At 43.4% G+C, this 144,179-nt stretch overlaps 1 protein-coding gene across 7 annotated transcripts; it reads left to right on the top strand.

Annotated features, from left to right (window-relative positions):
- The first annotated feature begins 43,926 nt into the window (after positions 1 to 43,926).
- Positions 43,927 to 138,724, top strand: LOC138785888 (F-BAR domain only protein 1-like). Of its 7 annotated transcripts, XM_069962326.1 has the most exons (29): positions 43,927 to 44,050; positions 47,923 to 47,987; positions 74,824 to 74,920; positions 84,685 to 84,776; positions 89,995 to 90,069; positions 90,147 to 90,288; positions 92,322 to 92,474; positions 92,732 to 92,836; positions 93,918 to 94,016; positions 94,866 to 94,962; positions 95,084 to 95,128; positions 97,461 to 97,533; positions 97,647 to 97,671; positions 99,031 to 99,088; positions 100,360 to 100,544; positions 100,637 to 100,661; positions 100,764 to 100,817; positions 100,908 to 100,959; positions 104,039 to 104,130; positions 104,627 to 104,962; positions 105,900 to 105,994; positions 125,671 to 125,776; positions 129,152 to 129,263; positions 129,430 to 129,585; positions 130,775 to 130,904; positions 131,028 to 131,209; positions 135,464 to 135,522; positions 135,691 to 135,855; positions 138,145 to 138,724. In XM_069962326.1, exons 3-29 carry the CDS (start codon positions 74,894 to 74,896, stop codon positions 138,162 to 138,164), a joined length of 2,760 nt encoding a protein of 919 aa, XP_069818427.1. In that variant the 5' UTR covers positions 43,927 to 44,050; positions 47,923 to 47,987; positions 74,824 to 74,893; the 3' UTR covers positions 138,165 to 138,724. The 7 variants fall into 7 exon arrangements, with proteins under 7 accessions (XP_069818427.1, XP_069818428.1, XP_069818425.1 ...); XM_069962327.1 differs by lacking the exon at positions 47,923 to 47,987; XM_069962324.1 differs by lacking the exon at positions 74,824 to 74,920.
- Positions 138,725 to 144,179: the final 5,455 nt, after the last annotated feature.

The following is a 144,179-nucleotide window of genomic DNA, read 5'->3' as shown; positions in this document are numbered from 1 at the left end:
TGGGCAGCGGGGATATGGCCCCCTGGTGACGGGCACATTTGTGCCTTGAAAATGAAAAAATTGTATTTTTTATTTTTACGGCACATGTTCCACATATCTGCCCGTCACCAGTGGGGTCCATATGCGCACTGTACCCCTTGTTGGATTCCTTATGGGGTGTAGTTTCCAGAATGGGGTCACTTGTGGGGGGTTTCTACTGTCCTGGCAGCACAGGAGCTTTTTAATTGTGACATGGCCTCCATCCTCCATTCCAGCCTCTAAATGGCGCTCTGTCCCTTTGGTGGCTTGCCCTGTGCCCATATGGCACATTATATCCACATGTGGGGTATTTTCGTACTCAGGGGAAATTACCCTACACGTTTTGTGTTCACTTTTTTTTTTAGAATTCACAGAAGGGGGTGCACATATGATATATAAAACCTAACGTTTATTAAATAATAATAAAATTATACCCCACATAAACAGACCAACACACAACACAAAACAAATCTGCAATCACTGTACTCAATAGTATACACCTAGAGCCATCAGCTGTTGTCTAGATGTGCTACTTCAGCTATGGTCATAGGTAATTAATGACACCAGGGTAGAAGGATACACTCAGAGTAGGGACCATATAACCCTATTATGCCCTAACCGAGTGGTATGTGTATACTACCCCTACTCGCACAGGGGGGAACGGGGCACTCGCCCTAATAAGGGCGACCCCCTACCCTGGTCTACCCCTTGGTGAATCAACACCCTGTTATGCCCTAAAAGCAGTAACGCTGGTCCCTTACCCTCCGACGCGTTTCCTCCAGATGGCCGGATTTCTCAAGGAGGCAAGGTACAAAGCAGGGAATGGTTATGGCTGGGGCTTAACTGTTAAGGTAAGTAAGAAAAACAGAGTAAAAATTACACCCTATTCGTCATGAACAAACAAACAAACTGGAAACAGCATGTCAACAGAGGGGTACACTCACCGGCTGCTGCAGTGGCAAGCAAAAACCGTGATACACTCCGTGCAAGTGTGCACGCTGAGTGTGTGTCTTGGAGCAGTGGCTGCAGACGTCTGCAGTCCTGGTCCGGGGGAAGATATCCATCGTTGCCGCGCGCTTCCGCTCGCCCGCGACGTCACTTCCGGTCATGTGACATGCCGCGTCAGTCAGCTGAGCTCTGCGGCGTTACCCTGGTTACGCTGTACACAATGTACCAGCGTTCCTGGGTCCATGTAAGCAACTCAAATGAGGAGGATTATTATGGTGGTCTGGATACTGTGTCAGTGCTCAATCGCTCTTAATCACAGATATGGGGGGAAAAGGGAGGAGGTGTAAATACCGACCAACAACAATACCAAGGGACTATGCGGCTATATTATATACATGCAATATGTTGTTTATGATATTTATAATATTTACAATAAGGTGAGATGATCATGCTCAATCAGGATACTACATCTAATCTTATCTTATCCCCGACTTGTGGTTTCTTAGGGGGGGGGGGGGGGGGGGGGGGGGATTGTCACAAAAAAACAAGCAAAGTTTAATTGTTCATTAAGCCCCATAGGAGCTGTGGTCTTCATCCTAAAGATCCATTCACATTCCTTTTTAAGGATCAGCTTGTCCCAATCCCCTCCCCTCACTGGGGGCCGCACTACTTCCATGCCCACAAAAGACAGTCCTGTTATCCTGCCCATGTGACATACATTAATATGACGGGCTATGGGTTTGTCTGTTTTGTTGATCACATCCCTCAGATGTTCCCCTATCCTTCTACGGAATTCTCGCATCGTTTTACCGATGTATTCCATACCACACTCACATGTGGCTTTGTAAATCACCCCACGAGATCTGCAGTTAATGAAATTTCTAATTTCATACTCCTGTCCTGTGATATTACTTTTAAACACTCGTGTGCGTTCCACATGTTGACATGCAATACACCCACTGCAGCGATAACACCCTGATTTTTGACGGGTTAGCCATGTCTCTCCTGTACTGGGGGGTGTGAAGTGACTCTTGACCAAGCGGTCCCTCAGGCTCCGTCCCCTCCTATATGTTACTTTGGGGGTTGTCCCTATCTTGTCCCTGAGGTCCGGGTCGAGCCTCAGTATATCCCAGTGTTTTTGCAGTATCTGTCTCACCTGTGTGGCTCCTGAATCATATGTGCCAATAATACGGGTTACGTTGTCACTACTCGGTCTCCGTTGTGGTGTCAGTAGTCCAGCTCTATCTCTACTCTTAGCTTCCCTAAATGCCGGTCTTAACACCCTATCCGGGTACCCGCATGCGTGAAAACGTCTCCTAAGGTCATCAGATTGTACTTTAAACTCATGTTCTGTAGAGGAGTTGCGCCTCATGCGCAAAAATTGGCCTTTGGGTATGCCCATCAGCAAAGATCTTGGGTGGCACTTTTTTTTTTAACCCCTTGTGGAAAAAGAAAAAATCAAGGCTAGACCAACATTTAGTGTTAAAAAATGTTTAATTTGTACACTAAATCATTGATCTTGTCTTGATTTTTTCATTTTCACAAGGGGTTAAAAGATAAAAAGCAATTTCCCCTGAATACGGAAATACCCCACATGTGGACATAAAGCGCCATGCGGGTGCAGGGTAAGCCTCCAAAGGGAAGGAGCGCCATTTGGTTTTGAGGCTGGATTTGGCTGGAATGGATTTCGAGGGGCCATGTTGCATTTAAAAGGCCCCTGTGTTGCCAAGACAGTTGAACCCCCCCACAAGTGACCCCATTATGGAAACTACACCCCTCAGGGAATCTAACAAGGGGTGCAGTGAGGATATGGACTCCTTGATGACGGCCACATTTGTGCCGTGAAAGTGAAAAAATGAAAGTTTTCCCTTTCACGTCACATTGTTCCACATTTGTTCCCGTCACCAGTGGGGTCCATATGCTTACTGAACTCCTTGTTAGATTCCTTGAGGGGTGTAGTTTCCAGAATGGGGTCACTTGTGGGGGGGTTCCAGTGTTTTGGCAGCACGAGGGCTCCTTAAATGCGACATGACCCTTGAAATCCATTCCAGCTAAAATTGGCGCTCCTTCCATTTGGAGGTTCGTCCTGCGCCCGCTTGGCACTTTATGTCCACATGTGGGGTATTTCTGTACTCTGGAGAAACTGCGCTACACGGTTGGTGTTTTTTTTTTTTCTTTTATCCCCTTGTAAAAATGAAAAATGAATGCTAGAACAACATTTTAGTGTAAAAAATAGAATTTTTCCTTTATTACACCACATTTTTCTGAAAATCTGTGAAGCACCTGTGGGGTCCAAATTCTCACCGCACCCCTTGTTACATTCCTTGAGGGTGCAGTTTTCTAAATGGTGTCCCTTTAGGGGTGTTTTTTAGGTTTTGGCACCCCACAGCCTCTGCCAACCTGAAGTGGTACAGTCAAAAATGACCAAATATAACGGAGGCGTTGAAATTCACTAGGCGCTCCCTTATATCTGAGGCTTGTGGTTGCGTCAAATAGCGCAATAGGGCCACATATGGGGTATTTCTATAAACTGCAGAAACGGAGCAATCAATATTGGGGTTCATTTCTCTGGTAATAGGTTTATCATTATGAAAGATATTGGATTACAATAAAATCTCTGCACAGAAAATAAAAATTTTCAAATTTCTTAGCTTTTATTTCTGTGACTCCTCTAAAAGGGTTAAAAACTTTCTGGATGTGCTTTTGCAGAGTTTGGGGGGTGCAGTTTCTTAAATGGGGTGCTTTTTGGGGCTTTCTAACATACAGTCCCCTCAAATACACTTTAAGGGTATGTTCACACTATGTATCTGTGCGGCTGTATAATTTTTTTGTCCGTACCTGTACGGGTGCTCTTCCGTCCGTGTTTGAAATGCACTTACGGTCTGATCGTAAGAGCACGTCCGTAGTGTTATGTGGCTTCCTGGCTTGGTTCGATCTGGCCGGAAGCATGTAATTTATTCATTAATCTGCCCCCGGCCCAAATAAGCACACCCACATCCCTATAAAATATACGCCCACTCGCGAAGTGCGCCCATGTGCTTTTGTATGTCTGAGTAATGTCAGCAAATAATGACCCCCGGCCTCCTGGCCAAAGGATGCGGCTTCTGCGCAAACACCAGCCCCTCGTCCTGGGTGTTCTATGGAACCTACGCCATCATTACCTACGATTGTGTGTAAGTGTACTGTTCAAGATTTTTTTTCATGTTAATATATATATTTTTTTTTTATAGTTAAGCTTTCTACACGTTATTTAAATAGTGTTACAAAATGTTTATGATTAGAATCTGTAAACATTGATTTAATGTATTGTTTCTGCAAGCTCCCTTAAGTACTGTTGACAAAAGGTCCTTAAAGAGAACCAATCACCTAAAATTAACTGTCCCTATAATAAAAGTTTCTCTCTCCCTAAGTCTATTCCTGAAGATACAGACTGCATTTACAGTCTGTATCTTATACTGTACCCAATCCTGTATAGTAGTAAAAGTATTGCTGGGCGCCGCCATCTTGATGACGTCACTTGCGTTCCAGCGGTGCGTTCCAGCAGTGGAACGCAACTGACGTCATGAAGATGGCGGTGCCCGGGAATACTGCACCGCTATACAGGATTAGGTAAAGTATAAGATACAGACTGCAAAGGCAGTCTGTATCTCCATAAGGTCTACTTATAAAGATACAGACTGCCTGTGCAGTCTGTATCTTATACTTTACCTAATCCTATGTAGCAGTGTAGTGAGCCGGGCGCCATCTTGATGACTGGAACGCACCGCTGGAACGCAAATGACGTCATCAAGATGGCGCCCGGCATTACTGCACCGCTACAAAGGAGTAGGTAAAGTATAAGATACAGACTGCAAAGGCAGTCTGTATCTTTATAAGTAGACCTTATGGAGATACAGACTGCCTTTGCAGTCTGTATCTTATACTTTACCTACTCCTATGTAGCGGTGCAGTAATGCCGGGCGCCATCTTGATGACGTCATTTGCGTTCCAGCGGTGCGTTCCAGTCATCAAGATGGCGCCCGGCTTACTACACTGCTACATAGGATTAGGTAAAGTATAAGATACAGACTGCAAATGCAGTCTGTATCTTCATGAGAAAACTAATAGGTTTAATTAGGACAGATATACACAGCGATCTCGCGCTGTATAGCGCGAGATCGCTGTGTATTTACAGAGCGGCGGGCAAAGGCTCATGGGAGCTCTTCCTGCCGCTCTGCATGCCGGGAGCTTCCTGTCACGCGCCGGCTCTTTTGAAAAGAGCCGGCGCGTGACAGTGAAGAGAGACATAAATAAATTAAAAACGCGGACAGAAAATTCCTTAATTCTATTTACAAATATTAATAAAAAAGTAATTTAAATAGAATTAAGGAATAAAAAAAAAAAAAAATCTTCCGTGATTGGTTCTCTTTAAATGCAACTGTTGAATACCTTTCTGACTAATTTACATGTGTAAAAAATTTTAAAATATCTTTTTATGTTATCAGAGGCGACAAAATGAACTGCAGCGCCGTCATGTTGGGCGGCGCTATTGGGTGCACCCCATAAACTGGTAGTTTTTTTTTATTTATATTTTTTTTTTTTATAGACTTTACCCTTAAAAAAAATCTGACCAAATGTCCATTATGGGCTGAAAGTTATTTTTTGCCTTACAAGCTTTATGAACATTTCTGCATTTCTTTCCCTCTCACACCTTCCTATGATCTGTGTGTCTGTTTTTTTCTGAAAAAAATATTTCTACATTTGTTGCAGTCATCCTGAGAAATTCCAGGCATTTGTCAGGCTGCCTATCGCTGCATTTGATTGTTTGCTTTCCCTTTTGAGCCCACATCTCCAGAGACAGGACACCCACCTGCGGAAATCCATCCCTCCTGTGGCCCGTCTGCTCATAACGTTGAGGTGAGGACCCTTGGTTTTAGTTTTTTTTTTATTATTATTTTTTATTTGCAGTAAAAAAATGTCTCTGTAAATATTTAATTAATTTGAATTTTTTTCTTTTTTATTCCTGATTCTTGGCGACGGAAGAGTTATGCATCGTTGCACCTCCAATTCCGGGTTGGTAAGTCGACCATCTCTGGAATTGTGAGGTGCACGTGCGGCGTGATCTGGGAGCATTTGCAGCCCATCGTGATGCCCAGTTCGACCTGGGAGATTTGGTTGCGGTCAGCAGCAGGCTTTCAGTCTGTGGCCAATTTCCCCAACTGTATAGGGGCGGTTGATGGTAAGCACATACGTGTGCAGCAACCACCGCGATCAGGATCACAGTATTTCAATTATAAGAAGTACTTTTCAGTGGTCCTGATCGTGGTTGTTGATGCCACGTATCGTTTCCTTGCCATCGACGTCGGCTCCTATGGCAGTACTGGGGACTCCCAGGAGCTACTGAGATCAGAGTTTGGGAGGCGAATACTGTTAGATCACGTGACTCTACCTCCTCCCACTCCTCTTCCGGGTACCACGCATCCCGCTCCATTCGTCATGGTAGGGGATCAAGCCTTTCCTTTAATGCCCAACTTGCTGCGCGCCTACCCACGGAGAGGGCTGGATGAACGGGGGAGAGTATTTAACCAGAGGCTGAGCCGGGCACGTAACTTCGTGGAGTGCGCCTTTGGGATCATGAGTAGTCAGTGGAGGGTCTTTACCACTGCCCTGCAGTTGAACTTGACCACAGTTGACATGGTCATTAAAGCTGCCTGTGTTCTCCACAACTACCTTCGGGACTATGCCTCCCCGGATGTGGACGTGGAGACACTGGCAGCTTTTAGTGCCCGTGTCAACTATGGCCAAGGTAGACAACCGAACCGTGGGATAGTGGTCAGGAACCTCTTTGCTGACTACTTCATGACTCCTGAAGGCGTCGTGCCCGTGCCCCTTTCACAGCCTCCGTTATGAGCCACGACCACAGGACTGATGGATTTCTGCATCTGTGTCACCTGTCTCTGGGATGTGTCAGCTCTTTTATTTTGTGTTATACCATGTAGTGCCTGCCCACATAGTTGTTGTGTGGTAAAATACACATAAGCTCACTATATCTACTAATGGGCAGTAATTAGCGAGCAAGGCCAGATCCTGCCAATGTTCGAATTGGATAGTCCTTTGAAACTAGTGTGCAGAAACTGTGATGTGACCCAAACATGTGTATTTCCTATGGAGTGTCCAGCAGGGTGCGCACTATATGTAGAACTTTATTGTCTTGGATATGTAACAGGATCGGATTTCTTCTAGGGACACAGGCCATCTCATTTTAGCAATCACCATTAACACACCACATACATCCCTACAGCCATCACCCAGGTGCGGCAGGTGGATGGAGGGATGGATGTGGGCTACTTATGTAGCTGGTTAGGTGTACGTTTATCAATTCTCGACGTTTCAAGCAAATTAGCAGATGCTGGATGTCCTGCAGGAGGCTATTTCAAATAATCTTTGACACATTGCTCTCTGGTGAAATTTGTGTGGCCAGATCAGAAATATTTATTTAGTCAACTAATATTGGCCATCCCAACCCTCTCCTGCTCTGGCCACTTCCTGCCTTGGCCACAGATGTCAGCCGAAAACCAGTGTTAGACTTAAAAAAACACATACTAGCTAAATTTACAACATCTTCTTATGCTAACAAAGTAGCAAATGTATTCTTACAATTATTTTTTGGGTTCCTTACTGGCACTCAATAAATACTACATTGGATTTTAATGGTTCACCAGAAAACCAAATGATACCAAAAATACCACAAATACGCAAACAACCATATATCTCGAAATTGATTTATTAAATGTAAAACAAAAATAAAGATCACAGGATAGTGGTTCAGGGGGGATGGGGCAGAGGGTGTGTGACCACTACTTTTTAAGATCTTGACAGGAGGTGGAATAGTGTGCAGAGGCAGTAGTCTTGGCATTATGTCAACCTTACAGCCAGCCTGACTGTAGGCTGCCAACAAAACCATAAAAGGGACATCCACATCCCCCCCAAGCTCTTTCTGCCATCCGTAGCCAATGGGATGCCAGACATTGTAAAGAGTCTGGGGTTGATGTGGGCTGGGTGCGCAGAACTTGGTTGAAAAGATTAATCCTAGTAATCCTACGTTGGCACAAGAGCCCTACAGTGTAGCAGACAAGGGGTGGTGTTGGTGGAGGTGAGGAAAGGGAGTGCGGGCCGCCCACAAATGTTGTTGGACGGTCAAGCCAGATGTTGGTCTCCCTCGCCAGGCTCCACAGGGCCCTCTTGCCATCTTGGTGGTGGAGTCATGGGCAGTGCCTCTGGCAGATGAGGTTCTTCATTCTCTTCATCCGATGAGGCCTCTGCTGGTTGTTGAAATAGTTCTGCTCTGATGAGAAAAGAACACTGGTCACAATCTGTGATTATAAATAGGTTTTCAACATTGTTGGAAGTTGCAATAACCAATATGCATCCAATGCAGTAGCCTACTCAGGCTGGTTGGGGAATATTTTCAGCAATATGTCCAATGTGTCAGCCTTGAACTTTGCTCTCAAGCTACAGTATTGGATCTACATTCACACACTGGTCCCCAAAAATGCTGGTCTTCACAAAAATTATCCTTGACAAATAGCATTTTGAATAGTCACATATTGTGCACATTTGCCGGTGGATTCCTCCAGAAAAATGGCGACCGTAGTGGAACATTGTTAGGTCCTATGTAAAGATTTGGTCCAATTTTTCACCATTATTACTCCAGTCCATGCTTTTGCCAAAATGCTACTTACAGTTATGTCTTCTATCATGGACTGATCAAAATCTTTTCCAAAGACGGTTATGCCACGCTGCGTTTGTAAATTATCTTGTGTCCAGCAGGGGGCGCATGATCTTAGCAAAGTATATATTAGTAAAGTGTTACATAAATATAGTGCTCCCCCTGCAGGACACTCAATGCATATAATCTAGGTGTACGTAACACGTCTATGTCTGCACAAATAAGACACTGACCTACTACTTTCATCATCTGATCCTAGCATGGACAGATGCAATTAAGACACACACTGTCGCCGTCTACTGGAATTCAAAAAGAAACGCAGCATTGGGGCAAAACGTAAAGAGCAGAGTTCTTCTTGTGAGGCCCCACGCCTCATCAGCTGCCGTCGCTCCCTGATGAATCTGTCCCTCACACTGGACCACCTGGTCTCCACATGTTTGGCTGAAAGCAAAAAACGTACAGACATTAGTAATATATGAGCGTCAGGTGACCATAACAGTAGAGTTTCTTGTTTGACATAGTGGGTAAATAACTTACCAATGATCAACTTCTGTAATCTACTATGCTTGTCCCAATCTGGGTACACAATCCGGGCAACCTCCCTCCATGCGGCACTACGCCTTAGCCGGCTTGTGTACCCAGGCGCAGGGCCGTCCCATAGCAGTGGCCGAGCATGGACCTTAATAACAAATATAACAGTAAGCTCTTGGAAACAATAATCGATGAAGGTAATAGCTAGTCGAGGAATTTTCCTTGCTACAGGCCATGTTGATGAGAAAATAGTACGTCACTTATTTGGGTGGGTTCTTGAGCTTCCCGTGCAGCTAACTCCCTCCCTCCCTCCTCCCTCCCTCCTCCCTCGATGATGTCTGCTGCTGGCCCATATCATATACACAGTACACTACTACTCCCATCATGTGTTGATAGTATAAGGCTAAAATAGATCTGCTTAGTACTAGGGAATGCCATCCCACAATCCGGCGCAGGGGGCTGGTATCGGATAGCGACACAGCAGGGACACGCCTCCTCTATGTAGGATCGGCACGTCAGCACTGGGTGTAGCGGGGAGGGGGGGAATTGTGTGTCCTGTGCTAGGCTAATGGCTATGTGAGACGATGTTACGCTGGTCAACTTTGCCATTTTTCCGCCCTTGTCACGTCGGAAGCAGCTGCACTACAAGTGCCATAATGCCCGTCCACGGCACTTAGAACGTGGCTGCTGCGTATTGTGTGTGCTTCCGACAATACAACGGCTGAGAAAGTAGAAAGCAGAGCAGCGCTAAAAGCATAAGATTAAATTTGATGGATAATGTGTTTTCCCTTAGTCCCATCAGTGGCACAATAGGGGGTATTCTTGCCCCTGTGAGCTTAGGCAGGACAAAGGAATATTTAATAGACAAAATCATTTTTAATGAAATAATAAACTTTGGCTCCTCCCTCCTTCCGTATAAGAGGAGGCGTGCCCTCAATGCAGTGAGTTAATTATAAAGAAAAAACATTTTAAGGGAGGGAAGTTGTGCCGCTGATGGGACTAAGGGAAAACACATTGTCCATCAAATGTAATCTTCCCTTACGTCCCACAGCGGCACAATAGGGGATTTAGCAAGTACCAAATCCTCAAGGGCGGGTTCCCTGGTAGGCTGAACTAACCACAGAGGTGGCGAATTCTGGCATAGAAGAGTCTGAATTTCTTAATCTGTAGTATCTGAAGAAAGTTCTAGGAGTTGACCAAGAGGCTGATTGGCATATCTGTTCCAGTGGTATAAGAGCCTTCTCCGCCCAGGAGGTGGCTACCGCTCTTGTCGAATGGGCTTTGGTAAACTCTGGAGGTTCTCTTTCAGTCAGAGTGTATGCAAGATTAATAGTCTCGGAAATCCATCTTGATATTGATGGTTTGGAAGCCTTCATGCCTTTGTTTTTACCTGCAAAGGATATGAACAAATTTTCGGCCCGCCTGAAATCTTTAGATCTTTCAAGGTAAGTTTTTAGGCACCTGACCACTTCCAAGTTTGCAAGTTCCGGGTCTTCGGCTGTTAGTCCTGTCGGAAGCACTGGGATAGAAATCATCTGGTTGAGATTAGAAAAAGAGGGATACTTGGGTGAAAAGGTCGGTAAGAACTTCAAGAGCACCTTATCTTCTAAGAAGGTAGTGTACGGTTCAGCTGACGAGAAAGCCTGCAGTTCTCCAATGCGTTTCGCCGAGGTTATTGCTAGTAGGACAACTGTCTTCAAGGTCAGGTATTTCATGGAAATTTCTGCAAGAGGTTCGAATGGTTCCTTGGCTAAAGCAGCCAGCACAAGAGACAGATCCCAAGGGCTTGTGGGTCTGCAGATTCTTGGGTGGAGTCTGGAAACCGCTCTAATAAATTCCTTTCTTTCTTCAATCTGAAGAAGTCTCTTCCGAAGATGTACTGACAGAGCAGCCAGCTAAACCCTAAGTGTACTAGGGGCCAGCCCCTTGTCGAATCCATCTTGCAGGAATTCTAATATTTCTGGAATAGTAGGAGTGCTGGGGTTTATTTGTTGAGGAGAGCACCAAGACGGGAAAATTCTCGCGACTCTTGCGTATGACCTCTTTGTCGCCTCACTTCTGGAGTGTGACAGAGTATCCAAGACCCTGGCTGAGAAGCCTTTGGCTCTCAATAGGGACTGGTCAACATCCAAGCCGTCAGATGTAGCGACCGCAGATTCTGGCAGAGCTGTGTGCCCTGAGATACTAGATATACTAGATTCTGCCACAGCGGTAACCTTCAATATGTGCCCTGGCTCATTGACATGAGCTGGGCAAACCAGGACCTCTTCGGCCAAAATGGGATGATTGCAATGACCGAGGCTTGATCCTGCCTGATCTTTAGCAGGACCCTCGGAATCATGGCCATTGGCGGAAATATATAAGCAAGACTGAAGTTCCAGTCTATTGTCATGGCATCCACCACTTCCGGGTGTTCCTCCTGGTAAAGTGAGCAGAACCTGGGAACCTTCGCGTTGGAGCGGGTTGTCATCATATCTATCTCTGGAAGACCCCAACGTGCAACGATCTGATCGAACACTACAGGGTTCAGGGACCATTCCCCTGGGATCGTCAGATTCTGAGTCTGTCCGCTAGAACATTCAGTGTCCCCTTGATATGTATCGCTGTCAATCTGGTAAGGTTGGATTCTGCCCACCTGAGGATCTTTCCTACCTCGGACAGGAGAGTCCTGGATCTGGTTCCGCCTTGTTTGTTTAGGTAACATACGGCAGCAATGTTGTCCGTTCTTACCTTTACCGCTTGACCCCGAAGTATTTGGGAAAAATGAATTAACGCGTTGAATATGGCCCTCAACTCTCGTTCGTTCGAAGAAAGGGTTTTTTCGTATGATGACCATACTCCCAAGGCTCTCTTCTCCGCTAGATGGGCTCCCCAACCCGAGCCTGAGGCGTCTGTGGTGAGTATAATCCAACGTGGTTCTTCTATTGAGGCTCCATCTTTTATGGTTGACCACCAACCTAGGGAATTTCTTACGGCGGATGAAAGCTTTATCTTCCTGTCTAGATCGGCTGGACTTCTGTTCCAGCTGTGAAGAACCTCGGATTGTAGGGGTCTCATGTGCCACAGAGCCCATGGGACCGCCTCTGTGGCTGAGGTTAGAAGGCCCAAATACTTCATCAGGGTCCTGAGAGATACCAGGCGAGGAAAAAATTGGTCAGCTCTCCTAGAACACTGTTCACACTAGGCAGGAGTACGTTGCCATGGCTGAAATAGCAAACACACAAAAACACAGAAAAGTGCAACAGCAAGATACAGACCCACCATAGACATGAAAATAATTGCCTAGTGTGAACAGTGTTCTAGGAGAGCTGACAAATTTTTTCCTTTTTTTTTCTGTTTTCCAGTTGGGGGAGTGGCTGCCTCTATTTGGTCGTGCACTCCACCTGTCTCACCCAGGTGATGCAATTATTTTTGCAGGTATTAGACGGATCTTGCATGCCCAGAGCATAGGCGTATTATACGCCATGGAGAGGCCATAGTGTACATACAGTGTAGGGTCTGCCTCGATATGAGTCCACCTTATCGTGGTGAGGCAGTTTACGCTGTTTGCAAATAGTAACCAAGAGACTCATTATTTTTGTGGGAATTTTTTGGGCAGTTGGGGGGGCTGCTTTTAATTATTTTCATGTCTATGGTGGGTCTGTATCTTGCTGTTGCGGTGAGCTGTTGCACTTTTCTGTGTTTTTGTGTGTTTGCTATTTCAGCCATGGCAACGTGCTCCTGCCTAGTGTGAACAGTGTTCTAGGAGAGCTGACCGATGATGTTTATGCCCTGAAGCCTCAGAAGCGCTACTACTGATGCCACCACTTTTGTGAACACGAAAGGTGCCGAAGTGATCCCGAATGGGAGGACCTTGAATTGTAAGTGTAGGGGATCTGTTCAGATGTAAACGGCAATCCTTAGAAATTTCCTGTGGACCTGAGATATGGGTACATGAAAATAAGCGTCCTTGAGATCTAGAGATGCTAAGTAGTCCCCCCTGGTTAGTATTGTCTTCACCGACTTTATCGTTTCCATCCGCAATTTGCTTTTCTTGATGAAACGATTCAGGAAACGAAGATCTATTATTAATCGGTGTTTCCCTGAGGGTTTGGGAACTAAGAACTCGGGAGAATAAACTCCCTGTCCTCGCTCCTCCACAGGAACTGGTTCTAATGCGGCTATCCTGATTAAGTCCAAAATTGAATCTTCTAGGATCTTCTTTCTTGCCGGACAAGGTCGCGAGGAAACTAGAAACCTTCTGGGTGGCAGCGGCTCTAAGGGCAGGACATAACCTCTCCTTATGATATTTACCACCCATGAATCCTTTATCCACTTCTCCCAGGCGGGAAGGAAGTGAGAAAGGCGACCGCCGACCGGTAACGTGGCGTCAGAAGTCCTTCCTCTTAGGGGAGGACTTGCCTCGTCTAGAAGATTCTCCTCTTCTAGCTCCACCAGAGCCTCTACCTCTTCCTCTGTATCTACCCTGTCTTTCTCTTGGGGGAGATCTATCTCGGTATCTCCGAAAGGACTTCCGCTGCACAGGCAAAGATTTCCCTTTCTTATCCGAAAGGGCTTCCATTAGAGAATCCAGCTCTTCTCCAAACAGCTTCCCCAGGGAATACTGGATGTTACAGAGGTTAAACTTAGAGGGACTATCCGCAGACCAGGGGCGAAGCCAAAGCGCCCTCCTGGCTGCTGTGGACAACGCTAGAGATCTTGAGGCCAACCTGGCTTGATGGATTGTTGAGTCCGAAATATAATCCATAGCTAAATTAATCTGCTTGAACGAGGCCAGGATGTCATCTCTGTTGACTCCTGAGTCTATGTCCTCTTGCATCTTCTTTAACCAAGTACGGAGGGATTTAGAGACCTCATTATTAGCTATGGCTATAGAACTCTGCCCTACCGCAGTTGTGTATGCCCTTTTTAGAGTTGTTTCGATCCTACGATCCATAGGATCTGATAGGCTAGCTCCATCCTCTGAAGGTACCATTATTTTCTTAGTTAGCTTCGCTATAGCTATGTCCACCTTAGGTGGTTCCATCCAGGAGGAAGATTGCTCTTCATCCACGGGGAAGAGGGACCAAAAACGCTTCCCTATGGAAGGAGCCCTGTCAGGCTTCTTCCATTCTTCCTTTATTAAATCAGAGATTAATTTATCTATTTTAAAGGACTTTGGAGCCTCAGGATCCTCCTCAGAAGGCTGTGGCGCATCAGCCTGCACATACTTAAATTTAATTTCAATCCTGACAGGATTTACAAATTAATTAATTTTCTTCATTTTATCCCTTTCAGAGTCCGAGGAATAAACCTTGTCTAGGACAGTATAACCCTCCTCGAAAAAGGAGGGAGACGACCCTCGATCTCTTCTGGATCTTTTCCTATAAATATAGGAAAGAAATTAGTAATAAGTCTTTGCAGGAATTACCACTCAAGGAAAAACCTTTACCTTGGCAGGGATAGGGATTCCTTTAAGCCGTCTACAGAGGATTTTACTAGGTCGCTGACCCAAATAACGACATTTTGTATGGAGGGTTCCTCCTTGTCCTGAATTCTAGGACGGAATGAGAGGCAAGTCGTAAATTCGCTATCATCTGGTAGCGGAGTATCTAAAAATAGAGAAAAATTAGACCCAGTCAGGCAGGTGTCTGACTGATGATTAAGATACACACCACATTCTCTGCATGCTAAATGGTGTCTTTTAGTTCCAGATTTGCGACCGGGATCTCTCTCTTGACATTGCTGAAAAAATAGATGCACAATAAGTAGTAGAAGGACAGAGGATCTTCTGATGCTGCGCAGCCTAGAGTGAGAAATATACTTTTTCAGAGCGGATTGAGCACACCCACGTCAGGAAGCTGCTATACATCAGCAAGATGCTCCCAGATAGCGACAGCAAGCTAACTCTGTGCTGAATGTCCTTAAATACCGCCTGTGGCGCGAAAAAGAAGCCGGCCCCCCGTTCTGCTGGAGTCACCTGTGAAAAAAAAAGAACACCCATCCTGCAGACAGCTGCCCTATCCGGAAAATGGCCGCCGAACTTCCGGTTACGGGCGCAGGAGAGGCGTGCGGCGTGACGTCAACACGGCCGCCACGCCGTGGAACGCACTCAGCGTACCACGGACCGGAAATGCACTGCCATGATGTCCGTCACGTCACTTCCGGTCCGCGGCTCCAGTCAACAGGTGCGGGGAACGGTGCCAAGTCTAAGGAAACAAGGTAGGGAGTATTTAGAATGAGACTAAGACTCCCTGGCAGGCTAAGAGCGCAGCCAGAGACCGGCCCGCCCGAATCCTGCAACATAGATATTTAAACAGAAACATGGGAGGGAGGAGGGACGTCCTGCCTGTCTCCAGGACAAAAAATAACTCACTGCATTGAGGGCACGCCTCCTCTTATACGGAAGGAGGGAGGAGCCAAGGTTTATTATTCCATTAAAAATTATTTTGTCTATTAAATATTCCTTTGTCCTGCCTAAGCTCACAGGGGCAAGAATACCCCCTATTGTGCCGCTGTGGGACATAAGGGAAGTAGCCATTAGCCTAGCACTGAACACAATTAGCAGAGCACAAAAAAACACTATTGTTAAACCACCCCCCCCCCCCCCGCTACGCACAGTGATGAGGTGCATGGACTACAGAGAGGAGGCGTGTCCCCGCTGTTTCGCCAGCCTATACCATCACCCCGCGCCGGATGATGTGCTTGATTTGCCTGCTATTAAAGAGAACTCGTTATGATGACACTATCAGCACATGATGGCAGGATTTGTACTGTGTATCTGATATAGGCCGCCAGCAACCATGATGGAGGGAGGGGGGAGGGAGTTAGGTGCACGGGCAGCTCGCTAACACACCACATAAGTCACGCCCTCGTTTACCAGCAACATGTGCTCTTACAAGGACAATTCCTCGACTAGGCATTACTTTGAAATTGCGATAAAAACATTATGTGCGTGACATGACATATGTTAAAAATAGCAAATACATTGCATTATTTTTAAGACAGACACATAGCCAAAGACAAATCCATTAACTGATCGATTTCAAGCGCCCCCTGATGGCAAACCCATAGGAATTACACACTATCGTAGTTACATTAAAGGGGTAGTGCAGCGGTAAAAAATTATTCACAGAATAAAACACATTACAAAGTTATATAACTTTGTAATGTATGTTATGTCTGTGAATGGCCCCCTTCCCCGTGTCCCACCACCCCCACTCGTGTACCCGGAAGTGTAGTGCATTATACATAGCTGATCCGTGCCGACACGCGTCCGCCATCTTGTGCCAAACGTCATCTTCGGCAGGCCGGCCCGAACACCTCTGATCTCCCCGAGTGCCGGCCGCGTCATCAGCTGCTCAGCCGCGATTGGCTGAGCATAACTGTGCTCGGCCGATCGCGGCTCAGCGGCTGACGACGCTGGCTCCGAATAATTGCCACTGGTTCTGTGGACAGACAGAAAGGTTAGACAATCGACACATTCACAAAGTCACATTTGTAAGTAATTTTTGTGTTTCATAACTTTTCAAACATACAGTATGGTTACATTTGCAATTTTTTAACAGGAATACAATATGTAGTGCAATCAGCATCCTAGGCCAGGACATACAACTGTTTATTCCTAGTCTTTCAGATTAGTGTGTTTGAATATAAACTAAGCCACATATTCGTGGAATATTTGCCCCTTTCTCACTGTGCCAACAATGCTCTCATCTTCATGGCATGTTGTGGCCATGGAAGCATTCTTGTGACCACACAATAACAAGTGTATTCTCATGTCGGCCATCATGGAGAGGGGCGTCAGTTAGTAATGTCAGCAGATACACAAGCGTCCAGTAACAGGGCTCTGTACCTGTCATTGATCCCCGCAGGGCACACTGACCGTGACAGAGCAGGAGGCCGCCCAGCATTGAGTATTCAGGAAGTGAATAGTGTGGGCCAACCAACAGCTCTCTATCTGGTTTGGACAGTAGGAGACATAAGATTGAACATTATCCGCTGGATGGAAAATGGCATTTCATTCACCATGCTTACTGGCTCTGCCACCTACAGCACAAGCTGAACGACTGAGGTAGTGACCGTCATCTGAGAAATTCACTATAATTGGATATTTTGGTGTAGCTCCATGACAGCAAGTCATATATTTTAAATTCATCAGAGGATGCTGAAGCATGAGTGAGAGTGGTGTGTAAGCATTTGGTTGACTGTGTGAGCAAAGGGGCCAATTGGGATTAATCAGGATAGATGAACCCTCTCTGTACAGTCACATACACCATCATGAAGGCTAAACATTACACAACTAGGGCCTTAGAAAGAATGAAAATTGTGTATGTTTTGAAAAAATATATACATTTCTGATATAGTATTGTCATTAATAGAAAATGTAAACATAAAACAGAATGTGATGGGGAGTGGCAGCTGATGGTATGGAGCAGGCTCAGCTCAAGATCCAAAGCCATACTTTGTAGAGAATAGGGACATCAAAGCTTTTCAATCATCAATGAGATATTGGAGACTATATGATACTATATACATTAGCAAATAACTCAAATAACCTTACTGCCGTTGACTCCGGCTAGGGAGAAAATCCAACAGTGGCACATAGCGCTCCCCACCCCTCTCCTCCATGCGCACCGCCCGTTGGTATTGGTCCCGGACGCTTTGCCAGCGGGTCTCCACTGCTCGGACTGACAAAAGAGAACAAAAAAGGACAAGGTTAAACCAAAAATATATATTGAGAAAAATTATAAGGCTTATTCTGAATATAGTGAATTATTCGAAAGATTTTCATTCATACATAGTAACATAGTAAACTAGATTTGCATTTCCAGGGAAATACATAGTGCTTGAAAAGAGCGCCCCTTTACCAGTGACTTCCATTTAACTTTAATCCTGGGTGCCGTCCCTTTAAGAGCGACTTGGGTCCCATCCCTTTAAGAGCAACTTGGCTCCCGTCCCTTTAAGAGCGACATGGGTCACTTTAAGAGCGACGTGGGTCCCTTCGCTCTTGAAGGGACCCAGGTCACTCTTAACGGAACCTAGGTCACACTTAAAGGGACATATTTCGCTCTTAAAAGGGACCCAGGTCGCTCTTAAAGGACATATTTTGCTCTTAAAGGCACATATTTTGCTCTTAAAGGGACCCAGGTCGCTCTTAAAGGGACCAATTTCACGCTTAAAGGGACCAATTTCACGCTTAAAGGGACCCAGGTCGCTCTAACGGGACCCATTTTGCTCTTAAAGGGACCCATTTCACTCTTAAAGGGACCCAGGTCGCTCTTAAAAGGGACCCGGGCCGCTCTTAAAAGGGACCCAGGTCGCTCTAGCGACATGGGTCTCTTTAAGAGCGACATGGGTCCCATACCTTTTGGAGTGTCCCGTCCGTTTAAGAGCAACTTGGGTCCCGTACCTTTAAGAGCGACTTGGATCCCTTTAAGAGCTACATGGGACCCTTTAAGAGCGACTTGGGTCCCGCCACTTTAAGAGCGACTTGGGTACCTTTAAGAACGACTTGGGTCCCTTTAAGAGCGACATGGGTCCCGTCCCTTTAAGAGCAACTTGGGTCCCTTTAAGAGCGACTTGCGTTCCTTTAAGGGTGACCTGGGTCCCTTTAAGAGCGATCTGAGTACTTATAATGGTAAAGATCATTGCTCGGTTACCATGACAATCTTACTCATATCGGGGAGACAAAATCGTTAAGGACCTTCCATATATTACATCTTCTATTGGCCAATAGTGGACATGTGACTGTGGATGGTGTGATACATTGCATGACAAGACCTTAGAGTTCCTATTGGCTGCTATATTTCAGCTATTTGCATATGTGCTGTGATTGGCTGTCAGCGGTTAGAGTGTGGCCATTATTTGCAATGGGCCATTATTTTCTATGGGAAATTTGGGGTCGTTTAACGTAAATTTCTTAAAAACGACAAATCTGATCGAAACGAAAAATAGATAGCACACCACACACCGCCGAGGGCTTCGAAACGCAGTTTGAACGGAGTGTGTGCACAAAGCGGTTCGGGAAGAAAGAAGAAAGAAGAAAGAAGAAGAAAGAAGAAGGAAGAAGAAAGAAGAAGAAAGAAGACTTATTTACCTCCCTAATCTCCCGCTGTCTCTCAGGTGTGGCTCGTGGTACAGGTAATATTTCGGAGAATATCACCTTGGAGGTCCTACATGATGTGACAATAAGACATACCCATTCTCATCTGCTCCGCGTCCCGTCACCTCTCCCCACTGTGGGACTACCAGAGCCGCTATTGTGTCCCACATCTCTCGACGCAGAACGCGGTTGTGGTAGCCATGCACAGTCAAATCCCACATATGGGGACGTGACCGTACCTGAAATAAAAATATATCAACACATAAATGAATACACATCTCCATCTGAATTCACCTCTCTGTGTGTCTAGATCTATTTGAAGAATAACACGCCAAACATGTTTTCCATAATGAAAAAACAGAGTGGTGTTGGGATTCGAACAGACGACCTGTGTAATCTAATGCACACAGCCTAACCACTGAGCCAAGATACACAACCCAAAGGAATGCTTGAACTCTTGGAACAGACTTGGAAAAGATCCTAACATTTGTCATCAATTATTTCATTTAGTAATGGATTGTTGTCTTAACTGCCACTAATTTAGAGTCCACAATACCAGCTCAATTAGAGCTTTTCATTGAGACCTAATGACAAAGAAAATCAACATTCCTTGGAAAACGCATCTACACATGTGCAAACCAGTCAAGCTAACAATGACACTACTGCGGTTGTTGTTCTGGGGGGTGTGGTGTGTTGCCAACAGTAGTGTGGGCAAAAAACATGGCCCAACGGCTATGGTGACACACATTGCAATTTTGTCCGAAGTATGGTCCAGATTGATAAATAAAACATTAATTCTCAATTTGTTACAAAATCTCAGGCCCAAAAAGACATAGAAGGTTATGTATTGTATTCTGTAAAAGATTCAATGAGGGACAGACACTAACATTCCACAACGTGGAAACTAAAGCTACATGAAAAACGCATCCAAAATGCAACGTTTTTTACACAACATGAAATACGCATAAAAACAAATACATTTATAAGACAACATGAAAAACGCAACCTTTATAACACAACATAACGCATAAAAAAAACAACATTTACAACATAACATGAAAAACGCATCGAAAACGCAACATTTTTTACACAACAGGAAATACGCATAAAAACAAATACATTTATAAGACAACATGAAAAATGCTTCGAAAACGCAACCTTTTTAACACAACATGACAAACGCATCAAAAAACAAACAAAAAACGCATCGAAAACGCAAGTTACAAAAAAAAAAAAAACATTAAATACGCTAATATATTACATTTACAACAACGATACAAGAAAAAGGGAACAAGAACAACGCTACTATAACAACGCATCGAAAAATTTACACTAAAATTATAAAATAAAACATTCATTATTTCTCTAATCAAATACTATAGTATATAAGGAAAAACATCACGCTACAATATGATGATTGCTTTGGAAGAGTTAGAAATCATGTTTGTAATTATTTGTAAGGCCCAATTCACACGCCCGTCTCGCATAAGAAATCCGCTGATATTTCGCAATACACATAGTAATAATATTAATATGTGGATTAGCTGCAGCTTAGGTGCGGATTTCTTGTGCGAGACGCCCGTGTGAATTGACCCAAAGATTTTTATGTTTATTACACACATTATTATATATATATATATATATATATATATATATATATATATATATATGTAGATTAAAAAAAAACCAACATTATAAATACAAAAAAATATGTACCTCTGCGATCAGCCGGGGAACATCAATGTCCCTCTGCCAGGACCCACGTTGGCCACCACGGGCACCACCACGCTCCGCTCCTCGCCATGACATAGCTGTGGCTCGGGACATCCAAGGAGGTGAGCCATTGAAGCCCATTAACTCGGGCCTTTTAAACTCAAGGGGCGTTACGCATTCATCAATTATTATAATCAGAATCCAGTTTTATCCGGCTGTAATCAGGGTTCCGTCTGTGACAAATTTGACATCCTACGGCCGGAGTTGGACCATTTAGGGCCGGAAATAATGGTCTGGTTCATTTTTTACGGACCCGTATACAATCAGGCCGTAGCCTCATACGGAGTGTGCACTGTGCAGCCGCATATCCTATACTTTCAAGCATACGCATGAACCACGAAAAATACCGCCGATTAGTTACAGCCGCACAGATACATAGTGTGAACCTAGCCTTAACCTGAACAGGTCCCTAAAAATATCTGATTTTGAAATTTTACTGAAAATTTGGAAAATTGCTGCTAATGTTTTAAGCTTCCTATTGTCTAAAAAAAATGAAATATAGTTTATAAAAAGCTACCAACATAAAGTAGACATGTTGCTAATGCTATTTAATATATCATTTATGTGGCATAACCATTTTCTGTATAAGCAGAAAGGTTTCAAAGTAGGAAAAATGCATTTTTTCAAAATTTTTGACGTTATTTTGGTGTTTTTAATAAAGATTTGTTATGAGTATCGACTCCATTTTACCAGAAATGTAAAGTACCATATGTCACGAGAAAACAATCTTAGAATCGGCCGGATAGGTAAAAGCATCCCGAAGTTATTAATGAATAAAGTGACACAGGTCATATTCATAAAATTTGTCTCTGTCCTTAAGGGGTTAAATTAATCTTGGTCTTTACAAACATATGAAAATTGAATGTGTTGAAATAATGTACCATTCATGAAGACCTAGGGCACACATGTGATTTGTATACTCTACCTGTAACACCACACAGCACACTGTATTCTCTATATATATAACCCACTTGCCTTTCTGAGAGCTAAATTGCAGTTATACAGTATTTCAGCAGCATTCTTGTTAGTAGTACAACCAATTATTTATAATGTATAATTTAATATGTCATGCTTTTGAAAAATCCTCAAGCAAATAAGAACATAAATGTGTCCTGTATTACATATACACAAATGCTGCTATTTGAATGAAGTGGGTCATGCGATTCTTTTCTCTACAATTCCTCTGTTATCCCATTCTATTTCATTTTATGTCTATTACATGGGTTATCTTATGTTTATTTTATATGTTACCGCAGCAAAAGTGTTGTTCTTTTAAGAGTTAACTTGTGCACCTGTTCATGTACACCTATAGAGGGGATGATTTAAGGAAGTTGTTCACAAGGTAAACTTGGGTGATCAAGAGCGCGCATGAGCTTGAAACGCGTCCTGTGGGGTCACTGCACTTAGGTGTTGTCTACATATTTGGCATTGAAAAAATAAACGAATCTCTCTGCTTCAAGTGCTGGATTACCGACTCTTTCCTGAATCGCAGTAACACGCATCTGCCAGATGTGAACCTGGGGCACCGGAGAGTTCGTGGTCAGTGAGCTGACAAACACACAGTATTTGTCTACACTGTATTCTCTACCTGTAACACCACACAACACACTGTATTCTCTACCTGTAACACCACACAGCACACTGTATTCTCTACCTGTAACACCACACTGTATTCTCTACCTGTAACACCACACAGCAGGCTGTATTCTCTAGCTGTAACACCACACAGCATGCTGTATTCTCTGCCTGTAACACCACACTGTATTATCTACCTGTAACACCACACAGCACACTGTATTCTCTACCTGTAACACCACACAGCAGGCTGTATTCACTACCTGTAACACCACACAGCACCCTGTATTCTCTACCTGTAACGCCACACAGCATGCTATATTCTCTATCTGTAACACCACACAGCAGGCTGTATTCACTACCTGTAAGACCACACAGCACACTGTATTCTCTACCTGTAACACCACACAGCAGGCTGTATTCACTACCTGTAAGACCACACAGCACCCTGTATTCTCTACCTGTAACACCACACAGCACGCAGTATTCTCTACCTTTAACACCACACAGTACGCTGTATTCTCTACCTGTAACACCACACAGCACACTGTGTGGTGAGCCCCTGGATGATGTTGTAGCGGTAGGGCAGCTGGTCACTTGCTAGATGGAAGTGTGACACCACTCTTTGTGGTGGATGGCCGAGGCACAGCAGGATCTTAAGGGTATTGTCATGTGACGCCAGTGCGTGGTGGGCACACAGGTTTAATGGCACGCCTGCTTTTAGAGGATAAGGCCGGTTGTACCCTTCTCCCCTGTGGTCAGTGTCCTGTCGGGTTGCTGCAGGGTCCCTTGGGATTATGTCACAGGCGGTCAGAGTGGTGTAGTAACCCTCTCGAATAGTGGTAGGACCAGCCAACCACAGATAGGGGAAATGTCCCAAGGTTGAGGTATAGTGCTGTGCAGGTGGTAGCGAGTAATCACAAACCCAGTAATAATGTTGACTTGATTTACTCTTTGCAGATGTGCAGCAGGTAATACAACAAATCTTCAAGTACACTTGATACAGTTCCAATAAATACACATACATAGAACCACCAGATGTCATGATTGTGCATAAACCTGGTGTGAACTGGGCCTGGCTTTTGCATTTATGTGACACACCCAATTGCTTCTCTGCAATGCAATGCAGGAGTTAAAGAAGCAGTTCACTTTTTTTTTTTTTTGCCCCCCCGTGTAGCCGCTGTCATGTATACTTACATAAGATGATCGGTGTCCCGTTCCCGTCGGTCAGTTCCGTCCCGCGGTGCCGTTCACATCGGGCGCGCGCTCACTTCCGCCGGCGCTGTGACTCCTCTTCTCTCCCTTGTCATTTGAACGCCGGAAGTCACGCGCTTCCATAGAGAATGCATGGAAGCGAGTGACTTCCGGCGTATAATCACTGGGCAGAGAAGAGGACTCGCAGCAGCCGGCGGAAGTGAGCGCGCGCCCGATGTGAACGGCACCGCGGGACGGAACTGACCGACGGGAACGGGACACCGATCATCTTATGTAAGTATACATGACAGCGGCTACCCGGGGGGGCAAAAAAAAAAAAAAGTGAACTGCTTCTTTAACCAGAGCTCTGCAAAGATTACTGCAGCTGAGCGGGCTTCTTGACTGATTTGTTCCTCTGCCTTTCTGGAGCCTGGAAGATCAGAGCGCCGGTTCAATGAGGATCCGGATAAAGCTCTTGGTCAGCATAAAACTAAGCTGAAGGAGTCTCTCAGAGCTGGCTATTAGGTTAATACCCTGGTCCCAGCTCCCCCCTGTCTATTTCTGCGTTTCCTGTCCTAACTCCCTTTGCTTGCTTGTTTGTTACCTGACCTCTGTCTTTGACTTTAGACTATCCGACTGATACTTGTTTTTGTACTGCGCTGCCCATCTGGTTTTGACCCTTGCTAGTTTACTATCCGATATCGTGTTTGTCTGTCTGTCTCGTTCTGTGTGCACGTACCCAGTGTAGAGAATGTCATTGTGGTTGGCTGTGGCTGCCTAGGGCCGTGTGAGGCAAGTAGGTAGGGACAGTTGGTGGGTTCAGTTTCAGGGCTCACTGTCATGTCGTGTCCCTACTTGCCCCGTCCTGACACCAGATCTGTGAGATAAGTGCTGAGTAGTATGTAGGAGAGTTTATAAGGTTGTACTGAGGTAGTAGAGAGGAGGGTGCCGTGAGAGTCTTAATCCAATTAGTAATACGCTCTGCTGGGAGGTTGGAGTGCTTAGAAGAATACTTGTAGAATAATAATAAGAAGAAAATAAATAACCTGTGCCTGTGGCTTGACCTTTCCTATAGTCTTCACACCCCCTTCTGCCCACTAGCTTTGTCTGAACCATTCTGATGGGTGACACAGGCCCCAGACCCTTTTACCTGGGTTGAGCGGAATGGTTAGCGTTCCTAAGTACATCGACTTTATGCAACTTTGCTCCATCTGGATCAGTTCCTAGCTCTTTGGCTTTTTTGCGGAGACTGTCCTGCATTGTAATGACTCCTAGTCCTCGGCGGGGGTTGAGGTTATCTGTAGGCTAGTCCTCTCCTGAAGGGCTTAGCAGCACATCATAATAATAGGCGTTCTTTCTCCTTCAAAGCTCAGCTAGGACTCCCCCTCACCCAAGGGACTAACTGTCCATGGCGTAACACCTTGAGGAAAAGGCTGGACGTTAATAAAGGCACAGCATGGGTTATTAAGCACAGTACTTTTAAAGATTACCAATAACAAGGATAATGGGAACAGTGCAGAAGGCAACATTCCAATTGTCCATAATGCAAATAACTGGTCATCAAGATTCCTTGAGAGCAACATATGCACAGGTAAGTAAGTGCATTGTTGTCCATGGCTTAACAAAATCCCTAACTATCTAAGCTAACTTTGACTACACTACTTATTACTATGGGGAAGAAATAAATCAAGGGGCCTAAATCGAGGGGCAAACTAAACAAACACCAGGTCATGGAACTGAGATGGAGGTTGACACTTTGTGGATGTTGTGGATCTCCTCGGCTGAAGATGGTCTTCTTGAGAGATGCCAGAGTCAATTTGGTGGCTTTCTGCCAGACTTTGGGTGGAAGGGTCATTTGGGCACCTTGGTGGTGAACAGGGAGCCTCTGCCAGACTTTGACTTGGATTTGGACTGTAGGGCAGGTAGATAGGCTCTGCATTCAGCAGAACTTTTCTAATTAAGGGTAGGCGAATCGGAGCTGGTGGTTCCGTAACAACTTCAATGGTTACTATTTTCCGTTGCAGGTCCCGGCCGCTACAGGGTTTCAATCTGGTACGGTGAACGCTCATGGGAGCTTTCCCTGTTTTCTGGGTTTGGTACACTCCAGTGGTTCCCTGGAGAATTGCAATGACACGGTAGGGATCCTCTTCCCTAAATGGATCGAGTTTTCCCGTGCGGTGGCCATCTTTCAGAAGAATATTTGTTGAACTGACTATCTAGACAGAAAACAGTCATAATTGCACCACAATTCGAATAGTGGGGCTGCACGGTGGTTAGGCTGGACCTGTCATCCACATAAAAAACAGAGAGGTAAAAGCTACTAGTTCACTGGTGAGGTGATATAGATGCAACCATCAGCGCAACTCACTAAAATTGATACACACAGATTCCACTGACAATGAGTGAGTGTAGTGTGTAAGTAGGGTATATCATATAATAATGACCTATAAACAATACAAGGCTAGATCCATCAGCAGAAATCACGCCAATCCGTCAGCCTGAGGAACAACAAAAATCACCTCGCCATCTCCAGCGTAGCAATACACGTCAGTGCTTGTAACTGGGTGATTGGAGCAAGTGCCGATTAGATGAGTTCATACAGAGACGGTGCGCAGCGATCGATGACAGAAGGTAATTGTTGTTGGTATGTTGGGCACTGGATACAGTGGTTGGTAGAGATGTTTCGACCCAGAACTCAAGTCCCAGGACAGGCGGTATAGTGGTCGGTAAGCAGGCACGCCCCGGCCGGCAGCGTGCACCATAAAAACTTCCGCCTGTAGGTCTTTTGATGTCACAGACGCAAGGTAAGGAGGCCATTGAAGACTTTTGGCCTTTGGGCTCGTCGAAAGACAAATTTGGGTTTGTTAGGTAAGCGTTCTACTATAATAATCATAGTAGAACGCTTACCTAACAAATCCAAATTTGTCTTTTGACAAGCCCAAAGGATCACCTCATTAGTGGCCCCCACTGTGAAACTACAAACTGGAATTAGTAGCAACAATACACTTACAAAATAAGGAGGCTTTTATCTGTGTAAAACCTGCCAAGCATGTGTTTTAGGAGGGACACCAAGAATTGTCTCTACCTTCAATGACACCCACAATCTTTTTGTATCAAGAATACCATAACCTGTAACACAAAAGGTGCCATCTGCGCCATTGGATGTCCACGTGGTAAACTATATATTGGGCGAACCATTAGACCACTTAAAGTAAGATGGTCAGAACAGAAAGGGCTGCTTAAATCGTCCATTATCAGCACACTTTAGAGAAAACACAATGGCACGTGACCCAAAAGGTACTTCATTTTTTTGGTGTTGAGATCATTAAAAAGGATAAAAGGAGGGGCGACTTTATCAAAAAGATGTCAAGAACAGAGTCAAGATGGATTTTTGATATGAATACATTGGCCCCAAATGGTCTGAATGGGGAGATTGAGTTTTTTGCATTATAGTGCCCAATACAGGGGACCTCCCCTCTTGACCGTATTAAGAGTGACATAGGACTCCCTTTCATTATATATGACTAAGATTCCGCTACACTATTTGTTCTTATTATCTTCATCATATTTATCAAATTGGGAGTTCTTTTATTCTTTACACGTGATATATTGTATACACATCCGCATATGTATATTTTTACATAAGTATTATATATATTTTATATAATAGCTCCTTTTAATACATTTTTGATAGTTCATGATTTTTATATTCTTTATTTTTATATTTTTTTTATTTTTATTATCAGTATTTTTATTAATTATTAAATAAATAAAATTTCTTATATAACATATTTTATGAAACACATACATTTATTTATACATATTTAGTTTAGGGCAGTGCTTCTCAATTCCAGTCCTCAGGCCTCACCAACAGGTCATGTTTTGAGGATTTCCCATACAAAGAACAGCTGTGATAATACCTGATGGGCTGAGTATAATTACATCACCTGTGAAATACTAAGGAAATCCTCAAAACATGACCTGTTGGTGAGTCCTGAGGACTGGAATTGAAAAGCACTGGTTTAGGGAATGAGAGTTGAAACACATGCTTCCAGATACTGCATTTAATCTGTGAAATAAAAGACAATTATCAAAGAAGAAAACCACAGTTCATCTAATGTTACGTGGAAACTGAATGAATGGCAAAGAAAGGGTTAACCAGCCATATTGGTTGGATAAGAAGAGATTAATCAGCCATATTGGATGGACCAGAAAGGATCAATCAGCCATTTCGGATAAGAGACAGAGAGTCAAGACCAGGTTATAAAAGAAGGATAACATACCTACGGACCTACGCAAGACCTACGGGTGGAAGTTTTTTTTTATGGTGCACGCTGCTGGCCAGAGCGTGCCCCCTTAACAACCAGGGCCGGATTAAGGTTGGTGGAGGCCCCAGGCAACTTTATTGGAGGCCCCCCACTCCAACTTCCCCCAAAAATTAAACTATACTGAGATCTATACAGATGGCAGCTTACTGTAGGCGACTTAGCACAGACCCCTCCTCGCTCCTGGCTGTATGGCTAAGCATCCTCCTCTGTTATACACGTGATGGTCACTAGAGGCTGCAGTGCAGAGGAAGATGACAGGCCTAGAGACAGGAGCAGGGAGGGCTGACTATCTGGGTGTGTTCTCACATTGTGTTTGTGTTAATAACGCAATGTGAGAACCCAGCACTTGACAAAATACTGAAAAAAAATGTAATTCAGTAACTTAGAGGTGACGTCTTCTTTGATCTGAGGCGATCGCTCTCCGTTTCCTCTCTATCTTGCCCAGACCTCCATTATGATTTCTTCAAGCTGAAATTCATCTCTTCAGAACCTGTCAGACAAACATATTAGACTCCACACATTTCCAGCAACTTCCTTCCCTTTTTCCCACCCATAGGCTTTCATACAGTAGTAACTCTGCTGTTTGGTGTCATGTGCAGTAAAGTAAGGTTTGTGGGTCCCGTGCTGTGCCCTCCATATAGTAAAAATGCCCTCTGTCCCCATAGTAATGCCCCCTGCCATGCCCCCATAGTAATGTCCCCCGCTCTGCCCCCATAGTAATGTCCCCTGCCCCCATAGTAATGTCCTCTGCTCTGCCCCATAGTAATGTTCCCTGCTGTCCCATAGTAATGCCCTATAGTAGATGCCCCCTGCTCTGCCCCCATAGAAATGCCCCCTTCTCAACCCCTATAGTAATGTCCCCTGCTCTCCCTCAACACAAGAAAATAAAAACATTAAATCATACTCACCTAATCCGGGCAGGGGACGGGTCCTCTTCTCCCTCCTGTCTTCTCCCTTGTGTGCGCTGTGGGGATCTACCAGCAGGCACGATTGCAGGTCCTCCCCCTGGAGTCTGTATTCTAGCTTGTTCACCTTAGAGCAGGCTAGAATGGAGTTGCTAGACATTATTTCAATCAGGAGGCATTACATGAGGTATACCGGGGGGAACTACAACTCCCAGCATGTCCAGCCTGTTATTATGGGAGATCAGAGGACATTACTGGAGGAGGTATAAGAGGACTACAACTCCCAGCCTGTTATTATGTGAGATCAGAGGACATTACAGGAGGAGATATACTGTAACAGGACGACAACTCCCAGCATGTCCAGCCTGGTATTATGGGAGATCAGAGGACATTACAGGAGGAGGTATGAGGACTACAGCTCCCAGCATGTCCAGCCTGTTATTATGGGAGATCCGAGGACATTACAGGAGGATGTGTGAGGACTACAACTCCCAGCATGTCCAGCCTGTTATTATGGGAGATCAGAGGACATTACAGGAGGAGCTATGAGGACTATAACTTCCAGCATGACCAGCCTGTTATTATGGGAGTTCAAAGGACATTACAGGAGGAGATATTAGAGGAGGACTACATTTCCCAGCATACAGAGGGGAGGTATAAGTGAGCCCCGCACCCTCATTTCACATGACAATGATCACAGGTCCTTCATCCACCAGCATCCTCTCCCGTTCTCAGCCTCGCCCCTTATGACGTAACCCAGGTCCTTCCCCATCGCTCTGCTGCAGACACGGCAGGTCCTTTACACCTCCTTCTAACAACTCCATTCTAGCATTTACCATCCACGCAGTGCTGCGGAGAGAGAGAGGGAGGGAGGGCCACCCCGGAGTCAGGGTCGATGCTGATGCGGTGGGCGTCTGGCTCACTGCTGGGGGCCCCTTGAGCGGTTGTGGGCCCGGCACTTGCCTGAGCAAGCCGGGTGCTGATGCCGGCCCTGAGATGCACCAGCCTGAACCCGGAAATCTGCTTCCGGGTTCGAGCTGGTGGGGGCCCCTATGTGGTGGGGGCCCCGCGGCACGTGCCCCGGGTGCCCTCCCTTTATTCCGGCCCTGTGTAGGGTACCATATAGGCGTAGTTACTGTGTGGGGCGCTATTATGAAGGGAAAACTACTGTGTGGGGGCTCAATGTTCAGGAGGCACTATTATTGTGGTGTGCATTATAAACAGGACATTTGTATAAATAAAGGATGCTGAAAAAGTGCAGAGTTTAAGATATTTGTCCAGCAGTGTTTCTCCAGAGAGGTGTCATGGCTGTCTAGGCCAGAAGGAAAAAAAAAAAAAAGTAAAGTTAACGACTGGGCGTAATATTGGTCATTGTGTGGTGTCCCACCAGTCTGCCGATCTTAAGGGCAGCAAGGAGATTTCTCCTGTTGTCGCACACCACCTTACTTGGTGCCAGGTTCTTAGCACGGTGTGGTCGGTGTGAGTGTGCAGATCCCTCCACAGCTCTTGACCTGTGTGTTGACGGTCTCCAAGACAAATGAATTTAAGAACGGCCTGGTTTCTCATAGCACATGATGCTACCTGTCGAGGTTTGGGATCCTGGCTGTGCACCATCCCAGCAGTTTTGGAGATTGTCGACGGAGACCCAGAGGTAGTGTCAGCCACCAAAGTCACCCAGTGAGCAGCCAGGGCAGGGACAGCTTTTCTTGCAAAGAAATGCCTGCTAGGCATCTGATACTGGGGACATGCCAGGGCCAGAAGATGGCAGAAGCCATCTGTGTCCACCAGGCAGAAAGGCAACATATCCAACGCTAACAGCCTGCAATGCCGACATTAAGTTTTTTGGCTTTGGGATGGTTGGGGTGAAAGAGTTTCTTATGCTCCCACACCTGGCACACAGAAGGCTGGCTGCTGGACTGGGAGCCGTACGGCGTGCAGGTCACACTGGTGGTAGGAGAAGGTGTAAGCCGTGTTGGTGGTGGTGGGGAGCGGCAGACAGTATCTTTGAGTGAAGATGGTGCTTGGTCGTGCTACATCGTCAGAAGAGGGCCGCTTTGGCTTGGAAGTGGAGGAGGAGTAGGCAGATGATGTCACGGTAGTTGGAAGCCCAGGACCTGTGTGGCCTTTTTTCTCTGAGCGACTATTCAACAGCAATTCATGCTTTCCCTGCATGTGCCTGTTCATGCTCATGATACGTAAACACTTTTCATTGTTTCCTCTACTGACGCGTTGCCGGCAAATACGACATATCACCTCAGTCGGAGAATCAGAGGCTTAATCAAAAAAGGCCAAGGCTTCACAGGTTTGGGACCTCTTAGATGGCGAAAAGCTAGTGCCGGTCTCCCCGCTGCCACCACTGACCACGGCTGGCACAGTAATATCAGCGGGCTTATGCGACTGCCCTCTCCCTTTCTTAGGTCGGACCCGCACTGTAACTACCTCATCCTCCTTATCCTTCAATGATGATGCCCTAGGCAGCTGTCGCTCCAAAGACCACTTTGGATCCGCAATGTAATCATCATCAGTATCGTCATGAAAGGTGACTTCCTTTCCTCTATCTGACTACATCCTCAAACTGCAGGCTAGAAGCCACAGGTACTTTCAGGCATTGCTGACCGCTCTGTATTTCTGACGACAGACCAGCTTCCTGATCCTCCTCTGGGGGCATCAGCAACTGGGCGTCAGAGCAGACAAAATCATCCTCTTTGGCCTCTTGATCTTTTGAACCGCCTTCTGACCCCAACTGCATTGTGTGGTCAAAGAGCTCTTCAGAATCTGGATTATTTTCAGTGGCCTGTAAATTAGGTAGGGACATTCTACCCATGTTTGCTTCCAGTTGGACTGACGATGACATTTATGGCCGTGACTGAGAGGAAGAGGAGGTCAAAGCGCTTGATTCAGGGTCCGATAACCACTGAAGAACAGATTGAATAAGACGCAAAGGAAACCTAGCAAGAGAGGACAGGCCTGACTGTCCTGCTACTGACTATGTTCTCGCTTGTATGTTGGCCAGAGCACTGGAAGCAGTGCCTTGTGCACTACCTCTATCTCCCCTCTCTTCAGCTGATATTGCTCGCCTACCACCTCTGGTTCTCACCATGTTCACAAGATAGATATAAAATCTTAGATAGAAGATACAACAAAAAAAAACAAACTCAACAGATCTACCGATAAATCCACGTACACAAATCAGATATACGATTAATTACTCGGTATAACAGATGTGAAGTATTCCGTTTTTTTTTTATGACCGACAAAGAGCGTATGTCAGCTAATAGGAAAACCACTGTATCACTGAACAAATACACGTACACAAATGAGATGTACATTTAACCCTTAGACGACCCAGGGCGTATAGTTACGCCATGGAAGTCTGTCCCCAGACGACCTAGGGCGTAACTGTACGCCCTGGGTGTTTCTCCCGCTATGAAGCGTGCTCCAGAGCAGCGGGGGTCCCGATCGGTAAAACGGGCCGCTGGAGGTCTCTCACCTGCCTCCGTGCGGTCCGATCAGCGCTCTGGTCACTGAGCCTGCACAGGCAGGCTCAATGAGCAGATCGCCGATAACACTGATCAATGCTATGCCTATGGCATAGCATTCATCAGTGTAAAAATCCAAGTAGTGAATGTAAAAGTCCCCCAAAGGGACTTCAAATGTGTAAAAAAAAAAAAAAAAAGTTAAAAACACTAACACACTACCCCAAAACCCCTCCCCCAATAAAAGTTGAAATCACCCCCCTTTCCCATTATATAAATAAAACATATAAAAATAAATAAATAGATAAACATATAATATACCGTAGCGTGCGTAATTGTCCGATCTATTAAAATATAACACGCATCATTGCGAACGGTAAACGGCGTACACGAAAAGAGGGAAAAAAGTGCGCGGATTACCGATTTTATGTTACATTATATATATAAAAAAATTAATAAAAAGTGATCAAAACGTCCGATCTTCACAAATATGGTATTAATAAAAACTAGAGATCATGGCGGAAAAAATGACACCCCATACAGCCCCGTAGGTGAAAAAATAAAACCGTTATAAGCGTCACAATAGTCCCATTTTATTTATAATTAATTGCCAAAAAAAAAAGGATTTCATTTAAAAAAAATATATAACATTAGAGAATCTGCGTAAACCTGCATATGGTTGTGTTCGTACTGACCTATAGAGTAATGGTATGTCGCTTTTACCATATAGTGCATTACGTAGACACAGGAACCCCCCAAACGTTACCATATTGCATTCTTTTTTGCGATTTCACCAATTTATATCTTCATAAATAATATATTTGGAATTCCATCATACATGTTATGGTAAAATGAATGACGCCGTTACACAGTACAACTATTCCTGTAACAAATAAGCCCTTACATGGCCTGTAGATAAAAAACTGAAAGTGCTGGAGCTCTTAGAAGGGGAGGAGGGAAAAACGGAAACACTAAGATCAAAATTTGCGCGGTCCACTGGGTCATTTTGGGCCTGGTCCTCAAAGGGTTAATTACTGTATAACAGATGTCAAGTATTTAGGTATCTGGCAGGCCAGCTTCAGGAGTGCGGGGCACAGTCACACCAGTGATAGCTGCTATGGTCTTGAGCACCACAGTCCAGAAGGGCGCCAGATGTGGGCAGCCCCACCAAATGTGAGTCATGGTGCCTTCACCCACCCGCAGCCCCAACAGGTGTCAGGGACCAAAGGGTACCATCTATGGAGAGATGTTGGGACCCTGTACCACTGGGTCAACATCTTATAACAAGTTTCTTGTGCTTTGGTGGCAATTGTAGCTTTGTGGGTCAGGTAGAAACACTTGGCCCACTGAGGCTCCGTAAATTTTCCAAGTATTTCGTATTTTTGGTGACGGACAGAGGTCCTTTTTTAGCTTATAGGAATACAGCTGTAATCACTTAACAAATGCACATACTGAAATGAGATGTACGTTTAATTACTGTATAACAGATGTCAAGTATTTGTATTTTTAGTAGACAGAAGAGGTTTTTTTAGCTTATAGGATTACAGCTGTAATCACTAAACAAATGCACATACACAAATGAGATGTAAGTTTAATTACTGTATAACAGCTGTGAGCAGACCAAAATACACTATTGGGCACTATGTATAAATTGGCAAATCCAATATGCAGCCTGCAATACCAAAGTTAAAGCGGCACTATCAGCAGGTTCTGCTCAGAGAACCTGCTGATATGCCGCAGAAGGCCTTTACCATAGGAGTATATTGCTGTTATAACCACGCCTCTGAGCATCTGCATTCTTTATAAATCTGCTAATTGCCCCTGTGCAAATATAGGGCTTAAGAGCATTTGGGGCGTGGCCTGGGTCCAGGAGCATCACTCCGTCCCGCCCAGTCCATCCCCATCTGTACCGCCCCCTTTCCCGTCCTGATCAGCCCGCCCCCTCCCGTCCAGCCAGCATCCCGTCCTCACTGCCCAGCCAGCATCCCCCGTCCTGCTCAGCCCGCCCTCCCCGCCCAGCCAGCATCCCCCGTCCTGCTCAGCCCGCCCTCCCCGCCCAGCCAGCATACCCCGTCCTGCTCAGCCCGCCCTCCCCGCCCAGCCAGCATACCCCGTCCTGCTCAAAGTGCCCCCTCTCATGCCATTAGTATGACACTGCCGATCAGGAGCCCAGGACAGTAGGGTGCTCACTCACTGCCACAGTGTGCAAATGGCAGGAGTGTGATCAGCGCTGGGAGCCTGGGTTGAGCTGGATGGTAAAGTTCAGTCCAGGCTCCTAGCGCTAATTGCGTTTTTGCTATCTGCAAACTATAGCAGTGAGCAGCCTACTGTCCTGGGGTCCTGATCGGTATTCAAGCGCCAGAAGAGTGTCCCCCGCACTGTCCCAGGCAGGGAGGGGGCAGACCAAGCTGGTGGGTCTTTTCTAGGGTCTTTTTCTTGATGTTGTGAGGCTTTCATAACAGTCATGGGTCTCCTCTGCTGGAGATTGTTATATAAGAGCAGACTAAATGGATCTGGTGGTGATTTTCTCCAATGTTCTATGTTTTTAAGGCTGTGTTCACACATTGCATTTATTATTTGTTTTTGCAGCAATATTGTTGCAGTTTCAATGAAGTTTCTACATAAATGGTGCAGTTTTACCGCAACTAGATAAATCATTATAAAGTAGCACAATTTTACCTAGCTGAGATTGAGGCAAAATGGCTTGAAAAATCTCAACAAAAATGCTATGTGTGAACACAGCCAGGGGCTGTCACGTCCGGGGCAGGGAAGAGTGAGCCCTGTCTGAACCCAGACCCCTATCCCTACCTGCTTTGACGACCTGCCCTAAACAGCAGTCCCCAACTGGGCGGCGTTCCCTACACTGGCTAAGTGCAGGAGGGGAGATGAAACAGTACAAGTCTGGAGGAAGCAAGGGCAACAACAAAAACAGGAGAACTACAAGTCCCAGCAGACCTAACCGTTAAGGCTAGACAAAGGAGAAAGATAAACCAAATACCAACAAGCCAGGTCAAACCAGGAAGTCACGTCATACACAGAATCACAACCCAGAAGTACCACAAGTCCAAGCCAGAAGTCAAACAGAGAAAGCAGTCCAGGGAAACAAAGAACAAACCAAACAAGCCGAGTCAGAACCAGGAGGTCACGTCAAATCCAAAAGGCAAGTCCACAATATAGATGAAGAGGTCAAACACAGAAAGGAGCACACAATAAACGCACGAGCCAGCCAAAAGACTTGATCACGGGCGAGGCATGGAAGCCTCCACCTGTTTAAATCAGAGCAGGGAGGGAGTAAGGAGGGAGCATCAGCTCTGATTGGACCGGCGTCTCTGTACTCTGACAGGCTGAACAGCATGCCTGTCAGACAGTCCAGACACCTCCCCCCTTTCCAGCTGGTGTGCTGAGAGAGCAGTGGAGGCATCAGCAGGTATGTTCATAACAGTAACCCCCCTTTTATGAGGGGCCTCAGGACCCTTAAATGGACTGGGCTTGTCTGGATGAGATTCATGAAATTTCTGAATCAATTTGTCTGCATGGATAGATTTAACAGGGACCCATGATCTCTCCTCTGGACCGTACCCTCTCCAGTGAACCAAGTACTGCCAAGAATTTCTGACTTTGCGAATATCTAAAATTCTAGAAACCTCATACTCAAGTTCACCTTGAATCTCCACAGGAGCAGGAGGTTTCTTGGACACGGAAAGAGAAGGAACGTATTTTTTTTAACAAAGACCTATGAAATGCATTGTGAATCCTGAACGAGTCAGGCAATTTCAGACGATAGGATACTGGGTTTATTCTTTCCACAATGACATACGGACCAATAAAACGAGGTGCCAGTTTCCCAGATGGTACTTTAAGACGGAGATTACGAGTGGACAACCAAACCTTCTCCCCCACTTAAAAAACGTAACCACATAAACGTCTTTTATTGGCATTTTTCTTTTGGATGCCCTGGGACTCCTTCAGGTTCTTCTGAACCTGGTCCCAGACTGTGCACAGATCAGTGATGATAGCATCCGCTTCAGGATTATCAGACACTTTATCGGAAAGAGAAGAATACCTAGTATGGAATCCGTAGTTACAGTAAAATGGTGACATTTTAGAAGATGCATTGTCATGATTATTTAACGCAAATTCAGCTAATGGAAGATAAGAGACCCAATCGTCTTGATGATCAGCAATATAACAACGCAAGTATTGCTCAACAGATTGGTTAACTCGTTCAGTTTGTCCATTGCTCTCTGGATGAAAGGCTGATGAGAAGGACAAAGTAGTACCTAACCTCCTACAGAAGGCTCTCCAAAATCTAGAAACAAATTGTACCCCTCTATCAGAAACAATGTTGTCTGGAACACCATGCAACCGTACAACATGTCTAATGAATAGTCCTGATAATTCCTTAGCAGAAGGTAAACCATGTAAAGGAATAAGATGACACATTTTGCTGAACCGATCAATAATTACCCAAATCACAGTTTTTCCTTGAGAAGCAGGTAGATCTGTCATGAAATCAATTGATATGTGAGTCCATGGCCTAAGTGGAATAGGCAATGGACAAAGCTCCCCAGCAGGTCTCATTCTGGGAACTTTGGCCTGTGCACAGGACTCACAAGATGCAACATATGCTTTAATATCCCTGCCCATAGAAGGCCACCAATATCCACGAGACACTAATGCTCTTGTTCCAGCCACTCCAGGATGTCCTGACAAAACAGAATCATGCAGCTCATTTAATAAGCGAAATCTGAATTGACTAGGAACAAATAACTTATTCCTAGGAGTGTCTTTAGGGGCAAGGTTTTGATTGGTTTTGATTTCAGATGCCAAATCTGGGGTAATAGCTGATATAACAATTCCCTTTTGCAAGATGGGTTCAGGATTGGATGTTGGAGTCTGGCTGGAACAAAAGCTACGTGATAAGGCATCTGCCTTGATGTTCTTAGACCCAGGTCGGTAAGTAATCACAAAATCAAATCTAGTAAAAAACAATGCCCAGCGAGCCTGACGGGGGTTAAGATGTTTAGCAGATTCCAAAAAGGTTAGATTCTTGTGATCAGTCAAAACAGTAACTTGATGCTGTGCACCTTCGAGGAAGTGGCGCCATTCCTCGAAGGTCCACTTGATCGCAAGCAATTCTCTATTTCCTATGTCATAGTTTCTCTCAGTAGAAGAAAATTTGCGAGAAAAGTAAGCACAAGGTCTGAGATTGGTAAGAGCAGAAGTACCCTGAGACAAGACTGCCCCCACCCCAACCTCGGAAGCATCAACTTCCACCACAAAAGGCCTTGTCTGGTCAGGCTGAGTCAACACTGGGGCCTTAGTAAAACAATCCTTTAAGGCCTCAAATGCTGCTGTGGCCTCAGGTTGCCAGTGTAGTAGGTCCGCCCCTTTTTTGGTCATGTCAGTAAGGGGTTTTGCTATTTCAGAAAAGTTTTTAATGAAATTTCTGTAATAATTAGCAAACCCAAGAAAGCGTTGCAGTGCTTTTAATGATGAGGGACGGACCCAATCTACAATGGCCTGGACCTTGGCAGGATCCATTTTAAAAGCATTAGGGGTCAAGATGTACCCCAAGAAAGGCACCTCCTGAACCCCAAACACACACTTCTAGTTTTGCAAACAAAGAATTCTCTCAAAGTTTTTGTAACACCATTCGTACATGCTGAACATGTGAAGACCAGTCAGAGGAGTAAATCAGGATATCATCCAGATAAACAAGAAATTTGCCTATAAATTCTCGAAAAATGTCATTCACCAAGTTTTGAAACACTGCTGGGGCATTACTTAATCCGAAGGGCATAACAAGATATTCAAAATGCCCCTCGGGAGTGTTGAAAGCGGTTTTCCACTCATCCCCTTCCTTAATTCTGATGAGGTTGTAAGCCCCCCTAAGATCAAGCTTGGTGAACCAAACAGCTCCTATGATCTGATTGAATAAATCGGGAATTAATGGAAGGGGGTATTGGTTCTTAATTGTTATCTTATTTAATTCCCAATAATCAATACAAGGTCTGGGACCACCATCTTTTTTCCCCACGAAGAAAAAAACCTGCCCCCATAGGAGAGACAGAGGGACGAATATGGCCTTTTTGGAGACTTTCTTGAAAGTATACTTCATGGCCATTCTCTCAGGTCCGGATAAGTTATATCAAGTTATACCAGATCAATAGCACAATCATACATTCTATGTGGGGGAAGTTTTTCAGACTCTCTCAGAAAACACATCCTCATAATCCTGAAAAAAACTTGGAATTTTACTCAATTCCAAACTGGCAAGACTTACAGTCATACAATCTTTTAAACATGAAGAGCTCCATTTTACCAGTTCTCCAGACTCCCAATTAAACACAGGATTATGGGCCTGGAGCCAGGGTAACCCCAGAATGATGTCTGCTGGTAGTTTCTCCATAACAAATAAGGTACAATGCTCAGAATGTATAGAACCAACCACCATCTTAACTGCAGGAGTGACATACTGAATCAACCCCTTTTTTAATGGGGTAGTATCAACTGCTGTAACCCTCACAGGTTCAGGGAGAGACTGCAGAGGGATTTTCAGAGAAGTAGCAAAACCAAAATCAATGAAGTTAGAAGCAGACCCTGAGTCCACAAATGCAAGGCCTGATCTCTCTTGATCGTCATAACAAACAGTAACTGGTAACAATACCTTTTTGGAGACAATTGGAATTACCTGATCGCCTAGGTGGTCTCCCCGGTAACCACCTAGGCGCTGAAGTTTCCCTGCTGTGGTCTTTTAGTCCAGTCCTTTAGCAGATGATCAGCTCCACCACAATAAAGACAGAGTCCTTTAGACATGCGGAATCTTTTTCGCTCTTGAGCCGACATACTTCCGATCTGCATGGGCTCGCCTTTAGACCCGGGACCCTCAACTGCAGACTCGAGCGAAGAGCGTACCCCAGTTGTGCGTGACACAGATGGTGTGGTCCGTTCTTTACGTCGTTCACGAAAGCCGTCTGTCAAGTCTTATAGCAAGGGACATAGCCTCGTCCAGTGATGTAGTAGGGGAATAACCAACAAGCATGTCTTTAACAGAGTCAGACAGACCTAAACGAAATTGGTAACGTAAAGCTGGGTCGTTCCATCCAGAAGCAATACACCACTGGCGGAATTCAGCACAATAAACTTCCACAGTTCCATTGCCCTGCTTAACAGACGCCAACTTACTCTCAGCTACTGCTGTGCGATCAGGATCATCATACAAAAGACCTAAGGCATCGAAAAACTGGTCCACAGAGGCTAATTCAGGTGCATCGGAGGGTAGGGAAAATGCCCACTTTTGGGGATCCCCTTTGAGAAGGGAAATGACAATGCCCACCCTTTGAGTCTCAGACCCTGATGAGTGAGGTCTAAGCTTAAAATACAGTTTACAACTATCTTTGAAAGCAGCAAACTCCTTCAAGTCACCAGAAAAACGGTCAGGGAGACTAACCTGTGGTTCCAAAGGAACCACTGGAGCAGCAACTACTGGCTGCGGCTGGGACATTTCCTGATGCTGAACCCGTTCAGCCAAATCTTGAACCATCTGAGTCAAACCCTGCATCTGTTCTACCAAGGCTGCCATAGCCTCCATATTAAGGCACAAAGAGGAGGGAAAAAAAAAAAAAAAAAAAAAAAATTATATATATATATATATATATATATATATATATATATATATATATATATATATATATATATATATATATATATATACCCTCTTGGCCCGTGATACTGTCACATCCGGGGCAGGGAAGAGTGAGCCCTATCTGAACCCAGACCCCTATCCCTACCTGCTTGGACGACCTGCCCAGCAATCCCCAACTGGGCAGCGTTCCCTACACTGGCTAAGTGCAGGAGGGGAGATGAAACAGTACAAGTCTGGAGGAAGCAAGGGCAACAACAAAAACAGGAGAACTACAAGTCCCAGCAGACCTAACCATTAAGGCTAGACAAAGGAGAAAGATAAACCAAATACCAACAAGCCAGGTCAAACCAGGAAGTCACGTCATACACAGAATCACAATCCAGAAGTACCACAAGTCCAAGCCAGAAGTCAAACAGAGAAAGCAGTCCAGGGAAACAAAGAACAAACCAAACAAGCCAAGTCAGAACCAGGAGGTCACGTCAAATCCAAATCAGAATCCAAAAGGCAAGTCCACAATATAGATGAAGAGGTCAAACACAGAAAGGAGCACAGAATAACCGCACGAGCCAGCCAAAAGACTTGATCACGGGCGAGGCATGGAAGCCTCCACCTGTTTAAATCAGAGCAGGGAGGGAGTAAGGAGGCAGCATCAGCTCTGATTGGACCGGCGTCTCTGTACTCTGACAGGCTGAACAGCATGCCTGTCAGACAGTCCAGACGCCTCCCCCCTTTCCAGCTGGTGTGCTGAGAGAGCAGTGGAGGCATCAGCAGGTATGTTCATAACAGTGGCGTAACTACCACAGTATCATTATTATTATTATTTATTTATAAAGCGCCCTTAACCCCTAGCTGCACCAGGATGTTACTGAACGTCCTGGCGCCATAAGGGCCACCCCGCTCTGAACTGCTGCGATCTCGGTTGCTATATGCAGCCTGGGACCGCGGCTATTAGCGGCACGGTCCCATTGCCATGCCCGCTGATTAAGTATTTAGATGCAGCTTTCAAAGTTGACAGCTGCATCTAAATACTTCCTTCCCCCCATACCTGGTGGTCTAGTGGGGGGATCGACACCCCCCCCCCCCCCGAAATGCGATCGCGGAGGGGGGTTTCCCCGCATCTGCTCCAGGCCGGGGGCTGCACTGTCTAGTCTGTGTATAAAAAAAAAAAAAGAAAGAAAGTTTTTTATTAATACAAAATCCCCTCCCTTAAAAAAAAAAAAAAGAATCACCCCTTTCACCCCTTTCCCCAAGTAAATAAACATGTTTGGTATCGCTGCGTGCGTAATCGCCTGAACTATTAAATTATCACATTCCCGATCTTGCACGGTAAACGGTGTAAGCATAAAAAAAATCCAATGTGCAAAATTGCACATTTTTGGTTGCATCATATCAGAAAAAATTGTAATAAAAAGCGACCAAAAAGTCGCATATGCGCAATCAAGGTACCGATAGAAGTACAGATCATGGTGCATGGTGCTCCTTCCATTATCTACTACTACGCGTCCGGTGTTTGTGAGCCGCGTCCGCCCTCTCCCACCCCGCAGGAAGCACAGCGCTCCCGGTGCTTCCTGGTGTCCCCAGCTGGCATGCAGTGTGGGTCACGTTGCGAGGCAAAACCTCTTGATCATGGCCATGATCAAGAGGGTTTGCCTCGCAACACGTCGCCGTGTTTTTAAATGTTCTGTTTTTTATGTTGATGCCTAAGTGATTAAAGAAATTATGTTTTACGAAGCTGGAGATCACCAACCTTTTTTTCTAAGTTATGGACTAATGGGGAACGGCCCGCAATACAGATCTCAAGCGCTTCCATTCTGGAGAGCCTTCATTACAGAGAGTGAGCCACATGTGGTGAGCTGATACCATTTCTCTTTGTCAAGTGTGGGTCAGTGCGAACCGGGAGCCGGTATGTGTGAGCAGAAAGGGGCGGCCGGGCGGTGAGTCAGCCCTGAGATAGTTTGAAGTTCCTCTGGATGCTGGGAGGAGAAGGAGGGGGCATGACGAAGCCCTTTTGTGAAGAGCAGAGATGTGATGGGGATAGCACAGGTACTACTCCCCCATCATCTGGTCACACTATGAGCAGATGATGGGAGTAATAGTACAGTGCATATGTGGTGGTGGCGGGAAGGGGGGTGGGCGGACTGTTTGGTGATGGTCCTGGTACTTCTTCCCCATCATCTGCTCATACTATAGGCAGATGGTGGGAGGAGTAGCACTGTGTACATGTGTCCAGCACCGAGCAGGGAGGGAGGGGGGAGGTAGTTAGATGCACAGGCACCTCTCTCCCTCCCTGCTTGGTGCCCTCCAAATGTATTGATTGAATACACTAGCTCCCCAAAGTATTCCATAAATGTATTCAATCGAAAACATACTGTACATTACATTTTTACATACACATCAATTGAATCCATAGAGTGTCCAGCAGGGGGTGCACTATATATAGAACTCAACGGTACTTATTGACTTCTATATATAGAAATTTCAATAGGAATTACAACTGATTTGTGTCCTAACGGTTTTTGACAGAATTCTAACACTCCATGATCTACTAAATTAAGGGAAATAGCAGTATATGTGCATTTCCCATAATTAATGGACATTAGAAGTTTGTCTAACTTTCCATAAGTAATAACATAAAAATACATTTGGCTGAACTTCTCCTTTAACAGCTGTTATTATTAAAGACAAAGGGGAGATTTATCAAATTGGTATAAAGTAGAATTGCCTTAGGTGCCCCTAGCAACCAATCAGCTTCTACCTTTTATTTTACAAAAAATCTGTGAGGAATGAAAGGTGGAATCTGATTGTTCGCTAGGGGCAACTAAGACAATTCTACTTTACACCAGTTTGATAAATCTCCTCCATAGTAAGTATCTAGCCTTACATAGATACAGGGCTGTATTAACAGCTGCTGCTGCCCTAGACACTAAACCTGAAGACGCCCCATCTACACGCACCTATTGGCGATACCAGACCTGACCAATACCACCATACCCCCCACCCCCCTGGAAAAGACACGATTTACTGGCAAGTCTGAATGGGAGGAGGGAAACTTAAAAAATAAAAACAAAAAAATGTGGGGTTTTTTTGTCCCCCTGCTCCCTGGTGCTGCCCCCCTGCAAGGTGCTGCCCTAGGCACCGGACCACGGGTGCCTAGTGGTAAATACGGCCCTGCATAGATAACTGAAATACAAAGTCTGCAGCTGTGTATGTGAATGGACCCTAATAAGGGCAGTAAAGGGTATTTTGTGTACTGTGACTGAAGAATTACCCCATATGCTGTGCTAGTCCTAATTAATATGACATAACGACTAAAGTGTGAACATATCCTTACTTTGGTTTTTACACAGACAAGCATTCAGGAAGAAGGTGTGTGATGCATTCTGTCACCATTTTCTTACACTATGAATAATACATGAGAGGTAATGTGTACCTTCCCCATGCAGTTGTGCACAGGGCAGAAGGAAAGAGAAAGATGTAATAACTGCATCCCTTGTCCTGGAGCAGCGGCCATACACTGCACTGACAACAACCTGCACATTCCACCGCTCACGCAAACATCAACTGGTACACTCTACTCCTAGAGCCAATCCTAAGCAGCAATTACACCCACCCTTCAAAAAGACTGACAGGTCCATCCACCAATGAGCCAGAAGGAAGGCGTGGCTTTGCTTATCAGTGAGATGCAAGTAACGGAGCTGTGACGTTATTGGCGATAGCTGTAAGGGGGCGGGTCCACAGAGTCTGCCGGCAAATGAGAGTGGCGTGCTGGCATAGCGGTTCGGGTGGTTGCCCTGGGCGAGGGGAGGGGTGATGCGGCACCTGAGGGGGCAGCGGGAGTCCAGAGGCCTGTACTTGTCGGCAGGTGAGTCTGTCATAGTGCAGCCGAGGCTTGTGTGGGGCTGTGGTAAGTACAAGATAGCGGCTGTATGTGCAGGTGGAGGAATGTGGCGCTGCTGTTGTATTCTATGAGGTGTGTGTGTGTGTGTACAGAGGCGAGGGCTCCGGCAGCATCCTGCACTGCCTGTGTCTCATGGATGCATACCCAGTAATGGCTTCTTGGGGCAGGCTCAGTATTCAGTGGAGTTGGATGGAGCTGGCATGTTCTGTGGTGATATGGGCTCAGCAGCCATGTGACTCGCTCATGCAGCAGTGTAGGCAGCCTTCATGCCAGCCTCCCCCTCACCACCATCACAGCAGGCGGCACAGAAGGCTGACACCCTCCAGGTGATCTGTGTGACATGTTGTCCTTCTTATTGCTATTGAGAGAGGCCAATACTGCACATCACCTGTGGTAGGAGGCCTGAGATGTGTGGGTTCTTTGTTATACATGGCATGGGGTGGCACGGTGATGATTGCTGATGTCTTTCAGTGCCAGGGTCCTAGTTGTGAACTGTGGCCTTTATGTCGAGCTTGTATATACTGCCAGTGTCTGCATAGGCTTGCTGGCTACCCTGGCTTCCTCTCACATAAAAGAGGACATAATCCTAGGGTCATTGTGGACTCCTGCCAGAGCTGACCCTGGATGGTGGGCATAATGGGTGATACTGTACAATCCCCTGGGTGACCGGTGTCAGGTTAGAGTTTTTCTATACAGTACTACAAGATATTTGTAATTGCGGTTGAGAAATCTGCTCTAAGAGATGAGCGAATCTGGTTCGAGTCCATCTGAACCCGAACGTTCGGTATTTGATTAGCTGGGGCTGCTGCACTTGGATAAAGCTCTAAGGTTGTCTGGAAAACATGGATACAGCCAATGACTATATCCATGTTTTCCACATAACCTTAGGGCTTTATCCAACTTCAGCAGCTTGGACTTGAGCATGCTCCAGGTTCGCTCATCTCCAGGATGGCATGTCCACCTGTAGCATATCTGTGGTGAGAGTATATTTACCCGTAACATGTCTGATGTGGGGTTATGTCCACCCGTAGCATATATGCTGCTGACTTCATGCAGGGAGATCTGCAGGTATAATTCAGTGTGAAATCTGTGAGTTTTGAGTTCGTTCTACTTTTAACCCTTTAAGGACAGTGCCAATTTTCGTTTTTTGCGTTTTCGTTTTTTCCTCCTTGTGCTTAAAAGGCCATAGCAGTTGCATTTTTCCACCTAGAAACCCACATGAGCCCTTATTTTTTGCGTCACTAATTGTACTTTGCAATGACAGCTGAATTTTTGCATAAAGTATACTGCGAAACTAGAAAAAAAATTCAAAGTGTGGTGAAATTGAAAAAAAACCCATTTCTTTTATTTGGGGGGTATTTGTTTGTACGCCATTTGCCCTGGGGTAAATCTGACTTGTTATGCATGTTCCTCAAGTCGTTACGATTAAAACAATATATATCATGTATAACTTAATATTGTATCTGATGGCCTGTAAAAAATTCAAACCATTGTTAACAAATATACGTTCCTTAAAATCGCTCCATTCCCAGGCTTATAGCGCTTTTATCCTTTGGTCTATAGGGCTGTGTGAGGTGTCATTTTTTGCGCCATGATGTTTACTTTCTATCAGTACCTTGATTGCGCATATACGACTCTTTGATCTCTTTTTATTACATTTTTTTCTGGATTTAATGCGACCAAAAATGCGCTCTTTGGGATTTTTTTTGCCCTTACGCAGTTTACCGTGCGAGATCAGGAATGTGATTAATAGTTTGGGCGATTATGCACGTGGCGATAGCAAACATATTTATTTATTTACTTTTATTTAAAACATGGGAAAAGGGGGGTGATTCAGACTTTTATTAGGGGAGAGGGCTTTTTACTAATAATACTTTTTTTTTTTTTTTTTTTTTACACATATACTAGAAGCCCCCCTAGGGGACTTCCAGTATATACACTTTGATCTCTCATTGAGATCTTTGCTGTATAGTAACACAGCAAAGATCAATGAGATCGGCACTCACTTGCTTTTGGCTGCTGCAGCCGAAAACAAACGAGTGCCGAGCCAGGGCGGTGCCATCTTGGAGCGGACCCCGGCTGGCACCACACACGAAGATCGCTCCTCCGGGACAACGTCAGACCCGCTAATAGCTGCGGTCCCGGGCTACACGCGTCACCCGGGATCGCGGCGGTTCAGAGCGGGGTTGCCGCGTGGCCCCGCTCTGAACACCCCTTAGGGACATATGACGTTCCGGTACGTCATATGTCCCTAAGAGGTTAATCACCGGCTATCGCATTTCACATCACAGCATTGGGTGCAGATTTTGTGAAGCTGATTACACCCTGCAGATTATAGGCTGTGTAAACATTTCCTGGGGGAGATTTATTGAACTGGTGTAAAGTAGAATTGTCGTAGTTTGCCCCTAGCAACCAATCAAATTCCACCTTTCATTCCTCACAGATTTTAAAAAAAATGAAAGGTGGAATCTGATTGGTTGCTAGGGGCAACTAAGACAATTCTACTTTACACCAGTTTGATAAGTCTCCCCCTAAATGTCATTAATTCTAGAAAGAAAGGATATGGAAATAGCTCTTAACACCACTTAGGCAAAGAGTTGTCCCTTTAAGGCAGCTTTTTCCTCCATATAGGAGTCTTAGGGCCTTTTTGCACGGGACGATTAGAGTAATAGCAGACAACGATTAAACGACCAACAAGAAATCATTAGTGGTTTGATAGTTTGGCCTATTTTTATCGTTCACAAATCGTTCGCATGGAATAAGACGTCGTTCGCAGTAGTGAGGAAAGCAATATCGACAACAAGATGACCGCAAGAACGATCATAAGTTCTGCATAATTAGGTGAACAATTTCAGGTCGCTCACTTGAGATCGTTGATTGTCGAAATATCAATACAGTGATGTTCAGAAAGCAGCAGAGTGCTGTGTGTTATGCCTAGCGCTTTCAGCAGCGTTTGCTATGGGCACAAACCTCAACACAGATTCCCACTCATATACAAAATGCACTATAATACCACTACAGATAAGGCCCAAATAATTCAAGCACAATAATTATTGCTATCATATAGTGACTCAATTTTACTATACTGTTACTGAGTGAACACCGCCATTTTCAGAGAGCAAATAGTAGTAAATATCAGTTCTCTGTAGAGCTGATATAAGCGATCCGGGGACTACAAGTCGATGGCTGATGATTTGTGGTCTGGACCTAAAGACACAATCAGCCAATGATTGTTGTCTTTATTACATTCGGTAGATAATCGCTCTGTGTAATAGGGCCCTCAGACACATATCATCCCCGTTGCTAAGTCTGCGATTGCTGAGTTGCTACTGCTTTGCCTCGGATCTAGAAATGCAGTCCCAGACCATATCAAGGAAAATCTGCCATTTATTCTAGCTACCTCTGTCAACACTCATTTCTAACTCCACAGAAACTTTGTATGTGCAACGGGAACAACTTTATTCGAGCAAATTGGCATACAAATTCATTGCCTAGTTTGCTTTATAGAATTCCCTTGAATAAAGTTGCTTCTGTTGCACATATGACGTGTCTTTGGAGATTGGTGTGAGTGTTAGCAGTGCCTGAGAAAAGTACAGTATTTCTTCTGTATCCATATATACATGCCTCCCCCTGTGTCTCCCTATCTGTATTCACACTGTTGTATAACAGTGTATAACCTGCAGTAGTATTGGGCTCATGTGCGCATGATTTTTTTACATGAAGATTACTATTTTTTTCTTTTACAATGACCGCACTTGCTGCTAGGTTTCACACTGCCTAGTTTCCTGTAGCAGCTGCTGGTGAGTGAAATCTAAGCCTTTGGTGTCTTCTTGCAGTGTGATTCTTCCTTCCCAGTCAGAGGAGGATGTTGAGGAGAAATCTACACATACACCTGGACACAGTGAGTAATAATACCGTACCTTGCACTAGAGGGGTGACACACAACTGGTCCTCACACTCTGATCATAGCTTATCCTCCGCTTCCGTTCTAAACCTACTGTATGTGCATATCCTGTTTTACCGATTAGATAGGGTTTTTTTTTAATTGTCTACGAACACTTTTTTATCGTTTTATATATTTATAAAATCTACAGGAAATCTACTGAGCATGATTTACAGACCTTATTAATAGCCCATTTGTGAGTGATCTCTCAGAATTCCTCACTGGCTGAAGGTTGGGTCAGAGCTTGCTTTGTTGATGTCTCCTTTACACCAGACCCTGCACAGTAATATGTCTGATGTGAAAACAAATGCGTTCCCCTTATATACGTTTTAAAAAAAAAAAAAGTGTCCAAACCTGACTGTTTTAAAGGGGTTGTCCAGCGAAAAGCTTTTTCTTTCAAACCAACTGTTGTTGGAAAGTTATTTAGATTTGTAATTTACTTCTGTTAAAAAATTGTAAGTCTTCCCATACTTATCAGCTGCTGTATGTCATGCAGAAAATGTCTTATTTTAAGTCTGACACAGTGCTCTCTGCTGACATCTCTGGCACGGACAGGAACTGCCCAGAGCAGGAGAGGTTTTCAATGGGGATTCATAGAACACCGAGACAGAGTTCCTGTCTCGGCCAGAAATGTCAGCAGAGAGCACTGTCAGATTGAAAATAAAACATTTCCTGCATGACATACAGTGGCTAAAAAGTATGGGAAGACTTGAGATTTTTTTAATAGAAATAAATTACAAATCTATATAACTTTATGAGATCAGTTGATTTGAAAGAAAAAGATTTTTGCTGGACAGCCACTTTAACAAAATCATCTGACTGTCTAATAGAAATGTTCCCCACCTCTCCCCTAACAGATGATCTTTGGGAAAAAGGCTATGACATATATGGTTTTAGTTACCCTGTCCTTTTGTTCTCAGAGATATTATCTGCCAACAGAGCTGTCTGGCTGAGTGAAGCATTCATGTGAACGGGCCCATGTGTTTAATTGACAGCTACTATCCTCATCTGTTTGTATATGAACATCCAGCTCAGCCAAGCATTAATGTGTTCATCTGTGTATTTTTTTTTTTTTTTTATGGTAAAAAATATTAAGGCTGTGTTCACATTGCATTTTGGATGCAATTGTGCCAAAATCCTGACTTACTGCTACCTATTGATGAGCTGCAAGGAACCAGTGTCTACAGATGGGTAACTCTGGCTCAACATCAGTTGAGCGGGCTTGCACCTGGTATACGCAATGGAAAAGGCAGAAATCTGCTCTTTACCATGGCGACTGACACTGATACGACTGGGACGTATGTTTGATAAATGTGCCCCATAGTTTACTTCTTCTAGAAACTGTGCCACTCTTGTTTTCAGTCCCTATATATGGTATATCAAATGGAAATCCCGGCACTCACCATATTCATCTTATAATTTTATTTGGTTCAAAACCGTAACAGTGTGAAACAGCCGAAACGCGTTCTGCTGTTTCACACTGTTACGGTTTTGAACCAAATAAAATTATGAGATGAATATGGTGAGTGCCGGGATTTCCATATGATATACTACTTTGGGACTACGCTCCTTTCCTCGTGCACCACCAGCTTGCACGGAGTGCCGCTCTGATCCTTCTCCCTATATATGGTATTGCAGTTCAGGGCCATTGAAGTGAATGGATCAAAGTTGTAATCCTACATACAATCTTAGGGCAGGCTTGGCGCTATTTTGGAGAAAACTATGTTTTTATTATCCTGGATAACCTCTTGAATTGATTTGAAGGTGTGGTACCTCCAATAGTGAGGACGTATGTAAAATTTACTTATTACCGTCATGACAGCAACACAGAGAGAGTGCCCTTTGACCCTACAGAGAAACAGGAGCACAGAGATGTTAAAAGGCTCCCTCCCCAAGTCCACCTCAGTGTTTTTTCAGTTCCCATGTAGGATTGTGACGTCATTGGTGGGAGCTTCCGGCATCCTAAAGAGGCTGTACACTGTTGCCGGAAGTACTTTCTATGCATTTGTTTCTACACTTGTGGCTACCTTATTTTCATCAAAGAAAAACCTAAGAGAGATTTTGCTGTCTGTGCTAAATTTCTGATTCTGAGAAACTGTTATGCAAATACTGTATGTTATGTATCAAGAAAAGCCTCAAAAACCTTCAGTTTATGAGGATATGCATCTTCTGATCACACAGCCATGTCTTCTTTATCACCTAATCCTCCTTCTGCTCCTATTCCACTGCCTATAAGGCCACAGTTACAGGATTCAGATGGGGTAGTGTCTGTTGAAGAGGGTGAATTGTCTTCGAATGTATAGGAGGAAGAAGTTGCTAAGTTCTTCTTTACTTTTGACCAAACAGATTCTCTTTATTCTCTGTCTGGTTGGGGCAGCTGGAGAATCATTTAGAATCTAAAAGACACTGAGAAAAGATCCTTGCTACTATTCCTATGCTTAAAGGGGTAGTTCACCCAAAATTTTTTCTTTCAAATCAACTGGTGCTAGAGATTTACTTATTAAAATTAGTAAATAGATTTACTATTAACCCTTAGAGGACCGGGCCAATTTAAATTTTTGCGTTTTCGTTTTTCCCTCCTTGTGCTTAAAAGGCCATAGCACTTGCATTTTTTCACCTAGAAACCCACATGAGCCCTTATTTTTTGTGCCACTAATTGTACTTTGCAATGACAGGCTGAATTTTTTCATAAAGTACACTGCGAAACCAGGAAAAAATTCAATGTGTGGTGAAATTGAAAAAAAAAACCCTGCATTTCTTTTATTTGGGGTTTTTTCGTTTTTACGCCGTTCGCCCTGGGGTAAAACTGACTTTTTTATATATGTTCCTCAAGTCGTTACGATTACAACAATATGTAACATGTATAACTTTTATTGTATCTGATGGCCTGTAAAAAAATTCAAACCATTGTTAAAGGGAACCTGTCACCCCCCCCCCCCCCCGTGCCGGGGTGACAGGCTCCCGACCTTCCGCTACAGCCCCCTATACTCACCTGATCCCGCCGAGTCCCGCTTCTGGATCCAGTCGGGTCACTGAGATATCAGCTGCTGCAGCCCGGCACGCGCGCTGAGAGTCCAACGCTCAGAGAATGACGGAGAGTCCAGCTCCATTCCCAGGCTTATAGCGCTTTTATCCTTTGGTCTATGAGGCTGTGTGAGGTGTCATTTTTTTTTTTTTTGCGCCATGATGCGTTCTTTCTATCGGTACCTTGATTGCACATATGCGACTTTTTGATCGCTTTTTATTACAATTTTTCTGGATTTGATGCAACCAAAAATGCACAATTTTGCACTTTGGGATTTTTTTGCGCTTACGCCATTTACCGTGCGAGATCAAGAATGTGATTAATGAATAGTTTGGACAATTACGCACGCGGCGATACCAAACATGTTTGTTTGTTTTTATTTATACCATGGGAAAAGGGAGGGTGATTCTGACTTTTATTAGGGGAGGGGGTTTTTTATTAACTTTTTTTTTTTTTTTTCTCTACACACTTATACTAGAAGCCCCCCTGGGGGACTTCTAGTATAAGTGCACTGATCTCTCATTGAGATCTATGCTGCATAGATATGCAGCATAGATCGATCAGATAGGCACTTTGATTGCTTCTGGCTGCTGCAGCCGGAAACAGTCGAGTGCCGAGGCGGGATCAGCGGCATTATGGCGCAGACCCCTGACTGAGATGTGTGGATCGCTCCTCCAGGACAATATCAGGGATGGCTGCATTCAAGTAATCGGATGCAGCTGTCAACTTTGACAGCTGCATCCGATTACCGTGCCCGCTAATAGTCGCGGTCCCGGGCTACGAGCGCCACCCGGTAGCGTGGCCGCCGCACGGCCCCGCTCTGAACACATGGAGGCCGTCCTGGGCGTACATATACGTCCAGGGTCACCTAGGGGTTAAAAAGAAATCTCAAGTACTTGTCAGCTGCTGTATATCCTGTAGGAAGTGATATTCTTTCCAGTCTGGGAAGGAGTAGAGGTTTCCGATGGGGATTTGCTACTGCTCTGGACAGTTCCTGACATGGACAGACGTGGCAGCAGAGAGCACTGTGTAAAACTGGAGCGAATACACCACTTTCTGTAGGACATATAGCAGCTGATGAGTACTGGAAAACTTTCTGGTAAATTACAAATCTCTGGCACTCTCTGGCACCAGTTGATTTTAAAGAAAAAAATTGAGGTGAACTTCCCCTTCAAGATGGCAAGAGGTTTTATGGCAGAGGCATCAGCAGAATCTGTGAGAATGGCAGCTAAATCCAAAGTTTTGTCCAACTGTTTGTGAGGAGCTGGCAAGGAGATACAGCTTCCCAAAAATAAGCCTTGTACTATACTATTTGAAGGAAAGTTGCCTTTTCGGTTCTATCCTTGTCAAAATTCTCCAAGAAGCTTCAAATAAGAAGGGTTTTTCTGAGGAAAAAACAAAGAAGAAACAAGATAATTTTGTCCCTCAAGCAATAGAGGTTACAGAGGAAAAGGCAAAGGAGGAAGTCGTAACTATCAAAAGGGAGGTAAGGGGAAAGACTTTCTGCTTAACCTCAACTCCTTTGAGCGCAAATAGTGATGCCCAGCCTCTCATTTGTCATCAAGTTACATCAAATTTTGGTTTTGAGTCTATTGGACGCAGGTTACAGAATAGAATTGCGCAGAAGTTCTGTGTGACAAACCTCCCATTGTCTTGGACCTGCTACGGGTAGGAACTGTAGTCCCAGTTCCCTCTGCCAAGTTAAGGAGAGGTCATTACTCCACCCTCGTTCTGGTCCCAAAATCAAATGGGACTACCAAGACTACTATAAACTAAAAGCCTTAATTAATTGGTAGCCTACAAGCATTTCAAGATGAAAACATTGAAGGACCACTATTTTGCCAATTCATCAGGATTACCAGAAGACTCTTAAGATTTGTGATGAAGGACGGTGAGGGGATAATGCATTATAAGTTTGTAGCTCTCCCTTTCAGTTTAACCTTAGCTCCTCGCTTATTTAAAGAGTCACTGTCGTATTTTTTTTTTTTTTTTTGCAGAAATCAATAGTCCAGGCGATTTTAAGAAACTTTGTAATTGGGTTTATTAGCCAAATCTGCCATTATCTGCATGTAAAAAGCCTTTTCCCAGGTCCCCCCCTCCTTCCTCTTTTTCATCCACTCTGAAAAATCTGAAAATTGTGACTTGTTGCAGGAGTCGTACCCTGTCTGCTCTAGGGAGAGGGGAGGGGGGAGGAGGAAGGAGGGAGTTAGCCGGCAGCAGAAAGCAGATAACAGAGGATTACAGGCACAGAGCTGGGTGACAGCTGTAATCCGAGCTCAGACAGGTCACTGGTGACTGTCACAGGAGATATCCTGTGAGGGATTTGTAGATTAACTCTTTGTTGTCCTGTTTTGGTCTTTTCTTTAGCTCTCTCCATAGGAGAACAATGAAGACAGAGGGGAGAGCTTCAAACTGCTTTTTCATGATAAAAATGCATTTTTCGGATAATAAACCCAATTACAAAGTTTCTTAAAATCGCCTGGACTATTGATTTCTGCAAAAAAAAAATTCACAACAGTGACACTTTAACCCATAGCTGCACCAGGACGTTATTGAACGTCCTCGTACCGCTATGGGAGTTCAGAGGGGGGTCGCGCGGCGACCACCCTCTGAACTGCCGCGATCCCGGGTGCCGCGTGTAGCCCGGGCTCGCGGCTATTAGCGGGCACGGTCCGATCGCCGTGCCCGCTAATTAAGTACTTAGAAGCAGCTGTCAAAGTTGACAGCTGCTTCTAAATACTTGCTTTTATTCATACCTGGTGGTCTAGTGGGGGGATCGCCCCCCTGCGGCGCGATTGCGGGGGGGCGATCCCTGCATCCATCCCGGGCCGGGGTCTGCTCCGTAATGGCGCTGATCCCGGCTCGGCATTCTATTGCTTTTGGCTGCAGCAGCCAAAAGTAATAGAACACCGATCTCATGGATTCATGCAGTATAACTATACTGCATGGATCTCTATGAGAGATCAGAGTACATATACTAGAAGTCCCCCAGGGGGGCTTCTAGTATATGTGTAAAGTAAAAGACAAATGTATTTTTAATAACACAAAACCCCCTCCCCTAATAAAAGTCTGAATCACCCCCCTTTCCCCATTTTATAAATAAAAATAAATTAATTAATTAATAAACAAACATGTTTGCTATCGCCGCGTACGTAATCGCCCAAACTATTAATTAATCACATTCCTGATCTCACACGGTAAACGGCGTCAGCGCAAAAAAAATCCCAAAGTGCAAAATTGCGCAATTTCTGTCGCATCAAATCCAGAATAATTGTAATAAAAAGCGATCAAAAAGCCATATATGCGCAATCAAGGTACCGATAGAAAGATCACATCATGGCGCAAAAAATGATACCTAACACAGCCCCATAGACCAAAGGATAAAAGCGCTATAAGCCTGGGAATGGAGCCATTTTAAGTGACGTATATTTGTTAACAACGGTTTGAATTTTTTACAGGCCATCAGATACAATATAAGTTATACATGTTACATATCGTTTTAATCGTAACAACTTGAGGAACATGCATAACAAGTCAGTTTTACCCCAGGGTGAATGGCGTAAAAACACATTTCCCCCAAATAAAAGAAATGCGTTTTTTTTTTCAATTTCACCACACTTTGAATTTTTTTCTGGTTTCCCGGCACATTTTAGGCAAAAATTACATCTGCCATAGCAAAGTACAATTAGTTGCGCAAAAAATAAGGGCTCACTTGGGTCTCTAGGTGGAAAAATGCAGGCGCTATGGCCTTATATACACGAGGAGGGAAAAACGAAAACGCAAAAATGAAAACTGGCTGTGTCCCCTAAGGGTTAAGAAGATCATGAATGGAGCTCATGGTGTGGCTAAGACAAATATCCTTCTGGTGCCATACCTTGATTACCTACTTATTGCAGACACCATCAGCAAGTGAATCAAACTTTCCAGTTCCTCCAAAGGTTGGGTAGGATAATTTTTTCAAAATCAGACCTGGAGCCACGCTTTCTGGGAAAGTTGTTAGACTCCGCTCATCAGGAAACATTCCCGCCAGAGAAGATTTCTGTAGTAATGTCAAAGATGGTAAACTTCCAGAAGAAGACATCATCTTCCATGGGGCAGGTTATGTTGTTCATGGGGACAATGGCATTGTGTATTTCTGCAGTGCCATAAAACCATTTACATTCTTGTCCTCTTCAAGACCGCATATTGGCAGTTTGGGACAGGTCTCCTCTATATTTAGAAAAGAAGATGAGGATTTCAGCTTTAGCGAAGATCTTCCTGAGTTGGTGGAGAACCTGAGGAAAGGTGTTCCTTGGATCCCGGATCCTGTCATCTTCCTGGCTACGGACACAAGTGCTTTGGGATGTGGAGCTCAAATCCTTGACCGTCACTTTTGGGATCAGTGGCCTGTTGATCTTTGTCATCTTGTCATCTTTTTTCTTGAATTTCAAAGAACTAAAAGCAGTTCACGAAGCTTTGAAAATGTCAATGTATCTCAGGAACCTGCGGGCCGCATCCCCCCCCGCAGACTTGTGGACACTGCACACACCATCCTTCTGTGTCCGGCTGCGTCATGCACATTATAACTGAGTGCCGCGGCTGCCTGACACAGAGGAGGATGCTGTAACTGCCAGCTCCTCTCAGCCTGAGCAGCGCACGTCTCCCTTCTCTTGCGGGCCACGCGTGATGACGTCATATCATCACGCGCCGCCTGCTGGACCAGAAGTGTGCTGCTCTGGCACGGACTGTAGTGGTCGAGTGGGTCAATCTGGGTCTGTGTGGCCTCCTTTTTCCCCAGTACGTCGTGCTACATTCATGGCAGCACCTCTTTATACAGAGGCTCCCTGGGGTTCTGCACACGCCATGGCCAGGTGGGTGTTCTGGGGATGCTTTTGTTGTGTTCTCGCTACAAAGAGCTCCTGAAGCACACTGCCTGCACCACCTCCGGTACGTGCATCTGAGCAGCCCTTCTTTATGACGCCGTTTGAAGGTGTACGGGACACGACGTAACTATGACTTCCGGCGGTGTGGGTCAGAAGATTCAAAAGGCGGCGATGGAGTTCAATGTTCTCTCCCCTGCAGCTCCTTCTTCACAGAGGCCAGGCCATATACTATATACCGCTGATCGCTTGTGCCACGTGCATCCCGGCACTTTTTATCCCCTGTTACCATAAATGATTGGTGACAGGGGATAAAAAGTGATGTGTCCGTCCCCCCAAAGTCTCCCCCCCCCCCCCCCTTCCACATATACGTTACTTGATCCTGGAGCTCCTTCCTCCTCGGCGTCCTGGCTGGTTATGAAGTGTGCATGCGCTCCACAACCAGCCAACTCTGAAAATTTAAAGTGATAGAGACCAATTTGGTCTCTGTCACTGAACTATGATTACTTTGATAGAAAATATCACAGTAATCATAGTAATACAGTGAAAATGAATGTATAAAGTACAAAAAGTGACATACAAAACAAATAAAACACACACTTTTTATTATAGTAATAATTGCAGTTTACTCCCAAATTACCCCTAACCCCCCCCCAGATTGCCCATAACCACCCCAAATTACATGTACCCACCCCAGATTACTTATAAGCACTTCAGTTTAACAGTAACAATCCCAGATTGTCTGTAACCCTTCCAGGTTGCACATAATCCCCCCAGGTGCCCATAATCATGCCAGATTACATGTAACCCCCTAGATTGCACGTGACCACGCCACGATGCCTCTGACCACCGCACCTTGCCTCTGACCACGCCACGGCGCCTCTGACCACCCCAAATTGCCAATGACCCCCTCCAGATTGCGGTGCCCATGCCAGATTACGGTGCCCATGCCAGATTACAGGTACCCACCCCAGATTGCCTATAAGAACTTCAGTTTATCCGTAACCACCCCAGATTGTCTGTAACCACCGCACATTGCCCATAACCACCCCACGTTGCCCGTAACCACAGCAGGTTGCCCGTGACCACCCCATGTTGTCCGTAACCACCTCAGGTTGCCCATAACCACCCCAGACTGTCCGTAACCACCCCACATTACCTGTAATCTCATTTTTTATTTTTTTTTTATTTTAGTAACTGCACTATTCTAATAACCATTACTAGCTGCGGTTTTGCTCCTGTAAATTGGCGCTCCTTCCCTTCTGAGCCCTGCTGTGTGCCCATACAGTGGTTTATGCCCACATATGAGGTACCGTTTTACTCAGAAGAACCTGCGTTACAGATTTAGGGGTATGTTTTCTCTCCTGTTCCTCGTCAAATTGAGAAATTTCAAACTAAACCAACATATTATTGGAAAAATTCGAATTTTTCATTTTTACTGGCCAATTTTGAATACTTTCCTCTAATACCTGTGGGGTAAAAATGGTCACCACACCCCAAGATGAATTCTTTGAGGGGTGCACTTTCCAAAATGGGGTGACTTTTGGGGGGAATCTATTCTGCTGACACTACATGGGCACTGCAAACGCACCTGGCGCTCAGAAACTTCTTCAGAAAAATCTGCACTGAAAATGCTGATTGGCGCTCCTTCCCTTCTGAGCCCAGCTGTGTGCCCATGCAGTGGTATATGCCCACATATAGGGTACCGTTCTACTCAGTAGAACCTGCGTTACATATATTGGGGTGACATTTCTCTCCTGTTCCTCGTGAAATTGAGAAATTTCAAACTAAAGGAACATATTATTGGAAAAATTTGAGTTTTTCATTTTTACTGTCTTAACTTTGAATACTTTCCTCTAATACCTGTGGGGTCAAAATGCTCACCACACCCTAAAATGAATTCTCTGAGGGGTGTACTTTCCAAAATGGAGTGACTTATTGGGAGATTTTACTCTGCTGGCACTACAGGGGCACTGCAAACGCACCTGGCGCTCGGAAACTTCTTCAGCAAAATCTGCATTGAAAAAGCTAATTGGCGCTTCTTTCCTTCTGAGCCCTCCTGTGTGCCCATGCCCACATATGAGGTACCTTTTCACTCAGGAGAACCTGCGTTACAAATTTTGGGGTACTTTTTTTTTTCTCTTGTTCCTCATAAAATTGAGAAATTTCAAACTAAAAGAACATAATATTGGAAGAATTCGAGTTTTTCATTTTTACTGTCTTTTGAATACTTTCCTGTAATACCTGTGGGGTCAAAATGGTCACCACACACCAAGATGAATTTTTTGAGGGGTGCACTTTCCAAAATGGGGTGACTTATGGGGTTTTTTTCTCTCTGCTGACACTACAGGGGCACTGCAAACGCACCTGGCGCTCAAACTTCTTCAGCAAAATCTGCATTGGAAAAGCTAATTGGCGCTCCCTTCCTTCTGAGCCCAGCTGTGTGCCCATACAGTGGTTTACACCCACATATGGGGTACCGTAGTACTCAAGAGAACCTGCGTTACAAATTTTGGGGTGCTTTTTCTCTCATGTTCCTTTTGAAAATGAGAAACTTTAATCTAAACGTATATATTATTGGAAAATTTTAATTTTCCATTTTTTACTGCCTAATTGTGAATACTTTCCTCCAGCCCCTGTAGGGTTAAAATGCTCATTATACCCCTAGATTAATTCTTTAAGGTGTGTAGTTTCCAAAATGGGGTCACTTATGGGGGTTTTCAGGATACCAGACTTCTAAATCCATTTAAAAAAAGAACTGGTCCCTAAAAGAATCAGTTTTGGAAACTTTCACGAAAATGTGATAATTTGCTGATAAATTTCTAAGCCCCATAACACCCTAAAAAAGTAAAATATGTTTACCAAATTATGCCAGAATAAAGAAGACATATTGGTAATGTGACTTAGTAACTAATTTATGTGCTACAACGTTCTTTTTTTAGAAGCAGAGAATTTCAAAGTTCATGAAATGCAAATTTTTTTAATTTTTCATGATATTTTGATGTTTTTCACAAAAAACACACAAAGTAGTGACCAAATTTTGCCACTAACATAAAGTGCCATATGTGACGAAAAAACAATCTCAGAATCGCTAGCATACGTTAAAGCATCACTGAGCTATAAGAGCATAAAGTTAGACAGGTCAGATTTTGAAAAATTAGCCTGGTCATTAAGGCCCAAACTAGCTGCAGCACGAAGGGGTTAAAGGGGGGTTATCCAGCGCTACAAAAACATGGCCACTTTTTTTCCAGAGACAGCCCCACTCTTGTCTCCAGCTTGGACGGTGTTTTGCTGCTCAGTTCCATTAAAGTGAATGGAGTTTAAGGGTGCGTTGACACCTACAGGATCTGCAGCAGATCTGCAGCAGATTTGATGCTGTGTTCAGTTATTTAAATGAAATCTGCTGCAGAAAATCAGCTGCAGATCCTGTAGGTGTGAACACACCATAAAGAGGTTATCCAGAGGGGGAAAAATGGCCATGTTTTTGTAGCACTGGATAACCCTAACCCATAGGGGACAAAGCCAGTTTTGGCGTTTATGACACCGCCAAATTTTTCAAATATGACGTGTCACTTTAAGCATCAATAACTTTGGAATGCTTTAACCAATCCTTGTAATTCCAAGATTTGGTTTTTTTTGTGACATATTCTACTTTATGTTAGTGGTAAATTTGGGTTTATAACTTTAGAATTTCTTTTGTGAAAAAACTCCAAAATGTTGTGAAAAATTGAAAAAATAGCATTTCTCTACATTTGAAAGTCTCTGCCAATAGTAATACTACATAAATTATTTATTAATTCATATCTAGAACAGGTCTACTTTATAATAACAGCATTTGGTGAACATGCTTTTACTTGTTTAGGATGATAGAGGCCGTTAATATTTAATAGCAATTTTCAAATTTTTCATGAAAATTTCAAACTGAGAAATTCTTTAGGCACCAGTTCAGTTTTGGAGTATATTTTGGAGGCCTGTATACTAGAAACCCCTATAATTTACCCCATTTTGAAATCTTCACCCTTTCAAGTATTCAAATCTACAGTCACAGTTATTTAACCCTTTGGGCATTTCACAGGAATAGCTACAAAGTAAGAGTGAAAAGTTAAAATTTGCATTTTCTTTGCAGGGATTCCAATGTAATCCTATGTATTTTTTACCACACCAATTACCGTTACTGATCCACCAATGCCGGCAATTGCCGATGCTGGAACTTTTTTTGGGGTCCAGTGGCAGTTACACTAGACTGTCAGCTATCAGCTGACAGTTTAGTTGCGGCTCCTGGTCACTGTTTGTGTAAACAGCAAGCATCTGAAGCTGCACAGTTATAATACGTCATCGTGGTGAAGCTAACCTTCTACCATGACGTATTATAACTGCATGGTGTGGCTAGGGGTTAATTGCAAACCGCAGCTGAACTGGAGATAAGTCGTGTTGTCTCTGAAAGAAAGTTGCCATGGTTTTTGTAGCACTGGATAACCCCTTTAAATATATACAAACAAAAGGGAAGCTTTTATAGGGAAAATATGAATGCTCTTTATTTATTGTATAAAAAAAAATATAAAAAACACAGGCACGAACACTGGGGACACTTATGACCACACAAATGCAAAAAAATTAAATACCAAGACACCCCCAAATGAATATGTATAGTGATGTCGCCATCGTACAATGTTGACATCACGGCACGGCAGCACTGATTGGCTGAGCTGGACCAGAGTTGGGAGCCTCGCATGCAGCCGTGTCGCTGAGCAGGTAATGTATGCTCTCTGTGGCGGGCTGCTGGGGGTTAACTCACATACAGCAGGATGTCAATCTCTCTGCAAGTATATGCTCTCATAGGGATGAATGGCACTGGATCTGCTGCGAATCCGTTACATGTGAAGGCAACCTTAAAGTGCAAGTCCACAACCCGACGCACGTTTTGCTACAATAGCTTCTTCCTGGAAGAAGCTATTGTAGTGAAACGTGCGTCGGGTTGTCTATTGATTGAATTTAGCATTTGAGCCCTGTTACATGGTTTGAGCACTTGCACTTTAACTGTTTATATACTTATTGACTTTTATTCCATGTATACGGGGGAACATTGTTTAATGACAACATCATAATACTAGATATATTCATGTGGGGGTGTCTTGGTATCCCATTTTTTTGCATTTGTGTGGTCATAAGTGTCCGTTTTGTAACATTCTTTTCATGTTACATCACACAGACCCGTGTGTGTGTGTGTTTTTTTTTTTTTTGTTTTTTTTTTCCATATTTTTTTAAACAATAAATTAACATTCATATTTTCCCTATAAAGGCTGCCACATGGTCACGTATTCATGCTTTCCTTAAAAACTACCAGCTGTATGTATTGGCAAATCAAGACTGTGCGTTTGGAAGAAGGGTCCTGTAAGCAGTCATCACTCCCTGAGACTCCTAATTTGGTAGTTCTCCAGTCATGGTGCTGTCATAAAGGAGGATGCTGTGTAAATGCACAATTATTCTTACTGGTAATTCACTTTCCACGAACCTTCATGACAACACAACGTTAAAGGGGTTATTCAGCGCTACAAAAACCATGTTTTTGTGTGGTTATGGGTTTGTTAAAATTTGATGCACCTCTACCTTTCAATTCTAGGGGTGTGCCCTGGAAGGGGCCTTTTAACCCCTTAACGACCAAGGGTGTAAATGTATGCCCTAGCGTCGTTAAAGGCGTTCAGAGGGGGGCTGTGCAGCGACCTCTCTTTGAACCGCCATGATCCTGGGACCGTGGCAATTAGCGGGCACGGACTGATCGCCGTGCCCGCAATTAGCCTTTTAAATGCAGCTGTCAAAGTTGACAGCTGCATTTTAAAATGCTTATGTTCCCCATCCCTGGTGTCTAGTGGGGGGATTGCTAAGGAGCGATCCCTGCATCTTTACTGGGCTGGGGTGTGCGCCGTAATGGCCCTGATCCTGGCTCGGCATTCTGTTGCTCTCGGCTGCTGCAGCTGGCAACCGAAAGCAATAGAACACTGATCTCATCGATCTATGCAGTATATCTAGCTCCATAGACCAAAGGATAAATGCTATAAGCATGGTAATAGAGCGATTTTAAGGGACATATATTTTTTTAAAAAAGGTTTTAACTTTTTAAAAGCCATCAAATAAAATAAAAGTTACACAAGGTACATATCGTTGTAATTTGTAACAACTTGAAGAACATTCATAACAAGTCAGTTTTACCCTAGGGCAAACAGCGTAAACATGAAACCTCCCCAAAATAGAAAAAAAATCCATGTGCCTATTCACCCCCAAAAAAGGATTCATTCCCCCCAAAAAGGATGTCCTAATGCGGACTGTAACTGCAGCACGGACCTACCAGTGAAAGCAAATAGGATCCATATTTTTTTGCATATGGACGCTTTTTTGCAGATTGCCGACTCAAAATATGCTTTGCAAAAATATACTGACACTTGAATGAGGGCGTAGTCAGCTTTACAGGTGGTTAACTATGCAGTTATTATGTATTCTTTTTTATTTTTTTCCCCTCCTCTCCAGGACATCACAGGCTAAACTACAGTGATTTCTGGGTCTCACAAACATTTAAAATCCATGCCAAAAGTGAAACCTGTGTAATACTATTGCTATAACTAGATGGATTAATGTAGCCCCCCCCCTTAAAAAAAATAGTTGTAGTACTATTAGTATCCACCATTATGGCCCAGACACAACTTCATGTGCCCTTTGTAAATGGAGCATTAGTGCACCTGCTAGGCCACAGTTCACTGCTGTAACATCCATAGCCAAGCACAGTTGGTCCCGTTGACTGTTAATGGAGCACATGCGCACTACCAGCACATTTAGGCCTTGTTACTGTGCAGCTTTTCGTAACACAAAATTTTCCAGCTGCACTCTAAGGAGCACTTGGGGAGCACTGTATGCCATAGCATAGCATAGATCAGTACTATGTGCAATCTGTACTGTAAATAGAGCGACCCCGCTTTGAACTGCCGCGATCCCTGGTGCCGCATGTAGCCCGGGACCGCGGCTATTAGCATGCACGGTCCGATCGGTGTGCCCGCTAATAAGGTAATCGGATGCAGCTGTCAAAGTTGACAGCTGCATCCGATTACCGGATGCAGCCGTTCCCTGGTGTCTAGTGGCGGAGATCGCTCCCCCGGAACGTTGTCCCGGAGGAGCGATCTCCGTGAGTGAAGCCGGCCGGGGTCTCCGCCAAGATGGCGCTGATCCCGGCTCAGCACTCGTTTGTTTTCGGCTGCAGCAGCCGAAAGCAAACGAGTGCCGATCTCTTTGATCTTTGCTGTATAAGTATACAGCAAAGATCTCAATGAGAGATCAGAGTGTATATACTAGAATTCCCCCAGGGGGGCTTCTAGTATAAGTGTAAAATTAATAAAAAAAAGTGTTGTCAATAAAAAGCCCCCTCCCCTAATAAAAGTCTGAATCAACCCCCTTTTCCCATTGTATAAATAAAAATAAATAAATAAACATGTTTGCTATCACCGCGTGCGTAATCACCCAAACTATTAATTTATCACATTCCTGATCTCGCACGGTAAACGACGTAAGTGAAAAAAAATCCCAAAATGCAAAATTGCGCATTTTTGGTCGCATCAAATCCAGAAAAATTGTAATAAAAAGCGATCAAAAAGTCGCATATGCGCAATCAAGGTACCGATAGAAAGTAAACATCATGGCACAAAAAATTACACCTCCCACAGCCCCATAGACCAAAGGATAAAAGCCCAATAAGCCTGCGAATAGAGCGATTTTAAGGAACATATATTTGTTAACAATGGTTTGAATTTTTTACAAGCCATCAGATAAAAGAAAAGTTATACATGTTATATATCCTTTTAATTGTAACGACTTGAGGAACATATATAACAAGTTTTACCCCAGGGCGAATGGCTTAAAAACAAATACCCCCCAAATAAACAAAAATGCGTTTTGTTTTTTTGTTCAATTTCACCACACTTATTCTGGTTTTCCACTGTACTTTATGAAAAAATTCAGTCTGTCATTGCAAAGTACAATTAGTGACGCAAAAAATAAGGGCTCATGTGGGTTTCTAGGTGGAAAAATGTAAGTGCTATGGCCTTATAAGCACAAGGAGGAAAAAACGAAAACGCAAAAATTGAAATTGGCTCTGTCCTTAAGGGGTTAAGGGTTTAATGACAAGCAGCTGCATGGCCGGTGATTATTTCTAGCCCCGGCTAGAAACCTATATATAATGTGAGTGTTTGCAGTAGGGTCGTATATATATGTATTACTGACGTGAAGAGGTTAATAAAATGATCAATATTGTCAAGTAACTGAATATGTATTGTGTATAATATACACTTAACAAGCTATAATTAAAGGGGAAAAATTATTTTCTTATGAACTGATTGCAGATTATACAGATGTGCAATTTGTGTATAAATTTTTAAAATTCTTTTTTAACCCCTAGGCGACCCTGGACGTACCTGTACGTCCAGGGCCGCCTACGGGTGTTCAGAGCAGGGTCGCGCAGCGGCCGCCCTCTGAACCACTGCGGTCCTGGGTGCTGCATGTAGCCTGGGGCCGCGGCTATTAGCGAACACGGTACCATCGCTGTACCCTCTAATTATGTAATCGGATGCAGCTGTTTCTGGTGTCTAGTGGGGTGGCTCGCTCCTCTGGGACGTTGTCTCGGAGAAGCGATCCACATATCCGGCTCGGGCCTGGGTCTGCGCCGTAATGGCGCTGATCCCGGCTTGGCACTCTGTTGCTTCCGGCTGCAGCAGCCAGAAGCAATCGAGTGCCTATATCATTGATCTGAGAGATCAGTGTGCTTATATTAGAAGTCCCCCAGGGGGGCTTCTAGTATAAGTTTTTAAAAGAAAAAAAAAGTGTCATTAATGAAAGTGTGAATCTCCCCCCTTTTCCCATGTTATAAATAAATAAACATGTTTGCTATCGCCGTGTGCGTAATCGCCCGAACTATTAGTTAATCACATTCCTGATCTCGCACGGTAAATGGCGTAAGCGCAAAAAAATCCCAACGTGCAGAATTGCGCATTTTTGGTCGCATCAAATCCAGAAAATTTGTAATAAAAAGCGATCAAAAAGTTGCATATGCGCAATCAAGATACCGATAGAAAGAACACATCATGGCGCAGAAAATGACACAGCTCCATAGACCAAAGGATAAAAGCGTTATAAGTATGGGAATAGAGCAATATTAAGGAACATATATTTGTTAACAATGGTTTGAATTTTTTTCAAGCCATCACATAAAATAAAAGTTATACATGTTACATATCATTGTAATTGTAACAACTTGTGGAACATGTATAACAAGTCAGTTTTACGGCGTTGAAAAAAACAAAACCGCATTTCTTTTATTTGGAGTGTATTTTTTTAATTTCACCTCACATTGAATTTTTTTTCTGGTTTCGCAGTGTACTTTATGAAAAAATTCAGCCTGTCATTGCAAAGTACAATTAGTGGCGCAAAAAATAAGGGCTCATGTGGGTTTCTAGGTGAAAAAGTGCAAGTGCTAGAGATGAGCCAACAGGGTTCGGGTTTGAGTCCATCCGACCCCGAACTTCAGGCATTTGATTAGCTGGGGGTGCTGAACTTGGATAAAGCTCTAAGGTTGTCTAGAAAACATGGATACTGCCAATGACTATATCCATGATTTCCACATAGCCTTAGGGCTTTATTCAACTTCAGCAGCCACCGCTAATCAAATGCCGAAAGTTCGGGTTCGGATGGACTCAAGCATGCTCGAGGTTCGCTCATCTCTAGTGCCTTGTACTAAAAAAATGCAACAATAAAACACCTTATGGGGTATGAATCTCTACTGTAAATAAATGGAATTCATAGTTTGGCGGCATTCATAAATAGCATTCATGATTCACTCTGGTATAAGGCCACTGTCTCAGGCCAGTTCTTTTTACATCCGTTACACATACATTTTGCATTAGTATTGCAAGCCAAAACCACTAATGAGTTCAAAACATGAAAGAAATTTTACATGTCCTTTTTCTCGGTTTTGGTTCCCCTTCTAGTTTTGGCTTGCAAAATTCTCGTCTAAAAACACAAGTGGTTAATCTTGAAATAGTCTGCTGCGTCTATGGTGTGTAATCTGAGTTAAGAGGGAAGGAGCACTTCAGTTAAGGAGAATAGACTTCCTGTGAAAGTGATGTGTGACTGGCTGCTGCTGCTGGATGTGATGAAGTGCGCCTGTGTAACCCCAGTTATACATGTCACACATGAAAACACAGAGATCAGGTCATAAAGGAAAGATTAACATTTCTCATCTTCTCAGATCCATTCCTGGCTTTGGCTTCAACAATCTGTCAGATAAATCGGTCTGTGTAAAGGCACCCTTATGTCCCAAAGCCCTATCTACTCTCCCATGGAGTTGGATCCCATCTGTTACTAATCTCTACCCATTCCATAGCAACTCTGCTGCCTGAGGTGAACTATATAAAGCCCCCACCATCCCCTATCTGTGTATATTAAATAAGTATATATTTTTGTGTGTGTTTATGCACACAGATTTTCCATCCAGTGCAGGCCATTAATGTTCTATGCAGAATCTATGAGAAAAACATTTTGGGTTCCTTGCTCCAGCACGTATAGTAAGTAGGTATCCAAAAAAGGTTAGTGTCCACAGCTTCTAAAGTATCAATATTTCTTTATTTGCGCATCAAAACATAAAAAACAAAACAAAAAGTGAACAGTGAATAAAGAAATATTTATACTTTAGAAGCTGTGGACACTAACCTTTTTTGGATGCCTTACGGGTTGCAGCCCGCAATAATGCCTCTCCACGTGCTTCGGGATACCACTTGCCAACTGAGCTAACCATTACAGCATGTTTAGGTGAGCGGACATTTCTTTTTTAGTTTCATATAGTAAGTAGGTCCCCTCTTTGTTTCAATATAGTATTAAAGGGGAACTCCACATAAGGAACACTTGTTTTCTATTAAAAGTACATTAAAAGTTATATAGATGTCTATATAATGTATTACCATATCTGTGCGGTTCTGCCACACTGGTAGCTGTTAGAAATTCAGGAAGTGAAGAAAAAGGGCCTCTGTGCCAATTCACATTGTCTCCTGCTCCCACTGCTCTCCCAACTTAGGAGACAAATATTCCATGCCTCTGTCTCACATTGTGTGTGTTCAGGACCTCAGTTTGTCTATTTTTTGCATCATTGCAGATTAAGGGTAGGTAAAATAAAATATACATACAATATTTTCCTGTGTATAAGAATACTTTTTAACCCAAGAAAATTTTCTTAAAAGTCAGGGGTCGTCTTGTACGCCAGGTGTCGTCTTTAGAAACTGGACTGGAGAATCTGCGGTCGCCGCATACGGAGGAGCTCGAAAACCGCTGCTCTGCCGTATGCGGTAACCGTATGAAGGGCAGAGCAAGCTGCAGGCATCCAGGGTATGGAAAAGAGAGATACAGTAGAGTGGTACCCTACCGGTATTACTGTACCTCCTCCTCTACCTCTCAGATCTCACTGCTGTCTGTTGTTTTTATTTGGTGTGTGTTGGAAGAGGGGTAATCTTATACAGTGAGTATATCCCAAATTCTATATTTTAACCGGAAAAGTTGGGGGTCGTTTTCTATGCCCAGTCTTATACGCCGGAAAATACGGGTATGTGTGTGTGTGTGTGTGTGTGTGTGTGTCTGTGGAGGCCATTTGAGTACAGTGAACTCATTGTCATGTTCAAGAAAACAGTCTGAGATGATTCTAGCTTTATGACATGGCGCATTATCCTGCTGAAAGTAGCCATCAGATGTTGGGTACATTGTGGTCATAAAGGGATGGACATGGTCAGCAACAATACAGGATGGATCCATTCTTTCATGTTGTTGACTCCAAATTCTGACCCTACCATCCCAATGTCGCAGCAGAAATCGAGACTCATCAGACCAGGCAACGTTTTTCCAATCTTCTACTGTCCAATTTTGATGAGCTTTAGCCTCAGTTTCCTGTTCTTAGCTGAAAGGAGTGGCACCCGGTGTGGTCTTCTGCTGCTGTAGCCCATCTGCCTCAAAGTTTGACATACTGTGCGTTTACAGATGCTCTTCTGCCTACCTTGGTTGTAACGGTTGGCTATTTGAGTCACTGTTGCCTTTCTATCAGCTCGAACCACTCTGCCCATTCTCCTCTAACCTCTGGCATCAACAAGGCATTTCCGCCCACAGAACTGCCGCTCACTGGGTGTTTTTTTCTTTTTCGGACCATTCTCTGTAAACCCTAGAGATGGTTGTGCGTGAAAATCCCAGTAGATCAGCAGTTTCTTGAAATATTCAGACCAACCCTTCTGGCACCAACAACCATGCCACGTTCAAAGGCACTCAAATCACCTTTCTTCCCCATACTGATGCTTGGTTTGAACTGCAGGAGATTGTCTTGACCATGTCTACATGCCTAAATGCACAGAGTTGCCGCCATGTGATTGGCTGATTAGAAATTAAGTGGTAACGTGCAGTTGGACAGGTGTAACTAATAAAGTGGCCGGTGAGTGTGCGTGTATATATATGTATGTATGTATGTATGTATGTGTGTGTATATATATATATATATATATATATATATATATATATATATATATATATATATATATATTATTATGTTTTCCTTCAAAACTAGTATTAGTTTTATACATGTTTTCTAAAAGAATATGCATCTTCTGATATTTGTAGTTGTTTTATATATAGGTAAAATAGTGAAAATAAAACATGTGTGAACAGATGAAACAGATGAAAAAAATGCATGTTCAGCCTGCTCTGGGGGGGGAGGGAAGAATCTAGCCGAGCTGAGCATGGAGTAGGACCCGTGGTGCAGAGCTCCTCCGCCAACCACCTCTCCACTAGCTACTACAGCACCTACAAACGCTTGCTACGATCAAGGTTAGCAAAGACCCTTACCTGCATAGTTCTGAGATAGTGAGAAGTTGCAGCAAATTGCCCAACATGGCACAATACTTCGGAAAAAGATCCGGTACAGGCAAGTCAGCCACTCGGCCGAGATGGCGCCGTCAGGGAGACGCGCCATGGCAGACTCTGACAACGGCAGTGTGGAGGGCACTGTAGATGGAGGTGAGGACACAGACCCCCAACCCATATCTCGACGTTTCCTCAAACAACTTGTGGCCCTTATTATGAGAGATCTAGCGGACATTCACCACATCGGCAATAGGGTGGAACGGCTAGAAGCTGTACAGACGGATGTCTTATGCCACAGTGACGCAGTAGCTAAAAACCTGCAGGAGCACAGCTCCTATATCAATAATGCCCTGCTAGCAGTGGAAGATCAGGGGAATCGCAGTCGGCATGAAAACGTCTGCATATGGGCTATACCTGAGAGCTACGCCCCTGAAATGCTTTATAAGGTCTCCATGGACATTTTCACAGATATTCTGGGAGAGGAGAGGGCGTCTGCCATTAAAATCGAGAGGGTACATAGAGCTTTGAGGGCCAAACCTGCCAACACAGCAACCATGGGATATCATCTGTGGGTTATTGCACTATCCTGACGTGGCAAGCTGCCAGAGGCAGAGACAACCTGATTTATGAAGGCCACGATTACCAGATGTACCAAGACATAGCGCCTAGTACATTGGCAAAGCGCAGACTGCTTAAACCCTTGCTGGACATGCTTAGAACCCACAAAATACTCTTCCGTTGGCGTTATCCTTTTGGCCTAGCTATTGTGAAAGGAGGCAGGCACATCATCGTACGCACCCTGGAAGACCTAGATGTGACATGGGACCTGCTAGATATGGCGCCGATCAAGCAGCAAACTTGTGTGGTAGTTATAACCCCATCTCTCTGCTTAATGCAGATGTGAAATGGTGGGCGAAGGTCCTGGCCCACAGGATTAATCAGTTACTGCCCACCCTGATAAGGCCAGAACAAGTCTGGTTTGTCCCAGGCCGAGAGGGTAAGCATAATACTGCTAGGGTTATCAATGCCATTTCATACGCTAAAGCCCACAACAAGTCACTAGTCCTTCTCAGTACTGATGCCAGAGTGAATTGGGCGTTTATGGCAGCGGTCCTCTCCAAATTTAAATTTTCCCCTCCTTTATCTCCACTATTTTCTCCCTCTACGCTCCCCCCCCCCAATGCCCGGATGGTCAATGGTAAGCTTTCCCCTACATTTCACATTAGTAATGGCACACACCAAGGCTGCCCCTTATCCCCTTCCCTCTTTTGTTCCAACATTAGAAGCATTAATACAGAAAATAAGACAGAGCCCAGATATCTCAAGCCTTAAAATTTCGCTGATTATTTGTTATTGTTTATCGCAGAACCGGACAGATCTATGTACAAAATTGTTGAGATATTTACCTTATTTGGAATGGTCTCTGACTTTAAAATCAATTTTAGAAAATCTGAGGCTATGAATATAACCGCCCCTACTGTAGTAATAAATAATCTTAAAACTGACTTTTCCTTCACCTGGACCACCTCCTCTTTGAAATACTTAGGTACCAATATTTTGCCAGACCCTGCCAAATTATTCGCCGCTAATTATACCCCTCTTCTCAACAAAATAAAACTTGCGCTTGCAAAACTTGCCCTACCATTTCTGTCCTGGATGGGGAGTAAAAACTATATTAAAACCTATATTTTCCCTAAATTTTTTTGCCTCTTCCAGTCCCTCCCAATACCTGTCGTAGTTTCCTTCATTAAAGCAGCTCAACGCATATTTTCCATCTTTTTGCGGGCTCAGAAAGCTCCCAGGCTAGCTCATCGCCATTTAATTAAGCGTGGAGCGGGTGGTTTTGGCCTACCCAATTTACATACTTATTATAAGGCCATGATATTGAATAGATGGTGTCACCTTGTGACAGCACGTAAGCATGACAGCATAAACAATATTAAAAACCCTCTCATCCTCGGCCACCCTTTCCCCAAGGTTGCCACTCTGGTCCTGGCATATACCCTGAATAAACCGATAGCGCCCCCCCCCCCCCCCACACACACACACACTATTTCCAGGATACTTGTATACAGTAGTTGACCCCTGACCAGTTTAGAGACCTGAACTATATGATTTAGCTCTAAATAACACTCCAAAAACTTCTAGCTTTGCTTTGGGGGATCTCTCAGCCCTGGGACGGCGGTTTGCAGATCTCTACCTGCCTGTCAGAACCCCACACTGGTTGGACAAACTTATTGCATTTGACCCTTTACCGAAAAAACTTCTCTAAAAAAAAAAAATCTATGGCGCCCTACTGGAGCCCTCGCCCACCTACAAACCAGCATATACTCTGGGTTAGGAAAGAGAACTAACTCTCTCTTTTGCCCCCCAAGATTTAGCTACTCTTGCCGCAAACTCTCACGGCTTCTCTTGCTGTGTCAAAGTGCAAGAGAGCTTGTACAAATTGTATACTCGATTAGTATTAAACACCCTCCTTTTTGTTTAAGGCCGGTCTAACCAACTTAGACCTTTGCTAGCATTGTAGGCGGGATGCAAGCACCTATAAGCATATCTGGTAGTAATGCTCCCTCATTAAGAATTTCTGGGATGAGGTGCAAACACGAATCTCCATTGTGTCCAGTCATATCGTGCAATTAACCCCCCAATTGATACTACTCTGGTTACCTTCTGCCACAAACAGAACCACCTGCCCACCCAATTGCTAACCGCTGCTAAAATGCTAATACCCCTACACTGGCAATCACAAGAAGCCCCGCTGATCTCTGAGTGGATAGCCAAATGCGACCACCTTGCTAGGCCAGAGGAACTGCTGAGCTGGGACAGGGGTACACACGAGGCATACCTAAAGGTTTGGTATCCTTGGCTTCATTACAGGAAACTGGTATGAGCTATAAATACACTTTCTCTGGATGGCTTATTGATACTGTTTGGGCTCTCCGCTGCTGCCTCCCTCATGCCACCTAGGTCGTTCTACCCCCCCCCCCCCCGGCCTATGCACATGAGTATATACGAATGGACATGGACAACCTACTGCTGCTCACCTCTGGGAACGGAATTCTCTGGGAACTTGTTCGGACATTATTGGTCTGCAAGTGGTTATTGTTTTATTGGTTTAGTAGTTACCCCCACCTACCCCTCTTCTTACCTGTCCCACCGCTTCCCCCCCCACCACCACGTTCATATGGGCAAGTCGTTGAACGAGTTATATAAGACCCACCCATACTGCCCCCCCCCCCCCCCCTATATACACAGTATCCATGTGCTCACCTTATGCTACTTTTATAGATTAGGTGACTGCTAGTCATGCTACTTGTCACTATGTGGTGCTTCTTTCTATGCTTACATGTTATGCCTTTGTTTAATGTGGACACTGTAAAAACTTTAATAAACTTTGATTTGAAAAAAAAAAAAAATGCATGTTCATTACTTTGACAGTCATCATTTACAGCCATTATTCTGTGTGTGCACTTCTGGCCATTTTCCCATTGGCATTATTGTATTGAAAATATGGCCATATTTTTGCCTTATTTTACACAGTGTGTGCGGGGGAGCATAGCCTTAAAGTGTCACTGTCGTTATAACAAAATCTAAACCAAAAGTATATGTGATATAAAGCAAGTTACATTCATTATGGGTTTTTTTAAGTTATCATGGAAAACACGGCACTTCCTGTTTTCTGACTTTTTTTTTTTTTTGTTTTCTCAAAGGGTCAGAAAACAGGAGGATCTGTGTATCCCAGGCCATCTGAACACTCAGAGATAAGGCAGTCATGTGATTGACAGAAACATTGAGCCATGACTCTCTGTAGTGACCGGAATTCCTGTCTTTAGGGTACGTTCACACTTACCGGATCCGCAGCGTATTTTCTGCTGCGGATCCGCAGCAGATGTCATTTAAATAACTGGTATAGTATGCCGGCCACAGCAGGCTTTGGGACCATGTGAAATCCCGGCTTGTATAGGGCGCTGGTGTCCAGTAGACCACAGATTGAAGTGGTTATCTCATAGAAAGGAATTTTATTAAAATGCAACAACGCGTTTCGGCCGCCAAATGTAAGGTAAACTATACTGCTTATCGTACGACTCCCTTGGACGTACCCCGGCAGGAGCTGCGGTGTTCATCCTACTATGCCTGATATAGAGTTGTGCCTATAATCTAGCACAACTCCTCTAGGTGAGTGCTACACATTCCCCTCTGTGTTAGACACTCTTACCATCTTTTATTGCACCAGGAGGCGCCCCCGCTCTCTTCTCTTTTCTCCCTTTTATTTAAATAACTGAACACAGCATCAAATCTGCACCATCAAATCTGCTGCAGATCTGCTGCGGATCCTGTAGGTGTGAACGCACCCTAAGTCAGGTTTTTTTTTTATTTTTAACCAGCACAAGTCAAAAAATTTTCCTTCAGGAGACTGGACCTGGATTTCTGGTAAGTATAGTTTGTTTTACAGCATGATGATAACAACAACAACAACAACAAAAAAGAATGTAAATGGCAAACTTGCTTTATTTCACATGTACTGTTGATTTAGATTTTGAAAGTTATGATGACAGTGAAACTTTAAGGCAGATGTGTCACTAGAATATACTGCCATCTTATCAGTGGTTGATGTATATTTATGCCAATTGGCTCCACAGTGGCCATCAACCACGGATAAGATGGCAGTATATTCTAGTGACTGATCTGCTTTAAGGCTATGTTCCCACACACATTTTATGTTTACAGGTCCCCTGTATTTTAGTTAAATTAGTACTAAAAATGCAGTGGACCCGTCCACCTAAAATGATGCACTTGAGTGAAGCATCAGATTGTGGGTCCATTTTGAGGGTGTGTCCACAGCTTATTAGCTGCCGATTTTGTGGAGAGATTTATCGAGCTGTCTTATAATAACATAATAGCAACCAATCCCAGCTCAGTTTTCATTCATTCATTCTTTACACTAGTAGCTTGCAAAATGGGGTGTGAATGCTACAGTGACCTACTAATCACACCCCTAAACCTAGCATCCACACTCCATTTTGCAATAAATGTTACTGACCCACCTGAAAAGTAGATGTATGTATCTTGGCATCAGAGGCTCCAAAATTATATACTTTCATAAATCCTAGTTCAATCAAACAAACATTGGCATTTTGTTACTCTTAAATAGGGATGGTCCAAACAGAGTTCGGTTGGGGTTCGTACGAACCCGAACTCTCGGTAATGATTCCCGCTGTCTGCCCGCTCCGTGCAGCGGGAGGACCGCCTGGAAAACTGGGATACAGCCATAGCCATAGGCTGTATCCCAGTTTTCCAGGCAGTCCTCCCGCTGTATCCACCTGCTCCACGGAGCGGGCAGACAGCGGGGATCTTATGCCGAGCGTTCGGGTTCCTACGAACCCGAACCTCGGAGGGTTCGGACCATCCCTACTCTTAAACATAAGAAACTATGAAAACACCACAAAGATGCCTTGTGAGAATTCTGTCAAGTGTACAGAGTGTGCTAGAGAAATGTATGTATGATAAATGTGAATAGAAGTTCAGACAGGAGAGAACCTTCACCCAAGTAGCATGTGGTTGCTATTTTGGACACTTGTGTTAACTGGGACAAAGAAAAAGGCAGTGTTACCAGAATGTGAGTGGCTGCAGTGAGCTGTCATTTCTCTAGAGCAGGTTCTAAAATGGAAGCAATATTTTTTGCTGTTGTCTGATGTATCTTTTTTCTTTGTGTTTTCTATGGCACATTTTTCTCCCAGTCTGTTATGACACTCTTTATTACTGTAAATCTGCATGTAAGTCTCTCCTGGGTTGTATGTATTTTCATTTAACTTGTATATATTTGTTTTTTTCCACCTGTCCTCCTAATACCCACACTGCCGCCCCCCCCCCCCCCCAGTTATCTCTGCTTAATACTTCTCCTCTTCCTGTATTCCCTCCCTTTCTGTTATGTATGAATTCCCATACAGTTCCTCTGAGTCACTTATTCATTCTGATGTCATTCCAGCTCGGTGACTGCTGACTGACCTACCCTGACCGCAAAGGCTGCTTCTTTGCCCCAGTTGTTATCTCACAAGATGTCTTATTTCGGGGACCATTTTTGGGTATGATCTGATGCATTGTGTTTTTATATCTGTCCCTCTCCTTGTCTTGTTTGTTTGCTATAGTTGTTTATCTATAAACTTTCTCACCTGTTAGGTGATATGTATGCGTGTTATAGTATTTTTTATGTGGGTGTGTGTAGTTTTAATGTTGTTTTATGCTACGTATATACAAATATAAATAAATCTCTCTCACACGTTTGATCAGAGATGTATGTATGTTATTTATATACCTCCCTCAGACGCCTTAGTAATCTCTTGTCAAGTGTTTCAAGTAGTGGGGGTGAGCCATGCGAGGGAGGTGGCAGCAAGCTGTTTCTTTGTGCTGTTTAGCTGTTTAACAGTTTGGTAATGGAGCTAAAATCATAGTCGAATGAAACCACGAGTATACAGAGTTTTGGTATGATGGTTTAGAGACGTTCACAACATATTAAAGTGAAATGGTAGATAAGCCCATTCTTAGGGTCTTATTACACCAACAGATTTTTTTAAGCCAAAACCAGTAATGTATTTGAAAAGAGGAGAAATCTCAGCCTTTTCTTTATGACCTATATCACAGAGATAGGGTCATGCACAGCCAAATCACTGGTGCTTATAATGTGACATACCAAACAAGCCACAATTGCATATAAACAAGAGAAAGTGTATGTCATAAATCACCAGGCACACAACTATATGTTCAACAATATATAAACATAATCTTTATTAATATATTAGTACATACAAAAAACAACCCTACCCAAACCCTAAAACATTAAAAACACTTAAAATACCCAAAGAAATATCCAGGAGGGACCCTAAACCAATACATGGGGTCCCTACCTCCCCACACTCAGTTCCAAGATATATGAACACACACTCCACAAGTCAATAACAAATTGTACAAAAATCAAAAAAGAAACCAATAACTCTTGATTACCAAAGTGCAAGTGCCTGTAAACAACAAAGTGTAATACACAATGTGCATATATATGCTTGTGAAAGGAGTAGATAAGTCAAAAGGTTAACAAAACCAAGGTACATAAACTCTGGTGTCACCCCATGGAGTGTGGGGTGCTTTGGAGCAGATAGCAGATAATCTGTTGGTGTAATAGGACCCTTAAAGGTATGATAAACACGCACTTTGTATCACTAGAATGGTCCACCACAATCACAGTACTGTCTCTTTTCTGTGTTTTTTTTACTGCACAAAAGGGTGGGGGAGTAATTGAGTATCTGTTGACTGTACATGTATACTTAATTATAGTGTGTAATTGTTGAAACATTTTTTCCTTTATTTTGTTTTAGAAGTGTTGAATTTAAATGCAAGTTTTAGTATGAAATAACGGGATGCAACAGAATGTCCTGTAGCATCCTTTTTCCTTCATATGACACTGTTCAGAAAAAAATGAGAATTATGGTTCTTAGACAGTGAGGAGGAAAGATATAAGGTCACAAACTCCTGTAGCCCAAAACATCTAGCTCGTAGCCCATTGAGCCAGCACCTTTTGATTGATTGTGGAGACACTATATGACACCCTAGGTATGTGACATACATTGTGGCTCACAGGACAGCTTGGATCACCACCACACTCTAGTCTTCTAATCTGGCCATCTGTCTGTGCAGCAGTCTTCTTTTATGCACCTTTTGCTGTCATTCTAGTTCCTTGTTGGCCTCCCAACCACTGGAACACACAGTGTTGAACAGTGCTGCCATCTCAGCCTTTGTGTCTAGTGAAAAACTATGGTCTCCTGGTTCAAGGATTCTGTCCCTGAGTTTGCAACAAGTGGTTCAAAGATAACAGCTTTAAACAGGAGGCATGGCTTAGTCAAACTCTGACTTGATTTCTGAGGTTTTGTGTGGCTAGATCAATTGACTTTTGATCTGGCTTTTATACCATTAAAGCCCCTCCCACATGCTACAGATTGTGGCTTGGTGCTTGAAAATTTGATTTGCAGAATGTGCATATCCTTACAACTTGTCCTTTTTTGTGTTAGAATTTTAGCGTTAAGGAATGTATTTTTTTAGAATACTCCCTTTCTCAAGTTTAAGCAATCTGTCCTCCACTGTTCAGTTGTAGTCTTGGGATAATGCTTTGCTGCATCCAGATGGCCAAAAAATTTGACCTAAATCTATGATTTTGATACCAAGTTTGCCAGCACACCACCAAGAATGGCCTTTCCATAGACTGCCCCCCTGATATATTTTACCCACGTGGCCTATCAAGCTTGGGGCTATTTAAAATTAATTTTAATTAAAAAAATATTTTTACGTCTAGGCCTGTAACTATGACAAGAGGGCATCCTCTAATCCCAGGGAGGCCTGGATGCTTTTCTAGATAAATATAATATAATACAAGTTAGGGGCACTGTGCTAGAAGTAGAAGAGACAGTGTGTGGCGCACATAATATAATACTGGGGTGAAGATAATATATTAAGAAGATTGCTTTAGGTGTCGCTCACCTTGGGCGGTTGTGCTTTGAGCCCGACACCGCCAATCATTTTAGTAGTAACACCAGGAACACCATCTGCTACTTTTCCACGGAACCGAGAGAATTCTGTGAAGGAGATCAGAATATTAAGCACTTCGGAGGTCCAATGTGCAGGATTCCCAGGAGATCAGCAAGTGCTGATCCTCAGTTCAGGACTCCACATCAGATGAAAGATGGGAGTCATAGTGCATATAACACACAACACAACATATTTATAAGATATGGCATTTCAAGTGGGCCCTCTTCATCAGATCTGTAACAGACATGTAATACATGCCGGGTATTTAAAGAAAAAATGCAGGAGTTTTAAAAATCAAACTTCCCGGGAATTGCACCTATTGGATACAGTGTTCAGACACAAACTATTCTATCAGCAGTGTTTTAACAATACCTTAGATTGACATGTAATTGAACATTGAACAAGGGTTTTCTTCACAGAATTTTTTTCCCTGCATTACTTTGCAAAATTTGTTTGCTGTGGTATATAGTATAATAAATGTTAACGTGTGGTGCTAGTAATTTAGGCAATTTACACTCTAGCATTTTAGTTATGTCCAATTCCTTTTTGGCAATGGCCTGTAAAGGTTGCTAACACAGTGGCAATGTGTAGTATGTTCCTAATGAGGCAACTAAGGGAATGTTACATTTGTGTGTAGGACAATTTTGCACTTTGGGATTTTTTTGCGCTTACACGGTTTACCGTACGAGATCAGGAATGTGATTAATTAATAGTTCGGGCGATTACGCACGCGGCGATAGCAAACATGTTATTTATTTATTTGTTTACTTTTATTTATAACCTGGGAAAAGGGGGGTGATTCAGACTTTTATTAGGGGAGGGGGGCTTTTTATTGACAACAACACTATATATATATATATATATATATATATATATATATATATATATATATATATATATATAATTTTTTTTTTTTTTTTTTTTTTTTACACATATACTAGAAGCCCCCCTAGGGGACTTCTAGTATATACACTTTGATCTCTCATTGAGATCTCTGCAGCATATCTATCCATGAGATCCATGAGATAGGCACTCGTTTACTTCCGGCTGCTGCAGCCGGAAGTAAACGAGTGCTGAGCCGGGGACGGCGCCATCTTGGAGCGGTCCCCGGCCGGCTTCAGAAACGGAGATCGCTCCTCCGGGGTAACATCCCGGAGGAGCGATCTCCGCCACTAGACACCAGGGAGACGCTGGATCCGGTAATCGGATGCAGCTGTCATGTTTGACAGCTGCATCTGATTACTGTATTAGCGGGCACGGCGATTGGACCGTGCCCGCTAATACCTACGGTCCCGGGCTACAAGCAGCACCCGGGACCGCCGCGGTTCAGAGCGGGGTCGCCGCGCGGCCCCGCTCTGAACGCCCTTACCGGCAATAGGGCGTACCTATACGCCCTTTGTCGTTAAGGGGTTAAAGATAGCCCCTTAAAGCGTATTTGTCAAGTGTTTTGTTTTTTTTGTTTTTTTTATTGCAGAAATCAGTAGTATAAACTCTGTAATAGGTTTCATCAGCCAAAAAAGCCTCCTTCTGTACTCAAGAAGCAATCTCCCAGCCTCCCCCCCTGACTTCTTATCTGTGCATTATCAGGCAAACACGTCTTCATTACAGAGAAGCCAGTGAAGACGGGTTCTGCTCTCTCCATTGTAAGCCTACGAAGGGGGGAGGGGCCGAGGGAGATGAGGGAGCAGGAAGAGGTGACAAGAAGGTCAGCTGTTTGTAGACTGTCTGGGCACCTAAAACGCTAAATTCAGGTGTCAGAAAGGTCAGTGCTTATCTATGAACTTACTGAGAGAAGATTGCAGGGTGTTGTGCTGTGCAGAAATCCTCCGTGCTCAGTCACTCCTAACAGCCCCTCCCCTCTCCATAGCCACATAATGGACACAGAAATCCTGCTTCATTTGATGTGAGGGGGGAGGCTGTGAGATTGCTTTTTCAGTACAGAAGGAAACTCTTTTAGTAAATAAAACCTATTACAGAGTTTCTTAAAATCGCTTGTACTGTTGATATTTAATGTTTTCAGAAAAATGACCCTGAAATGACAGTTACGCTTTAAGTCCCACTCGGTTGCGAGTATTGGAACATAAATTGGGAAACAACAGGGTAGCCCCTTTTTGTCAACGTCTAACTCAAGGTGTTTCCCTATTTATGTTCCAATACTCGCAACCGAGTGGGACTTAAAGGGCTATCTATCAGGGTGGTGTGGTGCTCTCCCTGTCATGGAGGCACCCCGTGGCAACAGGCTAGACATATCTGGCTATCCCTTGTTTTGAGACTTGCAACCGAGGCTCCACGGACTCTAGTTTTGCATATTTAGTTGTAAACTTTGATACATTGTGGGGGTTTTTAGTGAATAACTTAAATTCTGTGAAAACAGCATTACTCAAATTTTTCTGCTTGTAAGAAATAGTCATGCCACATGCCACATAAGTTACTTAATAAATCACATTAACTACGTGTTTATTTTTCGTTGGCACTTCTTTAAATGGAATCTGTCAGCTGCCAGTTCATATTCCAACCCTGTGCTTCCAGAATGTAGAAAATGCTGTTATTTTAGGGTGTGTTTAAACAGTCGGATTTATCTGACAGATTAAGGATGCGAGACTACTGGTATCCAGCTCTTCCAAGTCCCCCTGGTGTGGTGAGTACTAGAGTGATAATGGGGGGTTAGTGTTAGCCATTTTATACTGTCTAACACTAGGCCCCGACTTCTTAGTGGAAACTGTCTGATAGACAGTATTACTAAGTCTGAAAGTAAATCAAAATAAAACACAATAGAGAAAAGTATCTTATTAACAAAAAAAAAAAAACGCTGGTCATCGACGTAGTCCAACGAATCCGACGTATTCCACATATTGATATCTGAAAAACATACAAAAAATGCCCAGGAGCAGAACACCCATCATTGTCGGGTATTCTGCACCTTACAGTAGGCAGCATCTTCGAAGATGCTGCTTACAATATGGCACACAAGGGGCTAAGTATGGATGCATGCTGGGATGGGTACAGTGCTGGTGGGGGTAGAAGGGGGGGGGTCCCTATTGATACGAACTCTGACCTCTTCTATCTTCAACAGAGCCTGGCACACTGAGATACAAGTGTGCCAGGCTCTACCTCTTCGAAAATGGAGCCGCAGAATCAGCGGCTGCATCCAGGACCTGCTGCAGCCGCTGATTGTCTGAGCTGACGATGCTCACATGTCAGCTCAGCCAATCAGCAGTGACCCTGCTCAGCCTCTGATCCAAAGGAGACTGGGAGGAGACCAGAGGGTAAGTTAAGCGCTCAGTCTGCTCCACAGAGGGTTCATTTAAACATTTGGAATTTTGGAATTTTGGCCTGAACATGGATTTTAGCATTGATACCCATGTTGGGGGGGGGGAAAAGCACCCAAAGTCTCTTTTGAGACTTTCACATACAAAGGCAAAAACACCATAAAAAGCCACAAAACCTGTGTGTGAGGCTGCATTCACATATCCATAGATTTTGAGTACCTACGTGTGGTGAATGTCTGTCCTGGATTGTTTCCCTGCAGCTGGGAAAATATTTGAATCTCCACTGGGAAACCATCGAAGACAGGATTTCCCTGTCCGTAGGCCTGCAAAATGCACGGACGCATGAATGCAGCCAAAGTCAGAAACAGACTATAAACAGAGAACAGGTCAAAAAGGAAATATTGAGATTTCTCCTTTTCATGTTCATTCCTGACTTTGGCTTTAATAATCTGTAAGATAAATCTGTGTAAACCCACCATAATAGTATAAAGAATCAAAGAGCTGTGTAACGCCTCCATACTCTCCCCTCCCATACATGACCCTGTTCAGGACTCTAGCTGTCAAACATTCAGGGAGGGGGAAAGTGCATGCATTCTAGCTTGCAGCTATTCAGGAGCTTGGAAAAGCCTCTTCAACTTATGCCTCCTTGTCCTAAAAGCTAACAGTCCCAGCAATTTGAAACCTGAATTATAACTGACAGATTCTCTTTAGATTTAGATTTTTATAACGTTTCAAAGCTTAGAAGTTTAGCAGCAATTTTCCAAAATTTTAAGAACATAATCAGATTTGTTAAGGGGCCACTTTAGTTCTGAAATGTATTTGAAGGGCCTGTGTTTAAGAAACACCCATACATCACATGAAACCTGGGTGTCATTGGACCTGCCAACTCATGACCTTTCTAGCACTGGGTGGATGGTGCACCTGCTGGTGATGCCAAGTAGGGGAGAGTCAAGGACAGAGCCAGGGATACTCTTTACCCTTGACGGTCATTAAGGGTCCTTATTCTAGGCAGCCACCTTTCCAAAGCGGGCCTATAATAAGGTATTATTCCCCCCAAAACCCTTCCTGTGTAAGGATTGCAGGAGCTTGGCTGACAGTATGACTGCAGGCGCCCCAAAACAGAGAAGCCTGCGTCCCTGATAGATTAACTGCCTATGTGTGCTGGTCATTGTGGCTCCTGGATGAGGTGATCTCCGGTCCGATGCTGCCCCATGGCAGCCAGGGGGCCTTGTGAAAACCTCCAGGCCTGCCATGGGCGCCTGAATACTTGGCAGTGAACGCTGTCAAGTACAGTGCCTGTCAGCATATTGCTTACAGGCTGAATAAAGGCTATAATATACTGCACTAGATGACTAGTTCAGTGTGTTACATGAATTGGGTTATTTGTCTGCAGCACATCCTGATTCACACTTCACTTTTTGGTCCACTCTGTCTTGACTCCTCTATCGTCGTCCTCTAATCTAAGGGCCGTATTTGCCGTAAGTGCCGATCTGCTACATTGGCACTCTTTACTGAGCACAGCTTGATTATTGGGCAGCAAGGGCTGCACAGGCATTCGAAAATTAGTTAGCAATGTCTATGCAGTCCTTTCTTTAAAAATGAAGCTCATACATTACCTGTCCATGCTTCAGGTATTCTCTTTGCTTCTCCTAGCTCCCTGCAGCCACTGGTGCAACTTCAGAGCATGTCTGTGAAGTGACAGGCCGCTCATCTAGTCACTGGCTGTGGCGGTCCTGACCCGGCCAGTGATTGGCTGAGCGGCCTTTCACTTCACAGACATGATCTGAAGTTTCATCGGCGGCTGCGGGAAGTGAGGACAAGCAAAAAGAACACTGGAGCGTGGACAGGTAATGTATCAACTTTATTATTTTTTTTTAAGATTCATCAGTCTGCTGTGCATTGCTGTTACACGTAGCAATGCACGGTCGGTGGCCGATGATTTTAGATGAGGACTTAAAGACCCGATCAGCCTATTATCGTTGTCATCAGCTGATGCTTGTGTTTATTAAATGGAGCAATCATCTGCTGCATCGGTCTTTTCTGCTGCCTGGCAAGCTGTAACACCTCACCTGTAACTCCGCCCACCGCTGACATTACACATTGATCAGCGGGGAAATAACAGCCTCTCCTTAGTAGTAAATGTTTATATAGTATATGTATATGTTTCAAGAGAAAATACATATTTTAATCCATAATATGTAGTCATGTGCCTCCGCCCTCTTCCCAACCACTCATGCTTGATTGGCAGCCTGAGCAATGGCCTCTGCATTAAAGGGGTTGTCTGGGATGTGTCAATAAACTAGCATACTGTATCTGTATACACTTTCGTTTTTTATTTGGCATGCTTATTGTGTTCTCTGGCTCAGTCACATGACCGCTCTGCCTGTGTTTTTATTCATGTGATATCGCACACCCTGTCTGTGTCCTGTTCCTGCCAGTGAGTGAACAGTGAGTCATCAGGTGGCATACACATTTCTTTAGCCCTGCCCCTGTAGGAGGAGCTAACATCTGGCCATGAAGAGGGTGGAAGCAGCTTGACTACATGCCGCTGTGGCTTGTCCCTCATGCCTAGTTGCCAGGGGGCCCTGACGGAGGACTGAAGATTGATATTTTCAAATTGCCGCCTGACACTTTTTCTGCCAGGCAGAGAAATACAATAAAAGACTATTGGTGAAAGGACCTGTACCCACTTCTGGAAAATTGGCAAGTGTAAAAGTATGATGGCTTTGTAGGTACAGAATCCCAAAGCCTTTGGACATCTCATAGTAAAGGATAGAAAGAAAACTCTTGCATTATAAGTACAACCTAAGTAATCTTGTGTGGAGGGTTTACTACATCATGGTGATCAGCTCATCTATTCAATTCTGTCCTCGCTGATGCTAGTCCACCACATCCATTTCATTCCATAACATGCCAGACCCCTGCTAATTCGATTTTCTACTTCCTCCATATGAAGTTGTGTCCGGAACCTAATGACATCAGGGCTCCCAACCTAATTCCAGAATCCACGGACAACCATATTTCATTGTAGGCATAAATGTTAATCTTTGTGAGCAAAGCCTATTCTTATTTCAGTTCTGATGTTTTCTGTTATGTTTGTATGTAATATTCTGAGATGTTCTACAAAGAGGATGAGCTGACTAATTTCAGTCATGAGCTGTGTATTTGTGGCCTCATTTTGTTCAGTATTTTTTTTTTTTTTTACTAAAAACAGAAGTTGTTCCAAAACACAGAAAAAGGTGCAGATCTTCCCATTATAGTTTGTCTGTTCCATAATTTGCAGTAATATTGAATAATAGTATTTACTTGCTGTAATATTATTTTTATTGTTGCATTAAGGCATCTAGTAAAGCAATGGTTAAGTCTTCCCTTGCAGTCAAACTGGTAAACAGAAACACCTTTTTATTGCTGCAGTTACGTGCGTTTGTGCTTGACCAAATTGTCTAGCTGCTTGGTAGGAGTTATTTTAGTGTAATGTGGGCGTTTGCTAGGGCCTTTTGACATTCATAGGGAAGATCCAGTAACTATGAGCAACTGGTCTCCCTTGACGACAAGGCCTGCAGCTTTAGTCTGGCACTGAAGCCCATTCTGTGCAATAGGGCTGTACACAGACTGGCATTGTCCCCAGCTAGAGGCCGATTCTGTCATCTGACATCCTTGCACATTGTGCCTCTCTGCAGGTGTTCTATGCATGCATGCACATCTGTGCCTCTGAGCTGCTTATAAGTTCCTTCCTCAGCGTTTTCTTTCTCTTTCGTACTCTCTCTGTAAGGAGGCAGGCAGATTGTACAAATGGATGTACTGAACAGATTACTTTTTCTTTCAAATTTTGCATTTAATTTTTTGTTCTGTCTTTTGCAAATACTATCTCCGCTCCACTCTCTTATTCTTTAGTAACTGAAGTGTCTTTTGTCTACTATGTCTTCTTTATGAACCTCTGTAATGTTATAATTTAGGTACTACTGCTGTTTTTAATGTTTTTAATGAATTTGCAATTTTATTTGCAGGGAGATAAAAACTCTGGCTTTGCTGTGTTGTACCACAATATGAAAAATGGGCAACTTTCCATCAAAGAATTGGCAGAATTTGTGCGAGAGAGGTAAGATTTCTTGTGTGCAGCAATTTTTAAGTATATATACACATATATTTTGTATTTGAGGGGGAGAAATCTGTAGGTTGACAGTTATAATTGCATCTTCTCTGCTCTCTACAGAATACATACTGTTGGGCATATGTTTCTGCACTTTAAAACCCATGCACTTTGTACAGTATGTGCTTTTTTTTAATTATACCCTCGTAATGAGGCTTCATTTGATAATTTATTACTATCTTTTGGTGAAATTTGCCACTGTTGACTGCACAGATAACTGCATTAAGCCAGCTTCATTCTACTATTTGCAGACACAAGGTGTAATTCTACAGGTGCTTGATATTCATTGCATAGTATTGTCCCTGCTGTCTGTGATTTATATCATTTATATAATCTATAGCAAATTTTTCTTGCCATTTTTTACTTTATTGCTTTATTTGTTGGGGGGATTAGGGAAAAAATTGGATCTAAAAGAAAGCCACGTTGTAAGGATGGACTTTTTTTTTAGGAATATGGGAATAATTTTTTTTTTTTTTTTTACATACATTTAATATATTTTAATTGTTTTTTTTCTTCAGTGTAAATTACAGCCTGCAACAGACAATATGTGACTTTTAGAGCTAGAGCTGTTCTAAGGTGTAGGTTGTTCAGTAGCAATGTCATGTAATTTGGCCGGATACATACATACATACATAGAGACACACACACACACACACACACACACACACACAAAATCACTGAGCTTGGGGAGTACCACCAATTCCACTGATTGCCCTCTACAAAATTTGAATATGCAAAGAAGGGGTCCGTGGAGCCTCAGTTGCAAGTCTCAAAACATGGGAAAAGCCAGATATTCCTCTCTCCAGAGAAGGAAGCCTGTTGCCAAGGGGTGCCTCCTTGTGGGGAGAGCACCAAACCACTCTGATATGTAGCCCCCAAGGTCCTCACTCTGTTGCGAGCTTTGGGACCTAAATAGACAAACACTAGGGTGCCCCCTGTAAGTTAAAGTCTAACTCTGTTGCGAGTGTACCAACATAAGACAGGGGTTACCAATGCAGGCATCCATTCACAGACAGCTGTTTCAGGGTATTTGCCCCTCGTCAGTGTGGAGGATTCTGGCTATCAGGGGCAATGAAAAATAGACCAACAAAACACAACAATCACTGAGCTTGGGGAGATCAGGGAAAAGACTTGCAACTGAGGCTCTATCTATCTATCTATCTATCTATCAATGTAAAGTAGCTTGACGGCACTCCAGATGAGGTGAAAAAAAGGGTTTACATTTATTCACAAAGTGCACAGCACAGCATACAAAGTAATTAGGCAACGTTTCTGTGGCCTCTCGCCACCATTTTCAAGCTATCTATCTTTCTATCTATATATATATATATATATATATATATATATATATATATATATATATATATATATATATATTGTATGTATATAGATATATAACTAGTGCAGCCGTTTTTATAGAGCACCATATAAGCTTTTTAGATGAGTGGTCTTGCAATGACAGACCTTGTAGAACACATGGCTGTCTGTCAGGGCTTCAGAGTTGTGGAGTTAGAGCTAGTTTTGTCTGGAGTCAGAGTTGGAAAAAATGTACCCACTCCAGCTTTAAAAAAATCTTAGAACAATTTGGAATTGAGTTTTGATACGAATTTTATAAGTTTTGCTTATTAATATATATGATGAGCAACATTCTAATAGGACACTGGCCTTATAAGATAAGGGTGGTCGGGGAATATATCAGTAATAGGACACTGGCCTTATTAGATAAGTGTGATCGAGGAAAAGTTGTCGGTCACTATTTGGCAGTTTGTTTCTGAGCTGGAAGAGTCCATTGTGTGGGGGGAGATCTGTGTTGTTCTCTTCCTGGATGCTGCATGACTGTATATGAGCAGCAGTGTGATGTGAAGAGAAGATATCCTGTGTAATATAGAGGAGGAGAAGACATAAGTAGTGTAGCAGTAACCTCTGTCCTCAATGTGGTGTTTTTCTTAAGTCTTCTATGGCTGCCGCTGTGTGTGTGTGTGTGTGTGTGTGTGTGTGTCTGTCTGTGTGTATGCTACGGTTGCAGCAGGCTGTGTGTGTATGCTGTGGCAGGCTGTGTGTGTGTGTGTGTGTGTGCGCTATGGCTGCAGCAGGCTGTGTGTGTATGTACTATGGCTGCAGCAGGCTGTGTGTGTATGTACTATGGCTGCAGCAGGCTGTGTGTGTATGCTATGGCTGCAGCAGTGTGTGTGTGTGCGTGTGTGTGTGTGCGCTATGACATTGTTAGCAGTGTTTCTGTGTGTATGGTGAATATTTAGTTAGAAACATAGATGATTTCCATTAGGAAAAGACCCCCCCCCCCTGCTCCTTCTAGTCTAGTTGTGAGCAGTTCAGGACATGGAGGCTGGAGACTGGCTGCATCCACTGCACACACAGGAGAATCTGCTTTATATCTTATTCCCTCAGAAATTGCCCCAGGATCATGTAGGACATTAGGGAGAAGCTGCTGAGCCAGTGTGATAAATAACTACCCTGGTATATGACTGGCCATTTATGAAGGAGTAGGAGTCTGAGTCGGTCCTGATAAAATTCAGGAGTCTGAGTCTGAGTTGGAGTCGGAGCTGCGGCTTAGGCTGGGTTCACACTGCGTTTTTGCAATCCGTTTAACGGATTCGTTTTTTTAACGGACAAAAAAAAATGTCAAACGTTTTTGTGTCCGTAAAAAAGAAAAACTGATCCCTTTTTTTTTTATAATGGAAGTCAATGGAAAAACGGATCAAAACGGATGCACACAACTGCATCCATTTTTGCTATGTTTTTCATACGTTTTTTTTTTTTTTTTTTTTTTTTTTCAAAAAAAGGATTGCAAAAACGCAGTGTGAACCCAGCATTACCGACTCCACAGCCCTACTGTCTGTGTGCCAGAAAAGGGTATTGTTGACCTAATTTGTGCAATAAATTGTTGCTCATTCATTTGAATGGCTGGCATGTAATACTACATATCCCCAACCTGCCATACGTTGCTTTCCCTTACCATAACAGCTGACTTCTGGGAGGCTTGAGAAACCTGAACCAGTTGTGATGAGATGATCACTGGGCCAGCTTCTGTGTAAAAAGTGGATGTCTAGTATGGATGTGATGCGGGTGTGTGTGTGTGTTGTCTTTGTGTTTTGTCTCTGCCCTGGGTTGCTGACGTGCTCCTGAGGCGGATATACTCTTTGGGGTTTGCACCCAACACAAAACTTGGTGCTTGTCTTGCCCTTTGATTTCATTATTTGATCCACACCCTGGTCTCCCTGATGCTGTGCGTTAATATGTCGTGTACCGGGCGGATTGTGCCTGACTGTTGGTATATATGTAATGTTTGCAAAAGGTTAAATAAATTCTTAAAAAAAAAATAAAATAAAAAAAGTGGATGTCTTTAGCAGTCTCCATCGCCCATATCTTGTTGCCACCATTAGGGTTGGTTATATTCTGCTTGTATAAGCCTTAATAGGAGCTGTACACAGATCTTTTTCCTAAAAGCTGCCTCCTTGGTTTTGTACACTTTAACCCCTTAATGACGACAGTATGTCTTTTTGTTAGTAGGGCAAAAGCAGCCTGCACTGATCTCCTATGTAGAATATCACAAGAACTTTGATGTTTTTTGCCAGCTGGGCCCCTGTTCCAACTTTTAAAAGCACAGAAACCTTAACCCCTTAGATGCTGTGGTCAAATTGTGATTTGTGGCAATTAAGTGATTTCTGGGCTTTTGTCACCCCATCAGCGCCAGGGTGATAGCTGGGGGGCAGATGAATTTCTATAGCAGCAGGGGGTCTAATGAAGGACGCAAAGTATGCTGTATATTTGTGCCCACTCTATTTTGCCCCTGGGAAGCCTGGTTAGGTCACCTATCAACATTATGTTGACTGATAATACACCACACTGTACTACTGTTTTTTCCCCAAAAATAAAACACCCTCCTAAAATAAGACAACTAGCCTAAAATAAAACATTCCCTGAAAATTAGGCACCCCTAATCTAAACAAGGGCACCCCCCCCCCAAAAGTAAGTTACCACCCAGGACTTGCCACCCGCCGTTCCCTTGTGGACCTTCACAGCTGGCGCCGCAGGCATACTGGTCCATGGCCCCCATGTCCTCTGCGCGCCCTGACGCACGTCCGGCTGATGCGCCCTTGGTCCTTCTGCTGATGTTCTCCTGTGTCACTGTCATTTATAACTTTCTAAATCAATGGTAGATGTGAAATAAAGAAAGTTTGCTATATATATATATATATATATATATATATATATATATATATATATATATATTTTAGCTATCATAGAAAACACGGCACTTCCTGTATTTAGACTCTTTGAAAGGGAAAAAAAAGTGTAAACACAGGAAGTGTCGTGTTTCCCTGGTCATCTGCGCTCACATCAACTGCAGTCATGTGATTGACAGGCGCATTGAACCGTGACTCTCTGTATTGGCTGGGACTTCATGTGTTTACCCCTTTACTCCCCCCCCCCCCTTTCCATCTTTTGTTGCGTTAGATTCTGAAAGTTATAACCACAGTTCCTGTACAGATTTACTAAGAGGTGCATGCCTTTTTGTAAATCCGTCCGACCCTGCTCCTGGCACGGGTGTTGCGCAACAGACAACAAACTTTGCAGGGTTTGGAGTATCCTTATTTTTTTTGTTAACAGCTGTGTTATTTCCTGGGTTGTCTGATTTATCACTGTCCTACACATATGGTACAGACTACCCTATCAGGTCCATTGCTTATAAATACTTTGAAATGCATAGTATTACTATTTGAATATAATGGCAAAAGGAAACTGGAATTTCTGAACTGAAAAGTTATTAAGCTCTGATAGCCGTATAAACCTGCTATAATTCAAAATGTATTTCTGAATTAGGATTGACTGTGCTGCTGTGAATTAAAGGAGTTATCCAGTGTTATAAAAAAAATAACCACTTTTGCACCACTCTTGTCTCCAGATTGGGTGGGGTTTTAAACTCTGTTTCATTGAAGTAAATGGAGCTTAATTGCAAACCACACCTGAACTGGAGACAAGAGTGGAACAAGAGTGGCCATGTTTTTGTAGTGCTGGATAACCCCTTTAATGCAGTTGTCTGGCCTCTAAAAATCCTTTATGTTCAACAATAATTATGTAATATATTTGAATGTAATCCCTGTGCCTTTGCCTGTTTTTTACCTCTATGTATATTGCTTACTTCTAGGGCAGCTGTGGAGGAGGCATATTCAAAATCAATGCAAAAATTGTCCAAGATGGTCAGCAGTGGAAGCCACCTGGGGTAACTGATTTATTGACAGCAGAAATGTATACATATTTTCTAATACATGTCTTAAATGTGGTGTTCTTTCCCTACAGAACCTTTGCCCCCATGTGGGAAATGTTTCGGGTCTCTTCAGACAAGCTGGCCCTCTGCCATTTAGAACTAAGCAAGAAATTGCATGATTTAATAAAGGATATCAACAAATATGGAGATGAACAAGTAAAAGTTCATAAAAAAGTAAGCCTAGATTGTCACATTAATCGGGTACTGAAACTGAAAGCCTCTGATTCTATTAATTTGGTTGTGCTCCTGATCCACTTCCCTAGTCTAGTGTAAATATCAAATTATTTTCTGAAATCTGCGTTATTAAAGCGGTATCCACAGGGCATAACTAAGGTGTTGGGGGGAGGGGGCCAACTATTGGGACTTTGAAATCACTGCTGAATGAAGTTGCAATTTGCACATTTGCACAGCAGCTTCATTCAATAATAATCTTCTATAGAGCTGCTTCAGAAGCTCCATAGACATTGAATGGAGCATTGGTGTAGGCACAGCCCACAGCCCCATTCAGCAGAGATTTTTAGATAATTTTTGAAAGTGGGGTGGGTGGGGGTTGAGATTTAGCAGTTGGACCCAAATACTATCCCCCCCAAGTGTAAAACCGTACTACTCCGCATGGGAATACAGTTTAAAAGGAAAGATTAGGGTTTATTGTTAGTGTTAAACAAGCACTAAATGCTTGAGTGCTCATTACTCAAGTCGAGCACTTTTCAGTGCTCGACTTAAGTAATGAACCCTGGTGAAATGAGAGACTCTAGCATTTTACCCGGTGTATCCTGGGTCTACTGCCTGGTTCTCCTTCACTGTGTCCGTGGATCCCTTTTCTCTCTTCCACCACAGGCAACGTGTGTAACAGACGCCACTTGTGCTGGAGGTCTCAGCTGACAGACGGTTGGGACTTCAGGCACAGGCAGTGTCTGTTACACATACTGCCTGTGCCGGAAGACAGAATAGGAGAGCCACACCGAAAGACCTGCAGTGACTGGAAAGTATGTTGGAAGTGAATTTTGTTTATTCTATTCATATACATTAGAGGAGCTACTTAGGGGGCCATCTATTAAAGAGGGCACTATACAGGGGGCCATCTACTAAAGAGGGCACTATACGGGGGGCCATCTACTAAAGAAAGCACTATACGGGGGGCCATCTACTAAAGAGAGCACTATACAGGGGGCCATCTACTAAAGAGAGCACTATACTGGGGGCCATCTACTATAGGAAGATTACACAGGGGGGCATCTACCAAAGGGGGCACTAAACTAGGGGTTATCTACTAAAGGGAGAAAATAAACGTCAATGCTGATGTTTATGGACTAGTTACCTTTTTCTTATTAACTGTATTCCTACATATGGGCTCCTAGTTGCGATTTATCCCATTTAGACTGTGATAGTAGACTGTGATAGTTACCTGCTTAAATCGCCTGGACCATCTTTGCCCTCATAGGGTGATATGCACAAAGCCCAAGTGGCTTGAAGAGGGGCACTCCACTATTCTCTTCATTAGCCATTTACTGTTGTCGTATCACACAAGGTGCTGCCGCCTGTTTTTTCTCTTGTTTTTTTTTATTTATCTACTAAAGGGGGTACTACACTGGGGCCATCAACTATATGGGTGCACCAAGGTCCATCTACTAAAGGTGGACCTACACAGAGGGCCATCTATTAATTGGGGATGCACAGAGGACAGCATCTACTATATAGAGAGTGCACACTCTCTATAGGGTCCTGTGTCAGTGTGCCTTTGCATTGCGGGGGAGGGGGGCCCAGGTTGGGTGAACAGCCCCAGATGCATTTAGCCCACCACTGATTAGAACTTTGACGTAGTGTCTGGAAAATCTCTAATAACAGAGTTCCTGATCTTCTATTCATGCAGCACATCTTGTGCAAATGCATGTTTGCTTGGTAGCATTTGAATTCCCATGGTTCACTAAGTTGGATGCAGCCTTAGGGAGCTCTGGAAAACATGGATACAGCGATAGGTTTGAGTTGTGCTAATCTCTACATGATAGACCCGATTTGCATGAAAGTTTTAAAATTTTCCCTCTTTTTGGATCAAATTTCATGTTTTTACGAGTGTGCTGCATAAAGCATAGTTTAACTCTTTATTAAAAAAATTGCAAATACCAACACTTTACTTTTATCTATCTATCTATCTATCTATTTATCTGTCTATCTATCCTATATATATCCATATATATCGTTCTCTTAAGGCCAAAGAAGAGATGTCTGGCACTTTAGAGGTTATTCAGCTGCTGCAGTGTAGCTCTCAGCTTCTGCAAAAAACCCGGGACAACTACTGTAGTAGATTTGCAGAGCAGGAACGTCTCAGGAGGGAAGGAGCCCTACAGAAGGAGATGGACAAGGTACAAGTTGGCTATAATATGTTTTTAAGGGTACAAACACACACAGCAGATACGCAGCAGATACACAGCAGATTTGATGCTGTGTTCAGTTATTTAGATCCAATCTGCTGCGTGTCTGCTGCGTATCGCAGCAGTAAATACGCAGCGTATATGCCGTGTGTGTTTGTACACTTAAGAACAATTCAGTTGTGATCACTTAGAGGTCTGTAGGTGGTCAGTATAAGCTTTCTGTTTCTCGCTGTCATCTAATTCACCAGGCAGAGCAGAAAACCCAAAAAGCTGCAGAATCTCTTCGTGGATCAGTGGAGAAATATAACACTGTACGTAAGGAATTTGAGGAAAAGATGCTGCAGTCTGCTCAGGTTCGTGACCATTTCATATAAAAACTTTCATTTTGGGGATGGGGGATGGGTAGAGTTATTTCAGCCATAACAAACAGTCATTACAACTTACAGAAATATATCTAGAAAAATGCAGCAAGTATGCAAATCAAAATAAAAGGAAAAATTCAGCATTACTATGCTAACTTTTTGTAATTTGACAAGTGGCAAGGTGGGGAGGAGATGTGCCTTATTTATTATGGTTTAGGCTTGGAAATAGGCGTAAACCATGGGAAAAAATCTACACTTGCTCCAGATCAGGTGTATATTTAGCATCTGGCAGATACAGGTCCCTCCAGATTTATTAAGAGGTGTGCTCCTCTTAGTAAATCCAGTGATCTGTATGGGGACGAGGCTCTATTTAAGACCAATGTGTTGTGCAGCCGCAAAAAAAAATATTAGTTGACTGGGCGATATATACTCCTCCCCTGCCCCAATCCTCTGCAGCTGCCATTCTGAAGTCTCCTGATCCCCACCACTTTCTGGTTCCTGTGAAGTGTCAATCCTATAAAAACTGTCTGCATAGATTGTCACTTGCTAAGGCAGATCAGATGGTTGAGCAGGCAATTCCTGTAGGCTGTTCCACCAAGGATCATTTAAAAAAAAAATTTCTGGGGTTGGAATACCCTACGACTGTTTATTGCAGTTGAAAAGGCTGTATTACATGGCCTGACCCTTAATAAGTGAGAGCTCATCTGTTCGGAAGCTGTTCGATAATCGTGCATGAACATTGCTAGTGATGTTTGTGCAGCTCTTTTCTTTAATCTGTCGTCGTTGGTGCATCTCTTATTACACAGAGAAATGTGCGGCAGGTTATCTAGGTTATCTTTCAACTTGTTGTAATACAACAATCAGCCGATTAGTGAGCATTTGCTCACTCGTCTGGTGACCCGTGGCTCTATTACACAGGGAGATATCTACCTGATTGGCAGATTGTCTCTCCATGTAATAGGACCTTTAGACTTATGAAGTCCAGTGTTAAAAAAATAAAATACACTTTGTAAATGGGAAAGGTTTCAGTGGCACTAGAGTGAACATTCATTAGCTTTCCTCTGTATTTTAGTTATTTCAAGACACAGAGGCAGCTCACCTCACACAAATGAAGCGACTTGTTGCAGCATATTCACATTCTGTTGAGGATACACATGTACAGATTGGGCAGGTAAGCATTTACTTCTTTTTCTTTTTTTTTTTTTTTTGCAATTCTTCGATATATGTAGAGGCAGTCTACCTAAAAGGGTGTGCCAGCCAGAATCATTTATATTCTATCCACTAAATAGGTATTTAAAGGGGGTTAAATTGGGCGATAATATTTTTTTTATATACTAATGAAGTTTCAGAGGAAGTAATAAACCCACTATTCTCACCTACCACACTCGCCTGGGGTCCCACACTAAACACTCCAGCTGCTACTTCTGAGACAGACTCATTGCAGCAGTGGGGCGTTTGATAGGTTACTATTTTCTCTGCAAATATATAATATATATATATATATATATATATATATATTTATAATATACACTCTCATACACACACCTAGAGTACCTCCTTTAATGCTAGATCTGTTTTGTATTGCAACAACTGCTCTATTCACTAGGCCTTGCAATGAAGCAAGAAATTCAGCTGTATAATTTATTTCTCCATTGTGCCACACCATTTCCACTCCACCTAGGTCTGTTATTTTGCTTAGAAAATGTATCCTCCAAGAGCACATTATGTGATACTTAGTAATAATTATACTGATTTCTAGGAAGCCATCATTTGTGTTGCCTTATATTCAGAGTACTTGTTCATCTACACTGGCTGCATTGTTGTAAAATGTGTAGGCAGGACTGGATGGACATAAAATTTTTGATTGGATTTAGACAGCGCAGTCTGTTATGTTCTCACACAGATTATTGACTTGGGTTTGTCTTTAGCAGTCTATTATGGCTTCCCTTTTTTTCCAACTATGAGACATTATTAAATTGAATGCAAACCAAATTCTGTACTATGGCTTTTTTCCCAATAGGTTCAGGAAGAGTTCAAACACAACATGGAAAATGTGGCCATAGATAAGCTGATCAGGAAGTTTGCAGAGAGTAATGGGACAGGAACAGAGCGGCCCGGTGAGAGTGTTATGCAGACAGTTGGTGACTGGTTTAGTGGAAAGTAGTAGTGGTGTGTCATGGGTTTTCTGGTGTAGTTTATGTGCATTTATGCTTTTTATTTTGAATTTCTGCTCTTCAGAGGCTGTGGAATTTGAAGGTTTCCGCTTTCCAACCTCTTTGGAAGGTATGTATCTTGCTATAAAAGAACAAATGAAGAAAAAATACTTTTTTTTTTTTTAGCTAGACTGGATTGTGTGCACAGCATATCACATATCAGGCTTTATAATAATAATAATAAATTATGCATTTCTTCTATTAACTCAAGTTCAGTCATGCCTCATTGCCCTCTCTTTGCTATCTGTTCAGTTGCAATGCTACCTATAACTTTGCGGTTTAACATATTAAGGTGTTTCTCACCATGAATATAATTTTAAAGGGGTATTCCCCACTAGAGCTAAAGAAATAAAATGCTCCAGACCTAGCGGGTCTTACTCACCAAATCCCTCTGAGTATTTTGAGCAGTCTCACTTCTTTCTAGCTGCTTCAGTTCCATAGTTTTCTAAAAAGCCGATCTATATTCAATGTGGCGCTGCCCAGAAAACTACAACTCCCATCATGCAATGCTTATGCATGATTGTTCCAGGATATAGCAGAGCTGATATCTACAAGATATAGCAGAGTTGAGGCAGTGAGTTGAGGGGGGGGGGGGGCTGCGGGTGAGCAGGGGGAGGGGAGGCACACAGTGTCAGGAGGGAGACAGTGATCATCAGCAGCTGTCACTGTCTGTGTCCTCCTTCACTTCAGTGGGCAGGGTTAGAATCGCTAACCCAGCCCAGTGAAGAGACGGAGGACATGTAATGCCGACACGGAGGGTGGGGGCCAGGAGCAGGGAGAGGTGTCAGAGTGCACTGAGACTTGTGATTCTATGCGTCTAGTGGGGGTGAATGCATCTAGATAACAGCAAAACTGTGCAGAATCCATAATATGATATTGGAAAGATGGAAAGCTATGGGTGGGCAACGTATTAATGAAGAATAATTTATTTTATTTTTTTTTGGGGGGGGGGGGGAGAATACCCCTTTAACTTTAGCTTCAAAAAGAAAGTTCTGTTGTGATTTAATGATTTAATGCCATTGTTTTTGTTTTGATTTTTTTTTTCTCCTTGGTTATTTTTCATTCATTTTATTGAAATAACAGGTAGAACATATGCATCACAAGAAAACATTGTTCACATGCCAGGCAGCATTTTTATTCAAAAATAGCTTGGTTAGAGTAGCAGTAGAAATTGTGTTTGCAAACTATGCCAAAAACTACATTTGTATCTTTATGGGTTAGGAAACTTAAGTGGCATATTAAATATCCAAGCCATATAATGAATTGGTATGCATGATTGCATGTAGTTTTGGTTAATGTGGAAAAGAATATGTAAGTTTTTGTAGTTTTTAAAGGTGTTATTCAGCGCTACAAAAACATGGCCACTTTCTTCCAGAGACAGCACCGCTCTTGTCTCGAGTTTGGGTGGAGTTTGCTATTTAGTTCCATTGAAGTGAATAGAGCTTAATTGCAAACCACACCTGACTTGGAGACAAGAGTCATGTTGTCTCTGGAAGCAAGTGGCCATGTTTTTGTAGCGCTGGATAACCCCTTTAAGCATGGAGGTACACCACACATCCTGTCATAATATACTTATAGAGGTTGAATCCCTATTTTCCTCTTGCAGAACTCCAAACTTCCTGCTTACCCATTATACATGGAAAGTTAAATGATACACTTGCTTTTATGTGTTTGTATACATCTCACTGAAATCAAGAATCCATATGTATTAGATTACTATGCTCTTCTTTATGGCATCTCTGCAACAATCATTTTACCTACTTATGACTGCTCAAATAAAGCGGACTTCTGTTGTAGTATGAAACTATTCCCCCCCCCCGATAACAAGTCTGTGTCTTTTTGGGGAATAAACATCAACCTTTGAATTCACTGACATGTGTTTGCACCTTCTGTTGAGCTAATTTATGCAAGGATGTTTCAGGTCTGTGCACCCTACATATTTCTTGCTAAAAAAAAACAGGAACATCACAGCTAGAGGTAGGAGGAAATCCTTTAGTTTCAGAAAATCGCTTACAACTTTCTCCTGCTGTGATCAGTTTCCATATATAGAGCAACATGTTGAAGGCAATAAAGTGATTTGTACATATTTTAAAGTACAAATGTATTCTAGTTTTCACTGGGATTTTCACATCTGTTAAACATATCTGTTTAATAGTGGAAAAAAGGATGGAAACACTGATGCATTTGTGTGCATCAATTTGGTTCCGTTTTTCCATTGACTTCCATTATAAAAAAAAAAAAATCAGATTAGCGCACACAAAAATGTGGTTGACCATGTTTTTATTTACGCTTAACGTGATCATTTAAAAACTGATTTGTTAAATGGATGGCAAAAACGTAGTATGAGCCAAGCATTAGTTGAAACCTGAGAAATCTTATGAAGATCTTCCTTTCACATGTAGGTGTAAAGCGCACATGGTCAAAGCCTTTTCGTATCCGAGGTTTAAGTAGACGGGAGAAGGACACGCAGCATGTGTAAGAGCGTTTAGTGTTTTCTTTCACATTAAAATAATGGCTATCGATTTTTTTTTTTTTTTTTTTTTTTTCATGTGTATTATTGATTAATTTTTTTTTTTTTTTTTTTTAAGAGAACATACCGAGCCGGATTGTGTGGTAAGACCATTTTCCTTTTTTAAAATTTATGCATATGCCTTTTAAAGCCAGTTTCACACTTGTAGGATCGCAGCAGATTTCACAGCGAAATCCACTGCAATCCTGTGTCCTGTCATTTTGTATGGGTTTACAATACTCGCAGCTCATTTTTCATTCCACTGTGAGTATGTTAAAGCTACGCTGTACCCACTGTGCTACCCCCCAACTACTTTATACCTTTTTGTAGCCTATTTGAAGGCCTTTCAGCAGATATGTTTTCCCACGCGGGTTGGGCTTTCATGATGCAGAAAAACAAACTTTAGTTGAGGAAATGCGGTGTCTAAGAGTTGGGGCCATGAGCCTTCGTGCCCTAGGGAAGTGCCGCCTGTGTGGTGTTGTGCGCCTCTTCCCCTGCCTCCCGTTCTGCCCTCTGTCCGCCCTCACAGGAATCATTGGCATTGCGCTTTCGCCGTAATTTTGACCCCCAGCGCTGCTGCAGTGACGTTGGCAGATCAGCGCCGCCTCTGTGGTGTGTCTTCTGGGTGTCATCCACGCCCTGTAGTAGTGACACGCTTGCCCCTGCACCGCCTCTCATGTCTGTCAGCGCCCGCCCCCCCCCCCCCTCGCATACTATGTTTCCGCCCGCTCGTCCCTACACCGCCTCCCTCTCATGTCTGTCAGCACCCGCCCCCCCGTATACGATGTTACTATGAGTCCTCTTCTCGGCTTCTGTGCCTTAAGTGATCATATCCCGCGCAGGCGCAGTGATGGAGAAGGCTGGTCACTTCACTGCGCCTGCGCGGGATACGGCGCAGTGACGTGACCAGCCTCTTCTCTTCTTCTGTGCCGTTGCGATCGTATCCCGCGCAGACGCAGTGACGTGACCAGCCGTCTCCGTCACTGCGTCTGTGCGGGATACGATCGCTAAAGGCACAGAAGCTGAGAAGAGGACTCATAGTAACATCGTATGCGGGGGCGGGCGCTGACAGACATGAGAGGGAGGCGGTGCAAGGATGAGCGGGCGGAAACATAGTATGCGGGGGGGGGGGTGGTTGGCGGGCGCTGACAGACATGAGCACTGCAGCAGCTCTGGGGGTCAAAATTACGGCGCAAACGCAATGCCAATGCCTGTGAGGGCGGAACGGGAGGCAGGGGGAGAGGCGCACAACACCACACAGGCGGCGCTTCCCTAGGGCACGAAGGCTTGTGGCCCCGCCTCTTAGACACCACATCTCATCAACTAAAGCTTGTTTTTCTGCATCATGAAAGCGCAGCCAGCGTGGCCAAACATATCTGCTGAAGGGACTTCACATAAGCTACAAAAAGGTATTATTGTAGTCATCTTGTAAAATATGTTGTGCCTTTTTGTTTGTGCTGTAGGATCTTCCAGATGTTGATGAAGAAGGTTTTACAAGGCGCCCTGATGACAATGTAACCAGTATCCTTTTATTAGGTTCAAAAATTATTTGCAGTACCTATGTCTGTATGGAGTGCGGTACGCCGCAATTTCAAATTGTCATCTTCAAATAATCACATTTGAGTATGTGGAACTGCAATTCTATTGCAAAATGAGCTGTTTTAATGTAAAGTAACATACCGACAATCTAGTATCCTTGCGACCACCAAATAGGGTGAACTGTCAGGGTTGCTCAGTTTGATGGTTTCCAATGTTAACTAGTCCTTTAAAATTAAATTGAACCCCCACATAGACTCTAGGAATGTTTGCGGCAACATCTAAATGCTGTGGTTTAAATGTAAATAAAATTATAAAAATAATCACCCTCACCCCAGTGCACCAAAGGAGCCAATTTACACATTTGTTTATCTATAGTGACAAAACTGTGCAGAGAATAATGAAAATGAAAAGAATATCTGTATTTGTATCCTTCTCCAGATATGCGCCTTCTGCCTCAAGGCTTGTTTTTTTGCTCTGATATGCATTATTATCTGCAAGACATTAGGCTGTGTTCACACAGTATGGAATTTTTCTAAAATTGCGGCAATAATTATGCATAATCCTGGTTAAAAAAAAGTGCAATTTTGGAAAAATCGCAGGCAAAATGCAGTAAAACTGCACTGTGTGAAAACAGCCATATATAGTAAGGCATTAGTCTTTAAAAATTATGTGCAGCCAACTGAAATTTCCAGAAACGAGAGGCCCCAGATCTAAATTTCAAGAGTCCTAGCTAAAGTGTTTGAATACTTATGTCTATAAGAAATAAAAAGTTTTTGCAAATTTATTTTAAAAAACTTATATGAAACTTTGTGTAAATTTTATGGGAGTGCTAAATTATTTTTAGCACAAGGCCTCCTCTTAACAAAATGTGAAAAAAAGTGTGAAGACAATCTAAGTTCAGTGTTAATTTTTGTTGGACATATTGGTATTTTTTTTTTTTTTTTAGCAAACCACTCATCGCTGGGTTGAATGATAAAATTGCTTGCATCAGTTTTTTATTATTTCTCATGCCATTTTCTGTAACAACCTTTTCAGACGACTTGTTTTAGCCATGCATTACAAACATGTATTTACTAACTTTTATTATAAATGGGTCCTAAATGTTGTGCTGTTTGTGAAATATCTGTGTAGGATCCTTTCAGATGCCCTGTTAAACGGGAGATAATGATCCAGTCTCCTCTAGACAACCCCCTATACTTCTAATTGGAAGAAAACAAATAAGTAATGTTCTTTTTACCTTGACCAAAACACAGGAGAATCCTCAGTTGCATGCTGCTCCTCTAGTGATTCTGATTTTGATGATGATGGTGATGAACCACGGCGTTACAGAATTCAGATAAAACCCCCCCAGAGTGTAGAAAGAGAAGAAGATGAGGAAACTAAAATGAAAAGGCTAAGGGAGACAGTAGGATGCATGATTCAGCCACCTGCAGCAGTGGTAAATCGTTCTATAAATTTTTTCTGTTTTTTTATTCTAGCGGCTTATAACCCTTTTTCTTTTAAATGTATCTTCTGTCTCCTCACATGCAGGTTTCAGTGAGACGGCAGACAATTCGTAAGTATATAGAATATTTCAGCTTTAGGTTTTAAAGTTTTCAGTTTCTTTTAAACACTCATTTGTACATTTTGCATGACTTTTTTTTACCTTTAAATTCAGGCACAGTGACACATTCTGGAGGTGCCTCTGCAGAACCACAAGCTTGCCAAGCAGGTATGTTTCTGGAACTTTATCAATTGCTTTAACTCCTAAGCATTGTTTACGCTGCACTTTTTAAGACTACTTATACATATTTCCACACAGATAAATCTAATCTGGGTCTTTCCAGCACCTCACCATCTCCCGTAACCAACAGGTATACTGGTTATAAATATATTTTATATAAAATAAATTGTTCATTTATGGACAGGACTTCAGAGTCCACCAGGGTTGAAAGAGATTGTATTTATTCCAATTAGCAACACATTCGTAGTCTGCATTTACATGAAACCTACAGGCATTACAAGTTAGTAAAATATCTGACTATTTTTAACAAATAGAACACAAGACTTAATATTTAATAAGGAGCCTTTAATTCAGCCATCATGCTTAGTTATGGAAGATTATGCTTTGTGTTGAACTGAGGTCCTGTTCACATTATGTTTTCGATGTATAGTACTTTTAAGCATGTAAGCCAGAAAAGCTCCTGGCAGGTCATGCGTTTCAAAGCTGATCCGTCCTCTTCATTAAAGGGGTTGGCCTCTTTATAGTAAAATTGGGCAGTGTACAGCAGGGATGGAGACCTTCGGCCCTCCAGATGATGAAAAACTACAATTCCCATCATGCCTGGACCGCCAAAGCTTTAGCCTTTGCTGCCCAGGCATGATGGGAATTGTAGTTTTGCAACAGCTGGATAGCCGAAGGTTCCCCATTCCTGGCGTACAGTATTAGTAGGTGTACTCGCTGCACTTATAACAGCAGCTCCCTGTGTACCTCATAGAGCTAAAATCACTCTCCTCCAGGCTGTGCTGCCCTACTTTATGGGTATTTTTTCATGAGATGGCCGACATGTGGGAGCATGTCACCATATTCTGCCTATACAGGCTCAGTGGTGTAAAATGGGGCAGATCATGGTTACATCCTCCTCAATCTCGGCCATCTTATGGACAGACTCGCCACAGGGCAGCACAGCCTGGAGGAGGGGCACTTGATATCAGTTCTGTGAAGCACACAGAGCTATTGTCAGTAAGTGCGTTGAGTACACTTACCTATACTGTACACTTAACAATTTTGCTATAAAGTGGCCAACCCCTTTAAGTGCTAACCCATATACAAATACCAAGTGTTGTTATATCTATCCTTTGAAGCGTGTGACATCACATCCGTGTTTATCACTTCACCTTAATTGCAATTCATATCTAAAATCAACTCTATCACTAGAACATCATGAACAAGTGAAAAAATGCAACATAATTACAACGTATACAAATAAATAACTCTATATATGTATGTATATCTCTCTAAATCACCTGGGTCACTATCATGTTCACAACATAGAGATCTAGTGCGATTTAATGGAACCAATCAGCCCAATTGGGCTGATTTGGTTCCCTACAGCACTGTGTAAAGCTTCTGTGCAGCTACCATGGCATGTTCCGGCCGCGGCTGCAGCAGCAGCTTTATACATGAGAAAATAAAGTTTAATCCCCCCCATGTGCGGCCAGCAGAGGCGGCTCTTTGTCCGTGTCTAGTCACCACTCTCTCACCAGCCCCTCTGTCGCTTATCCCCGACAGTGGCAGTGTTTCCATGATCTGTGTGTATAATTTGGTCTACGCTAAGAGGTTTTCCAGTTAAATACTTTTGATAAGTCATCATATATAGTTTTTTTGGTGTGGTGTCGACATTTGAAAGCCCTGCAATCAGCTGTTTGGTGCCCGCACTGCATAGGGATGGAAACAGCTGGTTCTGTACACCATGTAGTGGCAGTACAACCTTAGTGCCTCCTCCGCTCCAATTGAAGTCAGTAGGAGTTCGGAATGCACCAAAACTACATGAACATTACACAGCAGCCAACTTCTGTCCCTGTGCTTTGTAATGAAGGTGTTAAATAGGTGATCGGCGAGTGTGTCTGCATCCTGCAGATCAAATATTATTGGCCTGTTCTGAGGTTAGACCATCATTTGTTTTTTACAGAAAAAAAATGATAATTTTAGCCTTTAATCCAAGTGGTAAGACAGATATCCTGGACTCTGATCGTGTAAATTGCTCTCTTGGGTCCCGAGAGATAATTTTATTTATATTTTTTTTATTCAAAGGAGGACATAAAGCCCGTAGGGTGTTCCCCTGGGCTGGAAAAGTATGGTTTAGCCCCTCCAGTGTATAACACCCCTGTGCCCTTCTGTTCAGGCCTACAGTTAACTGATTGACAGCAAATATTCTGTGTCTATTCCCAATTGATCTCTTTTCCCAGCAGCCTCCATTGATTAGCATTGTGGGGTAGATTGTAAATCAGCAAGGGCTTATCAGTCCTGAAGACCACTGGGAGAAATTGGGATTTCAGCACATTCATGTTATACACTGGAGCAACTGTGGGCTTTCGCAGCTGCTCTACATAACAAAAGCATTGCCAGATAGATCTGTTCTACCATGTACATGGTTCACTGTCTGCTTAAAGCGGACTAGTCCGCATTAATTTGAAAGTGGAAAGATTATAAGTGGATGGGTAGACAAAGCAAAAATATCAAAGCTTGAGGATATAAAACTTGTTAAATTTGTCGATGACAAGGCTGCATCCATTTTTATCATTCTTAAGGTCATGAAGTTTGTTAACGTTTTTGAATATAAAACAGAGCACAGTCTAAAGAAAACAGATATAATGCACATTAAGGTACACATATTACATACTGAATTAAAAAACAGGTTCATTTTAAAGAGCTTTTACAAATGTTGAAACATGGACCTGAGTTCAGGAACTTGTAGTAATTCTTTAGCTGTGTTCCATAACCATCTGATTAGAGAGAGCATTGGAATAGACAGTCCAGCCCAGTGTGTATCCCCAACCTCCAATGCTGTTATAGGTATTTTTTCCCATAGCTCATTTTCCCATCCCTAATAGCCTGCCAGTCAAATTTTACGAGGATTATCCCATCCCTTGAAAACATACACCATCTATTAAACATTGTTTTGTGTCATGTCAGTAACTTGAGTATTTGCTATAAAGTCAAAAGTTAAAATGAAGTAAAAAAAAAAAAATCTTTGCCCTGTCAGTAAATTGGATATTTTACTGAAGCTGTAACAGGTCAAACGAAGAACCAAAAACCACTACTCGGCTGTGTTAGACTGTTTTAAATGTAGAGAAACGTATAGATTGAACTTGATGGACTTTTGTCTTTTGTTCAGCCTTTTAACTATGTAACTATGCAAGTCTTTTATCATTGCAATTTGAACCTTACAGCTGTGATGCAAATTCTCTTTGCAACTCTCATCCTGCCCAGTCGACATTTGGACCCCTCCAGGAATCTGTTTTTGAATCTGATGAATTTCCAGGTATCCTACCATGTATAGCTTATCTTTTGTAAATCACTTTCTGTGTATTCATATTAAGTAGCATGAGAAGGATGCAGTAATACATTTTTAGGCTGCGTTCACACTACGTATATTTCAGTCAGTATTGCAACCAAAACCAGGAGTGGATTAAAAACACAGAAAGGCTCTGTTCACACAATGTTGAAGTTGAGAGGATGGCCGCCATTTAATGGCAAATATTTGCTGTTATTTTAAAACAACGGCTGTTATATTGAAATAATGGCAGTTATTTACTGTTATATGGCGGCCATCCACTCAATTTCAACATTGTGTGAACAGATCCTTTCTGTGTTTTTAATCCACTCCTGGTTTTGGTTGCAATACTGACTGAAATATACTGACTGAAATATACGTAGTGTGAACGCAGCCTTAAAACAAAAAACCTAAGTAGCTTGACAGTTACACAGATTCAATAAATCACCTAACCTTATGAAACAGTATTGTTTTCTGAATTTAGTTTGCAGAACATACACTCTAGCCTCCAGCCCATCTCCATTTTCTTCATCTTCTCCTGAAAATGTGGAAGACTCAGGATTGGATTCACCATTCCATCCGTTTCCTGGCCCTTCCCCGGATTCTAGGCCGTGGACTCCTCGTGATGATTCTTCCACTGGGGACTCTGTTTTAATGACTTCTTCCATTGCTGACTCACCTGCTGAATTGAACACATCAAATTCTACAAGGAAACAGCTGTCAGAAAGAAGAGATACCTGGGAACACAAAATAACTTCTCCTAGTCCTCCCTTACCCAGCTGTACAACAGGGACTACAGAGCTGTTCACTACTAACCACGGTTTGTAATTTTGATAGTGCTGGTTGTCCAGCGTTGGATAACTTTTAATATATTGCTGCTGTTGTATAGAAAACTGTGCTCCTATGCCTCCTATGGGTCTATGAGTACCCCGCTAATCGCAGCCACCTCCATATCCAAGACAAACTTGTCTTGGGAGTGACAGCCCACTCAGCCAATCACTGACTGAGACTGGACAGCGCCACGGCCAGTGATTGGCTCAGTGGGCTGTCACTCCCGAAACGAGTTTGTCATAGAAGTGGGGGCGGCTGCTGTCAGCAGGGAGACACTGGAGACCTGTAGGAGGACACCAGGGGAGCGTAGTGAGATAAGCAAAAGCTATTTTTTTTATTTTTTTTTCCCTTAGAGCAGCAATATATTACATGTTTTCTCACACCAAATAATTGCTTTAAAAGATACCTTTGTGTTGCCCTGCCTGTCCCATCTTAGTGTGTTGTAACTAGGGGCAACATATTATCAAAACAATGCAGTCACATGGGGGATTAATTAAAAATCAGTGTATCTCAAACATTACAGTTTCAGAAATGCTTGTACATTTAAAATGTGTTTAATTTCACATAATGTATTAGTTCAGACCTAGTTTTCTTACCACTAAGTTTAAAAAAAGATTAATTTGTTATTGGCTTGATCGTGAGGGGCTACATGCTGAGACCCCCACTGATCACTAAAATATACAGGTGGCAGTACTCAGTCGAGCCAATGTTATTGTCTTTATGTCACCGCTTGGCTCTGATCAGAGCAGTACAAGGTGTGTGTGTGTGTGTGCGTGTGTGTGTGTGTGTGAAAAAACTCTGCTGGACAACCAATTTAACAAAGAATACTGAAAAGATTTTTCAGATTGTAATGAACTGCTAAGGGCTGAGTAGCATTTCAGGTTGCATTTTTTTTATTTTTTTTTTTCAAAATTTTGTCTTTCTAGATTTCTTGGGCATCTCTTCTGGAATCCATAACAATCTGTGTTCCCGTACTGAATCCACATATGCAACTTCACGTGCACAAAGAAGCAATAACCTTGTAAGTGCAAAACAATAGGTAACCTCTCTAAAATTAGCACCTGGTTGTGATAAAGGTATCCTCCTAGTTATTCTTGAGCCAAAGTAATCCAAAGTATTCTGAAAAGAAATATAAATATATATATAATATTTCTCTCGAGAACATCCAGACTAATATTTAATTGTTATATATAATATTTTCAAATTAACTGGTGGAAGAAAGTTACAGATTTGAAAATTTATCTCCGTTTAAAAAATGTCAAGCCTTCCAGTACTGTACAGTGTGTGTGTATGTCCTGGAGGAAGTCATGCGGTTCTTTCCAGTCCAGTTCTCCTTTATCTCAAATGAACAGAGGTGGCAGCAGGAAGCATGACCTGCTCCAAGGAATGCAGCAGATAATACATATAGGTAGGTTTTATTTATTTATTCATTTATTTATTTAAAATAAAGGCAGTTTACAAATCTGTGTTGGAGCCCTTGCACATTACGGAAATCGTGTGAATGAAGCTTTTGAGGATTCAGAATCCACCAGAGCTTATCTGCGCGATTTCTGTAGTGTGCTGGGGGCCCTAACTTTCTGGCACCAACTGATTTGAATTTTAGCTCTTTATGAGGCTTGTAACTGCAATGGCACATCTCCTCCCCACTCTGCCCCTGAATAATGTACAGGGCTCCATGCTGGAAGGTGAGCCCTTGACATCAGTCATGTGGAGCAAGAAAGGGAAGAAGTGTACCTCTGTGGCTCTGCACCACCTCTGTAGTCACAGTAGTCAAAGGTACAATTAGTTTTCTGTTACTGTTTACTAAATGCTAGTGTCTGCAAGCCATTATCTTGTAAGGTAAAATATATGATGAATTATCCCCCCTCCTGGAAACCAACAATTCATTCTATACATGTCATTACCTTATATGTCTCCTTCCCTTAGTTTAGAGCTGCTGCGTTCTGCTAAAGACACAAAAAATTGTAAGATCTGCTGAGTTCATCTCTGCTCTCAACCTCCTCCGTCCCTTCCGGATGGCTGATATAAACAAGTCCCTCATCGGCTTTCTCTTCAGCTTGGAAGCTTTTTCGTAATGTTTGGAGGGTAAATCTGAGGTCAAGTTGCTTATGAACTCACGGTAATTTTCCCCATCGACATGACACCACCACCCCAGGGACAGAAAACCTGGAGAGATAAAAAGACAGGCCCTCCTCTCCTTCCTCAGTGTTTTTCATTCCCTGCGGGAAGCCTGGAGGGGGAACTTTTCCAAGAAAGTCATGTCTGCCGAAGCTCCTTCTACTCCCTCGAGCTGCTGTTTAGCTGAGGGGGAGACTCAGATGACCACAGCTTTGGTCCAAGACCCACTCGCCACCAATGATTGAGGGCCTTGATCTATGCCTGTTCAGTCGGCCGAGCTGGGATTCATGTGCGCTGGTTGGCGCGGACAGTGAGGAGGATTCTGGCCTGGCATCACGGTACCCGGAAGTGACGCGTGGACACTGCCACGCGCACCGGAAGTAATGTCAGAGGCCGGGTACTCTTTAGTGCTGTGGTGAGGAGGCTGGCGTTCCTGTGCAGCAGTCTGGTGAGAATCACTGCTGCATGTGCCTGTTTTCTGACTTGTATAGCATACTGAAGTTTCTCCATTGAATCTGCAGCTCGTGACTTCAGCATTCAGAGTTGCAATGGGAAGAAAGAGTCCGCAGGTACAGCAAAAAAATCGAGTAAACTGGCAGTTTTTACCTCTGATGGGTAAGATCAAACCTTTTTATTTTTATGATGCTTGTGTAATTAGTATTGCTGTTATGCTCATTTAGGAGAAGAGTTGCAAGGGCAGGTTATCCTGAGTGTGAATGGCCTACTTGTGATTCCTGTGTATCTAAGATGGTGGCGGCGGTGGAAGTTCCAAAAAGTCCACTTCATTGTCATCTATGAAGTGAGGTTCTTTTTTTGCTTTTCTTTGCCGGAATTTTTTTTCATGACTTTTTATAAATATTGTGTCAGTGATAGAGTATTGGTTCCTGTTTCTTTAGGGAGATGTTTAAAGAGATTCCGAACTCCCTAAAAGTTATGATTGTTTTGCCTGCAGCCTCAGTTGCCTCTGTGTCAATCTTTGAAGGCGCTGCTTAGGAGGGTTCTAAGTCTAAGAACTCTGAGGTGTCAAAGGATGACAGTGCCGAAAAACCTTTTTCTCGCCTTAGAAGACGTAGACACTTAAGTTAAAGATGTGTGTTCTACTATGAAGCTGGAAGAGCAGAAAGAACCTAAATCTATTCAGGACATTATGTTTGGCTTGTAAAAAGCTAAGACTTTTTCCGATCCACAAGAATGTGTCTTCTCTAATCAATAGAGAATGGGCTAAGTCAGACCATAAAGGGTTTATTCCTAGAGCTGTTAAAAGAAAATTCCCCTTAATTGACTCTGACAATCCTTGCTGGGACTGACCACCTAAGATAGATTTGACTATTGCGAAAGTCTTCCCTGCCATTTGAAGACCTAGGTGCCCTAAAAAATCCAATGGATAAAAAGGCTGAAGGATTCCTTAAAAAAATCTTGGGAGGCTGCAGCGGGTTCTTTCAAGCACTTGCATTGCTTTAGGTCTGTTAGTTTGGTTAACTCAGATGTAAGAGGGGTTGCAGTCGAAAGAGTTCAGTGGTAATCTCTCCCTCATCAGCAGCCTTTTTGGTGGATGTCTCGGCAGACGCATTAAGATTTTCTGCACGGTTAGCAGTACTATCTAATTTGGCCAGATGTGCTATCTGATTAAAAAACTGGTCAGGAGACTCAGCCTCAAAAACTAAGCTGTGTAATATACCCTGTGAAGGAAACTATTTGGTCCTGTGTTGAATGATCTGCTAGAAAAGACATGGGGAAAAAAGAACAGCTTCCTCCTTTCAGCCAGGATGTTTATAGGTCCTTTTGGTCCCAGGGCAGAGGTGGATTTCGCAGTAGAGGCTCTGCTAAAGGAAAAGGAGCAGTTAAATCCCGTGGCTACCTCTTCAATCAGAAATCAGAGCCCATTAAATCCGCTTCCCAGTAGTTCTGGTGAGCAGGTGGGTGGCAGGTTACGATTTCTTTCCCAGGAATGGGCTAAGATTTGTGGTTGTTCCTGGGTTTTGTGTTATATACAAAATGGTGTAAGCTTTGATTTCCTTTCACTGCTTCTCACTGTTTCCTTGTGACCAGAAGTCGCAAGGGAGACTTAGGACAGAGCACATTGCAAAATAGAGACAATTAAGTCTACAGTTAATTTACTATCTAAAGCATCAATACGTTTAAAAGATGCTTACTTACATGCACCTATTAATACGGATTTTCAGAAATACTAGAGAATTTCTATTTTGATAGATGACTCTCTTGTTACCCTTCAATTCCAGGCTCTACCCTTCGGCATAGCCATAGCACCCACAGTGTTCACCAAGATTTTGTCAGAGATGGCAGCCTACATCAGGGAAGGTCCAGGTCTGTTAACCCCTTACCTGGATGATTTTTTTGCTAATAGCAGAGTCTGCAAAGGAGCTGCAATAATTTATTTCTTGAACCTTAGCAATTTTAAATAAAGTGGGATCTATAGTAAATAATGAAAAATCATCTTTGTCTCCAGCCCAAAGAAAGAAGTTTCTAGGAATCATTTTAGACTCCTTTGCACAAAAGTCTTTTTTTCCACAAAAAAAAAGAATCAGAAAATAGTCAGCAGTGTCATCTGTCCTGAGAAATCTGAAAAATACAATCAGGAATGGTATGTCTCTGCTAGGTTTGTTCACAGCTCCCATACCAGCAGTCCAGTGGACACAGATTAATTCGCAACCTCTACAATTTCATCTCTTAAAGAGGACCTGTCACCCCCCGTGCCGGGCTTCGGGCGCTCATATCTCACTAACCCGACAACCTCCAGAAGTGGGATCAGGTGAGTATAGGGTGCTCCAGCGGGGGGTCGGGAGCCTGTCACCACAGCACGGGGGGTGACAGGTTCCCTTTTAAGCCTTTGGGGTGGTTCTGCAGGAGGACTAGACAGACAGACAAGACTACCTTATCCCAGGAAGTACTAGACAGTTTGTCCTGGTGGCTGGTTAAACGTCATCTTTCAGAAGGACTAAGCTGGATTAATCTTTGCCCTCTGGTAATCACAACAGAGGTAGTCCTAGAGGTTGGGGTGCCTATCTAGGGAAGTAAAATTTTAAGGGTTCCTGGGGTCTTTTAGAGACAAGTCATCCAATTTCAGGGAAGTTGCTTCCGTACTAGAGTCACTGAAGATGGCTAAGGACTATATTCCAACTGACAACTCCACAGCTGTGGCTTTGGTCAATAGACAGGCTACCACAAGAAGCCAGTTATTGCGAACCTGTCTTATGAAATTAGTTTTATTTGCAGAGCTAAATGTTCTAAGTCTGTCTGCAGTTCATCTAACGGGATCCCTCAATGTAACAGCAGACTTCCTTAGCCGTAATCTGCTTCGCCAAGGAGAATGAAAACTAAATCAAGAAGTGTTTCAGAAGATCGCCTTGTCTGGGCACAACCGCAAATAGATTTGTTTGCCACAAGAGCCAATTGAGAGGTGAGACGTTTCATCTCGCTTTCCCCCACAGAACATCCACTAGCGATAGATGCTGTATCGCAGACGTGGAAATGGGAGTTGATGTACACTTTCCCTCTGATTGCGTTGTTGCCACTCAGAAAGATCAGTACTCAGAAAGATCAGGAAGGACAGGGCAAAGGGGATCTTTGATAGCCCTCTTTTGGCCTCGAAGGGCCTGGTTCTCCTGCCTGAGAGACATGTCCTTATCAGAACCATGGGTACTTCCGGAACAGCCAGATCTGCTGTCTCAGGGGCCAGTCCTACATCCGCAAGTCAAGGAACTTTTTTTGACGGCTTGGCTCTTGAGCGGTTAATGCTCAAGGGGAAAGGCTTATCTGATGCAGTGATAACAACGATGCTTCAGAAAAGTAGAAAGCCTATTACATGCAAAATATATTTTAGGATATGGCAAGGTTTCTTTATTTTTGTGGGCCAAGCAACCATGGACTTTGACAAGCCAAACTTGGCACAGATCTTGGATTTTTTGCAAAAAGAACTAAAAAAAGGACTAAAACCAGCAACTCTCAGGGTTCAAGTCTCAGCATTAGGAGCACTTTATAATCAGCCTTTAGCAAGACACCCATGGATTATACGGTTAAGAGCTTTAATCAAATGATGTCCTAAACTCCCAAGTCTGGTTCCCCCCGGGATCTTGATTTAGTCCTTAATGCTTTAATCAAGAGTCCCTTTTAGCCTGTCAGAAGCTTCATAAAGACTGGTAACACAGCTTTGTTGGTAGCAGTCACCTCAGCCAGAAGAGTGAGTGAAATGGTTCATCTCTCTAGCACTGAGCCCTATACAAAAAATTTGTCAGATAGGATTTTCACAGATCACAAGAAGTAGTTCTGCTGTCTTTTTGTGAAATTCCCAGAAATTATAGACCGAGAATTCCACCTATTGGATGTCAGGAGAGCAGTACTTCAATATTTAGAAGTCACCAAGCCTTATAGAAAATCTAGATCCCTGTTTGTTCAGTTTGCAGGGCCAAACAAAGTTACCTTAGCCAGATGGATTAGACCGGCTATTTGTCTGTTGTTCATCTTCATGGCTCTTTCCTCCTCTCTCTATAAAAGCTCACTGTACTCAGGCAGTAGCAGCTTCTTGGGTGGAGAAAGGGGATGCATCTTTAAAGCAGATTTGTACGGCTGCTATCTGGTTCTCTTTTTGCATTATCGTTTAGACCTTTTCATTTGCTTCTGATATCTCTTTTGGGTGTTAAATGTTGCAAGCTGTAGTCCCACATTCTCTGGGATTGTTTCTGGTGGTTCTGTCATGTCGATGGGGAAAACAGTAGTTACTCACCAGTAATGATGTTTCCCCAAGTACATGACGGCACCATTACATACCCATTCTGTATCTCTTTTTTTGCACTGGTGGTGTTATATAGTCCATATATATCATTTGTTGTTTGTGATGGTTGTTGGGTTATGTATTTTGCTACTAATTTAGGTTCTTTTGTTCTCGGAAATTCACTGAGGAAGGAGAGGAGGGCCTGTTCTTTTAACTCCCCAGGTTTCCTGTTCTTGGGGGCAGAGTCCCTCTCTCTGGTGGTGCTGTCATGTACTCGGGAAAACATCATTAACGGTAAGTAACTACTATTGTCCCTCCCATCATTACAAAGTTGCTACAATGTTGCAGAGAGGGACTTGTTTACATCAGCTATCTGGAAGGGAGGGGGGAGGAGGGGGTTGAGAGCAGAGATAGACTCAGCAGCCCTAACACAGCTCAGAACTAAGGGAAGGAGACAGGTAAGATGTATGAATGAATTGTTAGTCTCCAGGAGGGGTAATGATTCAACATATATTTTAACTGGTATATTATACTTAACTGAATAAGCCTTTTAAAGCCCAACTATAAAATATTTTAGCATTTTACATTTAGTTTGCTTAGGCCATGATTTAAATATTATCAATTTATATTAATAAGCTAAAATGTACCGTTTGTGAATAACATGTAGCTGAATCTCCTGACCAGAGCTGTGGTTGCCTGTGTGTTACTTGTTCAAATCTGTTCAACCTTTCTGGAAATCCGTACTCTGCCTAAGCGGCAGTTTTGTGCGGATTTTCAGATAGCTCCGCCCCAGTCCCGCCACCTTACTTTAGCACTCCCCCTTCACATGACAGCAATAATCATTGGAGCACGTTTCTCATGTTTGGTGTGGCACCCTCCCCAAACCATAACACACACACTGATGCTGGCTGCGGATGCCTCTGTTCCCCGTTGCTCCCTCCCCCCCCATAGCGCTGCTTTCCGCCCCTCCTTCCCTCCCTATTGCTGATGTTGGCTGATTATGCCCCAGATCGCTGTTGCTCCTGTTCCACCCCTCCCCCCCTCAGATCACTGATACCGGTCACCCATGTGTGTGCCCTGGATGCTGTTTCCCCATCCCCTCTTATCCCTTTCCTCATCATTACTCTCATCATCCCCTCTCCCTCTCATCATCCCTTTCCTTCGTATCACCCCATCTCAGTTCAGTTAGCTGTAGTGTGTATGTTCAGTGGAGGGCAGGGCAGGGGAGGAGATAAGATGGGAGGGGGAGGAGAGAGGAGGCCACGCCGACTTTCAGCCAGCCAGAATAAAAATTCCCTTATTTTTCTGAGCCAAACAATTGGAGATATCTCAGCAATCGCACACACTATCAACACGATTTAGGGCTCTTTTTAAAGGGTAACACGTGGGCTTTTAAACTGAGGAATTTCATTTTTTGGAATTATTTCATTTTTCTAAATTATAGTTACGTTTTAAGCTTTTGTGACATATTACATAAATGGCTTATAGCTGTGGGTCTTGTCGCTACCTATGTTGGGAACAGGGTCACCTAACTCCCTGTCCTGTGTGATGAGCATTTGTCACATCCTGGCAGGGAGTTTTGTGAGAGCTGCGCGTGTGTGTGTGTGTATAGACACCCCTCCATCTATTTATTAATTCCTGTGCCAGTTACAAAAAACAGGGCAGCAAGCATGTTCTCTTTTTTTTTTTTTTTTTTTTTTTAACTTCCGTTAAACAAAATGGAGAGAGCCTTAAACATACATGTATATGCATTAAGTGTGAACAGATTAACAAAAAGAGTGTATTTTGCAAAAGCAGATAATAATGAGCATGTTCATTATTTGGACATAATAAGTTACAGCCATTATTCTAAAAATGTGTGTACTGTCGGACAATTTTCCATTGACTTCAATGGAGCAACTTATTATTTTTAGATATAGCTGTTTTTTTTAACCTAAAAAATATAAAATGTGTTTCATTGTATGTGAACATGGCTTTAAAGTGGCACTTTGGTGACTTTGAGTTTTAATTAGTACAGGGCTTAGTGTTCAGACCCTGACCAATACGTAGAATGTGTGCTTCCCACTCTGTGTCAATGAGAAAAGATGTGCCTCATAGACTTGGGGGCCCGAAGAACGCTGTAAACGAGCGCCGATCTGCTAGATCGGCGCTCGTTTACTTGGCCTATTCCACGGCCCCGCTGACCGTTAAGCGAAGGCTGCAGGGACATCGTTACCGATGTCCTTGCAGCCCTTGTTTCATACATTACCTCACCAGGCTGCAGGTCTTCTCCTGGGGTCCCGCGCCACAGCAGCTTCGGAGCGGGGCTGTCTGAACTGACAGACCGCTCAGCCAATCACTGGCCACGGTGGTCCCGGCCACTGATTGGCCGAGCAGTCTGTCAGTTCAGACAGCCCCGCTCCGAAGCTGCTATGCGCGGGACCCCGGGAGAAGAAGACCTGCAGCCCGGACAGGTAATGTATGATGCTGCTGAAATCGTCGGTCGGCACCGCTATTCCACTGTAGCGATGCGATGGTGGCGAACGATTATTTTAGGTCTGAACCTAAATTAACGATCAGCCGATGACACGATCATCAGCTAATCGTTCTCTCTATTCCACAGAGCGATAATCTGCCGATTCGGCTGATTATCGCTCAGATTCGGCCTATTATCGCTCCGTGGAATAGGCCCCTTACTTTGACACTGTCTTATCAAGTGACACATAGCCGGGAGAGGACTGAGCTGAGTGCCAACTTCTCCTGGCTCGTTCTCACGATCAATCAGGTTCTGAATACTCAGACCTGAACTGATTAAAACTTCTGGCGTGTCTCCCTGACATACACAATGGAGGAGTCCTGCAGCATAAGTAGTATAAACAATGAAGATTTATTCAGGTGATCCAGTATAGAATTCTATACTACTGTATATTGGATCATGTGAATACATCTTCATTGTTTATACTATGGATGCTGCAGAACTCCTCCATTTTGTAAATGTAGTGCCCACAGCTGGGATTGTGTGTCTTCCATTGTGCATAACAAGCTTTTTGGTGCTCTGGGACATCTGTCTTTCTGAAAGAAGTCAAAAGTTTTTTGTGATGTCCTTGACTTTTTAACATTTTCATTCTCTGTGATTATTTTAAAAAATAAAAAACAGATTAAGAGGAAAACAAAGTTGAGAATATCCCTATTTTATATGATCCACTATTTATTTGATATTTATCATTGTACTATATTAAAGGGTACCTGTCATCAAAAATAATTTTTGACATGTCATCAGACATCTGCTAGAAGTTTGTTTCGAGCATTTACTACTCTTTCAGTAAGGTAATATTTTCTTGTACTTCTGACCTTTTCCCAAACCTCGGTTTATGTCCCCTTGTTCTTGTGTTCAGTTTTTTTTAATTAAAAACATTCCCCTCTTGAACCTTATTTAGTCCTTTTAACTTATGTAAAGGTTTTGATTATGTCCCCCTTTCCCATCTTTTCTCTGGACCATAAAGATTTACATCCGTAAGTCTTTCCTGATATCTTTTATAAATCAGACCATCCACCTTTTTTGTAGCCTGTCTCTGGACATGTTATATTTTATCAATATCTTTTATGTAGGTGAGGTCTCCAGAACTGGACACAGTATTCCAGATGTGGTCTCACTAGATCTCTATACAGCAGGATCAAAATCTCCCTCTTTCTACTGCTTATACCTCTAGCTATACACCCCAGCATACAGTTTGCTTTTCCTACTGCCTGGTTACATTGGTGACTCCTTTTAAGGCTGCCAGAAATCACTACCCCTAAATCCTGCTCTTCTGAAGTCTTTGCTTAACACAGAACTTCCAATATGATTCTTGGATAGGGGATTTTACATTTGGAAACATTGAACTGCAGTTTCTATTGTTTTGACCACTGATCTAGTAAATCTTAATCATTTTCCATATTACTGACACCTCCTGAAATATCAACCATATTGTACCCTTTTGTGTCAGCACAGACAAACCTTACCTATTAAACCCTGACCTATGTCTCTTACAAAATATTATCATATTTTGTGCGTACCTAATGTTAAGACACACCTAGGTTTTTTTGTGGGTGAAAATAGGAAATAGATGTTCAGTGACACAGTAAAAGGGAGTGTGTTTGTTTGTTGTATAGCGGTGATGATGTGTAACTGCAGCTTAGCTCCCATTCAAGTAAATAGGAGCTGAGCTGAGGGACACCACTGACTGCCGCACAGTGAACAGAGACAAACTCTGTACACTGTTTAGTGATGCGCTATTCTGTAGATAGCTCATCAGTTCGTTTTCTTCAGAAAACACCCTTTGAAGTGATATTTTAAGTCATTTTGCTATGTGCTGCATTTGGCATGTGAGGAGGAGGGTGTTTTTTTTGTATTTCATTGGGTGACTGTTGCTTATACCCATAGTGAGGGCACTTAGAGCAGTATTGCAAAGGGGCATTGTGGCTGCTAGTTTTTGGGGCTGTTGTGGCTGATATTATTATGTGCATCCAAGCTGGAACTGGTGGTGTCACTGGCTTGGTGATAATGGAGGGCATTATGGTAGAAACACATGGGAGAACACTATACAGGGCATCCACTCACTCATGCAGCCACTTCAGAGATCTCACGGGGGCATCTGCCATTGCGGTGGCTGTCCCGATAACGCCAATCCCTCCTACTTCCACCTCACGCCGCTGCTGCTGGGCTCTGGCCTCTGGTCATTGTACACAGGATGAACACGGCCAAGCACAGGCTCAACACAACCTCTTGGCTATGTTCAACCTGTGTACAGTGATCAGTGGCCAGAGTGCAGTGGTGGCGTGAGGTGGGAAGGGTTGGTGTTAACGGAATGGGCAGTGAGATCTGAGGCCGAAGCCCAGCAGCAGGAAGGCATGAGGTGAAAGTGGGAGGGGTTGATGAGTTTTGTGATACCAATGAGGGACTGGTCAATGATGTTGAATTGGGCTTTGATGGGAGTCTTATAAAGCGAAACATATGGTAGAATAGAACAGGACTAGAGATGAGCGAACCTCGAGCATGCTCGAGTCCATCTGAACCCGAACTTTCAGCATTTGATTAGCGGTGGGTGCTGAACTTGGATAAAGCCCTAAGGCTATGTGGAAAACATGGATATAGTCATTGGCTGTATCCATGTTTTCCAGACAACGTTACAGCTTTATCCAAATTCGGCAGCCACCGCTAATTAAACGACGAACGTTCGGGTTCGGATGGACTCGAACTCGAACCTGGTTCGCTCATCTCTAAACAGGACCAATAGCAGACCCCTGTGGCACTCTATTTGTAACCAGTCTCTGCTCAAAATATACACCATTAACATAACACTCTTTTATCTATCCTTCAGCCAACCACAAATAACAAGAACTTTCCAGGGAAATTAACTCTTTATAGGGAACTGTATCCAAGGACTTGCTGAAGTCCAGATAGGCGATATCCACAGCATCACGTTCATCCAGCACTTTTGCGACATAATCAAAGAAATCAATAAGATTAATCTGACTTGATCTGCCCGCAGTACAGCCATGCTGGTTTGGATCCAACAAATCCTCCAGAATGTTTACAACTACAGCTGTTAAGCTAACTGGCCTGGTGTAGTTACTAGGCCTTTTCGCTGCTACCCTTTTTGTGGATAGGTATAACATTCTCTAATCATCAGGAACATTTCCTGTTAGTATGGATTAGTATGTTAGTATAGATCTATCAGGGGGCAGAAATTACAGATCAGGGTTATTTAAGAACTTTGCTAAATAGATCAGCAGAAGCTTTACTTCTCTGCCAGTTTACAACAGGCTATCAGTCTTGGTAGTAGGCTGTTTAGTTTGGAGAGCTTTGTCTAGACAGGCTCCAGTAGTATGCAATTGTTAAGCTGTGAGCTGGATTAAAGCGTAACTGTCATTTCAGGGTCATTTTTCTGAAATCATTAAATATCAATAGTACAAGCGATTTTAAGAAACTCTGTAATAGGTTTTATGTACTAAAAGAGTTTCCTTCTGTACTGAAAAAGCAATCTCCCAGCCTCCCCCCTCACATCAAATGAAGCAGGATTTCTGTCTCCATTATGTGGCTATGGAGAGGGGAGGGGCTGTTAGGAGTGACTGAGCACGGAGGATTTCTGCATAGCACAACACCCTGCAATCTTCTCTCAGTAAGTTCATAGATAAGCACTGACCTTTCTGACACCTGAATTTAGCGTTTTAGGTGCCCAGAGAGGCTACAAACAGCTGACCTTCATGTCACCTCTTCCTGCTCCCTCATCTCCCTCAGCCCCTCCCCCCTTCATAGGCTTACAATGGAGAGAGCAGAGCCCGTCTTCACTGGCTTCTCTGTAATGAAGACGTGTTTGCCTGATAATGCACAGATAAGAAGTCAGGGGGGGAGGCTGGGAGATTGCTTCTTGAGTACAGAAGGAGGCTTTTTTGGCTGATGAAACCTATTACAGAGTTTCTTAAAATCGCTTATACTACTGATTTCTGCAATAAAAAAAACATGACAGTTACGCTTTAAATTAGTTTTTTCCTACCTGCAAATGTTTTTAACTATTCACAGCAAACTGCATGAAAAACAAAGTAGGGAAGACTGGTGCTGATCTTGCCTAAATACCCACAGCCGTGTCCCATGCTGTCATTATTAACCCCTTCACGTCAGCCATCTGTATATATACGTTCCTTTTGCACATGCCCCGTGCAGTAGGAATGTACATATACGTTCCGGCTTTGACGGGGCTTTGTGATGAGAACGGGATCGCTGCAGGGACAGCGATCCCGCTCTCATCTGTGTACAGCACCGGAGATAATGGGGATCAGCTGCGATTCCGCAGCTGACCCCCATTAACCCCTTAGTGACCGCCGAAACGGCGGTCACTAATGGGCCGGTGCCGCCGCTGTATTTCATCTCCCCCCACCGTGAATCCACTGTGGGGGGAGATGAAATAAGTAAAAATCAGACCCCAGATCAGCCCCCTAGTGCCCCAGTCACTAACCCCCCCCTCCCGCGGCGGCCATCGGATCCAAGATGGCCGCCGCGATCACTGTTCACAGTGATCAAAAAAGAAAAATGAATGAAAGCCCCATGCTCTCCGCCCCTGTGGGGTCCCGGTACAAGCGATCAGCGGTATATACTATATACCGCTGATCGCTTGTGCCATGTGCTCCAGGCACTTTTTATCCCCTGTCACCATGAATGATTGGTGACAGGGGATAAAAAGTGATGTAACCACCCCAGATTAGCTATAAGCACTTCACTCTATCCGTAACAATTCTAGATTGTCTGTAACCCCTCCAGGTTGCCCCTAACCACCGCAGGTTGGGCATAACCACCCCAGATTGCCCGTAATCATGCCAGATTACATGTAACCCCCCCCAGATTGCACGCAACCACCGCACGTCGCCTCTGACCACCGCACGTCGCCTCTGACCACCGCACGTCGCCTCTGACCACCGCACGTCGCCTCTGACCACCGCACGTCGCCTCTGACCACCGCACGTCGCCTCTGACCACCGCACGTCGCCTCTGACCACCGCACGTCGCCTCTGACCACCGCACGTCGCCTCTGACCACCGCACGTCGCCTCTGACCACCGCACGTCGCCTCTGACCACCGCACGTCGCCTCTGACCACCGCACGTCGCCTCTGACCACCGCACGTCGCCTCTGACCACCGCACGTCGCCTCTGACCACCGCACGTCGCCTCTGACCACCGCACGTCGCCTCTGACCACCGCACGTCGCCTCTGACCACCGCACGTCGCCTCTGACCACCGCACGTCGCCTCTGACCACCGCACGTCGCCTCTGACCACCGCACGTCGCCTCTGACCACCGCACGTCGCCTCTGACCACCCCAAATTGCCAGTGACCCCCTCCAGATTGCCTGTAACCATACCAGGTTGCCTGTAACCACAGCAGGTTGTCTGTAACCACAGCAGGTTGTCTGTAACCACAGCAGGTTGTCTGTAACCACAGCAGGTTGTCTGTAACCACAGCAGGTTGTCTGTAACCACAGCAGGTTGTCTGTAACCACCCCAGGTTGCCCATAAACACCCCAGGTTGCCCATAAACACCCCAGGTTGCCCATAAACACCCCAGGTTGCCTCTAACCACCCCAGACTGCCCGTAACCACCCCATGTTGACCGTATCCACCCCAGACTGCCCGTAACCACCCCAGACTGCCCGTAACCACCCCAGACTGCCCGTAACCACCCCCACCCCAGACTGCCCGTAACCACCTCTAGATTACCCGGAACCACCCCACATTAGCTGTAATCTAATTTTTTTTATTGTATTTTAGTAACTGCGCTATTCTAATAACTGTTACTAGCTGCGGTTTTGCTCCAGCAAATTGGCGCTCCTTCCCTTCTGAGCCCTGCTGTGTGCCCATACAGTGGTTTATGCCCACATATGGGGTACCGTTGTACTCAGGAGAACCTGCGTTACAGATTTTGGGGTACATTTTTTATCCTGTTCCTTGTGAAATTTAGAAATTTCAAACTAAACCAACATATTATTGGAAAAATTCAAGTTTTTCATTTTTACTGGCCAATTTTGAATACTTTCCTCTAATACCTGTGGGGCCAAAATGCTCATCCTACCCCAAGATGAATTCTTTGAGGGGTGTACTTTCCGAAATGGGGTGACTTTTGGGGGGATTCTATTCTGTAGACACTACAGGGGCACTACAAATGCACCTGGTGCTCAGAAACTTCTTCAGAAAAATCTGCAGAGAAAATGCTAATTGGCGCTCCTTCCCTTCTGAGCCCGGCTGTGTGCCCATACAGTGGTTTATGCCCACATATGGGGTACCGTTCTACTCAGGAGAACCTGCGTTACAGATTTTGGGGTGAATTTTCTCTCCTGTTCCTCGTGAAATTGAGAAATTTCAAACTAAAGGAACATATTATTGGAAAAATTCGAGTTTTTCATTTTTACTGTCTACTTTTGAATACTTTCCTCTAATACCTGTGGGGTCAAAATGCTCACCACACACCAAGATGAATTCTTTGAGGGGTGCACTTTCCAAAATGGGGTGACTTATGGCGAGATTTTACTCCGCTGGCACTACAGGGGCACTGCAAACCCACCTGGCGCTCAGAAACTTCTTCAGCAAAATCTGCATTGAAAAAGCTAATTGGCGCTCCTTCCCTTCTGAGCCCTGATGTGTGCCCATACAGTGGTTTATACCGACATATGAGGTACCTTTTTACTCAGGAGAACCTGCGTTACAAATTTTGGGGTACTTTTTTTTCTCTTGTTCCTCGTGAAATTGAGAAATTTCAAACTAAACGAACATATTATTGGAAAAAATTTGAGTTTTTCATTTTTACTGTCTAATTTTGAATACTTTCCTCTAACACCTGTGGGGTCAAATTGCTCATCCTAGCCCAAGATGAATTCTTTGAGGGGTGTACTTTCCAAAATGGGGTGACTTATGGGTTTTTTTTCTCTCTGCCGACACTACAGGGGCACTGCAAATGCACCTGGCGCTCGGAAGCTTCTTCAGCAAAATCTGCAATGGAAAAGCTAATTGGCGCTCCTTCCCTTCTGAGCCCCGCTGTGTGCCCATGCAGTGGTTTACGCCCACATATGGGGTACCGTAGTACTCAAGAGAACCCGTGTTACAAATTTTGGGGTGCTTTTTCTCTCATGTTCCTTTTGAAAATGAGAAACTTTAATCTAAATGTATATATTATTGGAAAATTTTAATTTTTCATTTTTTTACAGCCTAAAGCTGGGTTCACACACAGTATATTTCAGGCTGTATTTGGTCCTCATGTCAGGTCCTCATAGCAACCAAAACCAGGAGTGGATTGAAAACACAGAAAGGCTCTGTCCACACAATGGTGAAATTGAGTGGATGGCCGTCATATAACGGTAAATAACGGCCATTATTTCAATACAGAAGCCATTGTATTAAGATAACAGAAAATATTTGCCATTAAATGGCGGCCATCCACTTGATTACAACATTGTGTGAACAGAGCCTTTCTGTGTTTTCAATCCACTCCTGGTTTTGGTTGCTATACAGCCTCAAATATACAGCCTGAAATATACTGTGTGTGAACCCAGCCTAATGGTGAATACTTTCCTCCAGCCCCTGTAGGGTTAAAATGCTCATTATACCCCTAGATTAATTCTTTAAGGTGTCTAGTTTCCAAAATGGGGTCACTTATGGGGGTTTCCAGTATACAAACCTCCTAAATCAACTTAAAAAAAGAACTGGTCCCTAAAAAAATCAGTTTTGGAAACTTTCACGAAAATGTGGTAATTTGCTGATACATTTCTAACCCCCGTAACACCCTAAAAAAGTAAAATATGTTTATGAAATGAAGCCAGAATAAAGAGGACATATTGGTAATGTGACTTAGTAACTAATTTATGTAATACAACTTTCTTTTTTTAGAAGCAGAGAATTTCAAAGTTCATAAAATGCTAATTTTTTCAATTTTTCATGATATTTTGATGTTTTTCACAAAAAACACACAAAGTAGTGACCAAATTTTGCCACTAATATAAAGTGCCATATGTGACGAAAAAACAATCTCAGAATCGCTAGCATACGTTAAAGCATCACTGAGCTATAAGCGCATAAAGTGAGACAGGTCAGATTTTGAAAAATGAGCCTGGTCTTTTAGGTGCAAATAGGCTTGGTCTTGAAGGGGTTAAAGGTGCATGCCTCTAGAGTAAATGCAGTGACTCTAATGGTGCGTTTACACAAAGATTTATCTTACAGATTTTTGAAGCCAAAGCCAGGAATGGATCTGAAAAGAGGAGAGATTTTATTCTTTCCTTTATGACCTGTTCTCTGTTTATAGTCCATTGCTGGCTTTGGCTTTTAAGATCTGTCAGATAAATCTTTCTGTGTAAACGCACCATTAGGCTGCCATGTGGTAGTCTGAGAAATCAAGCTGGTTCCCCCCAAATTAAGCTGGTTCCCCCAATGTATATATTAAAAAAATTTAAGAAATGTACCGCTGTACCAAGTTCAGCTTGCAAGCTACCTACTTGCTCTGTTAGTACATCTAGTGATGTGTTATTTTTATTTGCACCTGTTAATATTTTCCCCAGAGGAGAGTTAGGGTCTATTTACACAGAAAGATTATTTGACAGATTATCTGCCAAAGATTTGAAGCCAAAGCCAGGAACAGACTATAAACAGAGATCAGGTCATAAATAGAGATGAGCGAAACTGCCGAGGTTCGGGTTCGTATGAACCTGAACTCTCGGCCTCTGACTGCCACTGTCTGCCCGCTCCGTGGAGAGGGTGGATACAGCTGGAAGACCGCCTGGAAAGCTAGGATCCAGCCATAGGCTGTATCCCAGTTTTCCAAGCGGTCCTCAGGCTGTATCCACCCTCTCCACGGAGCGGGCAGACAGCGGGAATCAGATGCCGATATTTTTCCTCTTTTTAAATCCATTCCTGGCTTTGGCTTCAAATCTTTGGCAGATAATCTTTCTGTGTAAATGGACCCTTAGATTTGATTTGAAGGTCCTGGACCAGATTCATCTAAGCTTATGTTAACAGCGACCTTCCCAGCTTTTCCTTTGACTTTCCTGGCTGCCTGACTTGGGGAGAGATATTTCTCTAATTTATTAGCTCCTTTTCCTTCTTTCCCCTCTTTAACCGGACTGGACTGACCTTTCTTGGGCCCCATTTTCAACATTTCTTATTACCACTAAGACCGACCATACTACTTCAATATCACACTCTATTGTCCAACCCCTGTAACCCCCCACGCGATCTCCGTTTTGGGTCCTGCCGGCTCCGTTATGAATAGAACCCGGGGTCGGCATGTGACCCCCGGCTCTATTTATTCCTATGGACTGACGGAAAGAGCAGAGTTCAGCCGTTTTCCGGTAACTCTGCTCTTTCAGTCACTTCATAGAAATGAATAGAGCAGCAACATAGCCGGGGGAACCCGAAACAGAGATTGCCGGGGGGTACAGAGGTCGGACCACCTGCGATCTCCTACTCTTCCCCTATCCCCGATCCATCCAATTCCTGGTATTAGTAGTTCAACAGTGTTCAGATATCTGGAATTAGTAGTTCAGCAGTACAACAGATTTCAGGTATTAGTAGTTCAGCAGTACACAGACATCTAGTATTCTGGTTCAGCTGCACCCAGATTTTTGATATTAACAATTTTAGCAGATCAGCAGTGCACAGACTTGTGATTTTGTAGAGCAGCTGTGCACAACTTTTAGGCTTTAGTCGCTTCTGATTTAATGGCTTAGCAGCACCCAGTACTTCTGTTTTTAATAGTTCAGCAGCCCACAAGCATATAGTTTTAATTGTTTACCAACCCACTGGATATAATGGTGCAGCCTCCCACAAACTTGTGATTTTAATAGTTTAGTGGCACTCCAGCTTCTGATTTTAGTTTTTCAGCAGTACACACAGTACCCAAAAGCACTCAATCCTATATCACCCCAGTATCAATCCGCCTTGGTTTAACTACGCCTCTTTAATTCAGCAACACACTTGCAGCCTGTCGATCCCAGCAACCACTACTTTACCATACCCTGCTAATTAACTCCAACAACAACTGTAGAACCAGTGTACTGCTGCATAACAAACCAAGTGGTATCTTCCAATTACAGCAGCTCCCTCGGGAGAATATCACCTGTCTCCACCCTATAGCTTCAAGGCATTCATAGAAAGCTCATTCCTCCTGCCTGGCGGTCCTCTCACTGCCGCAGGCTCTGCAGTCATCCGCACCAGCTCAGACCTTGCTTGACCATCTCCTACTCTGACACCAGTGTCGGTGTCTCAGCAGGACTAGATGATGTCTGCCTGCCACCTTGTCCGTCCTCTCACCACTTCCAGGTTTCAGGAAAGCGAATCTATATAGCACTCTCACTGCGGTCTGGGCCCCTCTAAAGTAGCTGGCTCACCCTCCGGTCCATGTACACTTTCTCTTAGCACCTGCTTCACAGACAAGGAACGTCCGAGCTGCCACCTCCGGATGCTCTTTCCTGTATTGCTGTAACAGCAGTACAGACAGGCGCCACAGTTGGCCCAGCCACACTCTACACCGTTTCCTCACTAGTCTCGGCCATCCAGGGGAAAGCTTCCACTTTCTGCAGCAGCCAGCTTCTTTCTCTGGGCAACAGGTCGGCATCGCTACAAGGCTTCCAGCATGAGTGTGGTCAGTGAGCAGAGGAGCACAGCTTAGCTCCTCCTCTTCCTCATCCTCCACCCTCATTTATCAAACATTGATAAACAGTGAAGCAGTTGCCCATATCAACCAATTACACTCAAGTTTTTACTTTTCAGAGACTTTCTTTTTAAAAAATGAAAGAAGTAATGGGCAAAGCTACTCTAGACTCTTTGCAAAAAGTTTTATCGTTCAATAATCATTACATACGTGCAAAATTACAGTGTCTAAGTGACGTATTTTTCAAGCATAGCAATGTGAGTATAAGTGTGCATGTATATAGGGAGTTGACATCAGTATTAACATATCATGTGCAGCTCATTTATTATAAAACAGCTGAGTTAGGGGGTCTCATACATTAATCCATTCTATGCCAAATAAAATAACATAGTGTGAACAGCCTCTGTCCACCCAATAAAAAGTTTTAAATCATTTTCATTAGTTCATTAATTCAGCGGAGCAGCCATCTTAGGGAGGATATCTTCTGGAAAGCCTTTGACATATGTAATCACACCATTAAAAGCAGAGGTTTACAAATGTAGAAAGTCCTTGGGAGTATATTTCGAGGACACACAGTAAAGATGAAACCCAACTGATTTAAAATTTGCAATCATTCTTGTAATTAAAGGATCTGAATGACTTGATGGAAATTTAGTGGAGCGCAACTGGACCTTGGCCATGATATCTATAAATTTGTTTTTGCAGACAACGTCTATCAATCAGTCGTTACTGAGTCCTGGTCCACAATCTAGTACAAGCAGTGACCGTGGATTCTTCTCTCCTCCAACTTTGAGTGCTGGGCTGTTGGTTGGTAAGCATGTTTGGACATTAATTCTGGTACATTGTTTATGACCAAACCATTTTGCATGGGACCAGATGATATGTTTAAGTCTATATAGTCTGTATAGTGACATACAAAGAATTTAAAACAAAAATTGCCATGTTTGTGCATGGCACCAAAAAGGAATATCGGTACTTCAACACCCTGCTCTCCTTTTCTTCTGTTTAGACAAATTTTATGTCTCACGGAATGCTTTTTCCTTAAAGGATAGTGTTTCTCTTTAAGCCAATGACAACAGAAGGTGCTTATTTTACCTGGATTGTTGCGGGGCACTGGTGGGCCCAGTGCAAAGACCTCAAGAGTGGGCCCCCCTACCACACACACACAGACTACCCTACCTTAGTAGCAATAGGGCTAGAAGAAGAAGTGGCTGTTAGTGCTGGGAGTAAAAGTAGCTGTATTGATGGGAGTAGTAGTAGCTGTAGGGCTGGGAGAAGTAGTTTGTTACAGGCAGGCATGGTGGGGGAGGGACAGAGTGCCCTGTTGGGTCCTTACCCGCTGTTAGGTGGCTCTCTGTATTTCTCTTACTCCTCCCACCAATTTTAGTCCTCCGAGCCAGCTACTACTGCGGACTGGATCCGCTGGATGCTGCAGCGCTGCTCTTCTGGGGCTGTGGTGGTGATTGAGGTTTGGTTATTGGTGAGGTTGTGGTGGTCTGGGGGGTCAAGGGGGTTGTTGTGGTGATTATAGATAGCAAGTGGGCGTACCCGATCGCAACCGTGAACACAGTAGCTACGCCACTGGACATAGGTGGGGCCCTAAAGTAAGTGGGCCCGGTGCAAATGTACCATATGTCCTCTGGTTAAAGAAGCCCTGGATTGCTGAATTTACCTAGTGGGGCTGCGTGCTGTAATTTGAATTTGAGACACTGTATTTTTTTGTTTTATTTTTTTTTTTTGCTTTTTAAGTTTTTCAATAAACATACAAATTCGTCAAAAAAGGGACCTCCAACATTAGGTATAGGCATATAGTAGTGCTTACCTGTCTATCCTAAACCTGCAAAAATCTATTCGTTTTTCTGGTTGGGAAGTTGCTCAGTACTACAATTCCCTTCATGTATTGCTTTCTTTCAGCTCACCAGGTTTTATTAACTCCTAAAGAGTCATTAGAAAAAAAAACTTTGACATGTCACAGAGACAGTTTTGGTCAGTTAGGATCTGTGTGTTCAGATCGCGAGAACCAGAGGGGAGATGACTGTGCTGCCGTGGGCTCTTCTCCCCATTCTGTGTCTGTCTGACTTGGACGGTCCCATAGACTTAGGGCCCTATTCCACAGGAACGATAATCGGCCGAATCGGCCCGATTTGGCCGATTATCGCTCGGTGGAATAGAGAGAACAATCAGCCGATGATCGTGTCATCGGCTGATCGTTCATTTAGGGCCAGACCTAAAATCATCGTCCCCCCACCGCGCATCGCTACGGTGAAATAGCGGTGCGCGGCGGGCGACCGCCGATTTAAGAAGCGCAGCATACATTACCTGCAGGGCTTCTCCTCCACTCTGTCCATCTCCCCGGGTCCTGCGCGCTCTAGCTTTTAGAATGGCCTGTCAGCTGACAGAGCGCTCAGCCAATCACAGGCCGGGACCGCCGCGGCCTGTGATTCGCTGAGTGGCCTGTCAGCTGACAGGCCATTCTGAAGCTGGAGCGCGCGGGACCCGGTAAGGAAGACAGAGTGGAGGAGAAGACCTGACAGGTAATGTATGCTACAAGGGCTGCAAGGACATTGGTAACAATGTCCCTGAAGCCCTCGCTCAACGATCATCGGGCCGTGGAATAGGCCCAGTAAACTAATGGCGATCTAGCAGATCGGCGCTCGTTTACATCGTTGATCGGGCCCTTAAATATGCTGCCGTCCAGGTCACGTAAAACAGAACAGGGAAAGAATGTCCTGCACGCAGACTTCTCCCGGCTTGTTGTTCTGATAAGTTGCGGTCTGAGTGTTAAGACCATGACTAATCGAAACTTTTGAAATGCCAAAAAATGAAATGCCCAGCATCAAAATGTCAGAATAATAAGCTGTAGTTAGAAAGTGGATGTAAACCAGCAGGCCTTTAAGCTCAACAGGAGGGCAGATAACATGGCATAAAGGAATTCCAGCAGCATCTTAGTGTAAAGCCATGGTATAGTTTATACAAAGAGCCATATACACATGAGCATGGATATACACAGATACTGTTGGAATTTCTCTATGCTCAGTGACGGTATTCCCCCCCCCCCCCCCCCCCCCCAAGAGCTAAAAAAAATGTAATGCTCCCAAGCCTAGCTGGCCTTACTCACCAAGTCCTTCTGAGTATTTTGAGCAGTCTCCATCTTTCTAGCTGCGGCTGTTCCTGAGTAACAAGTTTTTCTAAAAGCCCTTCTATATCCAAGATAGGAAACTACATTTCCCATCCTGCAATGCTTATGCCTGATGATGGTGATGTAGCTGAGATGGTGGTGATGGTGTAGCAGAGCTGAGATGGTGGTGATGGTGTAGCAGAGCTGAGGGAGTCAGCTGGAGTGACGGGGCGGAGGGGTCACAGTCAGGAGGGAACAGTGCTCTGGGGGAGGGGGCACATGGTGCGGGTGGCTGCTGTTAGGGAGACATTGACAGCTGCACTGGTCACTGTCTCCCTCTCTAACAGCAGCCACCCCGTCAGTGTCCTCCTTCACTTCAGTGTGCTGGGTTAGAAGCACTAACCCCGCCCATTGAAGATACGGAGGACACGTGATGCCGACACGGAGGGTGGGGGCCAGGAGAAGGGAGTGGTGACGGGTTGGACTGACATTTGATTATTCTATGCGTTTGGTGGGGGTGAATGCATGTAGATAGCAGCAAAACTGTGCAGAATCTATAATAAACTTATATTGGAAAGATGGAAAGCTACGGGTGGGCAACGTATTAATGCAAAAATAATTTGGGGGAATACCCCTTTAAGGACCAAGCCAATTTTGGCCCTCAGGACAAAGCCTATTTTTGATCTGTCCTAATTTATGTGGTAATACCTTTGATGCATTGGAGCTGATAAAAGCACTAGAAGTGCCCAATAAATGTTTGCATAACTTTTTTTCCCACCATATCTCCTTTGTGTTACTGTATGTGGTAACTTTAGATGAAGGAAACAGGTCTTTTAATCCGGTGTGCTGGGTATGCAAATCCTTGCTTTGCAGGAATCGGGGCAGAGACTCTTTGCCTGCTAATCACCCCGGCTGTTGTTAAAATTATTACAAATTAAAGCATGTGGTATCAAAAGGGTTAACCGACAAATCTGAAAGGTGATTCCCCATGCAATATACAAGGGATGAGAAGCCCAGCACCTAGTAATTTTTAGTCTATATAACTCATTTTTATTTACCTTCTTCAAGGATTATCTCGTGGACCCAGTCCTGTTGTTCTTGGTTCTCAGGAGTCACTTCCTGTGGCAGCTGCTTTCACAGAATATGTGCATGCTGTCTTTGAAGATGGGGAACTAGAGGGGTAAGTTTGCACAAACTTGAATAACTTATGTCCACATTATAAAATCCACTGGTTTAGGTTTGCTCATATTTACCGAACATCTAAGCCCATATCTCTAAACTATGACAGTATTTTTCCAATAGTTTATTCCATTTATATATTTATATCTATATCTTCTGTTCTACAGCTCAGGTGTGCGAATCTCAGGGGAACTCACAATGTCCTTTCCAGGGGGTATTCTTCGTGTGTTTGGAGGATCCACTCCACCACCTGTATTAAGCTTTCGACTAATCCACACATCTGACGTTGAACATTTCATTCCAAATCCTGATCTTCTTTATAGGTATGGAGAAGGTGCCACAAGTATTTTTTATTTAGTTTCCTTTATTTCCTAAATCCCACTAGAGGAACCTACTAAGAAAGTTCCCATTAGCAAATATCCAAATAACAGCTTTCCATTTAATATGTGTAAGACGAAATTAAAAGGTCATTACAGTGGTTATCCAGCCTAACAAAATTGTTGGCCTAGCCTCTGACCCCGCAGGGAACCAACTTTGGGCACACCTGCTGAACATCTGTTTGGATCTGATCTAAAATGTGCACCTTTTCTTGTACATGAAATCACCGTACTATTAACAGTGGGGGTGCAAGGTACACTTTTTAAAGAATCAAGCAAACATTAAGGCAGCCTATCTTAGTAAATTCCCCCCATACTGTTGTATCACAGGAAGAGCAAAGAATACTGATAAAAAAAATAACTGACGTTCATTTATGTAGACTTCTGCTCAATCAGGGCTAAATAGTGGGCTGTTTAGTGATTGAAAGCTCTCTATTGGCACACTTATAAACAGAATGCTGTCGATGCATATAAAGCTATGTCCCATGTCCGTCAAGTTAAGTGCACAAGCCATACTCTAACTCAGTGCTTCTCAAACTTTTTCTACTGAAGCTTCACCCAACAGAACAAGGCAATGCCTGGGCCTCACCAGACTGACCAAGAGGGTTCCTGGGCCTCACCGTCTGTGGTAAAAGTCCATTTAAATGCTGAAAATAACGGTAGGACTACCTTTCACCAGTCTCCCAAGCTATATATACTAATAAAGCAAGTACAAAATTTTGTTAACCGCAAAAGGACTGTGCAGATCATAGTTAATTTTGTGAAAACTGGCTCCCCAGCAGGGCCTCACCAACAACTAGGGGGCGCCTCACAGTTTGAGAATCACTGCTCTAACTAATAGGGCTTGGACACAGAACTTGCCAGATATGGGATGTATCAAAAGCTATACAATTTCCTAACGTCTGCTGCAGCTAAATGCCAATCTGTTTATATGTGGCTATGTTACCCTATTTTTAGGGACCAACCTGTTTAAAACCTCTACAAAATGTAAAGAAAAACCAAAACCTTGGAGCCACCGTTCTATCTACTAATAATTGGATAAGGAGCTTGAAAATGCTTGCTATACTTTTTTTTTTTTTTTCTTTTTGTAGTCACAGTGAAAATCTTAAACAATTTTTTTCCATATTTCTACCAGTGATCTGTCTCAGAGTGACCCAAACTGCAAAGACTTCTGGCTAAACATGCAGAGGCTAACGTGTCACTTGCAGAATATGGCAGAACAGCACACTGCCCCTTACTACAATGTGGTCCTACTTAAGTATCAGGTATTTCTTTCTTTTTCCATTACTCTTTTTCCCCTCAATGTTTTATGTCATTGATAATCTTCTCATTTCCGTTATGATGAATTCTCAAGGATACTTCCCACACTAATTTCTCTTCCTCCAAAGGTTTTCAAGCCTGGCATTTCTGCTGCACCCTTGCATCTTTCATCTTCCTGGAATTGCAGCCCTACCTCCACAGAAGTCAGCCTGGAGTATAAGCATAACCTGTCATCTTTGTGCGACGTGCACATTCTTCTTCCCCTTGATGAGACTGTATCCAACTTGCAGTTTGATCCTCCAGCTCGCTGGTAAGAAAGTATTAATCATTTTTATCAATACACACTTTCCTAACACATGATGTGGGTGCAACTAGAAAGGGTTATTCTATGTTTGTTTACTCAGTTTTGTGCTGCTTCGCAACTAATTGATTTTTTAGCACATACAAGATTATAAATAAATATTAATTAATAGAAAAGGTGCAATGCTTAGAAAAAGTGCAAAATATTTTATTGATCAGGGATAACCGTGTGTTGGAAGAACGTCTTGGCAATGCTTAAACTACCTACCTTTTTGAGGAATCCCTAAAGGCCATATTACACGGAGTGATTATGGTATCTGACAGATTTCGCTCCGTGTAAGAAGAACAAGGATAAGCTAGGGAGCAAGGAATCATTAACTCGTCGGCTGATTGTTGTCTTTCAACGAGTTTACAAATCAACGGCCAGCAGCCGCACATGGCTCTTTGTAATAGCTTGCCGTGTCTCTAGGTCCCCTAATAACCGTGGCTGCTGCCGACACCACCGCAGGAAAACCTGTTTCTGCAGTAACAGCCCGTGCAGCCTGTCACTTACTCACCCTGGAATACACCTTTAACGACCCATGACGTGTGTGTGTGTGTGTATATATAAATAAATAAATATATATATATATATATATATATATATATATATATATATATATATATATATATATATATATATATATATATATATATATATATATATATGAGAAAAGACCAAATATTGGCACAAATGGAGCATGGACCACAGTTTGGCCATATGTATAATGTTGAAAAATAAAGTGAGTATATTGGGAAAACCCATGTTGATATCTTATATCTAAAAAAAAAAAAAAAAAATTACGACAGGTATGCTTTAAAGCAGGAATGGGGAACCTTTGGCCCTCCAGCTGTTGCAAAACTACAATTCCCATTATGCATGATAATGCATGGACAGCCAAAGCCGACTTTTGGCTATCCAGGCATAATGGGAATTGTAGTTTTGCTGGAGGGCCGAAGGTTCCCCATCCCTGCTTTAAAGCAAGAGCTTCAAAGACATTGTTGGCCCTAATGGTTAACACAATTATCAAGCAGAGTAATAGGCTTGGTAAGCGGGCATAGATGGTTGACAGAGTGGTAATTTCAAGTCAGGTGTGCCTTGGGTGGCAGTTTTGCCCTACAAGCTTTGTCTTAAATAGGTTGTAAGAGGTGTCCAAGTAAATAACCGATGAATTTAAAGTTTCCCAAGTGTGAAATCCTAGCCCCCCCCCCCCCCCATACCAGGCAGCATTCAATGGATCCAATGCATTACGTATGTACTGCATTAATCCCTATGAGCAATCCTGGTATTGCTCATATTAATTTGGATTTGGATGTTTTTGCTTGTCATTATGATTTAAAGCGGCACTATCAGCAGGTTCAGGCCAGTGAACCTGCTGATATGAGCCAGCCACTCTTTACCTCAGGATTCCGGGGCTGTATATATTATTGCTGTGGGGTCTGGTAAACTGGTGTTTTCATATAATTCCCGATATGCTAATGAGCTGGTTCTGAGCATTTGGGGTGTTCCCCATGCTCCCGGAGCACCCGCTCGGCCACCCTAGCCTCTGCCCCTTCCCGGCCCGCCCACTATACATATTCATTTATACATAGCTAGGCTGCTTGTTACGGCGCATGGGCAGGAAGCAGCCCGTAACAAGCGGCCTAACTATGCAGAAATATGAATATGCATAGTGGGCAGGCTAGGGTGGCCGTGCGGGTGCTCCAGGAGCATAGGGAACACCCCAAATGCTCTGAACCAGCTCATTAGCATATTGGTGTATATATATATATACTCACACTTTTTTGGCAAATAGGATTAACCCTTTGAGGACCAGGCCCAAAATGACCCAGTGGACCGCGCAAATTTTGATCTTAGTGTTTTCGTTTTTCCCTCCTCCCCTTCTAAGAGCTCTAGCACTCTCAGTTTTCTATCTACAAGCCATGTAAGTGCTTGTTTTTTACAGGAATAGTTGTACTTTGTAATGGCGTCAGTCATTTTACCATAACATGTATGATGGAATTCCAAATATATTATTTATGAAGATATAAATTAGTGAAATCGTAAAAAAGAATGCAATATGGTAACGTTTGGGGGGTTCCTGTGTCTACGTAATGCACTATATGGTAAAAGCGACATGACACTATTATTACTCTATAGGTCAGTCCGAACACAACCATATGCAGATTACACAGATTCTCTAATGTTATATATTTTTTTTTATTAAATACTTTTTTTTGGCAATTAAATATTAATAAAATGGGCCTATTGTGACATTTATAACAGTTTTATTTTTTCACCTATGGGGCTGTATAAGGTGTCATTTTTTCCGCCATATTCTCTAGTTTTTATTAATACCATATTTGTGAAGATCGGACGTTTTGATCACTTTTAATTGATTTTTTAAAAATTTATAATGTAACATAAAATCGGTAATCCGCGCACTTTTTTCCCTCTTTTCGTGTACGCCGTTCACCGATCACAATGACGCTTGTTATATTATAATATATCGGACAATTACGCACGCTACGGTATATTATATGTTTATCTATTTATTTACTTTTATATGTTTTATTTATATAATGGGATGGGGGGGTTATTTCAACTTTTATTGGGGGAGGGGTTTTGGGGTAGTGTAATAGTGTTTTGAACTTTTTTTTTTACACATTTGAAGTCCCTTTGGGGGACTTTTACATTCACTAGTTTGATTTCTACACTGATGATTGCTATGCCATAGGCATAGCATTGATCAGTGTTATCGGCGATCTGCTCATTGAGCCTGCCTGTGCAGGCTCAGTGTAGCAGATCGCCGATCGGACCGCACGGAGGCAGGTGAGAGACCTCCGGTGGTCCGTTTCAACGATCGGGACCCCCGCAGTCATACTGCGGGGGTCCCGATCGGTAAGTGACAGGGGACTCCCGGCGTTTAAGGGGCTAGTGGCAGCGCGATCGCTGCAGCGTGTCATTACCGGTGAGGTCCTGGCTGCTCACTGCAGCCGGCCCCCACCTCCTATGAAGCTCCGGAACGGAGCGCGCTTCATAGCGGGAGAACCACCCAGGACGTCCAGTTACGTCCAGTCTGGTGACAGACTTCCATGACGTAACCCTACGTCCTGGGTCGTCTAGGAGTTAAAACATACCTATTGTCTTATAACTGTTTTTTTTTTTCACCTACAGGACAGTATGGGGTGTCATATTTGTGACATGATTTCTAGTTTTTCTTAGTATCATTTTTGTGTAGATTGGACATTTTGATCACTTAATTTTGTTTTTCTATATAACTAAAAAAAAAAAATCATCAATCTTGGCGTTTTTTTCACCCCTCTCCGTTTACGCGGTTCACTGTACATGAACACTGTTATATTTAATAGATCGGACAAACGTTTCGGTATATAACATGTTTATTTTTACATGTTTTATTTATATATTGGGAAAGGGAGGGTAACATGAACATTTATTGGGGGAGAGGCTGTCATGTTTTTAAAAACTTTTTAATATCCCCCCCCCCCACTTCCCCCACACACACACTTTTTAGATCCTCTGGGGGACTTTTACATGTAATCAATAGATGGCATACACTGATCATGGCTATGCCATAGAATAGCATTGATTAGTATAATCTGCCCCCATCTGCTATGAAGCAAGCTCTGCTCTTTAGCTCGCTTTATAGCACAATAGCAACTTGTATAGTACGGGTACATCCAGGGTCGTCTGGTGACAGGTGGCCGTGGTGTACCAGTACGTCCTAGGTCATCTAGGGGTTAAGGCTATGGTGTCACACAATATTTTGCTCAGTATGTTGCAACCAAAACCAGGAGTGGATTGGAAACACAGGCTATGTCCACACAATGTTGAAATTTAGCGGATGGCCATCATATAACGGCAAATAAAGACTGTTCTTTCAAAACAAAAGCCATTGTTTTAAAAAAAAAACGGCAATTATTTGCAATTAAATGGCGGCCATCCAGTAAATTTGGTTGTAATTTTGAGTGAAAATAAAAAAACAGGTGAAAAAAAATATGGCAGTTTTGCAAAAACAGGTTGTACATAATGAGAATGATCATTATTTTTACACCCATATCCATTGCGGCCGTGTTTCAATAAAGCGCATTTTATTACATAAAAATTCAGCCACCAACCAGTTCCATGGCAATGAAGAGTCAGACTTTGTTGTCACGCATGTTATATGTAGATAACTGATGTCTGTTTTTTTTTTGTTTTTTTTTCTATATATAAACCCTCTAGCTCAGAGAGAAGGCTACTGTGGCAGATATCTAATAAATCACCTGGAAAGCAAAGAGAAGGTAAAGACATATTATACATTTAATATAACAATTGGATATTGTGCGGTTTTTCTCTGGGTTTAGAGTTTTATTTGAAATTTTGAATAAATGGCTATACTGAGGATATCAAGTGGTTTTTTGTGTGTTGTAGTTTTGCTCAGGAGTTTAAGATTTGATGATCTTTTACAGGCTACAGGAGGCTGTATGCACGTTGGCATTCACTTGGCAATTGCAGCACTCCCTCTCCAGCTGCTGCACAGTTTACATGTGAGGGTCGTACATTGTCTGGAGTGGACATAGAGCTTGTTGGATCTGGGTATAGGATGTCACTTGTCAAAAAAAGGTTTGCAGCAGGTAACGACAAAGCATGTATGTTTTTCCAGCATTTTTGAACAGACTGTCATAAAACTACGGAGTTAGAATCAAATAATTGCTGATATTGCATTAATATATGGCTGCTGTGTGAAAAGGGTTAGACAGAAAAGAAAATTCCACACTCAACATAACATTAGGGGCTGACATATGCAATTTTTTGTAATGTTATATTATAACATCATTATATTTGCCAACGGCTGTGGACCAACATGCAGCAGGCTCCGAAGCCACTGGTGTTTTGCATAATCATCTGGCTCTCTCTTTTGCTCTTCAGGGTGCCTTCACACCTACCGACTCGCAGCGTTAATAACGCTGCAAGTCGGCTAGGTCCTGGCAGATCACTGTCAGTACATACACGCAGCGGTATGTAAATCTGCCGGCTGCTTAACCCCTTCTGATGGAGGCCGGCCGCCTCCCGCTCAGCTCTGTATACATTACCTCCTCGCTCCACGGGGTCCCGGCGTCCTGCTCTCCCGCCTGGCCAATCAGTGGCTGTGGCAGGGCAAAACACTGATTGGCCGGGCGCGAGAGCAGGACGCCGGGACCCCGTGGAGCGAGGAGGTAATGTATACAGAGCTGAGCGGGAGGCGGCCGGCATCAGAAGGGGTTAAGCAGCCGGCAGATTTACATACACGCAGCGGTCGTTCAGACCGCTGCGTGTATGTACTGACAGTGATCTGCCAGGACCTAGCCGACTTGAAGCATTATTAACGCTGCGAGTCGGTAGGTGTGAAGGCACCTTAAAGGAGAGTTGTCTGGGGAGCAGATGATGGCTAAAGCCTTGAGATTTCACATCTCTCTGAAGTATCCATCACATGGAGGGTGGGTCTAAGCTGCAATCATCATGTGCCAGCAAAAATATGCCCACATGCAATGTCAAATTGCTGCACAGGGTCCCAGATTTATTAGAGAAAAATTCTAAGGGTACCCTCACACAGGTTTTTTTTTGGTTTTTTTTTGTTTTTAGCATTTCTCTGGCCTCCACAAACAGGGTGGGTGGGGGGAGCCAAAGTTGACAATGTTGTTCTACATGGGGTTAAATTAAATTAGGCTGGTTTTATTAGACTGGGGGGGAAGGTGTGTGCAAAATAAATGGCCCTTTCCCACCCTGGCACTACTAAGCAGCTGTTGCTTGTTTTGTTACCTGGATAGTTATGGAAATGGGGGGGAATCCTGCATTTTTATTTTTTTTTTATTTAAAAAAAAAAAAGTGTGTAGGGTTCCCCTATTTCCATAACCACCCAGATAAAAAAAACAGCAACAGCCTAGTAGTACCAGGGTGGGAAGAGTTATTTATTGTGACCATACCCAGCCTACCACCATCCAGTCCAGGAAAGACATTTTTGACGCATCGGTCGGTAACCGTAGAAAGAACGGTGCCGTACCTGACTTCTCCCAGTACCCTTGTGGCGGTGGGTACTGGGGTAATAGTGAGGGGGCTTAGCTATTTTACTGGCTAACAGCTTAGTAATGGATGCTGTTTATCAGATGTATTCCACTGCTAAGCCTTTAAATAAAAAACAGTTACCGGCCGTTGCTCAAGCACTGGAGGTAGTCCGGTCCGCCCCCAGTGGGAGGGAATTCCTTCCCCTCTATGACGCAGCTCTGTTAGAATCAAAGGAGCCGCGTCATAGAGAGGAGGGAATTCCATCCCACTGGGGGCGGACCGGCCTACCTCCAGTGCTTAAGCACCGGCTGGTAACCGTAGAAAGATTGTGCCGTACAGGGGAACCGGGCCGCAGTTCGAAAAACGACGGCGCCGTTCTATCCCTGTGTCAGGTTAAAGAGGACATACCTGTTGGTACATCCTCTTTAAGCAAGTGAATGGAGTCACTCCATGACCCATAGATAACTGCAGTGTATACATTTTGATAATAATTTGGTGAAAAACAGCTGATAAGCATTTAAAATAAGAATAATACTTGTCAATCCCCAACTGCTTTCATGCCAACACTTTCCAAGCCCCCTAGGAGTCTTTACTGTGCTCCAACTTTGACATAACTGTAGCACTAAAGTGTCATCTTCACTGCGGGCACTGATGGGTTGCAGCTGTTGCATGTGGAGAAGGGTAAAGAGACCAGAAGGGGACGGGAGAATAGTTGGAACCAGAGTGGCAGGTAATTGGTAAGATGCTTACAGCAGTATAAAGTAACAATAACATACCATATCAATGGGATCACTGCAATGGGAAGCCCCTGTTTGCATTTGACATTAGAAAAGTGTAATTATTTTCCCTTATTACTGTGTTATGTGTGTTTTTTATTTCAGGTAAATACCTTGTTTGCTGAGGCCAGATGAAGATGACTTGAAGAAACTATTTGCCCTTAAATGAATCATATAAAGGGATTCTGCAAGAATATGTCTACCTGTGGAAGTAGTATGGACGATAAGCACTTTAGAATTTTTAAGGAGATGGTTAGATATTTTTATGTTGTATTCTGCACTGGTCTGAGCAGGAGAGTGAGCAGTACTACTCAGACAATTGACTATATGAGAGATCATTCCGAGGCACTTCTGCTTTTTAAAGTCTGAAGTCTTCATTTATCAAGTATTTGCAGTTTGATTTTATAGGTGGAACAGTTTAGAGGTCCCCTAGTTCTATTCTTTTGTAGGGGAATAGAGTATATCCATGACTGATTCATTGTGTATGTGAGACTGGTTTGTATGCTTAAAACAGTGTGCATTTATAAGACTACATTGCACATGTGCACTGTATGTACATATTTGTACTGTTTCCACCATTTTGTTTTGTCTTTCTGAAAGGTTAAATATTAGATAAACTATATTATAAAGGCATATAAATATATATATTGTGTGTAAATATGAAATAAAGGATGATGGCTGTCGACCTAGACATGGTGCTGGTTTCTTCCAAAGAGCTTACCTTAAATGACTGTTCTTGTATTGCTTCCTGCACAGTTGAGTTAGGAGATTTATTCATTTTACAGAGTTCTATTTTTCCGTAGGTGTTTGGTGTATAGATTCATAGTATCAGATTCCAGCTTTTATTTTTCAAAGGCATGTAAAAAAAAAAAAAGAAATAATCTAATTGGTTACTTTGTGCAATTTCTCTACTGTTACTATGTACACATTTTGATAAATCTCCCCCCTTGGTGTTTTCCAGGGTTCCCCAATGCCAATTGATTATCGAGAAAGCAAAACACTTATTTTGGGAAATGCACATAAAGTGCTTTTTTCCCTGCACTTACTACTGCATCAAGGCTTCACTTCCTGAATAAAATGGTAATGTCATGACCCGACTCCCGGAGCTGTGCGGGCTGTGGCCGCTGGGACATGGGACATCAGATGGATACTGTGCAGTTCCCTGCCATCACCCTCTCCACCAGCCACTGCACAGCTCTGAGAGTCAGGGTGGTATTACACGGGCCGAGCAGGGGGCCGATGATACCTGTAAACGAGCGCCGATCTGCTAGATCGTTGCTCGTTTACTGGCTTAATTACACCGCCCGATAATCGTTTGACAAGAGCTGCAAGGACATCGTTACCGATGTCCTTGCAGCCCTTGCTAAACTGGCATACATTACCCATCCACGTTCCAGGGCTGCTCCTGCCGTCCGCTTCTTCCAGGGTCCCGTGCGCGCTCTAGCTTCACAGTGGCCTGTCAGCTGATAGGCCGCTCAGCCAATCACAGGCCGGGACCGCTGCGGCCTGTAATTGGCTGAGCGGCCTATCTGCTGACAGGCCGCTGTGAAGCTAGAGCGCGCACGGGACCCCGGGAGAAGCGGACGGCAGGAGCAGCCCTGGAACGTGGATGGGTAATGTATATCGTTAGTCGCCGGCCACGCACCGCTATTTCATGTAGCGGTGCGCGGTCGGCGCCCGACAAAAATAGGGTCAAACCTATATCAACTATCCGCCAATGATCGTTGTCATCGGCTGATCGTTGCATTTATTACATGGAGCGATAATCGGCCGAATCGGGCCAATTCGGACGATTATCGTTCCGTGTAATAGCACCCTCAGGTTGTGACATTTTATCCAGGAAGTGAAGCCTTGATGCAGTAGTAAGGGCAGAGAAAAAAGCACTTTATAAGCATTTCCCGTAATAAGTGTATATTGGTCATTTGTATAACTTTTGGGGGTCAATACAATACTTGAATAAAAATTTTCATTGGACTTCTACTTTTAATATAATTTATTAAAGCAATGTATTAGAAATCATTTAGTCTTTGGCGTACCCCTTTTACAGATGACACTTCCAATTATGTCTTTATAGCCACAGGTTCTGCCATGGCTGGTCTTCACCCTCTGCCTGGCCTTCGCCTTCTCCAGGACCAGCAAGGCATATAGCTTCTGAGTCAAACAGGTTCACCTGGGGATCCCTGGTGCTTCAAGAAAAGATCTTATGGACCACCAGGTTTTCACCAGGTTTCTCTGCAATGACTTTTTGCAGTCTGCATCTTGCTGCTCATGATATGGCTAATGGTGTGTTTACACCGAGAGATTTCTGACAGAATTTTAAAGTCAAAGCCAGGAATGGATTTGAGAAGTGGAGAAATCTCAGTCTTTCCATTATGACCGGTTCCGTGTTTACAGTCTGTTCCTGGCTTTGGTTAAAAAAAATCTGTAAAAACACTGCTACCCTGCTACCAGGAAATCTTTCACTGCATTTTCCTGCTTAAGCGGCAAGCATTTTTGTAAATGCCTAGTTGAAATCTGAGGCTATTGGCAGCAAAAGGTTTTTCTCTACCTCAAATATTACCTCATTCCAATGGCAGCAACCCTCCAGGCACACTTAGAAGTTTTGCTCCTTTTGGGACAATTTGTTGCTCAAGTCTGAGAAGTTGACCCCCTGTGATTCTGAGAGACCTTTATTCAGGCCCAGGCCGTCCTGGCAGCAATTCTCCAGGCAACCAAAGTTCTCCATGTCTAATGGTGTGTTTAATGTGGTGAGATCTATCTGACAGATTTTTTAAACCAAAGCCAGGAATGGATTTAAAAAGAGGGGAAATCCCAGTCTTTCCTTTATAATCTACTTTATGAACTTTCAAAATCCAAGTCAACAGTAGATGTGATATAAAACAAGTTTGTAATATACATTCATTATTTTTTTTATTGTTATCTTGCTGTATAACAAAGCTGAACTTACCAGAAATCTAGGTCCAGTCTCCTGAAGGCAGATTTTTAGTCTTCTGCTCGTTGAAAAAAAACAGACTAAACACAGCCAGTACAGTGTGTCACGGCTCAATATGTCTGTCAATCAAACGACTGCCTTCTCTCTGTGAGCGCTCGGATGGCCTGGGATACACAGGACTTTCTGTTTTTTGACTTGTTTTTCCTCAAAAACAGAACAGTCAGAAAACAGGAAGTGCTGTTTTCCATGATAACTAAAAAATATTTTTTAAAAAGAGAATGTAAATAGCAAACTCTTTATATCACATCTACTGTTTGTTTTAGATTTTGAAGGTTACAACGACAGGGACACTTTAAGGAAACAGTCAGAATTTTCTGACCATAATATTATTTTACATTCAGGAATTTCCTTTAGCATTTCCTGATACATCCCAGCTATGACCACCACCACCACACACATGAAGGTAGAAAGGGGAGTTTGCATAGGGCAGGGGCCGCAAGGTTAGGGTGGGCGCTAAGGCATGGGTCACTTAGAAACGGGACGGCACTAGGGCATGTAGGGTAATTCTTACAGCTCAGGAACCCAGTATGGTGGCCCAGAGGGCACATGCAGTAGAGGTACTTACCTTCTACAGGATGAGGAGCAGGCTGTAGACCCCGATACACAGGGGGGCTGCTTCTCTGGGGGTTCTCGCCAAGGTGTTCTCGGCAGCAGCAGTACTAGGGAGGTAAGTGGCTGACTGTTGGGATTTGGGTCATGCTGGTAGTGTGTGCGGTCTGCTGCCAGGGTGCTCCAGCTGCAGTCTGCTGTACGAGCCCTGCCTATGTCCGGGTGGGGGGGGTACCAGGGCCTGTCTTCTGCCACTGGATGCTGCAGGGGAGCTCTCCCTGGGCTCTTGCAGCTTTAGCTCCAGGCTGCTGGTACTTGACACAGTGAGGGTCCATTTACACAGAAAGATTATCTGCCAAGCCAAAAACAAACTATAAACAGAGATCAGGTCATAAAGGAAAGCCTGAGATTTCTCTTTTCAATTCCATTCCTGGCTTTGGCTTCAAATCTTTGGCAGAAAATCTGTCAGATAATCTTTCTGTGTAAATGGACCCTTAGTGACACAGGCCCTTCGCCCGAAACGAATATTGCTGTTGAAATGCATGTGTTTTTCCCTCACCTGCATTTGATCCATGAATCTTCAATAAAGTAAGAATTAACTGCAAACTAGTGAGTGCCGTGGCTACTATTTTCTATTTGGCATACTGTGTTCATTTGTATCTGTGGCTGCTGAGCACCATGATTGTTTGGTGGCATTAGCTCTTCATACAAAGAAAAGAATTGTGTTATATGTGGCTTGTAGTGGTAGTGCCAGTATTGCCTTTTGTTCTTGCATAGATCCTGTGTTGTCCTGCCTACCAACCCAGAATTCTGGATGGTTTCTTGCAACAGGATAGCATCCGCAAATCCGGCCCCTCCACAGACAGGACAGGATTGAAAAAATCATTATCTATTTTCCTAAACAAGCCTCCTTCAGGAAAAATCCTGACAGGTCTGTCACTAATGTAATGCGATGGGTCTGGAAATCCATAGATTTCCCCCCTTGCCATATGATGGCACTCGTCGAGAGGTCCTCCCACTCCATTGGACAGGAAACTGCAACTGGATTCATAAAAGAAAAGACTGTACCTTCATCATCGGTTCCGTTTTCTGTCCTTTAGAGCAAGAGGTAGTTTTTCCACCTCTCCATGGATCCGTTAAAGTGTAACTGTCATTTTTCAGAAATCAATAAATATCAATAGTACAGATGATTTTAAGAAATTCTGTAATATTTATTAGGCAAGGGAGTTTCCATCTGGGGAGGGGTCGAGGGGTATTAGTGAGCTTGGAGAGCAGGGCTGTGGAGTCGGTAAGCCGCAGCTCCGACTCCTGAATTTTATCAGGACCGACTTCTGCTCCTTCATAAATGGCCAGTCATATACCAGGGGAGTTATTTATCACACTGGCTCAGCAGCTTCTCCCTAATGTCCTACATGATCCTGGGGCGACTTCTGAGAGAATAAAGGAATACTGTATATAAAGCAGATTCTCCTGTGTGTGCAGTGGATGCAGCTAGTCTCCAGCCTCCATGTCCTGAATAACTCACAACTAGATTAGATGGAGCAGGTGATCTTTTCCTGCTGAAAATATTCTATGATTCTAACTAAATATTCACCATACTTAAAGAAACACTGCTAACAATGCCAGATCCCTGTGAAATAGATATACAGGGGGTCTCACATAGTGATATAGAGAGGGGTCACACATAGTGATACAGAACGTCACTGTGGGCATGCAATAGCACGCACACACACACACACAGCTTGCTGCAGCCATAGTGCACACCACACACACATACACACAGCCTGCTGTGACCATAACACACATACACACAGCCTACTGCAGCCATAGTGTGCACACACACACACACACACACAGCTTGCTGCAGCCATAGCACACATACACACAGCCTGCTGCAGCCATAGCACACATACACACAGCCTGCTGCAGCCATAGCACACACACAGCTGCAGCCATAGAACACTGAAGAAAAACACAATCTTCTCCCAGAGAGAAAACACCACACTGAGGACAGAGGTTACTGCTACACTACTTATGTCTTCTCCTCCTCCTCCTCTATATTACACAGGATATCTTCATATTACACTGCTGCTCATATACAGTCATCCAGCATTCAGGAAGAGAACAGCACAGATCTCCCCCCATACAATAGATTCTTCCAGCTCAGAAACAAACTGCCAAATAGTGACCGACAACTTTTCCATGACCCCCCTTATGTAATAGGGCAAGTGTCCTATTAAAATGTTGCTCATAATATATATTCATGAGCAAAACTTGTAAAATTCTGTTAAATACGATGTGTTTTACAAGGAACAATATCTTGGTATAATATAATGTAAGTCATATATACTACTGATCTCACCATAATAGCACAACACTATTCACTGTCTAAAGTAATTGTAATACTGACATTATAATATCATATTCTATACTAAGGAGACGTGTATAAGTTGGAAATAGATACATAAGCACTATTCACGATTCCATGATATATGTAGGGTGGTGATGCCAGTACACAGCACAATAACTATACATCCATAACTGGAAACAGGTTATGCTGATGTATAGAGAAAGAGTTTTATATTTGTTATGGTCATAT

This window comes from Dendropsophus ebraccatus, chromosome 3 (assembly GCF_027789765.1).
Source record: "Dendropsophus ebraccatus isolate aDenEbr1 chromosome 3, aDenEbr1.pat, whole genome shotgun sequence".
NCBI lineage: Eukaryota > Metazoa > Chordata > Amphibia > Anura > Hylidae > Dendropsophus > Dendropsophus ebraccatus.
The sequence above is the reverse complement of the archived record's forward strand: the minus strand, read 5'-3'. Positions and strand labels throughout refer to the sequence as shown.

Bases quoted from the DNA above. Each gene is read 5' to 3' on its own strand.
- LOC138785888 (XM_069962324.1), top strand. From the start codon at position 47,952: ATGTTGAGGAGAAATCTACACATACACCTGGACACA. The intron at 104,963-105,899 runs GTTTGTAATTTT...TTGTCTTTCTAG, and splicing joins GCTGTTCACTACTAACCACG to ATTTCTTGGGCATCTCTTCT. The intron at 129,264-129,429 runs GTAAGTTTGCAC...TCTGTTCTACAG, and splicing joins GAAGATGGGGAACTAGAGGG to CTCAGGTGTGCGAATCTCAG.